The 138,390-nt window shown below is 40.1% G+C and overlaps 7 protein-coding genes across 25 annotated transcripts; 5 read left to right on the top strand and 2 right to left on the bottom strand.

Moving 5' to 3' along the window:
* Positions 1–22,228: 22,228 nt before the first annotated feature.
* On the top strand, positions 22,229–44,473 carry SSX2IP (SSX family member 2 interacting protein). Of its 3 annotated transcripts, none has more exons than XM_080602581.1 (15): positions 22,229–22,583; positions 28,637–28,677; positions 30,455–30,588; positions 31,403–31,569; positions 31,788–31,988; positions 33,694–33,804; positions 34,937–35,072; positions 35,994–36,069; positions 36,155–36,326; positions 37,778–37,928; positions 39,438–39,574; positions 39,979–40,152; positions 41,795–41,906; positions 43,259–43,379; positions 43,588–44,473. In XM_080602581.1, the coding sequence occupies exons 3-15, from the start codon at positions 30,546–30,548 to the stop codon at positions 43,667–43,669; spliced, it is 1,683 nt and encodes a 560-aa protein (XP_080458707.1). In that variant the 5' UTR covers positions 22,229–22,583; positions 28,637–28,677; positions 30,455–30,545; the 3' UTR covers positions 43,670–44,473. The 3 variants fall into 3 exon arrangements, 2 of the variants coding, with proteins under 2 accessions (XP_080458707.1, XP_080458708.1); XM_080602582.1 differs by having other exon boundaries at positions 22,230–22,583; positions 41,795–41,846; XR_013954374.1 differs by lacking the exon at positions 41,795–41,906 and having other exon boundaries at positions 43,588–43,725.
* Positions 44,474–44,608: 135 nt separating this feature from the next.
* LOC308199081 (vitellogenin-2) lies at positions 44,609–71,410 on the top strand. 12 transcript variants are annotated; one of them, XM_080602574.1, is made up of 36 exons: positions 44,609–46,479; positions 46,697–46,822; positions 49,188–49,208; positions 49,314–49,465; positions 50,873–51,124; positions 51,722–51,883; positions 51,971–52,119; positions 52,365–52,515; positions 52,637–52,794; positions 52,887–53,052; positions 53,621–53,746; positions 54,099–54,317; positions 54,721–54,938; positions 55,101–55,198; positions 55,765–55,889; positions 56,014–56,115; positions 56,769–56,888; positions 56,975–57,164; positions 58,717–58,810; positions 58,924–59,109; positions 59,592–59,736; positions 59,859–60,078; positions 60,169–60,344; positions 60,721–61,410; positions 61,881–61,931; positions 62,798–62,887; positions 63,925–64,137; positions 64,229–64,371; positions 64,773–64,911; positions 65,443–65,578; positions 66,002–66,188; positions 66,517–66,608; positions 67,705–67,802; positions 68,503–68,662; positions 70,023–70,184; positions 70,998–71,410. In XM_080602574.1, the coding sequence occupies exons 1-36, from the start codon at positions 46,452–46,454 to the stop codon at positions 71,114–71,116; spliced, it is 5,664 nt and encodes a 1,887-aa protein (XP_080458700.1). In that variant the 5' UTR covers positions 44,609–46,451; the 3' UTR covers positions 71,117–71,410. The 12 variants fall into 12 exon arrangements, with proteins under 12 accessions (XP_080458700.1, XP_080458705.1, XP_080458701.1 ...); XM_080602579.1 differs by having other exon boundaries at positions 46,733–46,822; positions 59,856–60,078; positions 70,998–71,409; XM_080602575.1 differs by having other exon boundaries at positions 46,724–46,822; positions 59,856–60,078; positions 70,998–71,409.
* Positions 71,411–74,802: 3,392 nt separating this feature from the next.
* On the top strand, positions 74,803–96,645 carry LOC308198869 (vitellogenin-2-like). The gene is made up of 35 exons (XM_080602050.1): positions 74,803–74,975; positions 75,327–75,347; positions 75,528–75,679; positions 77,250–77,501; positions 77,665–77,826; positions 77,941–78,089; positions 78,316–78,466; positions 78,607–78,764; positions 78,846–79,011; positions 79,512–79,637; positions 80,456–80,674; positions 81,093–81,310; positions 81,426–81,523; positions 81,955–82,079; positions 82,704–82,805; positions 83,421–83,540; positions 83,640–83,829; positions 84,178–84,271; positions 84,989–85,174; positions 85,396–85,540; positions 86,350–86,578; positions 86,667–86,842; positions 87,102–87,440; positions 87,791–87,838; positions 87,994–88,092; positions 88,386–88,598; positions 88,689–88,831; positions 90,231–90,369; positions 91,087–91,222; positions 92,001–92,187; positions 93,482–93,573; positions 94,045–94,142; positions 94,233–94,392; positions 95,510–95,671; positions 96,316–96,645. The coding sequence occupies exons 1-35, from the start codon at positions 74,870–74,872 to the stop codon at positions 96,432–96,434; spliced, it is 5,280 nt and encodes a 1,759-aa protein (XP_080458176.1). The 5' UTR covers positions 74,803–74,869; the 3' UTR covers positions 96,435–96,645.
* Positions 96,646–96,842: 197 nt separating this feature from the next.
* CTBS (chitobiase) lies at positions 96,843–106,825 on the top strand. Of its 2 annotated transcripts, XR_013954256.1 has the most exons (9): positions 96,843–97,018; positions 97,257–97,395; positions 98,426–98,634; positions 99,300–99,471; positions 100,381–100,478; positions 101,179–101,340; positions 101,798–101,979; positions 102,587–102,686; positions 105,608–106,825. XR_013954256.1 is itself a non-coding variant. In XM_080602060.1 (8 exons), exons 1-8 carry the CDS (start codon positions 96,887–96,889, stop codon positions 102,612–102,614), a joined length of 1,122 nt encoding a protein of 373 aa, XP_080458186.1. In that variant the 5' UTR covers positions 96,843–96,886; the 3' UTR covers positions 102,615–104,120. The 2 variants fall into 2 exon arrangements, 1 of the variants encoding a protein (XP_080458186.1); XM_080602060.1 differs by lacking the exon at positions 105,608–106,825 and having other exon boundaries at positions 102,587–104,120.
* SPATA1 (spermatogenesis associated 1) lies at positions 102,807–121,650 on the bottom strand. 5 transcript variants are annotated; one of them, XM_080602051.1, is made up of 13 exons: positions 120,506–121,650; positions 119,650–119,756; positions 115,900–116,017; positions 113,781–113,834; positions 113,358–113,685; positions 113,010–113,252; positions 111,066–111,210; positions 110,855–110,915; positions 109,794–109,911; positions 108,826–108,990; positions 106,850–107,019; positions 105,132–105,230; positions 102,807–104,177 (listed from the first exon to the last, which is right to left on the bottom strand). In XM_080602051.1, the coding sequence occupies exons 1-13, from the start codon at positions 120,539–120,541 to the stop codon at positions 104,073–104,075; spliced, it is 1,749 nt and encodes a 582-aa protein (XP_080458177.1). In that variant the 5' UTR covers positions 120,542–121,650; the 3' UTR covers positions 102,807–104,072. The 5 variants fall into 5 exon arrangements, with proteins under 5 accessions (XP_080458177.1, XP_080458178.1, XP_080458181.1 ...); XM_080602052.1 differs by having other exon boundaries at positions 108,826–108,951; XM_080602055.1 differs by having other exon boundaries at positions 115,900–116,044; positions 120,506–120,538.
* A 134-nt stretch (positions 121,651–121,784) lies between these two features.
* GNG5 (G protein subunit gamma 5) lies at positions 121,785–125,512 on the top strand. The gene is made up of 3 exons (XM_080602061.1): positions 121,785–121,944; positions 122,946–123,101; positions 125,269–125,512. The coding sequence occupies exons 1-2, from the start codon at positions 121,864–121,866 to the stop codon at positions 123,069–123,071; spliced, it is 207 nt and encodes a 68-aa protein (XP_080458187.1). The 5' UTR covers positions 121,785–121,863; the 3' UTR covers positions 123,072–123,101; positions 125,269–125,512.
* An 892-nt stretch (positions 125,513–126,404) lies between these two features.
* On the bottom strand, positions 126,405–132,325 carry RPF1 (ribosome production factor 1 homolog). Its single transcript, XM_080602059.1, has 9 exons — positions 132,103–132,325; positions 131,951–132,007; positions 131,112–131,192; positions 130,624–130,719; positions 129,578–129,731; positions 128,888–128,970; positions 127,839–128,020; positions 127,631–127,757; positions 126,405–126,833 (listed from the first exon to the last, which is right to left on the bottom strand). Exons 1-9 carry the CDS (start codon positions 132,286–132,288, stop codon positions 126,792–126,794), a joined length of 1,008 nt encoding a protein of 335 aa, XP_080458185.1. The 5' UTR covers positions 132,289–132,325; the 3' UTR covers positions 126,405–126,791.
* Positions 132,326–138,390: the final 6,065 nt, after the last annotated feature.

Here is a 138,390-nt window from a genome sequence, read left to right as displayed (position 1 = left end):
TTAACAACTGTTCTGCCACAAGTGGAAGGATTTGAGGTCTGTACGTCTAGTCTTTGTGTTGTCTCATTTAAAAACAAAACCAAACAACCAAAACCTGTCTCCACGCTTTTCCTTGTGGGGCGAAAAAAAAAAAGCTCTGTAAACTGGTGCTCTGTGAATGGCACTTCTTGCACTGTGCCATGGCCTCTGTTCTGGCATGATGCTTCCCTTGGAGAGCTATCAAACTGTCTAAACATCCAGCTACTCACAAAGCAGGGAATTTCTTTTTAACTCCGTAAATATTTATCAGAAGAGTTTGTCTCAAGGAAAACATTAAAACATTATTTGTACTTGAGTTGTTTTTTTTTTTTTTAAAGAAGATGGAGAAGGCATATTCTATAGGGTTTCCCTGTTTCCTTTTTCAGTAATAACCCAAAAAAGGTATCAGTATCCTCTGACTTTGCATGTGTCTGCTCCTATTTACATATGTTAGTGTACTGATGTAGGAGATGAAACATGCTTTTGGGGAGGGCTTTAGGCTGAACACCCACAGGAACTCTACGAGGTTAATTCTTAGGAGAGAGAGGAAGGCAAGTGTAGAATTGGCACAACATTGCGTAGCTACAAGACTTTGGGTGTTCCTGGTGATGCTGGAGGCCTTTCTGTCTTTGGGAGACCCTCAAGAGCTGCTGTATTGTTTTAAGTGGTGAGCAGGTATTTCTAATTCAATGTGTTCACAGAAATTATTGAGAACCTTTGTGATGTCTCTTCCTGTACCTTCCCCAACTGCTTGTCTCCCAGACCAAAGTTGCTCTTCCAGTTGATCGGTAGGTGTAGGAAGAAACACTCCGTGGCTTTTCTCAGGCTGAAGAGAGGCCGGGAGAGTCCTCCATGGTTAGCTCTCCTATAAAGTCCCTGTGGTCACGATAGAAGTGATTTTCAGGGAATTGCTATTAAAAGCTCAAGCAACGTGGCTTTATTTTACATGGTAGATCTTTTGAATCTTTCTGGATAAGCAGCTAGACTGGTCATTGTTTACTAACCGTGCGTGGGAGAGATGTTTCTCCTCCAAGATCTGCACCGTCGCTTTGACCAAGGTGGTGGGGGTGATTGGGCCGTCTGGGAGAGCAGCCAGACTGCTGCAGCCTGCGTGGCACTGCTTCTGGGGCTGTTCTACCGTGGCTGTTTTTCTTTCTCTCTGTTTCTGTGGTTAACTCTTTTTTTGGTTGTGTTATTTATTTATTGTAGTAATTATTGTGAAATGGTGAAATACAACAGAATTTATATGTATGGCAGCTTGTGCATGTATTCGTGAACTGGAATAACTACTGCAGCTCTGTGAAGTTATGGTGCCCTTCCTTCCCTGATCAGATACATCTTATGAATAGTTATACATGGCTTTGTTTTTGTTTGCTTTTTTTTTTTTGTTTAAAAAAACAAAACAAAACTGCCAAGTAGCAGCTAACAACGTGAGCAATAACACTACTATGATTCTTCCATGGTTTTAGTGAACGAAACTGTTTGCTAAAACGGTTAGGTTTAGGTTTTAGGCCTAACCTGCAGGTTAACGGAAGCTGATGGGGAAGAGTCAGTTTAAGCTTGCCGTATTTCTTATGCTTCTTCCCTAGAGTTCTGGCTATTTTGGCTGCTATCCTAGAGAGGATGCAGTGTGGGGTAAGGCCCTGGTCTAGCCCAAAGCAACTGCTTCTTGCAAGACTAGACCCCAAAAGTGTAAATACTGAAAAGAAGAAGGCAGGTAAATTTTGTTTGTTAGTATATGAGTCTAAAGAATGCTTCTAACTTACATGAAAGAAGTAATTTCACTTTCCCCCCTTGCACCCACTCCCCACTTCCAATGCTGGTGCAGCCATTTGTGAGGCCAGATGGCGAACTGCAGCGGGTATCCAATCCAGCTGAAAAATGACTCTGGGTGATGCATGCTGGTAGTAACTAGAGAAGAGTTTCCACTTGCCATTACCTAGCAGCTGAATTATTTCATCGGCTTGTTATACAGTCACACAGATGACTTGTTTTCTGGAATTCTTTTTAAAACAATCCTCCTTGAATTCTATGCTTCGCAGTGAATATGCATGCTTGTCAGGGGGAAGGGGGAAAAAATCCCTCATGAAATAAGGAATTAGGTCACGTTAGGCTTCCCAACCCCCTCCCCACCAAGGCCTTTTGGAAGATAAGGAATTTAAACACTTCTATGCTTTGAGCCGTTCTTCAAAACACCCTGCTTATCTTTCAAGTAGTAATTGGTCCCTGTGCTTCTTTTATACATCTTTTTACATGATGAGGGTGCTTTTTCACTGCAGCAGGCAGAAGCATCTGCTTTCTTCCAACCTATTTAGAAGTGCTGTTTTACAGCCTGTAGATATGGTATTTTGGATCATCTCCTGTAAGTATCTAAGTGCGTTTTCCTGTGTATATTGAAATAAATTATTTTCAAACTAACCAATGCTACGTTCACCAGATAGTTATGTTAGAAACAATTTTTTTGTGAACTAGACTTCACACATTTCTCTACTTGTGCGCTTAGGGCTTTGATGTACAACCCTATGAGGAAATCAACATGCGCAATAACAAAAGCAGAAATCACTTATTAATCTGTTGATACTAATGTCTGTGTTTTAATTTAAACATTAGCCTCACTGAAACCATGGATACAGTCTAACTTCTCCAAAAAATACTCCTCTGCATATCTGTAGGCCAGGAGTAAGTCAGCCTACTTAACTTCCCTGACCTTTTTAGTTTTCCTTGCTTGCTCTGATATATATGAAAGTAAGAAGGTGATGTTTCTGAGCAAAAGTGGATTGCTTAGTGTTTCAGAAGGTGATGATCTGGGCATGTACTTCTTATTTAGGGAGGTCCTTTCACTTTTTTCCTAAACTTGCTGTGGAAGGAGATGAGATCATGGTCTGGAAGAGCTGGTACTCTCACCAAGTATTGCATTTCGTACGTAATGGTTAAGAATATGTATCTACTGTCTTGACCCCAAATGTTAAGATTCTCCTGCATATGCTAGACTCTCACAGTACTGCAGAGTTAATTTTATCTCCATTTTCCATTTGTGTTTACGCAAACAAACACTTGGTGTGTTGGCTTTAATTAGGTCTCTATTAGAAATATGTTCCGTTACTAATGGATGTCAAAACGCAGGGGAGTAAAAAGGCTTGACCTCCAGAGATGGAGATGTTATTAATGCTTAAATGATTCTATTCAAATTCTGGTTAACGCATCAGTTGTTATGAATGTCAGTGTGTTTGTGCAGTGTACTTTGTGATACTGGGCTGTGATTTTTCCCACAGGTATAAATGAGTTAATTTAATTAGAAATGCAAGGGTTTGTGCCTATAAGGATAAAGGGCCCATAGACTGTGAACTCACAACTGCTCACACATGTGCTTAGCTGTAATTTTTGCACAGTTGTGTTGCTTCCAGGAGACCTTTCATGTGAAAGGAGCCAAGCATGTGTCAGCATTTGTGAGATCAAGACGTTCAATGTCTGGTTTTGGGCTGTAAGTTTCTGCTATATGACACACGTTCCCATTACATCGTTACCAACAGGCGCAGCAGCAGAAGGCTGGATTGGCCCATGCACTAATCCCCCCCTCAGACACAATTGTTGACTTTAAAGAAGAAACATTTGGGCCCATAAAGCAGAAATTTGCAATGTTGGATTATGTCCAAAATTTGACCTACGCTGTTTTGTCCCATTTTCTCCTGTATAATCTCTGCACAGTCCATGTAATTTTTTGTGTTCTGCTTTGTTCTTCAAAGCACAGATTAAACCACACTTTTCTCTAAACAGATAAATTCCAGCAGTACTGGATCCTAAAGCAACCCTCCAATTTCACAGACCAGAGAGCCACAAGAAGAAATAGAGATGGTTGAGCAGACATTTTCATCGTGTTTCTTTTTTGCAAGGTCAGAATACTGACAATAACGACAACAACAAAAAAGTAATGTTTGCATACATTAGTTAGATGCTGGCAAATGACAAATACTTTGGCTAAACAAAAGTAGACCCCAGGCGTATGATTGATTTCTACAATTAACACTTTGGGAGTCTTAGGCTGTTAACCAGGGAGTTTTCTGAAGAGGAGAACTGAAGAAATCTTTTTTCTGATCGACTTCTCTGAACCTCAGCGTGGCTGTAGTGTGCGTGCAGCCCCTCTTGGGCATGAGAACCCAGCGCGAGGCACGACATGCTGAGCCCTTGCGCTGGCGAAGCTCCCACCCACATCCGTGGGCTCCCAGGACCTCTGCTGAGTCCCAGGAATGGGGCAAAGCCCAGAGCTGGAGCTACGGTTGCTGAGCCGAGAAAGAGCTCTGACCAGAGGCTTTCTTGCAAGTGTTTGCTTATATATGTGAATTCTGAAAGCTGTGTCCAGCAGGAGAGATTTGAGTGAGCCAGTGATCATGCCTTGGTTGACGTGAGGGAACCTCAGGGGCTGCAGCCAGTCACAGGAGATTCCCAGTACACAGGGCTACTCATCCTACTAACTAAACCTGATGCTATCGACTTTTCTTTGGGTTCTGCTGTTAAGCTGTTCAGCTGACACCTGTAGTTTCCAGCTCCTTTTCTCTGAATTGGAGTGGGCCAGCCCATGGTGCTGTTGGGATTTCACAGCCTTGGATGCCACATCCAGGGTAGCAGGTCCAGGGCGTTCATTGCCCGTGTACCAGGGTTGTGAGCAGGACAAAAGAAGTCATGAATATTTACATTAACAGATGGCCATCTATCTTAGTGACTTCTACAGTTGTCTTCTTCACTGAGTTATCAAAGCGCTTTATAACCCTGTCAATAACTGTCAGATAAGAATTAATTCCAGGTCCACTTCTTTTTATATAGGAGGGAGACTGGAGGTTCATCTTCCCTGGTTTTCAGGTATGGTATTTAGGCTGGCATCCCCTTTGGCTCAAACTCAAAGGACTAGTAAGACATGACACTTCAATATCACAAGGGATTTAACCCAAACAACTGGCTGGGGCTTGCCAGACAGAAGTGTCTGATGGATGAGAACTCAATTCTCTGTCCCCTTTGCTCTTGCCCTCTGTCCCTTTGCGGCAGCAGCAGTGCGAGCTTCAGACTCAAAGCACAGAGCTTTCAGGGAGTAAAGACAAACGTTGATTAGAAGAGGTGCTGGGGCTGAGATAACACTTGGATTTGGTATGAGCAGTTCTTCCTTCCCTGCAGCATTCACACTGAATATTTTGACTTGCTACAATAATTTCCTGTGGGCTGGTATCCACTGATGTGATACAAATGGTAGGAGCAGGCTCCATCAGGAACTGCCCTGAAGGGTTGTTGATTCACTTAATCCCACAATGAAGACTGAAGGAGCTATTATGTCAAAAGGCAAGCTGGGTGCAAATATTTGCATCGACATGCCAAAGATGACACGCCCAGCAGACTGGGTTTTTGCTAATGCTTTATTTGATCCCTATATTTGGCTGGGAGACAAGCAATGCTTTTGTGATGTGCTACTTTTATGAACAGTAAACCAAAAACATTCTCTGTGAGGAGCTGGCACTGCTGTGTTCTGCACCTCTGATTTCTGTGCACCTGCCTTCTGCATAGGCTAAAGTGGGAGACATCGCTGTGAAAGTAAGGATCTTGGGGTTCCGAAGGTGCAGCAGTGGTTGGGGCTGCCTGTGCACCAAATGCAGCTGGAAGCTTCTTACATTTTATTTATTTATATATATATTTTTTGGAAGGGAGGAACAAAGCAGGCAGGCAGCTTCGCTGACAGAGTCCTGGCGGTACCGCTCAGCCAGGGCACGGCAACTGCTCGCACCCATGCTGGGGGCCACCTCAGGTTTTCCATCTCCACCCTCTCTGGAGAGCTCACTGGCACTTGTACATCTTCCAGGTATGAGGTTTAAATGTTGTCCCAGTAGTTTTTAAGGACCATTTTTGACATTGTCAAAGTTGAAGCAACTGGAGCTTTCTTTGATCCAGGAGCTGCAGTTGACTCAGCTCTGCTTTGCCCAGTTTTATTTAAAGCCCATGACTACCACTTTTGAAATGTTATTTGTGAATGCTATAGCATTACATTATCTGCTTTTCCATCTGTTAAATGCCATGCTTCCAGCAGCAAAAATACTACTGCCTGACAGTAGCAGCTGCGAAAGGTCTTATTTAGCAGTCTTCTTCAAAGAATAGTAAAACCCGATTACCAGTAAAGATAAGCCAAGTTTTGTTACAATAGAGCTTTCTTAGGATGTGATTTTAGGAATGTTGCTATGTATAGCAGCTCTGGATTGTTGCTGATGCACGCTAGGGAGGTTGTACACATCTATGCTTGTAAACACAATTATTTGCTTATTCCTGATTTAAACAATGTGATGTTAGTGTTTATAACCCACATACAAATGTATACCCTCCGTATAAATCTGGCCTCGGCATCCCCTGTGCTTGCTCCCAGCCCCAGGCCGCAGCACCTAGGACCAGGTTGCTTCACACGGGATGTATGAAAGCAGTGCTTGGGCCAAACCTGCCTCCTGAGCAACTTCATGGCACACCCGGAGCCAGAGGACAAGCAGGGCTCGGGAGCCCGGTGCTGCCCTGAGCCACGTCCTGGGCAAGCCGTGGCCCAGCACGGCCTGGCCCGGCCTGCGGCCCTCCCCTGGCCATGGCGTTGTTGGGCCCCAGGTGGGGGCAGGTGGGTGTGGGGAGATGTGGCTTTCAGGGAGGGCTCTGGGCACCGAAACGCTGTCAGAGCTCATGGTGACCTGGCCCAGCACCGAGGAGGATCGATGAGGAGCTGCCAGCCGTGGCACTGGGCTTTGGCACCTGTAATCTTGGGGCAGAGGTTTGTTATGCATATGGGAGAAAGTGCTACCCCATGGAGCAGCAGTTGTAAATAAAGGGTGAAAGGAGTGCATTAAAGCAGACCTGTGAAAGGCTAGTGTTTCCTTTGTCTGGGCATGGTTGGAGACATTTTTTTATTTTTTATTTTTAAAAAAAGGGACCACCTGAACTTGGATCTGGGAGAACAGTGGTATTTATTATTATTATTTTTTTCCCCAGTTTCTCATGGCAATCTGAGAGGAGTTTAGTTTATTTTTCTGAAGGCTGATGGTAAAGCACATTTTCAGGCCATTTTCTATCCTGTCTTTGCAAGAATTGAACACTAGTGCTGGGCTGTTGCAGACAGAAGAGAAATACCAGTGCCATTCAGAGGGACGTTACCAGGACTCTTGCACAAGCAGGACGGGAGGCAGTTTTCTGATGTGGCTTGGCAGTGGCAGGCTGCATGCAGGACACTGGGCTGAACTTTCCAGACAAACTGGGAAGTGTCTGGAGGACAGCAGCACAGCTGGCAGTCGTACAGAAACCTGACCTCCCAGGAAGCCTGAGCAACCTCGCCGGACGGTAGACCTGCGTGATGAGGGAGGACAAACACCACTGCTGAGTGGTTTGAGAGGAGAGGAGATGAGTGTGTGGGGGAGCCTCCAGGTAGGGCTGGTCTGTCGATTTAGCAGCATCTTCCATTTCTTCCAGCAATGTGTTCTGGGGTTTGCCTGCATTACTGCAGATACCTGGTCGGGGCTGTGAAACCTTCACCCTCCTTGCTTTGCAGGCTCTGGCGGAGGAAGACAGTTTGGCAGTGGCAGCGCAAGTCTTCGCAAGCACCATTTCCAAACTCCACCTCCAGTTTTGCTGCTGGTCCTGAGCAGGTAACCTCTCCAGACAGTAAGGTGATGACTCCTGTCCCCCTCAACTGGATTAACAGCTAACTCTCTTTCCTGAAGCAGGCTGAGGCTTCCGTGAATGGGGCTGAAGATCTGCAAGGGATGTTATGTTGCTATTAAAAGGCTACTTGAGGGATAAACTATCCTGGCCCACATGTAAATATTTGCAGTTACAGACAGGATCAAGAGTAACTAGAGAAAAATGTGAAAGACTCATGAATTGCTGCTCTCTGTTAGAGTTTGCTTTAGTGGGATGAAACAACTTTAAAATAATTTCTATGGCAACTGCAGCACAACAAAACCAACTCAGTGGCTGACCCTCGCTGAAAGGCAGGCTAGTGACTGAGCCTCAGTAGCTGCAGGCATTTTTGCCAAAGCCCAGCTCTCCAGGAGCTGGTCCTAGCTCTTTCTTTGCCCAAGAAGAAAAAAATAGAACGTTATGGAAATGAACAAGCAGTTACAGCAGGAGGGATACAGAAATAACCTGTTTTATTATTAAAAGATAGCTCTGAGCATTCAACCAGTTCTAGGCCACTCATCAATTAAAAATCACCTCAGGACCACAAAGCAAGCTGTGCACTACACACGCCCATTTCAGGCAGTGCAATCATCATGGAAAACAGCTTAAAACAGATATTAAAAATAGTGGACATCTGGTTAATAACCTTCAGGCTTGGGTACATCAGGAAATGAATGGTTTGCCTGTGTATTTGCCGTTTGTTGGCACAAAGAAGCAACACAGCTCATCGGCCCCTCCTTTTGGGGCTGCGGGCGCTGATCAGCAAATCTTGGAGACTGAAGTGGGCCCAGGGGCTGCCTCCCTCCGGGGCAGGGCCGCTCCGACAGTCTGCTCCTGAGCACTTCGTTGGGTTTAATTTTAAATAACTCTGTCAGTGTGGCTGCCTCTGGGAGCCTTGGTTCATTAGGTCCATTAGTGCAATTAGGGATTTGACACAGCAGGCCACTTGAAAAACATTAGTCCAAAGGGCGCTTCACTGGCAGTTGATGTGGCTCCTCCGTTACTTGCAGACTCCATGGGGAAGGCTGCGTGAGCGAAATGGGGATGCTGGAAAACGTGGTAGATCCTGAAGGGACGACCTCTGCCACGAGAAGACCAGGCCATGCTGGTAGGAGGGGATGTGCTCCTGCGCTTCCCCACTTTGAAAGCTGTCACGTCTCCCCGTGGCGTCAGGCTGAGCCATCGCACCATGGGGAAAGGTACAATCTCCACGCTGTCCTGCGAGTAACCTGCTGCTGCATCAGAGGACAGTCGGTGCAGCGAGAGGGAAAATCGCTTCTCAGGGAAAGATTGATGGTGTACACTAAAGCTGCTATGGGAATGTTGTCTGGCTTCGGACAACTAGTTTTTGCTTGATGATGTGGGAGATGATCGTGATCCTCTTTTAAATTTCAGTATGGAATAATGTAAGACAGCATCTCTTGATGCCAGTGAGAAATGAGCCTATTTATGCTAGACAGAATTTGGGCATGGAAAACCAGAATATCCATATGCTGCACAGTGTTATGCCACACTCCCTACGTACTTTTCTAGTTAGTTCCTTAAAATTCAATATGCTCCAAGCAGGGGCAAGCTGTGCTGCATTTCTGGTGTTTGTGCAGACAGAAAATTCTGTTACAGGTATAAAGCTGCCAAAGCCACAACTTGCTCATCACACGTGCCACACCATCCATTGCTGCATGCTGGGGAGGCGCGAGGTGTGTCAGGAGTGCTTTGGCAAAGGTCCCTGCAGGGGGCTTTTGGACACTGGGGAAGGGACAGGAGAGCCACATCCAGCTGCACCTGCGGGTTATTTTGGGGGCCAAGGTACGCCAGGTTGGGTTGGCAGTACCCAACAAAGTGCTGTTGCCCTTGTGTCAGCCTTGCCAGGGCAGAGGGGAAGAGCTCAGCATTCCTGACTGCTGATTTGGGGCTTGCCACTGATGGCAGGAGGGTGACTCTAGCTGTCAGCCAGAATCAAAGGGAGCTACACAAATACTGCATGGTCTCAAAAAAAAAAAAAAAAAAGGGAGCTGTCTTACCTGCAGGTGAGCCCTGGTTTGCAGCCAGTGCCTCACGGGCACGGCTGCTGCCCCTGCACAGAGGCACCTGAAAGATCAGGTGAAGTTTCTGACTGCAAATGCTATAATTAAAATGTAAATATTAGCATTTCCTAGTCAATAAAAATTCCTTAGGAAGACTTGTCTTATGAAATAACTTTAAAAAGAAGTTGCACACACACACACACAAAAAAAGGTCTGACAGAGCATTAATAGGATATTTATTTCTCTGTTTCACTTAGTTGAAAATACTGCAGTAAAGCTTAGTTCCTAGAAATGTGTGGACTGCTGCTGTTGGATTGCCATCAGCCAGGCTCGCGCAGGAGCAGATGGTCGCGGACGGCTGCATCTCCTGTTGCCATGGGAAAGGGCCTCAGCTCAGCGAGTGCTCGGTAATGGCTTCTGAACTCATCCCTCTTCATACTGGAAAAAATGCTGGGGGGACAGAAGGTAAAATGATAATAGCATCAGAGCTTGTGGGATGTAGTCTTTGTTGGTTTTATTTTACAGCTGTGTGACATCCATGTTTGTCTTTGAATTTTTTTGGTCAGATGTAACCCTTCCATTTGTATTGCACTTCTGACCACAGTGATGCTGGGATGGGCAGGGGACAGATTCTGCCCAGATCCAGCAACAGGGAGAGCATCGCCAAGAAAATGGGTTTGATGAGGAGAGTTGTTTGCTGCAACTAAGCAGGCACGTGGACATAGCTTCCTTCTATTAATCCAGAAGCGTTTCCTTGAGCCAGTGCCAGTATAGTATATGATAAAGTTCAGCATCATTATGTCGCACATTTGTCCTTTCATTTTGCTGTGTTCAGCAATTTCCAGCTTTGCCCTAGTTTCACAGGGTTCTTAGTTGTACTGAAAATGTTTGCCTCTAGCATCATAGTAACATCTTGCTAAGCGAACAGTAATGACAAGGAAAATTACGTTCTGGAGATAAAACTTGACCATGAGAGTTTAAGCTGCATAAAAATTAAAGTATTTGAGGTAAAATTTAATGTAATCACAGCTGAAATGCAGGGCTGCAAAGAAAGAAAATAAGAGTTTGGAGCCAGCTTCACAGCTGATGTTTTTGTGGAAAAAACTTCTACATTTATCAAAGATTCCAGGAAAACAAACTTTTCATATGCCAGTCTTAACTTTGGGGTATTTTATTAGGTTGCTCTTAAATTACTTACCTTTATCAAATCAGTAGAAGAGCACATTTTACTCTAATATCAGCTCCTGAGAAACAGTATGCTATACAAGAAACTATTTTAATTGCTGCCGCTTATTAAGATATGATCTTAAAATGCTTTTAAATATGAAGAGTGTGTACATTGATGTATTATAGCAGCAGGATGATGTGTATGCTTTTAATTCTTGGAAAAGTCTGGTCGTCTTACAGGATCTGCATACATCTCTGAAATAATGCTAAAATTAATTTGTATACTGATGGACTGCTCATTTTTATTTGCTCATCAGTTGTTTTTTTGGTAAATATTTTTGAGGCTATTTACTCTCTAGATGCCTTTCATCAGTCCTCTATAGAGTTAGAGAGAAAATTCTGTAACCTGTAATTCTGTTTCCCCAAATCTGACTCACCTATGGTGTCTAAAAATGTTATTCAGCACTATTCAGAATTATCCACAAGTCTATACAGAGAGTTATGGCTATACCTGTTTAAAAGGATACCTAACCTTCAAACTCTATACTTAGAAGGTGCTCTGTGGCAGAGACTGGGTTTTTGTATGCAGAGGGGATGCTGGTAATGAAGAAAGTCATAGCTTCTGTAGAAGTCATTAGGCACACAGCCAAACTCAAATCTTACAGTCCTCCTCCAGGCTATGCTTGTGAAACTGAGTTATTTTAATTATATTGTTTCTTTCAGTAGATTTTAGAGGGAGAGAATTGTGCTGTTTTCCTTCATTGACTACTTTTTCAGTCTTAGAGGCCAAGTAAAGAATCTCTGATGGTTAATTAATTTCCACAGAATCTTCTCCTACCCACTTTCACGTGTTTTTTGTTTGTACTCATTTTAGGGCTAGGACTGCGATTCAGAGCACTGAGCAGGCACAGACTGATGCTTGCAGAGTAGGGTTAAAGTTCTCCAAGCTACTGTCGATTTAACACAGTTATTTCAGTTACTATTTACTGCCACTGCCAAACTCACACGGCCTTTTGCTGCTCAAGAGACACTCAGGATGGGAGTAGACAGGGTAAAGATGATCTTCAGGAGAGAAAGCCAGTGGCAGCGCTCTGTGAAGAGTCCTTCACAAAATTTGTCTTTTTTTCTGAATGATCTAAACCTGCATCACCAGTTTCAGTCAGAACTAAGTCAATGGCAGATCTCCCACTGACTTCAAAGCAGCAAGTTTTGGCATTTAGGGGAAAATCACTGTGAAGAATAATGATGCAATATAAACACTTCTGTTACAAATGCAGAATGTAAATAACACTCTTTTATAGTATTTATTTAAATCCCCAGGCACTGGTGGAAAACAGGTCTCCAAATGACCTAAATAGTTTGGCACATTAAACTCTCAGCCTTTACAAATATTGGTAGTGTTTCAAAGAATGCATTTTTAAGTGAGCAGTAAAGAGCAATTAGGCATGTAATTGTTGTTTTAGAGACTTAATCCAATTCCCACTGCAGTCAGTGGGAGGCTTTACATTTACTTCAGTGTGGACCAACTTGGGACATTTGAAGAGCATGAAGGACAAAGAAGGGGACGTGGAGGGGAAATCTGTACAAAATCAGAATTCCAGAATTTACAGAGTCTACATAAAATACATACATTTGAGATAGCAGCTGACATCTTTTATTAGCAGAAAGTATCTACTAACCACAACAGAACAAGATTCTCCCACCCCTCCATGCTATGTCCCTGCTGTCACTTGACTGCCATGTAATTAAAGGGCTGAAACCTCTTCTGAACTTCCTGAAAAAGTTTACTCAGTTTTTCTCCATCAGATGTCACAACACACAATTTTAATTAATTGTCTTTCTGTATTTGGCAGGTAACACACATTTTTTCCCCCCAGTATAGTACCATCTCATTCAGAGCATTTTGCTTGTGCAGAAATGAGACTGCAGCAGGTGCCTTCGTCATTACCAGGTTAGGGTCAAGTTCGCTGCTTTAGCTGAAGTCCAAATGGAATAGCAGAAGATGGATGTAAATTAGCTCCTTGGAGGTCTGCTGGAGTAAACATCCCCATCCTTTCCCTTTCCCTTTTTTCTTTTTTTTTTTCTTTTTCCTTTTTTTTTTTCCTTTCTTTTTTCTTTTTCCTTTCTTTTTTCTTTTTTATTTCCCATGTTATTCAGTTCTGCAAGGAGCTGGTGAGCCAGAAGCAGCAGGCTGTCAGGGACTGGTCTCCCATGTAATGGGTGTTACGGTGACGAGCCCGATGTGAACGGAAGCTCTCCATTCATTGTCCTTTAAATACATGATTTAAAGGTGAGCGTCTAAAACCAAACATGAAAAAACACTTCTTGAAGTCTTCAGTCAGGCTGGGAAGAAGTGACATAAAGCTACACAATCCAGTGATAATTTCGCTGATATAAATGATAGCTTGTAAGGAGGCATGATGCAACTCACTTCAGTGATACTGCAAAGACACTTATCTGAGGCTTTCGAGCAACCAAAGCGTTACATCTGGTGATGCACACAGCAGCAGCCAGACCTTCCTCCGGCCACCCAGGGGAGCCGCCCGCAGCACGGCTGCCATGCCGTGTTCCAGCGGGCTCGACCTCAGCTCCAGAAGAGGGCCTTCAGACCAAGCGCGTTTGCGCCAGGGCCCACGAAGCCCTCTCCACAGTTTCTTCAGGCCAGCGACAACACGGCCGCAGGGTTTAACCTTTTAATTACTGGAGTTTATAAACTGTATTTTGCTGTGTTGGCTGAGCGGCAGTTCCACCCCCCCCTCAGGGAGATGCGCGGCTTCCCGCAGCGGGCGGCCGCGCAGGGAAATGGCGGCGGCGCCGCGCGGTGCCCGGCGGGCCCCCACCTCGCCGCCTGGCCGCTGGATGCCGCTCTTGTTCCACCGAAAGGCACGGCCCCGGCCTGCCTGGCCCGGCCCCTGTCAGAGCAGCTTCCCTAGCGCCAGCACGTGCAACTCGCTGCAGAAAAGAGGTTATATTTGAAATTATTTATGGCTTTTACTGCGCCTGCTCACCAGGGCTCGCAGCACCGAGCCCTCCCTTCGCAGCCCGGGCAGCCTGGCCCCAGCTGCTGACTGTGAAGAAGTGATCGCAAATCCCGCAGGGTGCTGAGGAGACAGTCAGGAAGACCTATTGTAGTCCCAAAGCTGGGAAAAACAACACTAACGCTGGCTCCCCGTACCCCCAGGCCTCTCATGTCCCACCAGCCGAGGGCCTCTTTCGGCACTGAGTCGTGCGTCTTCTCGCTGGGAGAAAGCAGTGTTGGGAAAAACGCAGATTTTTCTTTAAACGAGTGTTTTTGTGTTATCTTGCTCTTTAAAGCCTTTTTACTGTTCTTAATGTGTAGGAATGTGTGTATGTGTTTGACACCAGGCCAGTTCTGCCCAGCTGCAGAGTCATGGATACGGATCGCCGAATTCCTCGCTCTCTGCACAGCTGAGCCTGCAGCTCCTCAAGATTTGCCATGTCTCCGAGTCCCCAGAAAGACACTGCAGATGCAGGACCTGGTGCTGAGGTGTTCCCAGGGGTGCACCTCAGCCCACTGGAAGGCAAGGGCTTTTCTTCCACCTTTGTGTTACATTGCAGGGTGTAGCACAGCCCCAAAGCCTCCATCCTTTTGTGTCCTGTGACAGTGAACCTGTGTATTATTTCACACTGGTGCTTTCTGTGATTAAGTTCCCATGATTTTCCCTCTCCTGGAGACAGCTCTCCTACTGCTGGTGCTGGGGGAAGAGTTGTTCCTCACTCAGGTTCTCTAGCTGTGATCCCAGAGGCCATCAGCTCCAGCAAGAGGTGAAGATGGTGACTGCAGGCAGTGGTACCTTGAATTGTCTGCTCTAAAACTTTGCACTAAATCAGACAGTTATTTTACATACCAGCACCTTGCAGTAGCACTCTTAAAAAAGTTTTTCCCTTTCCTGCAGGCAGTATAAAAGGGAAATTCATTTTTTTTTTCTTTTTTTTTTCCCCGTCCCCTCATGAAATGTACACACATCTCTATTCCTTCTTTTGGCAATTTCACACGTGCACATGCTAGACGTCTGAAATTAAAATCAACCTTACTTTATTCCAGATGAGGGGTCCATAACTTCATTTTATAATTGCCTTTCAAAATCCAGTAAGTGTACTTTAGTCACCAGGGAAAGGTGACTATGTCATCTCTGCGGGGACAGACAAAAATGATAGTATAATTTCTGATCAAGTCTAAGACAAGTCTCTCATGGTTCATATTTTTTCTTTTGCAATTTCCAGAAGTTCAAGTAATTTTGATATGAAGACAAAACCTTTTCTCTCATGTTTCCTGATATTAGTTCTCTTTTTTTTTTATTTTTTCAAAAAAGTGTTTTTTCACTGTGGGTTCCTTCTATGCTCAACCAAAGCTGTTTAAACAGGTTTCTTTGGCTTCATTTTGCGAGAACTCTTTAGCTGTTTGTAAATCTGAGTGTGCTGTGTAGAATGGCAGTGACCAAAGGCGTGTATAAGGCAGCTATTACCATCCCCATCCCACAACACCCAACCTAAGATACTGTTTCTCCAGCCTTTCAAAGAAATAAGGCTATGAGTGGGCTGTTGTGGCGTTTGCTGGAATGCAACCCCTGACACCAGTTTTACAAAAATGACTTCACTTAAGGATGTTTTTCAAGGTCTGTTTGTTTGTCTCAATCTGTTTTTAAAGCAGTTCACTCTATATCTTCAAATAACAGAAAACCTTTCTTAAGCTATTACCCAAGAGAGTATTAAGAACAAGTTACTCAAAGTTGTCTTTCCAGTTACAGACAGAGAGCTATTATACTAGCAGCATTTGTGATGCTTAAACTGTGTAGGTATGAGTGAATGAGAAGTTTCCCTGAGTAGGTTTCAGATTACGAACTAAGGAGAAAACAACTCACGGTACAAGGATTTTGTCATTATCTTTAAACATTTAGATTTTAAAGTATTTTGCTTCCCTTTTGGTTTTGTCCTTGCTTCTCTTGGAGGCACAGCATGCAGGAGGCATGCCACCTCCTTTCTGCAGTGGCAGCATGTCTTGGCAGAGTTAAGAGATACTGCTCCTTCCCATATTGTTTCCCTTAAAACTTATTTTTATCAGTAAGTTATTTTATTTTAAAGTATTAATTTGAATATGGCATTTTTGTAAATTAGTTTCCTTTCAGCTGTTGATCTCTTCTGGCATTTACTTTTTTTCTATCTGGCTAACAGTACTTCTGCATGTGAAGTTTGGCGTACATCATGTACATCAGCATTGCTAGGCTGAGCACCATAGATAAAATTGTTTTCTTATACTTTTTCTGAGCTCGTCCTAAAATGAAAAAAGGGATTTTGATTTAAGTGACTTCAAGTGGTAAACTCTCCCTAGCTCAGACTACACTTCAGTGGCATGACATGAAGCACCCCTCTCCAGAGAGGCATCAGTTGAAACTAGTTGCAGCTGAGGACACTTAAAAACAAGAGTATCAGCTGTGTTCACAGTGGATAACTGCTGTTTAATTACTCTGCAAGCTAGTCACAGACCAGCTGAAGAGACACAGGGCTGAAATCCTTACGTTATGTTGGCTTACTGACATTTTGAATTACTTTGTGGGCCTCACACTGAAAGGACTGTACTGCAGTGAAATATGATTCTAGAAATTTTATTTTCCTAAATCTTTTCACTGCATGGTTGGTAGTGGCACTAGGTGAAAGCTTTAATTCTTCTTTTCTGACGTTTGTGTAATTCCTTTGCAGTCAATAAATGATGCTGCAGTTAATTTCCTCATTGAAGTAGGACGTTTGTACTTGCATGCAGCTTCACTCTTGATAGCTCCTAGGTCATGCTGCTTCATAGGAGTGTAAAATGAATGGTAAGTTTGTGTGAGAGAGTTAGGAGCATATTTCTACTGGCATTTAATTTTTTATGATCTGAAATTGGAGCAAAGAAAATAAATTACACCTCTTGGTTGTGAAATGGACTCCCCTGAAAAAGCACTTAACACTTTGGTGCCTCAGTTCCCATATGTTTAATATTATAATCAAACTCCTGCTCCTTTTTCATCTGATAACCCATCAGAGTTTGGGTTTCTGCATGCTACGTTAGGGGCTGAACAATGACACAGACATGTTTATTTGCTGATAGTGAGTCTTGTTTTCATGACTGGGGAGGGGGCAGGTAAACTAGAGACTGATTCTGTGGATGCCATAATTCATTCTTCCTTTACCACTTTCCCCCCAAATGCTATTTTGCTGCTTTTTACAAGCCATGTGGGAGCTTCTCTTCACTTTCCCGATGCTACTTTTTGTTCTTCCTCTTTATAACACATTACAACAATTACAAGCATTCTGGATGCTGTAGTATTTGGTAATGCCATTTGCTCAAATATCTCAGCAGCTATCCCAATGAAGAAGAACTGTTAACCATGCCAGATTCAGTGATGTTTAGCCCTACCTATAGTAGTATTTAATAAGTATAAGGTATTGAACAAACGTTTGCAAAGCTTTTTCAGATAGAGATTGAAGCAGGCATGCAAAATATTGTGCATATTCTCTGAAGATGGTGTATGTATAGCAGAGGAAAGGGTGTAAAGAAGAACAACTGTTTTATGGTATGAGTTGCTATTAGGTGCTATGATCAACGTTTTTCATGAAGTATCTCTGCATCACTATAGCCCTTCAACATAGTTGAATTGAGTGGCATTGTCTGTGCTGCTCCTTACTTCACAGAAATAGTCCCTTGAACTAAAAGTAATCTAAAAGATTTCAGAAGTGAGCCTGAGTTACTGCAGGCATTGTAGCCATGTGCTGTTTTCTCCTCCTCCAGAGGACTTTGGGATAAATCCAATAAAAGGCTTTGATGACTGCAAGCAAGGTGCTTAACACAGCTTACCTGGTAACTATCTCCCAGAATGGAAAGCAAAATTTGGGTGCCTCTATCATGTATCATAGATGAGGTGGGTGTCTACTCCCTTATTTACCTGAGATGTCATTAAATAGAAACCAGAAGCGATGCTGCAGAGAAAAATGTGAGGGTGAGCTCCATGAAAGAGATGAGCAATATAATGCCTCACTGATACTAAAATTGGGAAGTCCCCTTCCCCTCCCTGTCTTTCGTTTTCTCTCCTCCCTGGGTTATCTTGTACTGGCTCTGGCATATGCAAACCCTCTGTGAGCCAACTCACTCACTAAGCTGTTGGAACACTAGCCCAGAAAAAAAAAGCGGATATTTTTCTGTAGAATTAGTGAGCTGATCTGACTCAGCTGAGGGTGCAATCAAAAACTGGGCAAGCACAAAAGCATAACAGTGTAGACAAATTTGTGGAGGATGAGTGAACTTTGGGAGCAGTTGGCTAAGTGACATTGTATCATACCATGAAGTGCTCTTGTTCAAAAGTTGTGGCTATAATTTCTTTGCTGTAGTGTCAGCATCCATCTTGCGTTGCACCTTCTTGGATCCCTGATGCTTAGTTTGCTCTCTGTGGTACTGCTTCAGCACAAAGGCTTAGGGGAAGATGCTATCACCAGGCAGCAACAGCTCGTCCCGTGGATATTTTTGTTGGTGTGTGCTAAGTCGGTCAACCCCCTGGGGAAGGATAGGCATCTTCTTATCTAGCTTTTATTATCTAACAGGGATTAGCCCGAAATCTCACAGTCCAAGTGCAGGAGGCAGAGGGACGTTGAATATCTTTCAGACACTGGGCCAAGTTGCTGTCATGTTAGTGGGGCAGGGAGAGAGAGGACAGTCTGGATCACATAGGTTGGACTGCAGTATGTAAAGTGCACCTAAAATCCTGCTGTAGGTGTCTCCGTCTTCAGAGTTGTCTGTGAGCACTGTGCCTCCAATGAGCCCTGCACAGGTAGATGTACCTGGTATCTCACTGCATGACTGGAGTTTTTAACATGTGAACAGCAACCAAGGGCAGAACTTGAAACGCTTGCCAGTGCACAGCACAACCCAAAGCCTGGCTTATGAGGTTATTTTTATGCATCTCCACAAAAGAGACGTAAAAGCCCTGTGAGCTGGGCTTTGTTGAGACACACAGTTCTTACACTGAGGGACAATAAAGGAGTCGCAGGCTGCCACTGGCCTATTGCATAACAGGATCAGACATTTTAATGAGCTTCTGGTAGTCAATGGTTCATCAGCCCTCCTGACTTGTAATGAAGCAGGACACTGCTATAGAAACCGCTCTAGCAAACAGCATTTTTGAATGTACTTAAGAAGATGAGTTTGAATTGAAATGCAAGCACAACGTGGATCAGTCCATCTCTTTCTGAATTGTAGGAGCCTCTCTGCTCTCTTGTCCATGTTACAGTTTAATCCTGCTTGAATTTAAGTTTATAGAGGCACTTTTTGTATTCCATTTCACAAAGCATCCATTTTCCCCTGGTTCTTTAATATCTTTCCCATTATAATTCTTAATCCCACTTCTTTTTAAGCAAAGTATTACAAAGAAGAAAGGATAAATACATTTTATAAATTTCTCTAATATTTTTTCTATAAGCTATATTTGTAAAAGAAATAGGCCTAAAATGAATTCTGAGGATAATGGTCTATATCACGGAGAGGAACAGCGATGTAATAAAAGGTGTTGTTTTTTTTTAAGCTGCTAAATTATAAAGTGAGTCTTTGGATCACTCCATCAATTAGATTCAAGCAAACCTAAGTAAAGTAACTATAAATAGGAAAACAAAAAACTGTTTAAGGAGTTGTAGTCTTAAAATTTGGGTTACTGCCAAAGACCAGAAATCCATTACAGAAGATTTATGATAAGTGTACTCAAGAGAGCACAAGAAATACTTGTTGTCCTCTACCCTATCTCTTAAGAATGAAAATCTCCAAGGAGACCATACTTCACCTATACCAAAATCCTACCCAAATGCCACCTTGGTAACGAACCACTTTAAAAAAAAAAGCATGTTTTGATTCTTGCTGTGGTTTAGGTAGACTGTTACACTGAATCGGTGCATTACAAATAAAAAAGTGTTGGGCTACAGTTTTTCATAAAGTAAACTTTGCTCTGACTCTTGCCTGAAAGTATCCCACAAAGACTTCTCCTTTCCTGGCCAGCACTTGAAAAAAATAAATAAACAAAACCCAACCCATGATGCACAACCAAGTGCTTGGGGAGTTCTCTTTTGAATAGCACCAACTTCAGGAACAGCTGCTATGATCAAATGGACAAAGGGAATTCAGCAACACCCACACCATCTATTATCTTTTAAAACTACAGGAGCTTAATCCTTCCCATCAACAATGTCTGTTGTCCCACTTGCCATTTTGACTAATGTATATTTGGTGTAAGTCTGCTTCCTCCTAAGAGTGCACCTGCAGCAAAGCTGCAGTGTAAAGTCCAAAGTCTCTGCAATTAACCCGAGTCATAAAATAAAACAGTTGTTTTTTTTTTTTTTTTCTGCACCGTGAGGACTGATTTAGTATGAACTAAACTTTAAAAAGAACATGTTGTTATTAAAAATATTTATTACTATTATTGCTAAGGCAGTAAAAGCCAAATCAACAATTGTTATTTCTGGAAGCACTGGGAGTGTGCTTCCTACACAGCAAGAATCAGTCAGTTTACTAGCCCTATAATAATTCTTTTTCATCTGCCTGGAGAAGTAATTATGCTCTGCCTCCAAGCAAGAGAAGTGGACTTAATTCCAGTCCAGATGACAACAGTAAATTTCATCCCCGAGAATTAAATTTTGATGAGAACTTTGAAAGAATGGTTTTGACCTTATTCAGCATTTTTTCATTCTCATGTTGAACTTTGAAAACCTGAAATATTGAATGCAAAAGAATCTGAAATCAGAACAAGCAGTGTGTAAGAGATATAATGGGGTTTGTCAAAGCTGTGTTTGTTGCAGGAAAACCTACAGGACTCATTTTCTTCTGAGATTCCATCCCTTGCTGTATGCCACAGGTCATCACTGTTGCGATCCTATCAAGGAAAATGCAAATTTTTATTGATACAGCCAGTATTCTGCATTACCTCCTTCTTACATTGAAAATACATAATAGTAGTCAATCTTTGCCAGCTTGGGTGAATAACTGAATTGATAAAAGAATATATATCTATATAATCTATTAAAAATAAATCTTGTTCATCCTAATTGCTGCTATTTCTCTTTGATGGTAGCTTTCTAATTGAGAATTAGATATTGCAGGTATAAATATGCGTGATCACAGAATTTAGTGAACTTGGATATGAAGGTGGTAGATAGGAAGAAAAATCAATGAGGATGTGAGTGAAGGCTGAGGTCTTGCAAATCCAATAACAAAGGTAATCAAATGCTATTCTATTATTCAATAGCTCGTGTCTATTCAATTAATTTTACTGAGTTCTATCAGGTAATTTTTGTTGAGATCCTCACAGATCTGGTAAGGTAATGCTAGATAATGTCACCTGAATAATGTCTTTGAGTGGGTTGAAGGGGGGTTGTAGGCTGTAACATTGGAGATGTGAATCCTTAAAGATCCCCTCCCACTCCTGGAATCTTTCAAAATATTTTATATTTGAAAGCAAAAAAAAATCTGGTCAAAGCAAAATATGTGGAAGATATGTAGGATTTCCTCATTCCCTTAAATAACGTTGTAAACTTGTAATTCTTAGAAGATAGCAATAGCATATGGCAGGATGGGATATGTACCTAGGTTTGTGGCTTATTGACGTTTTTCATTTGTAGCGGTGTAATATACGTATATATAGTTGAATGCATGATCAAGTTGCGCCAGGGGATGTTTAGATTGGACATTAGGTGTAATTTCTTCATAGAGAGGGTGGTTGAGCATGGAGGTATTTAAGGGACGTGAACAAGGCACTGAGGGCCACGGTTTCGTGGTGGGACGCAGTAGGTCAGGCTGAAGGTTGGACTTGGTGGTCCTGAGTCGGTGACTCTGTGAGCTCCGGGCAGCGAGGTGCTGCCCACCACCCCTCGTGCCAGAGGGGCTGTCGTTTTTGTGGTGTCTGGACGAAATTTGCTCTTGGCAAGAGCCAGGAATTCCTGGCATACACTCATTGCTCAGGTCAGCCTTTGCTTGGGACAGCACCGAACAACTCTTGAGATCAACTATGAAGTCTGAAATGCGATTTCGAGCCCTCCAGAAGAACAGCACGTCACGGCGAGGTGCTCTGACGCTTTTATGTGCGGCTGCTGACATCAGCCGCGGGGACAAAGCGCAGCAGCACGCAGCCAAAGGGAAGGGCGAACATTCAGCGAAAGGCCGTCCGGGGCCGGGGGCCTGTGAAAGAGGACGGCGTCCCGGGCCGGGCGGCGGGCAGACACAGCCCCGGGGGTCCCTCCGCGAGGCTCCCTCAGGTGCCGCCATGGCGCGGCCGCGGCCCGGCGGGGCGGGGCGGGCCGTTGGGGGGTCTCCTAGCAACCGCGCGGCCAATGGGAGCGGCGGGGGCGCGTTAACCCCGCGGGGCCCGGCCCGTTGCGAGCCGTGCCGTGCCGTGCCGGAGCCGGCTCCCCCCGGCCTCCCTCCTCCTCCTCCCTCTCCTCCTCCTCCCCGCCGCCGCCGCCGCAGCAGGTGGTGCTTCGGCGGGCCCCTCCTCCTGCCCTGCCGCTCCTCGCCGGCCGTAACGGGCGCTCTGCGGCCGTTGGCGAGGCGGGGGCGGCGGTCCCGGTGGTCCCGGTGCCGTGCTGGGCTCTGTGGGGCTGCGAGCAGCCGGTGCCCGGAGGGATAGAGCCGCAAGGCGCCTGCTGAGCCGAGCCCCGCGTCAGGTAAGAGGAGGGGCTGCCTGCGGTACCTTGGTTGTTTAAAATATATTTGCAGCAAAGCTCGGCTCAGGGTGAGGGTGGAACTGAAAGGCGAGATCTGTTCGTGTTGCTGCGCCCCTCCTTTACGTGCCTGCTGGGCTGCCCGGGGAGCAGTCGCACAGGGCTCCCCCCGGGCGCTGCGAAACTATGGCAGGAATTCAGGAGTTTCAGGGCAATGACTTAAAATGGGAGGTATGCGGTGTAAGATGTGAGTGCATGAGGTAATCCTTAGTAGTAAACTTGGAAAGGAGACCTGGGGAAGTATTCGATGCTGTTAATGGAGATTTCAGATGATAGTAGTTAAGAAAAAAACGTGCTTTATATTTCAGGAGGGGAAACCCGTAGTATTGATATTGGTCATCGTTTGGGTTGGAGAGAGCATAGGAGAGGGGAGTACAGGTTCTTTGGGGTCAGTGCCTTGTCTCTGCAAGTGGCTGGCAGCAGATGCTGAAGGAAAGCTCACCGTAGGGTGGTTGTACAGTGATGCTTCCGTCAGGGTGTCCTCCCAGCGTACTGCAGTCTGGAGCCGAGGGGTATCTGAACAGAGCTTGTGCCTCTCTTAAATTTCATAGCTTTCGATGGATATTTTCCAGCAGATTTCAGCCAGTTTATGTATTTAGCATTCACAACGCCTCGTGGTGATGCAAGTCCGCAATTTAACAGTGCTTTATGTGGAAAAAAATCCCTTATTTTCCAACATTCAAGCTGGACATTCCATTTCATTCTGCATAGCTGTTGTATTAAAATAAGCAATAAATACTTTCCTGTGCCTGTTCTTCATAGTCTTGTCGTATTTCTCTAGCTGTTTCTTCTTCTAGCTGGAAAGTCACAGCTTATTAATTTCTTGTATGGAAGCATTGGTTGACCTTCTTGCACTGTTTTCAGGTCTTTTTCTGTCTTTTGTACCCCAAAGGTTGTAACGGTGTGTGATAGGTAAGCTGGGGAAACTGTTTACACAGAGACGTTATGATGTTTGGTTTTCTGTCCTAGGCTTCAGTATTTTCGTAACTGCCTGCGAGCTGTTACTTCCAGAGGAGTAATCACAGTGACCCTGAGATCTCTTCCTGCATGATAATGCCTAGCATAGGGCCTGTTGGTTTATGTATGTAGCTGAGTGGTGGTGGTTGTTTTTTTTTTGTGTGTTATGTGTTAGCTTGCGTTTATGAACATGGAATTTCAGCTGCTGATTTTTATCATCCACTTGTGTAGTATGAAAACAACCTTCTGGGGTTCTTGTCATTCAATCTTAGTGTTTATTTTTCTGAATAACTCTGTACCATAAGTGAACTGTCTCACTGACCTGCTCATCACATTTTTAAATTCTCTGAATAACTGAAATGTCTGCGCAGACCCCTTTTTAACGCTAAATTTTTGGTCTCTTTGGGACTTTCATGTGATACTTTCATGTACTCTCTTTACTCTTCTCCATCTATAGTCAGTCATTAATTTCCCTGACATCTTAGTTTAAGAGCTTTTGTTAGGAAACATTGTGAAGAGTTTTTTGGAAATCCAGTAACTCTGCCTTGCCAGGTACACTGGCTCATTCATTCCTCCTTCAAGAGTACTGTAGCAGGCTTGTTAGCGTTTCTTCTACAGAAGTTACGGTGACATTTCACCAGTCATATTTGTTGGTGGCTAACAAGTCTGTGCTCGACTCTTCCTTTCTGCTCTGTACAAATCTAGATTTTACTGGACAACCATTCCTTGAATCCCCTGGCATTTGTTAGAGAAACCAGGTACATTTACCGTCTTCCGCTCACCTTACCTGATGCCTGTGTTAACTTACAGGTTACGTGATTCTGAGCCTTGTGAGTTTATCATTCCTGAGATCTAGAACACTAGTTCTGGCTCTGCCCAGTAAATACTACCAATTTAGGAGCTACTGAGACTTTTTTTTCTTCATTTTAAATCTTCTACTTGCAGAGAGAGCAAAGCTATAAAGTTTAGGTAAATTTGAGATCAGAAGAAGGAGGAACTATAGAAGACGGAGTTCCTAAGGCTTTCTTTTTGCAAATTTGTGATATGGGGAGGTTTGATAGCAGGATGTTCTGTTCCATCTAAGCGTAGCAAGCGGTTTGTGAATGCAAACAGAGGAATAAAGATTTGAAAATTATCAGAAATAGTGCTATTCTTTAGCAATAGGAAAATGCTGATGCGAAGATCTGTAGTGTTAGTTCAAAGTGGGGTAGGAATTCAGGAGCCAGATGAAATATTTCCACGTGTTACAATTTTTTCAGTGGCTGCATTAAAAGATTTATCAGTCATCTGTGTTTATCAAGGGTAGAGCTGAATCTTGAGGTGATAGGTTACAAGGGCTATAATCTGATCTGAGTGTTTGGGGCAAGGACAGTGAGAACAATTGTCAAACATGAGATTTTTATCAGGTCTAAGGGTATATTTTTATGTGGTTATACTTGTTGAGAAGATCAAATGTTTGATCTTTTTTTTTCTTAGAACTCTTGACATTCTTTTTAAATAAAATGGATTTGACAAATACAGATGGGGGTTTTCTGAATGTGGTATGCTCATAATGAAGGCTCAGCAGGCAGTACCCATAGGCTTGGTAGTTTGACTTGCTTTTTCAGGTTACTTTTGACAATGCTGAGTTGAGTTGAAATTTGACATGAGTTAAAGAAATGTGCCCTTAGAATGTAGACAAGTGGAAGGAAGCCCTCTCTTGTGCATCCTCTTCCCCCTTTTTTTTTTTCATTCCAGTTAATAGAATTTTTATTCCAGTTAATAGAATAGTGATTAAATTGCCACCGTATTTGAAAAGTGGGGAGGAAATATCTGGGATCTGCTTTGATTTCAAGGCCTGTCATTAAAATTACAATATTAAAGAAAGGCCACTAAAACTGTAATAGGTTTTTATAGAGGAAGGAGTTCTTCCAAATATATAGTTATCATTGAATATGAGCTATGTTCTAGTGCTAATTGTGACCTTTGTTATTAAAACATCTGTAGAGAGAAAATAATTGTCAAAACTCTAGGGAGGAAACGTATGGACTTCCATGGTGATTACATGAATAAAAGAAGTATGTTTCTGATGACCTTTTCAGGGATATATTTGTAAAACTACAGCGTGATGACTGGTGTGTACCCTAAATTTACATGGACTGATGTCTTTGTTTTATCCGGATAAAAGCCATCTGTTGGGCATCTCTGGATTACTAGACAAATGTAAAAAGCTTTAAGCAGATTCGCAGCTATTCTTGGGATATAATTTTAGTAGAAGGAATTATGTTGCCTGTTAAGTAAATGTGAAGTGACTAACCTTTTGATATATATTTTTTTCAATTTTATAAGTCAAAATTTGTGTATGTGTTGCAACTTGTACAAGTACTTAATATACAGAGAAGGAATCAGGCTCTTTCTCTTTTTTTCCAAGACGTTATGACATCGGGGAGTGGGGGAGGACGCTCTCCAAAAACTGCCCCTCCCTACCTGAGCGGAGGAAAAAGTTTTCTGGGTTACCAGATACTGCAGCTCCCATTTAAGTCACACCCAGTATAGGTTGGAAATGACCAGATGGTGTAATATGATCATGGTACAATGCTATGGCAAGCTATTCACTTCTGATACAGGGTTGTCTGAATGATTTTTATAAACTCAGAGCTACTCATTTTCAAGTTGAAATATAATATTCAGAAATTTTAAATATACTGTGTTGTGTGAAGTTTATAATCCTCGTGCTTATTGCTCATGATTTTTCAGTTCTGACACAGTCTAAACTCAGCCTTACTAGGTTGGATTTGTCTTGAGTCCCGGCACAGTCATTATCAATCCCTCCCCTGTTCCCCAAACCACAGAACAGTTGTTTTAAGAACAGCTCCTTTCAGCTCTGTGCTTGTGAAATGTAGTATTACATTTGAAGTTTAGAGTAAACTTGTTCTTGAAAAGGAAGATAAATGTTAGTGCATTACGTAGGAGTTTGTGGGGCTATTCCTGTAGGTTTTTGTTTAAATGAATAAATAAATAACTCTTCAGGTGGCTTTCAAAAGAGTTAAGTTCTGCCGTGTTATCATCACGATGGCTTTTTAATTTTTTTTTTGTACTTTGCTTGTTCTGACTTCTTTGGTTTGATTATTGGTGTTAATCAAACTCTGATTTTTAGTATGCATATTTTTGGGGAGTGGGGCTTTTGTTTGTTAGATTTTTTTTAGTTGCAACGAGATGGCTCTGCTGTTATGTTCACTCATGTGAAATTGTGCCCCGGAGGCTCTTTTTGACAATCCTCCAAGGTCTTGTTCACCCAATTTCTTGATTGGAACAAAAGTGATGCTGCCAATGGGCAGAGAACTGCCTGGCAAGCACTGGATCATTACAGATTTTTGGGTGAGTCATCAGATCTGTTGGTGAAATAGCTGCAACAAATCCCTGTATGCAGGAATGGGCACAGAAAGAAAACCATTAAGTAGTTCCAGCAGATTTGGCTGTTCAGAGACTTGTTCATTTCTCCCCCCCTGCCACCGATGGTCAGTCAGATTTTTGGTGTTAATATGAGGTGCTGGGAAACAGCAAGTGTTGATTTAGCTTCCTACTGCCTGTTTTCCCAGCCAGGATTTGAAGGGGGGTGGGAATCACAACAGAAGGAGAAAAAAAAACCACACACACACACAAAACCGAAACCAAAACAACAAATCTTGTTAACGTTTTTTAAGTTAAAGCCATTCTGTGTTAACTTTGGATAGCTTAGGGAGATCCCTAAAATACTTTTAAATCTTGTTTATTATTTTATTATTCTTCCATAATTACAAAACAACACAGCTTCAAAGATGTTCTTTGATATGTTGCGGTGGTTAAAAAGAGTGTTAAGAGTCCCTTATGAATACGGTGTATCTAAATTCATTTTGCATCTCCTCTGTCTTGATCAGGGATGCTCATCTTTAGCTCTTGCATACTTCAGTGAGGCTATTTTGGGCTGTGTTGCTCCAGGGGAGCTGCCTAGATTGGCAAGGAAATGTAGCTGATGGATCTTAATCACTAGATAGCTTTAAAAGTCGTGGCTGAGGTCCTGAACTGGCAGCAGAAGCCATGTGGAACTGATGAGATGATCTTAGCATGGGACTAAAGGCTTGTGGCATTCCTTTTTGCAGCTGACACAGGGATTGTCTCGTTCTGCACATCTGAGTTTAATTCTAAATACAGCGCGCAAAGATGGTGCATGTACAACATAGTGACCGCTCTCTGAAATGATCGCTGCTTCAAAGCTAGTGCATTCTTTGATGCCATATAACAATCTGAATTACTTTTAGTGTGTTGGTTTAACAGTTAGAGGAAGTTTTTGAGTTTAACACCAACCAAATCTTCATTTTTATTTTTAAATCTGTTGTATAGACCAATATGCAGTGTATTGCTAGTTGCTCTTTCGAGACAAAAGGCTCTAGATCCTTCAGGGCTGACTGATGTGAGAAGAATATAGTTGTATTATCTGGACTTTATTGTACTGCCTGAGTATTCTTGCATTCTGTATCTTTGCTAGACATCCTTCTGAACCTGTTTTGTGTTTTTTTCGTTAATTTCCATTTTATCCTCTTGCTGGTGTACCTAGAAACAATGTGTCTCCAGAGAGTAGTCTTTGGAAAACATTTACACTGAATAACATGGCATGCAGGTTGCAGGACTAAAATTCAGAGAATCATTGTATTCCCTTACATGGATTAGTCCAGTCTGCTTCCAGTCAAGCATTATTCTGACACACACCTCTCAACCCAAACAGTGTTTGCACTGTAGAGACTTGTGGGCTGGTGACGTACTTAGAGGGAATTTGGATGGTAAGATCTCATAACGGATATGCGGTCTCTTAAAAAATAAAAGCCAATTTCTTTGAAATTAATTGCGTTTCTGAAATGTGAGTAGTGTTTTTGTAGAATTTCCAGTAGTCCTTAACGGAATTTGTATGTTCTGAGTTTCTTAAGAACCTTTTGAAAGATGTTATTAAAATGCAGGGTTACAACAATACCAGTAATGAGAATATATGTGTTTAATTTGTCTTTTTATCCCCCTTTCATTTGCAGGTTTCTCTATCCAATGGATCCAACAGAAGCCAAATGAGCATGTAAGTAGACCTGTGTGGAGCTAGGAGTTGGACTCGATGATCCTTATGGGTCCCTTCCAACTCGAGATATTCTACGATTCTATGAAATGTGTCCTCTTAATCTTTATTTTGACTTTGAATTACATTTTTAAAAGCACCGTTGACTTGGGTGATGGGGAAAAAAGAAGAGATTGCCTTACAGACCTGCCATGAAGTCAGTCATTGCCTGTAGAATCTGAATGTTCACTTAGGTCATTTCTGGCCATCTTAGTTTTACAGGAAGAAAACACTGAAAAATGTGAATGGGCAAGGAGAAAAGAATCAATTTCTTAATAAACAACAGCCTCTAGATTGTTACAACATTGGCTGTGTTTTCTCCCTGCCTTATGTGTACTTTCTAATGTGCAATTTAGTAGTTGCTGCAAGGTTTCAACTCATCTGAGGAATAATTGTTTACCTTTTTATACAAGTACACTTCTGAACCTGCAGAAATATTCATCCAGGTGGATACCTTATTTTCCAGTGCTGAACACTCTGTGATGTGGCTGTATAACAATAGGATTTCTTAAAAACTTGGTGTTGCTTTGGGCACTATGTTGTGTGCTTTGAAATGTCAGTAAGGATTCTTTTTGTCTCTCTTTTGTTCTCAAGAGACCTTATGGATAGCATACCACCCACAACTGTCTGGTGTCTTAAATAGACAGCAGATTGGTTTTCCAAATGATAGCTTTTCCCGCAATGATAAAAATACAAGGTTTTAGTGTCAGACCTTCAGAAGTTGCTCTTCCCTGAGTGCACGTTAAGAGGAATTAGTGGCAAACGTGGACTCCATAGGCTTTTACAGTACAGCCATCTTAAACTGACTTGAGGTTTTGATCCAAAGTATTAATTAAATAAATGAAAGCCTTCTTTCCTGTCAGATGAAAAGTTTCCCTGAAATGTCATTGTTCACCTAACAGCCGATGGCTTACACTGGCTGGATCTTAAACATCCAAGCTAGGTTTTAATTTTCCAGCAGTGTGTCAACTCTAACACTATTACATGCCTTCAGACTGTGAGGTGGAGGTAGGGTGAGGGGACAATCAGCTGCTTCTTTCTTATGAGTGAGTTTCGGTTGGCTTCCAGAGGGCCAGTGCTGTACTCAGTGGCTGTGCCAATGGAGTAAGGCTTTGCCTTTTCCTTCAACAGTTTTGGAGGTTTTGCAAAGAAGTAAGCAGCTTGCCAGGGAATGGCAGTATAGCTGTGTATACGCAGTATACTAAGGTATGTAGGTTAAGTTAAATTTAGATATATAAATATATATTAAATATTTAACTACATATAAAATATAAGTTCCTTTGCTCTGTTGGCCAATAAATCTTTTCTAGAGCCTTTGTCACCTGTTAATAATTTCGTTAAGACAGATTTATGTTAAAACTTCACATAAAATTATCTTGATAAAGCTGCTTCCTGGTTATATTGCAGAAAAATATTAAATATTTAGCTTGCTGTGCTTTCTCTGATGTATGTTGACAGAAGCAACTGGGTTATCTAAAATGTCTTTATACTTTTCATGTGTGCATGGTGTTTTAGTTTTAGTTGATGGTTTACAAGACTTGGTTAAATTTAAGTCTAACTAAATACAGATGCGTCATTTCTACAGTATAATATTTGCTGTGCTTATGGTGTTCTTCACTGTGTGAAGAAGTAGACAACTGTCACGTGGCTTAAGTTCGGTAGTCTCTCTCTCCTATGCCTGCTTTAATCTCCTGGCTGTATTAGATGCTATTGTTAATCTAAAATGCTCTTGCTATTTTAGGAGATGCCTACGTAACACCCATTGTCGGGAATTCTACTAAATACTTCACTGCTGAACCAGTTGCTCAGGTACCCTGCCTGCCCTTGTTGCTATGGGAGATTGGAAGACTGTTACTGTGCCAGTGCTGTCATCAGGTAAACTAGTAATATCTTGAATTTAGTGGATTTGCTAGCTTTACCAGTGGTATTATAGCTGCTTAAGAGAGATTGGGGTTTTATGAATGGGATACTTTGTGTTATTTAACATACTGTTAACTAGTCTAGTGGATACAAAGCTTTTTTTTTTTTTTGGGTTGAGGCCTTGCAGAAATGTTGCTTTAAAATACTATTCTTTCTCATATAAATATATATATGAAAGTTCTAAGGCTTCCTAATCAGTTTTTTTTAATATACTTTTCAGATTATCGTGCATTTTCAGAGAATTCTTAATTTGTTCTATGTTCTCTTGCCTTGTAAATTGATGACAAATTTATTAAACCAGAAAATATTTTTTTGCCTGCGTCTACCTAGTAGAAGGTTAAATTATAGCACACACTTGCTTTGACTAAGGATATCATACATTTTTGGAGGAATTTGTAACTAAATTTACAGCTTGTGCACCTGTATAAATAAAGTGTGTGTGTTTTGTAGCAAGCCAATTAAGAAGAAAGGTTGGAGAGTTCTTTCATGGAGGGAAGAGTAGTAAAAGTTGAAAGATACAACACCTGAAAACGTTGTCAAGTCTTTAGATTTTATGTGGAAGTTTAGCTATCCTTCTTTTTATTGTGAGTTGTTTAATATATGTTATGTTGTTATATTTCATTATAGATGAAATTCTAAGCTCTAGACTTGTAAATGTCTATAAAGAATAATTTTGGTAGTTAAAGGATTTGTTTTTTTAATTTTTTTTTTCTATGTGATGTCTTAAACTACTAGCCCTGACTTGTTTCTTAATATTTTTAACTTTTAGATAGCAAAAATATTTTTCAATATACCTCAGAAAAAAAGATATCACCCCCAAGCATGAACTCACAAGTGCTACGCTTGCCACTGCCTTCATCCAAAAGCATGCACAGCTTTTTCAGTGCCTTTTGCACAGAAGAGAATATTGAACAGAGTATATCCTATCTCAATAGGGTAAGCCAGATCTTCTTGTTTACTCGCCGTTGTTTGAAGATGACATTAAACCAGTTTTGGTAGTGAAGAAGCACTGGATTAGGAAGGCTTCTTTCTTAATGCTAAAGTTGGTGTGGAATATATATATATATTTTTCTTCATATAGGATTTCACGTACTATTGTTTATCTGAGAGATTGATCCCATTATTTATCCCCTCTCCCCTTTGTCTTTCACCAGGAATTGACAACATTGGGCTTCCCGTCTATTTATGTGGAGCCCAAAGGAAAAGAATTAAACTTAATATCCATCATAAATTGCATGAATGAATTGCTTGTACAGCAGCACAAGAACCTTCGAGCTCAGGAAGAAGTAGAAATGCAGCATCTGAAACTGGGTAGTGATATGGATCACTTACAGAACTCCTATGCTAAATTAAAGGTAGAAAACAAGATAATTCCACCAATATAATGCAGCACTTGTGTTTAACAGATACTGTACGTTCTTAACAGTGAGTGATTTTTTTTTTTGTTTTCCTCCCCAGTTCTAATCTGCGTTTGTATTTCTATGTGAATTTTTGTTTTTGATTTTTTTTTCCCAGTGGAAAATTTGTTAATGAAATGTGAATTAATGAAAGGACTGAAAACTTGCTTAGAATTGTGATCTCTTTCCTCAAGGAAGAGGGAAGACTGTTCAGATTGGAAGTGTTAATGCATGCTGTAGGTGAAAATGCTAAACACATCAGTTCAGCTCATTGAATATCATCTAATAGGATATGCCCTGTTCTAAAAGATAAATTCACAATATTATTGTAATCAGTGATAGTGACGTACTAGAAAAAGCTACCTACACAGAGCTTTTACCACTCTTTCTCCATATGTGTAGCTTTTTCTGTGTTTTTTTGTTGTTGTTGGATTCCTTGAATAGCTGACCACATAGCCCTTCCATAAAGACTGATCAGAAGCTTGCTGGCAAAAATGAGATTGTTTCATTTTACCACAGGATAAATACCTGCAGGTCTGCTACTGTGGAGTAGCTGATGCATTGGAAGTTCACAGCTTATGCTGCTTTGTGGGTACTCATACGTGCAGTCGTATCAGAAGACTGTTGTGTTTCCTTTGATTCTGACTGGGGAAAAAAAAAAATCCAGTGCATGACTCAGGGCCTCATAAGTTTGCTTTTCAATAAGACTGTCCAGCATTCTCCTTGTCAAATACTGCTATAGTTTCTCAAAATCACAGGAGCCCTTCTGCTGAGATTAGTCAGCCACACAGAAGTGTTTTGATGTGACCTTAAAAATCATGTGTAACTACACTCATTTTTATACGCTCTGTGTGATGTTACTTTTCCTAGACAAATGGCTTTTAAGTCGAGGGGGCAAAAAAACTTGTTAGCACTACTTCAATGTCAGGACATTTAATTTAGCTGTTACCATATAAGGTTTCTTATATAAATTCTTTCAGATATCGTGCAGCAATCCTCTTGATATATGCTGTTGTGTTAAATGTGTTCAGATGTGATTCGCTTAGAAGCTTTTGATGCTTACATAACTTTACTCATTTGTAGCTTGCTACACGTACAAAAAGAGTTTGTATGTAGTGTTGTCTTCTGACCATTCAAGGTAGCGGTTTCAGGTTTGAGTCACATGTTTGCGGAAGAAAGTTCTTAAATGCCAGTTGTGCGTCATCTGTTACAATGAGATCATTTGTCCAGCCTTATTCTATATACGTGAAATGTCCTATTTGTTTTGCTATGGTCACAACTTACATATCTATGTTAATTGTTCCCTTGATTATTTAAGAGAAACACTCCAGTAAAACGGTAGTCCCAAATTCAAACAGGTGGCTAAGTATCCACCCTCAATCTTGTGGTACAGATACGCTTACAGAATCCTGACTTACTGAAAAAGTAGTAATTGTATAAGATATGATAAATACCAAGCTAAATCTTTTTTTTTTTTCTCTTGTGGGTGGGAGTGTTTCTTGTACTGGAGAATCATACTTCTTGTTTCAGAAAATAGAACTAATTTGTCATTGAGAGTGCAAGGTGATTCAGAGGTCAAATACAGGAAGACTTGACTCAAGTGAGGTGATTTTGCAGTTTGTTTTTTTGTATTGATACTGAACTATCAACATTCTTTTTCTAGGAACAGCTGGAATTATCTAAAAGGGAAATAGTTGGACTTCAGGAAAGGGACAGACAACTGCAAAGCAAGAACAGAAACTTGCACCAGTTACTTAAAAATGAAAAGGATGAAGTGAGTTTTAGTGTACATCAACACAAATCATTACATAGGTTTTCAGTAGTATGATGATGTTTGCAAGGTATCTGGTAGCTGTTTACTTCGATTTTTTTTTTTCCTGATGAATGTTGTATTTCAGCAAAGAAATTAATTTGTGTTACGTGTCAAATAGGTTCTGTAAGGGATAGGTCCAAGTTATAACAATGGTAGATAGTACTGTAGAAACACATGCAGTTTTCTCATACTTCTTGATTTTAACTTTATTTGATAATGTTTAAATATTAGGAAGTAAGAGGATACAGTGTGATTCAGTTGCTTCCTCAAACCTACATGTATAGGAGCACTTATTTTTTGTGATATTGTAGAGGAGAGCAAAAGCAGTGTGTGTGTGGGGGGGAGAACACAGAACCCACACTCATTAAACTTCAGAGTCTTGGAAGAACCAAGATCAGAAAACACTTGATTTAGTTTGGAATTTGTTTCCACATTCTCCCCAGCCCCCTGTACTTATATGGCTCCTAAATTTCCATGAATGTTCTCTGCATTCATAAACATTTTCATGTAATTAGCAGTCATAGCAGTATCTGTTTATAATGAACTTCATAAAGTTCTAGCTTAAAATGTTGAATGTTCTGCATGTTGTTAAAGTTAAAACTGATGCATTGGAAAAAAAAATAAATGATAGTATGGGTCTAGAATGTGCTTTATGATATGTTTATGTTCTTATAGACTAAATAAAATAGTCTTCCTTTTCAATTCTGCTATCCAAAAGGAGCAATGTGTCTACTATTTTTTAGTGTAAACCTAATAAATCTACTTTAGAGTTAGCCAAATCCTAAACATTAATTACTGCCAGAGAAGGTTATCACTTGAATCACTAAAAGATGTGCTTAGTTGTACTGGGGAACTGTAGCATTATAATATGTTGCTTGTGGTGTTGGCTTGTACATAAAAAGCAACAAAACTTGCTGAGATAGGTCAGAACCTATTTGTTAGGAGAGGACTCCTGATTCCTGTTGTCAATTCCTTTAACCAGAAACAGTTTTATATAAATGTTATTTCACTTCTCTTCTTTTTTTTGGTTTTCTGAAGAAATGTTTCCATTTATACATTAGTTGAAATCTGTTTTTTGTGCGATTGTTTTTAGGTACAGAAGTTGCAAAACATAATTTCAAGTAGAGCTACGCAGTACAATCATGATATGAAGAGGAAAGAGAGAGAATATAACAAATTAAAGGAACGCTTACATCAATTAGTCATGAACAAAAAGGACAAAAAGATTGGTAAGTAGAGTACCAGAACAAAAGAGTTATTCTGTATGTTAAAAATGTTTAAACTTGGTTCTGGGTGTATTCGTATCGCCTCCCCAAGTGTTTAACTTGTGGATCAGTGAATATGTTGTGAAATTTCTGTGTCAGACAAAGCATGGAAACTGTCATTGGAAAGGAAGTCCTGCTCTTCCTTTCTTATCCCTCCTGCTACCCTCCAAATGCTCTCAGCTGTTTGCCATTTGTAGCATATCATATTTTTAGTGACCTGTTTTAGTTCAGTAAACCAGAAGAAAATAATATTGCTGAGTTGGATTTTCTGCTGGTCTAGGTTGACACTGCATGTGGGTAAGCCAGGCTGGATTATGATGCTGTAGCAGGAGCACCTATTTTGGCAGCAGAAAATCATTAGATATCAGCACAGTAATCTCTAGAAGCCTCACCCTAAGGTGAACAAAACTTAACTTGTGTCATGTTGCTGACTCTGGTTAGATAATGCTAGTTGAAGTATCAGCAAGGTCAAAATAACCAGGTTTTAAATCTAGTTCCTGTTTCCTTGAGAGCTAACTAGAATTGAACTTTGATCCCTAACCTGATGTGATTTTAAAAGAATTGATTCATATGATTTATATAAAAGCTGAAATACGGATGAAGGTGCTGTTAAGAAATGTATAAAATAAGAGACAGGATGAGAACACCCCCACCCCAGGTTTCCAAACACAAGAAGTTTTTTTCTTTTCCTTGATTATCTTGCTCTTGTTTTGTTCAGGAGGGCAATGTGGTCTCATCTGGGTCTTAAGACTGAGGGGAATATTTGGGTAATGTGGTCTCCTGACAATAATTACATGTAAAGGCAAACAAGTAAATGTAGTGTCATCTGAGTATTTATATACTTGCATATTGTTTCATGCTTTGAAATATCCTTTTCACTTGCAGCTATGGAAGTTCTAAATTATGTTGGTAGAGCTGATGGGAAGAGAGGTGCATGGAGGACTGATAAGACAGAAGCCAGGTGAACTTCTAGTTGTTACAGAACAATGTTAATTGACACATATGCTGTATTTGTTGTCTTGTTACTGTAAGATTTCTGCTTGTAGAAATGAAGAAGAAATGTACAAAGTTCTGTTAAGCGACTATGAGCAACGCCAAAAGCAGCTTTTAGTGGAAAATGCTGAGCTGAAAAAAGTTCTTCAGCAAATGAAGAAAGAGATTATTTCCCTTCTCCCACCACAGAAACAAAAACCTAAAGAAAGGTCTGAGGATGGGCCAGTAAGTATCCTTCAGTTAAAATTAAATGTGTGATAGTTTGCAGTGTTGGAGCCATTTGATCATCAAAAAGGTAAACTTCCTCTTGCAGGACTTGCAGTGGATTATATATCCTGTCCTATACTTGAAATCACCCATGTTTAAATGTTCTAATTCTGTCCATGAACAGTAGAAAGTCTGTTCTTCCTAGTCCATACGTGGGAAGCTTGAAAGTGTACTTCAAATGAATGTTAGATGTAGTGACCTGTATGTGATTCTCTATAACGATGCAGTTTGGATTTCATCTGCCTTTCATAGTAAGAAGTTGAAACTGGCTTTCAAGGTGCTTATGCAAGGAAACCAAGCTTTCCGTAAAAACCACAGAGGGTGGGGGTGGAGGAAATGTAATTAGGGTGTGCTCTGTTTAGTCCATGGGTTAGACCAGTTAGCTCATTTTGCAGAGCTGCTGGTACATTGCAGGAATATGTTTTTTCCCAAGTGAGATGGTTTAGTGTTTTTTCTCCAGTTCTAAGTATTTCTTTGTTTACACAGGATACTTTATGGCTACTCCAGACTGGGATTTCATGGGGTTAGCATGCATACATACACATACATGTATGTATACATATATAAATAAATGTTTTTATATAAAGCGACAAAAACCTCTAAAAAATACTGTTTTTTTTTTTTCTTACAACTCTTGCTTTGTTCCTTAAGATCTTACATGATACAGGTTTGAAAGAAAGTACTTACTTTGTATGTAAATGAATTATTTGGATGCCTTTGAGCTTGTTTTGGAATTTCCCATCCCATTTTTCTTATCTACTTGTAGCTACAGGGGCTTGTATAGAATGGTTTAGATGCTTGAGAGGAGTGGAGTATTCGTGTCAGGTATTTAAATAGCTATAGCTTATTAATTTATATCCACTAAGTTGTTGCGGGCTAGTCCTTTCAGACTTTTCTGTCTTAGCTCTTTGAGATGGCATTCAGGTTTGGTGTTTGAACAGTAGTGTGAAACGGAACTGTGAAAGGGCTACTTCCATTGTACCATAGGGTGTGTTCTGGATTTACTTAATTCTCAAAAGGAGAAAAATAGTCTTTATAGATAATGGAAACACTGTCTTTGCCATCTAAAATCCTACTCGTTCTGTATAGTGAGCCCATAACAACGGAACTTCTCAGCAGTCTGAACTTCGTTCTTGGAGATTTGTGATACTAACCTAGAGTCTTGCTAGCTTATAAATTGTCTTTGTGCCAGGGTTTTGGGGAGTGCCACATTACTTCTCTTCATCATTATGCCATCAGGGAATTGAACTCCCTAACAGACAAATTTCCCTGGAAGGAAAAATCTTTTCTATATATACGAGTTTTACTTTGGTTTGGTAAATTAAACCTGTATACATATTTAAATAAACAAATATGTATATTTGGAATGGTAGGGTGGTTTGCAACACTCTTTGCTTCTACTTCTACAGGTGTTGTCAGACCTGGAGGAGGACATCGGAGAGTTAAATAAAGAGAACATGTGGGAACTGTCATGCGAAACTGTGCGAGAACAGCTTACCAACAGCATTAGAAAACAATGGAGAATGTTGAAAAATCATGTTGAAAAGCTGGACAACCAAGGTGGTGATTAACACAATTACATGTACATATAAAACGCTGCTAATAATTCCATTTGGTATTATAATCTTTGAATTTACAGTCTGTCTAAACTACATGAAAGCTAAAATAGAAGGGATTGCGACCTGGTAGACTTCCTGAAAAGGCTTGTGATTGACATTTTCTGTATGAGTTTTAATTGAAGGAAGTTAGGAAAGCAATTGCATAGCAAGCCTGTTATCCTGAGAACAGACATGATTGTAGTTTGGCATGGTAAACAATGACTTTCTGAAGAAATAATTATTTTTTGTTTGGAAATAGTGCCCTGTAATAAATGTTTTTCTTTCCCCACCTCTCTGAGCTGTTTGAATAATGCAGATATAACAATTTGAAGCAACTGGATGCAAAATATGTAAATCCTTCCTGGAGCTTAGCCTTGCCGCATCCATACCTCCAAGTCTTCTGCTGGCATTCTAAAGTGAACTGGTTGATGGAATGGTGCTGGGCTCTTCTCATTTCCAGCTGTTAAACAGCATTAAAAGACAGCTAAAAATATATAAAATTCTTTCCTAGTATTACTTTTCCAATGTAAGCAAATGCTGCTGCTACCACAGGGATGTTTGCAGGCAGGAATAATACCGAGAAGGTCATGCATTCAGTTGCAAATAAAAGAGCAGATGGTCTATAAGAATAGGTTTATACCATAGAAAGGATTTTAAGATCACTTGTTCTGAGTAATACTTGATTTTATATAGCTAACTGAAAAGTAATTGTAAGCATCAGAAAAAGTGCTTCATGTATTTGTGCTTTTCTTGGAATCACCTTTTTTTGTGCTTTTTTTTTTTTTTTTTTTAATTTATAGAGATGACTGTGTTCTAGTTCCTTAACATTCAGTTAATGTTCAATCGCTGTCATCAGGGAATCAAAATTTGGCTTATTATGATCACCATGATAGCTCTGCATGAAATAAAATAATGCGGTATATGATTGTACAAAAATACACTTTATTCCTCTCTAATTGATTCCCTTGCTGGGGTAAAAATATGCACACAATGTTCTGACTGTAAGCTCTGTTTCTCCTTCACAGAACTTGAGGGAAAAGTCTTTCTTTTTTTATCTGTGATATATATAGTTACTGTCATATTTTTATGAACACACAAGCCCTTCAAAAATGGGCTCAGAAGAATAGGCTAACAACATATCAGTGAAAAGAAGTCTTCATTTGTCTCGATTTTCATTAAATAACTGCTGAAGCAAATATTTTTGTGTGACACTTCTGTTGCAGTGCAGACTTGTAATTTACCTGGGGAAATGTAAAAAGGATATATTTTTATTGTAATTTTTTTCTGAACTGGGTATTGTGCCTTATTATCTGTATAGCACCAATTCTGGTACTCTTGTCCTGATAGAAGTAATTTTGAATATGTACGTCTTTTGGGATGAAACAAATACAGCTTAAAAACCTTTGCTATTGCTCTGAGTCCCCAGTGCTGTGAGGGATTTATGTCTTAAGAAGCTTTTTTCCTCCCTTAGTGTCACGTGTGCATTCAAGAGCTTTGGATGACAAAGATGTAATTTCAAGGGAAGACCACGAGCTGAAAACTGAAAAGCTAGAATTAGAAATTCAGCAATGTAAAGAAATGATCAAAACTCAGCAACAACTGTTACAGGTAGCAGGCTTTAATTTTTTTTTTCCCTCAATTTAAATTTTTTTTTTTAACGTGTCACTTCTCACCTCTGAACCTTTTTCCTTTATTTGATTATGCTTTTTAATAGAAAGTCTTAGTGGTTGGTCTGAGTATGTATGCTAGTCAGTTGGTTAGTAATCTAATGAGTTTGTAATTCTGGTAAGAATAATTTAGGGGGAGGTGAACAAACATGAGGAAGGAGGCTGGGGTCAGCTGCCTGAACAGAGATGTTTTGTTACCTGCCTGAAACTCTGGCCCCATCAACTGTGTTGTTTGTATATCAATCTTCAACTTTTTTTTTGATAAAACTGAATTTATGGAAATCCTGCACATCTTTATAGGCTTTCCCAAATTAATATTAGTCTTTTGTTGCTTTATATCTGCAGCAGCAGCTTATGTCTCCATGTGATGATGACACCACTCTGTTACTACAGGACTGCTATTTGTTGGAAGAAAGAGAGCGTCTTCAGGAAGAATGGAGGCTATTTCGAGAACAAAAAAAGAATTTTGAGAAGGAACGAAGAAGTTTTACAGAAGCTGCTATTAGATTAGGACTTGAGGTATTAGAAAAATTGAAAGGTATTAGAAAAGGAATTCGTATGAAAGATGAGTTGCTATTGCTAGAGTAAAACTATTTAACACACACTGAAGTGCAGCCATCTAACGATTTCTGTATGGAGATGTTAACAAGCAGCTTATTCTCATACTGTACAAAACATCTTTGGCAATTGTGGCAGGTCGTTTGGTTGGCACTTCAAAAAAAAAAAAACTTTTTTCAGGTGTACTGGAAAACGCAGTTACTGCAACTGGAATGACCCATTTGTCTTGCAGCTTTTGAAATTTCTAACTACTTCCGAAAAATCAGTCTGCTTATTTATTAAATCCTTTATTAAATCCTGTTTAGGTTGACTTGCAAAGAAAGCAAGGCTTATGCAAACTTTTGTCAGATTTGGCTATGGTGCTGAGTTCTCAAAGATTGCTAAATGTTTCTAAACCAATGACTATTGCAGACAGGCAAAATAACTGCTGTCCTTCTCTTAATAGGGTCACTTTCTGTTCTTGTAGTTAAGCTGTCCAGTAAACACACATACTGGAACGGAATGGGGGTAGATATGTATATAAATGAGCTCTAGCATGTGTGTCCTTTTGTCTAGCCAGTAGTTAGGGTCAAAACATGAAGGGGGATTACAAGTTAGCAGGAGGGAACATAAAATGTCAAGAACTGAATATTTTGGTTTTTACTTGAGATGCTGGAACAACAGGAGTTCATGCAGTGACAAATATTGGTACAAACCACTACATATATAGATACGTGTTCTTCAACTTTTTCATTTTGTGTTACTTTCAGTGAGTTCTTGAATTTAATGTTTGAATTAGATTTATTAGTCTTAAGAGATGATAAATAATAATAGTTTGTCCAGAAATGTTTAAGACTATATTGCAGCATAAATGTTAACTACCTATGCTTCTGCTTGTTAAAATACTTAATTTTGAAAGGAGAAACAAGGAAGTAGAAGCAATACTCTAAGTTTTGTAGGTATCTGTGAAAAAGTAAGCTTGCTCTATTTTCTGCTGATACAGTAAAAATTATTATGGGAACATCCCATTTCACTGATGATTTTGGAGATAGAATAGCTTGTCTCGATTGCACAGCCTTTGGACCTTTTGAAGATTGTCTTTAGCCAGTGTTTTCCTCTTCCATGCTCATAGAGTAGTTGGAAAAGGAAACACCCCCTTTCTTTCTGCCCCAGTTTTGGATGGAAATAATCAGTGTTATTTTCAAAGTCACTTTCATCTGTTTATGAAAAGGCTGAGGGTTGAGGTTTAACCAGTAATCCTTATTGGCAGCTGCCCAGAAATAAGGGGTACTTGCAGGAGGTAGTGCTGCACTGTGGGGGCAGGAGCGCACAGGAGGCAGTGATAGGAGATTGTGTCACTGAAGTGGAGAACAGTAAAATGAAGGGATTATTCAGACCTCTCTGAAACAAGCCATGGGTTTGGCTTGTAAATAAATACCTCCTCAGCTAATCCTTGTAGGATTCAAAAGCGTGCTCTCATGACTAATTCTGTGTTAAACTGCTGGCTCACTTTAGTTGCATGGACATGCCACAACTTCTGATTTTTAGGTGGAATAACATCAATTTAATGTGGACTAAGCTTGTTCATGTGGTCGTAAGTGTAAACTGACATTTCTTTTCCTAGAGAAAGGCATTTGAAGAAGATAGAGGAGCATGGCTGAAGCAACAGTTCTTAAGTATGTCTACTGATTACAAGCACTCTGAAAATGTGACAACTCCAAGTGCCTTCTTAGGAAGCAAGTATTTGGTTCAAATTATGTTACTGTAGTATGATTTTTTTCCCCCTCTTAACTAGAAGATATAAATTTGAACAAAAGTAAAACTATTTAAAACAAATAAACCTACCCAAAACAAACGTACAGGAAAAGCACACAAAAAAACTTTCCAGGAGAAATTTTACCAGTTTCACTTACTGTATGCCTTTACCTGTCAGGCTAACTGATAGTTCAGAAAGGGAATCTTGATAATTCTGTCCCTGATCATTACCTATGTAATGAACTTAGATTTGAGAAGGGATCAGGTGAATGTTAAGTACCTGACAGTTTATCCGTTAAGAACAGAGAACTCTTGGAATTACCAAATTAATTAAAATGTGGGCATATTCATTGTCAAGGCTGTTGGAAAAACTCATGACATGTAGAGATCTTTATAGATCAGAAGAAGCTCTGAAGAAGGCAGCATTCGCTCTTTGAGATGAGGCAATACTAAACATGCATTCCCATATAAATTCACTAAAGCAGAATCCCTTGTAAAAAAAAAAAAAAAATAGTGAAGATAGTATGATGATAAAATAAATCTGATAAACAATAGAATTTCAAGATTCAAATCTTAGAGGAATCATTTCCTCAAAAAAGATAATATGGCTATGTGAATGTTTTATAACGTGTTCATAGTTTGGAATATTGTTTTTATTTAAAGTATTTTTGACTTCCTCTTTCTCATGTTTTTTTTTTTTCTTTCAAGCTGATAAATTGATTTCCTACCCCTCCTTATGGCTGAATATGCAAATTCAGTGTTTTGGTCTTCACTGCTGAGTTTTTGATAATTCCCCTGCCCTGTTTCTTAGAAAGTAACAGCAATCTTTGTTAAATGGATTCTCGTTGTGGGAGTCAGCGTTTTTAGATAAATGCGTAAAAGAACTGGCAAGTAAAGATAAAACACTTGAATTTGTATTCTTGTTAGGTAACTAATCTGCCTCTTGTATTCTGTGTCCTCCTTGTTTCTCCTCCATGCAATTCCTGTAGTGCTTTTGTAAGTGTGATGTGATCTTCCATAGCAGGAAAACGTTTTTACTTTTAGAAACAGATTTTAAATTGTTTGGCTTGTTGCTCATGAAGAATGACTTGATTTTAATGATGTGTGAGTAGCTTCATTTTTTTTAAAGGCTGTATACCAAAGCTTTTGATTTGTAATTGACTTTTTAAAGTTCTAGTGGCTGTATTTATTATTATAGACATGCTAAAAGTTGGGAGGGGGAGTGTTTGTGCTTGTTTTTGGTTTTGCTTTTTTACTGCAGAAGGCATAAAGGATCTAGTCCTTCAAATGTTTTCAACTGTAGTGTATTTTAAATGATATGTATGCCTTCTAGGTTCTGACCAAGACAGTCGGTTAGCGAACTCCACATCTCAGCAAAGAAAACCTCACTGTACATTGAGTGGTCCTGTTTCAGCTGAACCCGGCCAGATGTCTCAGTATATTTCATGTAACAGGTATCTGAAATGGTGTGGATTTTTTTTCTTAGTGCTGAACTCTATGTAGAGCAGAGGCTAAGTTGTGATAATTTACAGAAAGTCTAATATAGGCCTTATGATTGATAGGAAAATATCAATATCGTAAAAACAGCATTGTGATTCTCTCTGAAGTGTAATTTGTAAATGAATATGTAGTTATTTACACTAACTTTATCTTTTATACCAGTTCCAATGCTGCATCAAAGAAACCTGCTGGAGACGGCAAGCCAAATAAGTGGGAGGAAAGTGACGAAGGAGAAGTCGAGTAATGCACAAAGTCACAGGAAGACTCTGGAGTTGGCACTCTTTGCTATGTAGAAACTTGCACATAGAACAACTGCCTTAGATTTCCTAGGGTTGCCTGCTGTTCTGTTAGAGATGTGTTCATAAACACCATTCTAAAGTGAAACAGAATGCTGTGAGTTTGTTCATTCTTGGAAGATTATGTGGTGATCTGAACTGTGATGTGTGTAAGTGTGTGTGCACATGGCTTATTTTTTTGGACCATTTCTTGCCACTTTTTCTTGCAACTCTTGGAAGATGTTTATTAAAAATATATAAAAGCTTTGATATTTTTCTAGTAACAGAAGCTGTGATTCTGTGAATGAAGCAATGGTCTGAAACTTTGGCTGTAACAAAATATTGGATCCTAATCCTTCCATCACGGACAGAGATAGCACTTTTAGGAATTGTTTAATTATTGCAAACACTCATTTATGTCTGAAGTCTAACTGACATTAAAACTTCTTTTGCCTCAACTTGAATGTACAGTATGCTGTAGATTTTTAACAAAACAAGTTATATATTTATTAAGTTGTGTGATTTGAAAATACCTCTTTGATATTTCAGGTGACCTAAAGCGCAAAATCTTTATATATTTGTAAATAGACAAAGTGATTATGCTAAGAAACCATGAAATGAAATACATGCATCCATAATATTATTTTACATGGTATTTTAAATTGTTTTATAGTGATACTCGGTTTACAGATGCATTAGGACTTTCAATGGTTAAGTCAGGAATCAAATTATTTCAAATGTGAACAATAAATGTTTAAGTCTATTCTAAGAAACCCTGGTTCTGTGTTTCATGAGCACTGCACTTTTAAGCCATCGTGGTTGTAGGGCCAAGGTTCACTATGTCACCAAATCTGTCTGATGCTGATTTTGTTTTGTTTCTTTTTAGTAGGCTCCAGAATTTTTGGGGTAGTCCTAGAGAAATCTGCTGTGTTTATAACTTCCTGAAAAAAATAGCCGTGTAGATGAAATAACCCAAGTCTCCTTCAACTGAATACAAAGCATGCACTTTTTCTTGCCTATTACGCATTCATCTCTTCTCTTTTGGATGTTCATGTATTTGTTAATGCACGGGTGTAGCTCCAGCCCTAGTCTAATTGACCTTTTGGAAGGTGTCTAAGAAACTTTTGCTCTTCTCAGGGTCATAGGAAGGAAAAACTCTGAAGCTTAGAACCCTACGCTGAAAAGACGTTGCTGCTGTGCCCCTTATCTTCACACCTGGTTGTAATAGAGCAACTGGACTACCTGAAAAAAAGTAACAATAGAATAACAAGAAAGAGAGGAAACCAGAATTCTTCATGGAGCTAAGATAGAAAACACTGAAGTTTTTGCTGGTTAGTTCAGTGCCTTCAGTTACAGCTCAAAATGAGGTAGCAGTCAATGCAAGCTGTGGAGGATACTTGCTGTGTAAGAACCGTATGGAACCTTAAAGATGCAGAATTGTATATATTGATCTGGTTGGTCATATCTTTCTGCTGAAATATCATTTCTTTTTTTTTATAGTCTTTTAAAACATTTCTCCAGTTCCCTCACAATAAGTGAACACTACTGATATCATCTGTATAGGTACTGCTGACCTTACACCTTCTACCCCAGGCTGAACAGAGCTTATGTGACTTTTAGTTATGGAAGAGTAGAAGTAGTATCCAAAAGCATACTCAAAGATGTAAACTGAATATTTTCATATAGTGACAATTAAATGAGAGAAGAGCAGGTTACGTGCAAGATTCTTATTTTCAGACTATTAGTTTACTCAATATCATGGAATCGTAGAATGATTTGGGTTGGAAGGGATGTTAAAGATCATCTAATTCCAACCCCTCTGGATGGGTAGGGACACCTTCCACTAGATCTGTAAATCCATTGTTAAGGCAATTAACAGGATGCCACTAGGGGCTGCTGCTGTTCTGAAGTAATTAAGGTGTGTTTTTTGGTGCTTTCTTGGAACACTTAAATGTGTTCTTGCTGGATAATTTAGTTGGATTTTTGACTAGGTATTTTTTCATGACAGTCACTTTTAAGATGATAATGCCTCTGAAGAGGAAAGTAATTTACTTATTTTCTCTTATTTATCTTTATTTATTTTCTTATTTTATCTTTTGTGCTTATTGAATGATTAGGAACTGATAAATATTTTATACTAACTTTTTGCTTTAACTTTCTGTAACCCATGACATGGAAGTGGAAATTCAGTTTAATGCTTATATGAAAGAACCAACTGTGTTAGAAGTATGTATGCAACTGAGGCCTGAGCTGACCTTACAGGTCTGTTCTGGAAGTCTGGGGTAGAGTCAGTCCTGTCTCTGTAAAGAAGGCGAGTGTGCCAAGAGTTTTTGGATTACCATACCCAGTGATCAGGGAGCTTCTAAAACTGCAGCTACTGCTAAGCTACTGCTACTCACGTCCTGGTTGGTAGATGGTGACATTATTTCCAACACAGCAAAGTATAAGAACTTTAGGATCTTACATAATCATAGACTGTTGAGGAGCAGAGGGGAAGACTACTCAGAGGAATGCCATACAGGTGTGTGACCACGCATAGGCACCTATTTGAGATGACGGGGCAGGTGGCCTATTAAGAAGGAACAAGAAGTGGTAGCTGCAGTGCAATGACATGCAAAGTTATTGTTAGCTAGCTATGCATGATACTGAAAAGATGGGTTGTTCTCTCACACTCTATGGTGTTTTATTTCACAAAATCTGTAAATCTGGCATGCTTTGCGTGCTGCTATCTAGGTTTCTTTTTCAGTCTACATGGTGGGAGAGTGCTTTTACTATAAATGTAAGTCTGATTAGGTAGGAGACCTTACTTTCCAGGATTAGTTTGCAGTTGTTAAGTTTTCCATTTTTTTTTTCTTTGAGGGTGATACAAAATAGCTTTTGTAAAACAGGCTGTATAGCAAAAAAAATAATAATAAACAAAAGATTTACTTATGAAAAATTTCTCCCTACAAACCAGACCCCTTCCTAGTTTTCCTAATTTGAAGTACTGCTTCCAGTAGCTTCTACAGACTTGCTCTGCTTAGTTGCAGCAGGACGAAAATACTCCAATGTGTATGAAAAAAATCAGACCATATCCTTGCTTTTCTTTGGGAATACTGTGTGTATGCTTCAACTGGACCAAGGTAACTACTTAGTAAATTTCCTAAATAATATCTATTTAAAGAGTTTATTCTTGAACACAAAATAGGTATTTCCAGGATGATGGGAATACTTTGTGTGTTGCATGCTACTACTTGTGCTTTCTTTTTTTCTGTTTGTTTTGTCGTTTGTTTTTTTTTTGAAGTTGCAGTTACCACAAAGCTTTTGTGTGTAAAGATATGCTTGCTTCTTCACCACCCCCACCCAATCTAATTTGGGAGGGAAGTAGATGACAAGATTTGAAAGATATAGTTGCATCCAAAAACTGATCCCTGGGAGAAATATTCATGTTGTTTGATAGTTTGTTTATTATTATTTATTACAATACATCTGTTCTCCAGTGTTGACTACTCCCAGTGAAGTTGTGCTGTACTTACACAAAAAGCAGTAACCCATAACACAGACTGTTCTAGTTTTCACATTGATGTTGGACTCATGTACATGCACAACTCAAAACAAAACGTGAGTACAAGACTTGCAACTAACTGTAATGCTTAACATGTAAGTTTGTTGTAAAGAAATGGTCAGCTACAAAAAAAAAAAAAAGTTACAGGGAAGAGCTGGCCTTGCATCATTATGAGGTTATCACCGAGGCGCAAAGTGTGCTTGTCTGCTTAAACTTAATAATAGGTTGATAATCATGTAAAAGGAGACATTTCTGGCAAATTCTTGCAACAACACTGTAGTATTCTGAAATGAATTCTATGGCAGTTTCCAAAACAGAGGTTGCACAACCCCAGGTGGATTTTAAAATCCAGTTGAGATCCATTTGAAAAAGTCAAAACTTGTGGGACAACAATCTAGGAAGAGCAGTTACTAGAAAATGCTAGAACCGAAATCACACAGTTCATCTGTGGTCATTAAAACATTGTTTGCCACAAACTACTCTCTTGTGGCAAATCTTGTGGGTACTGTGGGAACAGAAATAAAGTGACTGAATAACCAGTATGTCATAAATTTTGAATTAGACTAGAATTAAAGGCTTTTCGTGTGATTTGAAGCCCCCAGTTGTCTGCATTGCTTGAAGTTGCCCCTCCAGAGCTAACCTTAAACTTGGAAGACCCTGCACATTTTTTTGGTCTTTGTTGTTGATCCAGCTGCCACCCAGCTCACTTTGGAAGGCTAACTTTTTTGTGTGTGTGGTTGACAAGGACTCGTTTGTCCTTTTTCATGATTATCTATCACCACGTTCAAAAAGGGCAAGAACTTTTTGTGCATCTCCCGTTTCTGAAGACACCTGGCCCGTTGCCTCCATGCTCCTGACATTTCTAGAACAGAGCACTTTCGTGAATGTGTTCTTGTGCTATCAATGTAAATCACTGTTAGTGATGAAATTGGCTGCAAGCCTGCATCAATTCAGGTACTTGGCTGCATTTTGTGTTTGGCTCTTTAGGAAATGCAGAAGTTCTAGCTGACCTGCACTTCTGTTCTCCCTGCTTGCTGCTGAGAATCCCTGTGGGTTTTAATTGTTCATGTTTAGCTGTCATTTACCTTGGAAGACAAAATATTTACAGAATGCTTATGAAACCTTCGTTCATTTAAAAAATATTTCTGGTCAGTGTGACCGGAGCTGAAAGGACACGTTGATCCTGTGATTTAAATAAATAAATATATTTTTTCTCAGTTGGATGTTAAGCGTGCTTTGGTGCACATATAAATATAAGAATAGCAAAGATTAATCTACCCTTGTCTCCTGTCCACAGGGGTGGCCATAAGCCAAAGCTGAGGTAAGAGAGAGAACACAGTCAATGTATATGACACTGACTCTACTTTGTTAATTGGGCTACTATCAGTTAGATAACAGCTTGTGTCAGGTGCCAGGTCAACATAACCTGGGCAAAATCAATCTCATCTGTGGCAGGACCACATACCACCAGCCAGCCATTACTCAGTCTAGGAATCAAGTAACATGTCTATTGTAAATTTATTGCAAATGGCCTTGTAAGAGTTTTTTATTAGGATAAGTGGAAACTTTTGGAAAATCCAACAAAAGTTTTATACAAAAAAACAGTGGGATGCCAAGGTATGACTTGATTTTCATTTTTCTGTGTGAAGAGAAGGTATGATTGCAAAAAGGGAAGTGTTTACATAAACTGATAAAAAACTTGAGAATTCAGCAGAATACAGCCACGTGTTCCTGAGCATTCTTCCATAAAAGTCTCGCCATGCCTGGCAGAGCCCCATTCACCTTCACTATGAGGGGAATCATACTAGCCCTAGTGCTCACCCTTGTAGGTAAGCATACACATCCCTTCTTCATACCTCTTTCCTGGAATTTTCTTGAGTTCACTGAAAAGAGTTAGGTTTAGACTAAATGTTACTTACATGGTTTTCCATCTATTTTTGCAGGTAGCCAGAAGTTTGACATCGGTAAGTGAATTTCTGTCTATATGCTTCTATCAGTGACTTTGTTATGATGACTATTTATTAGAACATGCTTACAGCTATTGTGAAAATGGCTGTTATTTCCCGCAGACCCGGGATTCAGTAGCAGAAAGAGTTACCTGTACAGCTATGAAGGCTTTATGTTGAATGGGCTTCAAGAAAGAAGTTTGGCAAAAGCTGGTGTGCGCTTGAGCAGCAAGCTAGAGATCACTGGGCTATCAGAGAACACTTACCTCCTCAAGGTATCGCATCTGCTTCCAAACATACCAATCAATACTGAACTGCAAATCGTGTTCATTTCATTGCATTGTACAGATCTGGATTGTACAGATCTGGAGACTTAGTGCTGTAGATTTCAGAGAATGATCTGCAAACTGAAGTTTAAGCGAGGAGTGATTTAGCGTCCAACCGCTTACAAGTGCTTGTTGTGAAAATTGTTCATAGCAGGTGATTCTCATGACTTTCTGTCAGAAATAGAGGTGCCAAAATCAGGAGTTCTGTTAGAAAATGTTTAATTCTAATTCAAGGCACTCAAGCATGCTCTGATTTTAAGATTCAATTCAATTCTCAACAAATGTTTCCAACTTTGGTGGGGAGCCTGGACTTGGGTATGTAAAATCATGGTCATGCAGGCAATTAATAAGTGTAGATTATGTTTACACACTTGAAAAGAAAAAAGTGAAAGGCATCAAAAAGTAGCACGTAGCAATTATTAGTGTTTGAATAATGCAAGAAAAGATTTTACATGTGAAAGCATGCCTCTTATAGATAGGGTTTGACACGTCCAAAATAAATGTTTCAGACAAATATTTTATTTGTCTGTTTAATTTAGTTACAAAGAAGAGCGTCTTTCTGGGCACAGAGTTCAGTGACAAGAGCTTTAGCAGAGCAGTAGATCTTGTTTCATTAATGAAGGCAAGATGTCAAAGCTATGAGCTAGGAATTGTATTCCTCATCATAGTCTTCATCTTGAAATTGTTATGTGTGCACCAGGCTGTGCTTGGAGAGACACCTGAATTAGCAGTAACTTCCCCAAAGTTAGTGAAATTGCATCTGATTTGTATTATGCCGTATGGGGAAAAAAAGGTTTATAAACACATTTCTAATTATAAAGAAACAAACAAATGAGTTGATTTAAGCAATTCACAACTATCAAATATGACAAGTAATTTAGTCAAAGCAACAAGCATTTTGGGAGGGGAGGAATTAAAATGAAACTTTCTAAGACTTTAAAAAAATAGAATGATTTTACCTTTTTATCTTAGATTTAGTCTAAAGCAGAACCTGGTACAGCTATTTTAATTTAAAGCTGAAAAATAGGGATAAATTTATTTGAATCTATTTTTATTACTTTTTTTGAATAATATTTTTACCTATATAGTTGATGTTTAAAATTTTCCTGAGAGATAATGGGGGTATGTTAACTGCTTCTGTACCACAAAAGAACACTGCTGAGCACCTTGGACTTGTACTGGCTTTACATTGTAAGCAAGAGATGGAAGAATCAACTGCTGTATGGATATCTGAGCCTATATTTGGAAGGAAAGAGTATATAACTAGTGATTATGTTAATTTCTTCCAATCTGTTTACATATTTAGTACCAAAGTAATTTTATTCATATAAATGTCCTTTTTAAAATTCCTCTCAGGTCCGCTCCCCACAAGTGGAGGAATACAATGGAGTCTGGCCCAGGGATCCGTTCACTCGATCTTCCAAAATCACACAAATGGTCTCATCGTGTTTCAGCCGGCCTTTCAAATTTGAATACAGTAGTGGACGGATCGGAAACATTTATGCTCCAGAAGACTGCCCTGATACGTGTATTAACATAGTGAGAGGAATCCTGAACATGATGCAGATAACCATTAAAAAATCACAGAATGTCTATGAATTGCAAGAGGTTTGTTTTTCCTATTCTAAAACTACTTTATTGAAAGGATGTGTTCTGTTTAGGTGCACTTCCTTCATGTTCCTGTTTATTTTAATCTACTTTCAGCCATCCATCATGAAAAAAAATTGATTTTCATTCACAAAAAAGAAAATGTGTGTGTATGTGTTGAAGGTATTACTTTTGCTGGATCTTTTAAAGACATTTGTAAAATTGCTTTATGTAAAATGTAATACTTTCAAGAAAAAAGGAATTGTTAGCTACGAATGTATTTGTTATATTGCTTCCCTGATACAGCTATTTGCTGCATTTTATTTGTTCATTGTTGATATTAATTAATTGATTACTTTTTCTCAGTTCCTTGACTGAGTTTAAAATATCCATTTCTGTTCAGTTTTTCAGTTCAATAGGGTAACTTGTGAGTCAAGTTAACAGGTTTCAAAACATAATTCAGTATATTCTTACCCAAACATAGCTTATCCTTACCCAAAACAAAGTTCAGAATATCTTTACTCTCCTACTGCTCCTTCAGAAGCAGTAAAACTTTCTCTCATGTGGTGAAATCCTGTTATAATTAGGAAGTCTCGTTATCTCTTCTCATCTATACAGGCTGGAATTGGAGGTGTTTGCCATACAAGGTACGTCATCCAGGAAGACAGGAAGAATAGCCGAGTTTCTGTTACCAAAACTGTAGACCAAAATAACTGCCAGGAGAAGGTGAAGAAGAGTGTTGGAATGGCTTACATCTATCCCTGTCCTGTCGACACGATGGTATGTGAGACGTGAAAAGACCTTCCTCACAACAAACATGGCTGTTCTGTCGCCACTTACTATTTGGGTCTCGCTGTCCTTCTCTAGAAAGAAAGGCTGGTAAAGGGGACTGCGGCCTTCTCCTACAAGCTCAAGCAGTCGGACAGTGGCACCCTGATCACAGAGGTTGCGTCGCAGCAGGTGTACCAGATCTCGCCATTCAGCGAACCTACTGGGGTTGCTGTCATGGAAGCAAGGTAGGCAGGCTGTGGGGCTGCCTCTCAAAGCGAGAATAACAACTATTTTGTACCAATCTGAGGACTTTATCCATTAGAAAACTGTAAGATTTTACTGGGATTGGGAAAATCCGTAAAGACTAAAAGAGGTAATGTCTCAGTATCATCAAACCAACAGACAGACGAGGCAGATGGGGAGAGAGAGAGAGAGAGGGGTAATTCACTCCTTACCTGACACTTTTTCATTCCTCTCTGTTTCTTGACAGACAACAGCTTACCTTGCTGGAAGTGAGAAGTGAGCGAGGGAGCGCCCCAGGCATTCCCATGCAGAGCTATGGAAGCCTTCGCTACCAGTTCCCGGATGTACTGCCACAGATGCCCCTTCAGCTAGTCAAGACAAAAAACCCCGAGCAACGGGTATAGAATTTTTAAGTCTTTGAATTGCTTTCCTAATCAAAAGATAATATAAAAGTGATCAAAAATACGATCAGAAATACCAAAGGAATTAACTATGTGTTCACTTTCTCTTGTTGTTCAGATAGTAGAAACACTGCAACACATAGTCCTGAATAACCAACAAGATTTCCATGATGATGTTCCACAAAGATTCCTAGAGCTTGTCCAGCTCTGCCGAATAGCAAGCGCTGACACTCTTGAGTCTATCTGGAGACAAGTTTCAGATAAACCTCGTTACAGGTATTTATGTGTACAGTCTTCTAAGGAATTTTACTTTTTTTTTGAGAATTGAGAGCTAAAATTAAGGACTTATTTTTCTAACCTACTTGCAGGCGATGGCTACTGAGCGCAGTTTCTGCAAGTGGCACCACAGAAGCACTAAAATTCATTAAGACCAGAATTCGCAACGATGAACTTAACTACATTCAGACTCTTCTAACTGTTTCTTTGGCTTTCCATTTAATGAAGGTTGATGAACACACTCTTCCAATAGCAGCAGTGAGTAAATCTACATGAATCTTTCCAATTTGATAACAGAAGGAATGGTAATTGATGACAACCATTGGTTATAAAGTTTATTAAAGTAGATTCTCCCCTCATGTATAACAATTTTGTACAAATCGTGATCCATTAATTTCTTTTGGCATTATCTGTATGAGAGAAGAGTGTGTTTCTATATTGCTACAGTAATGTAAAAGCCTTTCTCCTATAACAGCTTCTGAGAATAATTCCCATTTTAGTTTGCTGGAGTTATGCGTCGTGCTGTCTACAGACAAACCTTTGTCCACATTATTTCTTACTTCTGAAACATAAATGGTGGTTTGTGTGTTACATCATTTAAATAGCTCTTTTAATTGCAAAAATATTCCTATAAACTGGAAAGAGCTGCAAGTTAAAACACTAATACAAACATTAGATATTTTGACACTATGATTAAGTGTAAGCATTTATTCTGAACAGGATTTTTCCCATCTCTAGTCAATATTCCTCTTCTTAAATAGGAAAAAAAGAATATTAAGTGAAAATGCATCATTGATATATTTTTATTTATTTATTTTTCCTACAGGATTTAATGACCAGCTCTAGAATTCAGAGAAGTCCAATGCTTCAACAAGTTGCCTGCTTGGGATACAGTTCTGTGGTCAATAGATACTGTTCTCAGACATCAGCATGTCCTAAAGAAGCTCTTCAGGTGGGTGTCTTTTTCTCAGATTGTTCTTAGTAGCTTATTAATGTACTTTAGCTTAACTCTTTTCGGCTACAGTATGAAAATGTCAGCTATACATTTTTCAATTGACTATTAACTGTCAGTTGGACAAATACGCACTTCATAGTTCTCCTTCAGAACAAAGGCAATAAATCATTTTACTAATGTAGATAATAAATGAAAACACAGTTTTCCCATCCTTTTTTTTCTCAGCCATCACTGAATACCTGTATGAAAACCATTTGCTTTATTGTGATAGGCTTTTTAGTGTCTAAGGAGATCACTGTGGCCGATGTATACATTAGGCAGAAAAGGTTTAACTGTGCTTTTTCCATAGCCTATCCATGACCTGGCAGATGAAGCAATCAGCAAGGGTCGTGAAGACAAAATGAAATTAGCTCTGAAGTGCATTGGTAACATGGGAGAACCAGCCAGCTTAAAGCGCATCCTGAAGTTCCTTCCGATATCTTCATCCAGTGCTTCAGATATCCCAACCCACATTCAGATTGATGCTATCATGGCCTTGAGAAAAATAGCTTGGAAGGACCCCAGAACTGTAAGTACCGCCTAAAATAGTAAAGCACTTTCACTGTGTCAGTTGGGTTACTGCAAAGAACAAATCCATTGTATTATCTACAGTTGTTTCTTCCAAATCTATTCACCGATCTCTGAATGTCAGCCTCTGAATGCAAAAAGCCATGCTGATGGTTTTTTGATACGTGGACATTTATTTCAGATCAGTGCCATCCCTTCTCCTTGGGGCTGTTCTCATGTGGCCCCATTCAGTTGTGTTAATACAACAATATGAAACCATACAATAAGCCAGATCAGGAAGCTTTTCTGCAGGGATAGTGACCCCTCCCACCCCCTTCCCATATTTCTCGTGGGTTATATGTAGATCCATTCTGCAAAAAAAGTCTAAATTATTGGTAATTCCCAATAATGTTACCTCTCTACAGGTGCAGGGATATCTCATCCAGATCCTTGCAGACCAGTCACTTCTCCCTGAAGTGCGAATGATGGCTTGTGCTGTTATCTTTGAGACAAGGCCTGCCCTTCCTTTAATAACAACGATAGCTAATGTGGTGATGAAGGAGAGCAATTTGCAAGTGGCCAGTTTCGTGTATTCCCACATGAAGGCTTTGTCAAAGAGCAGATTACCGTATATGTACAACATGTAAGTAAAGACAGGAATAAAGTGCGCTTTCTTTCTGTAAATAATAAAGTCTGCAACATTCTTGTTAGTAATCACGCATATGCTAACAAATTGAATTCAGTTTCATATTCTGGTGGAGTGCAGTTTATTTCTGGATATTATTACCTTTCTTATTTTGATCAGATCTTCAGCTTGCAATATCGCCCTTAAGCTGCTGGCCCCCAAACTGGACAGGCTGAGCTATCGGTACAGCAAGGTTATTCGTGTTGGTGGTTACTTTGGTGAGTAAAGCATTTCAGTGACTGGGAAATTTTCACTTCAGAAATCTCTTAAGAGATACTAAGTCCTTTGGAGAAATACAACATTGCCAGTCCCCGTGTGAGTTATGTCTAGGAAAGTTCTTTCCATTAACACTGCTGCTGGATGCAAGAAGAGATTCTGTAAGATACTTGATAAGTTTAGTTTCTGAAACAATTAGTTTATTTCTTCCTGAAAATTAATCTCTTCCTTCTCAAAAGTTATGGTGGAAGCTTTCCCCTTTTGCTGCAGTAATGTGTATTTAGCATACTTCATGTCAGTTAAATGGTCTCTCGTTTCATTTCCCTGCTGTTACAGCCTCCTGTAATACTGTAAAAGATTCTGCATTGGAAAAAGAAATTGGATTAAATGCAACAGTCACATATTTAAAAATACAGGAGTAACCATTTATTAAATTGAGCCTAAACAATTAAAGCTTATGTCATGATATATCTTAGAGTCAGTAATTGAAAGAGCTGCAGAAATACAATCTTGAATGCTAAGCAGAAGGTTAGAAAAAAGATGTGTCTTTTGTTTACTTCTACCACAGATAACTATAGAGTTGGTGTTGCTGGCGATGTCTTTGTTATGAACAGCCCAGGAACAATGTTCCCATCAGCAATAATTTCCAAGTTGATGGCAAATTCTGCAGGTTCAGTGGCTGATTTGGTGGAGGTAAATATTTACTTAAATCAACAATAAAACAAATAAAGCGAATTAAAAAAATTAAAAATGTGACTACTAAGTTTCCACTCTGTAAGTATGTTTCAGACCACTCCTTCTCATGCTGTTTTGGTAGGTTGGCGTTCGAGTGGAAGGCCTCACAGATGTTATAATGAAGCGAAATATTCCGTTTGCTGAATATCCCACGTACAAGAAGATAAAGGAGCTTGGAAAAACCGTAGGTGGTTTCAGTAATGTTATGTCTGGGTTATATGAAGTGGTATTTAGTGAGGCTTATCATAGTAGTTAAGTCCGTCTCGGAGGGTGTTACCCATGTAGCAGTCAGTTTGAATATCTCTGTGAGAGAGGGATTTGCAGTGGGACTGCAGAAGACATTATTCCTGTAATGTCTATGATAACTTTCACAGGTCTTACTGCTGCCCTGCTTCCTCCCCACTTCAGGTATGACTGCAGAAGGAGCAGGGAGGCGAGGGGGAAGGTGGTTGTTGCTGCACAAAACATCTCTCATGCCTGGCAGGTTTTCTCCTCCCTCCCTTCATTTACCTAGCTTAGTTTACAAGAAGATCTCTCTATCTGGTGCTGTGCTTTCAGACTGGGTTTAATGGTACAAATGGCCCAGACCCTCCGTATTAGAGTAAATGTTATTTCACCAGAATACCTGTGGATGGAAGGCTATTTGTGGGCATCTGTCTCAATGGTAGGGAGTAAATCTGAAATAGTGACACTAAGCTATTAACAAAAAAGTAAAGAGATGCAAGGGGCAAAAGAAAATTGGAGGTTTGTCATTAACAGTCTTCATCACCTTGCTAAATTGTCATTTATAAAGTGTTTCATTAAGGAACTTTGCTTGTTTCCTTATCTGTTCCCTAGCTGCTGGGATGGAAAGAGCTGCCGACAGAGACCCCCTTGATATCAGCCTACTTGAAAATACTTGGCCAAGAGGTGGCCTATGTCAACATCAATAAGGAAGTCCTGCAACAAGCTATGAAGGTACCAGGGGCCACTACTTCTCTTTGCGAGGTTTGACACCATCATAATTTCATATCCTCACCTCTTGGATCTCTATTTGCTGACAGACGATAGTAGAACCTGCTGACAGAAACACAGCGATGAAGAGAATTGCCAACCAGATCCGCAATGGAATTTCAGGGCAGTGGACACAGCCAGTGTGGATGGGAGAGCTGCGATATATTGTTCCCAGCTGCCTCGGCCTGCCGCTGGAATACGGGTCATACACCACGGCCCTGGCACGTGCTGCAGCCAACGGTGAGTCGGAGAGTACGAGATGTGCTGTGCTAGCTCCGAGCAGGGGCTGGGAGGGACAGGCTGAGAGAGGCCAGAGAAGGACGTAGAAGAAAAAAACAACTGATTTTTGTAGTGTTTTGAAACACAGGAGGGGCGCTAGTAAAGATGTTTGAAGAGAAGCAGGTCAGAGTTGATTTCTGCCTTATGTTTGAATGCACTGAAGACAGAAGAAATTAGGTGAGAAATCTGGGAAACCAGAGGGAAAGGTCACAGCATTGAAGGCCAGAAGACGTGAAAGCTGTGTGGGGGGCTGACTGCAGGAATGGGCAGAAGGGGGTACCTGCTGAGAGAGGCAGATGCACACTAAGCAGGATTTAAACAGTAGCATTAGAGAAGGCAGGAAGAGAAGAAGTCTTGGAAAAGAGACAGAGTTCTGTTTTAGCAGAATAAATGGGCAAGTATGAGTTGTCATGAAGAGAATTCACTGATCATACGGTTGTGCTACAGACTTTTAATTGAGGTTGATAGTCACCCTTCCTTTTGCTGACACCACATAAGGATGAAGAATGAAATATAGATACTTGTGCTCTTTTTACACTCTCTATGCATCCTCTCTTGGCTGCTCTTGCTTTTTGTTAGCTTGTTTTAATAACATCTTTGAAACTGTGCCCCACCTCCTTGCCGTGGTGTTTTTTGGTTTGGCTTGGTTTATGTTTTGTTTTGAATAACATCCTTTTAGCCAAACTGGGGAGGTATGGACTGGATGGATGGACTACAGAGTGAGGGACAGCTGTCTGGACTGCTGGTCTCAAAGAGCAGTTAACAGATGAGGGTCTAATTAGTGGCTTGCTAGGAGCAATGCTCCTCAGTTGTCAGCACTTGATCATTGTCTCTGTTAACAATCTGAACTTTTGGAAGAGAAGCCACCCTCAGCACATCTGTGGATGAGATCAATGTGGGGAGAGGTCACCATGCGGGGGGTCAGGCTGCCATTCTGTGGGATGCTGACAGGCTGGAGGGATGGCCCAGCACAAGCGCGCTGGAATTTTACGAAGGCCATGAAATGTCCTTCACCTGGGATGGGGTAAACCATGCAAGTGTATGTAGACTGGGTGTCACCCAGACAGACAGCGACTGCAGAAAAGGGCCTGGGAGGCCTGGTGGACAAGCTGATAGTGAATCAGCAGTGTGCCCTTGTGGTGATGAAGGCCAACTGCAGCCGTGGCTGCCAAAGCAAGGGCAGAGCAAACGCCAAAATGTTTTTCTCCCCTTATTTATCGCATTTCAAGCTGCGTCAGTAGTTCTGTGTCCATTTTGGGGTCCTTACTGCAAGACTGGAGGAAATCCAACAGCAGATCACCAAAATCCTTGTGGGCTGAAGCACTTGAACACAGAACAAGTTTTCTGCATGGTTTATTTTTCGGACTTGAGAAAAATCTCATCTGTCTTGTTTTTCAGCCTTTTTAGCTGTATTAACAGAAGAGATTACCTATTCCTGAAAACAGTGGCTTGCTTATATTCAAGTCATTTCTTTCAGTTTTACCATCTTTAAATGTTGTTTTGTTGTTTGCAGTTGACGGAAAGATGACCCCACCTTTAACTGGAGATTTTAGACCTTCTCAGTTGCTTGAATCCACCATGCAGATTCGGTCTGACATAAACCCAAGGTATGGCAGTTTTCTAAATCTTTAGATATTAATGGAAGTCTTTTATGAAAGGGGGGAACCTCAAGCTAAAAAAGAACACCTGTCTTACATATGGCCACTGTGCTCTGTTTCAGCTTATACGTACATACAGTCGCAACAATGGGTGTCAACACAGAATACTTTCAACATGCTGTTGAAATTCAAGGCAAGGTCCAGATGAGAGTGCCAATGAAGTTTGATGCCAAGATAGACATGAAATTGAAAAATATTAAGATTGAAACAAATCCATGCCGTGAGGAAACTGAGATATTGGTTGGAAGGTACAGTGGCATTACTTCATAATGCTTCAGCAACAGAAAGTAGCCTGAAGTTCACGATTCACTGACTTATGGAGGTTTCTGCAGTGTGATTTTTTTCAGTGTGTAGCATAACCTTTAGTGTAAAAAGCAAGAGATAGGAATAAGGGAAATAAAAATCAAAAGATGCCTAAATTATTTAGGAGCTCAATTTTTTTTGTTTGTTGTTTTGTTAATTTTTTTATTCTATTTTTATTTTTAAATGAATGTCTCTCATGTTTTTGAAATTTGTTTAAATTTGCCATGCTTTGAAAACTTCCAGTGATGTTTCTCCTGTTTTTCTCTTATTTAACTTTAACAATACTTCTACATATGGTTGTGTATGCAGTTCCTGTGTTCAAATAACATACTTCTGTAATGTTATGTGGCACTGACAGGACATAATTAATTTAATCCAAAAACATGGCTTTGGAATTATTTGCCATTTTCTGTGCATATTTCCACAGACATAAGGCTTTTGCTGTATCAAGAAACATAGGAGAACTAGGTGTTGAAAAGAGGACCTCAATTCTCCCAGGAGATTCTTCATCAAATATCGTGGAAGAACCTTTCAATCCAACAGAGAGAGCTTCCAGGGAAAGTTTCACAATGGTAATCTATTCCCTTTTTCTTATATAATAAGATTAACCCCTTCTGTGCTGCACGTCTGCAGTTTTATTCTTGCCTATGATATGCTCCCAGTGGTATTCACATGCTCATCTCCGCTGCAGCAGGGGCCTGACAGCATTCCAAGTAAACATTTCCATAGCTCTCAAGAGGATCTTCTCCATGGCACCAGAAGAAAAATACATAAACGAGACATTTGCATCAAACTGCATCGTCTTGGTTGTCAGCTGTGCTTTTTCAGAAGGTCACGAGATGCCAGTTTCATAAAAAATACGTATTTGCACAGATTAATTGGAGAACATGAAGCTAAAATTGTTTTGATGCCAGGTACAGTACTGAGGACAAGCCTTTTCTTATTAGGTTTGTTAGTGCTATTTGAAGAGGTATAACCTTCTCATCCATGCAATTGCTGTGCAGTTCAAACAGATGCTGATATTGACAAAATTCAGCTGGAGATTCAGGCAGGATCCAGAGCAGCCTCCAAAATAATTCATGAAGTAAACTCAGAGTCTGAGGAAGAGGATGAGACATCTCCATACGAGGACATTCAAGCTAAACTGAAGAAGATTCTAGGCATTGACAATGTGTTCAAGGTAAGAGATTTTGAGCATGGGGGGAGATATTTTCAAATAAATGAAGTCAAGTGTTGAAGGCTAGTGTGGAAAACTGGCATAGGAAAGCAAGAATGGGGCTAGTTTGAAGGGTGCTGGGGCTGTCAGCCCGTGTCATGTCAGCAGAGTTTGATTCTAAGTGGTGCATCCAACTGGGGCTGGTCCTCGATGCCAGGGCAAATTTCATCTGGGAAGAGTGGATCTGAGTGAGTTATGCAGCTTCTGTGGTGGGTGAGGCCAGGAAGTTTTACCGAAAGGCGGTGGTGAGCATTTCATCTGGCACACAGGGATATTTTATTTTGTAATATAGAACCAGATGTATCCCCTGTCTTGCACTTCCTTTTGAACTGTTTTGCAGGTTGCAAACAAAACACGACACCAGAAAAAGCGACCTTCTAAGAAAGAAAACACTATGCTAACAGAGCTTGGGACAGACCCCAATGCAAAAACTCCCTCCAGCTCATCTTCTGCCTCCTCAGCTGTTTCCTCTTCTTCCTCATCATCTGCTTCCTCTCCTGATCATAGAAAGCCCATAGATGAAGATGACAATGATCAAGTAAAGCAAACTAGAAACAAAGACACAAGCCGCAGGAGCAGCAGCAGCAGCAGTAGTGGCAGGAGCAGCAAGAGCAGCAGCAGTAGCAGCAGGAGCAGCAAGAGCAGCAGCAGTAGCAGCAGGAGTAGCAGTAGCAGCAGCAGTAACAGCAGGAGTAGCAGTAGCAGCAGCAGCAGCAGTAGCAGCAAGAGTAGCAGCAGCAGCAGTAGCAGCAGCAGAAGCAGCAAGAGCAGCAGTAGCAGCAGCAAGAGCAGCAGTAGCAGCAGCAAAAGCAGCAGCAGCAGCAGCAAAGGTAGCAGTAGTAGTGCTAGCAGCAGTAGCAGCAAGTCAGTGAATCACCACAGCCATAGGCATCACTCAAGATATCTGAATGGCAGCAGTAGCAGCAGCAGTAGCAGTAGGTCAGTGAGTCACCGTAGCCATGGGCATCACTCAGGACATCTGGAAGATGGCAGCAGCAGCAGCAGCAGCAGCATGTATTCCAAAATACGGGTAACTCATTTTTGTCAGTAAATTGATGCTAATATTTGTGAATCGCAATCCTGATGGCAGTTGGCTTTGCATCAAATTATGAGTTGACACAGTAAATTTTAGGAACATAAAATTTCAAAATCTGTTCTGCTAACACACCTGCAATCGTTGGATCAGATGACTCCTTTGAAACATCTCAAAAGTTTCCACAAGATTGCTGAAACTTTTGTTGTAGGCAGCGAAGCATTTTTTGCCAATTCACTGCTTTCTGTCAATACACACTGTCTGTTTCTGTCTTAATTTTGCAGTAGGAACATTAATGCTTTATATAAACTATTTCAAGTCTTGCATTATGTGCTTGTGACTAAGCATACTCTGCATGAATGATAATTAGTAAAATTCTTACTTAGTTCCCAGTGCTCAGATTTCAATGTAATTGCAGCATTTATTTTCTTCTGAGGCTTTTCATCTTGTTCTTGTTATTTTCAAAGGGAGGTCATGAGATTTATCAGTACCGCTTTAGATCAGCACACAGACAAGAGGTGAGTTTTCTTTCCTCAGTAAATTAAGATTGCAATCTGTCGTGAGTCAAATGAAAAACCTTAAAGACCACTTGTTGTCTTTGTTGAGGAAAATTACAGTGATGATAACATTTAGAACACCAAATTGACCATGATGGTTCTTCTGAGACTCAAAAAGACAGGGAGATATGTTCTCCTTTGTGTTGTGTGCATGATTTGTGGTTCTGCAAAGTAGACACAAAGCCTCTACCAAAGCCTGGGACATTTGCCTGGCTTTGATCACTTGGTGTCTTGGGTTGGAATCATAGTTGACACACACTAGGGTAGGTGTGTTGACAAATGTGGGAGGATATCTTAATTTATGGTACTTTAGTTCAGCAGAAGATATCTCACTAGGGTGTGATACAGCCAGGGGCAGTGAAATTGTTATGAGTGTTCCTTGAAAAGTAAAACATTTGGCTGTGTGTCTCTATTCATTTCATCCTTTCCAGTCATTTGGTTCATTCAATATGTCCTCCAGGTGATCAGGCCCTTCCAGATGTAAACTGAATCAGTTCTGATCTTTTGTATTGAAACAAGAGGCTGGTTCAGTTTGGCTTGATCTGGTTCCTTGCTTTTTCACAAAGGGGAATTCTCATCTAGGTGTGTGTTCCTTATTTGTCTCTTCTGAGAGGTCACATCTACTTGACTAAACAAGATTTTTAGGGCACATATTAAGCAGAATGAAGCATATTATATTGCAAGTCATTGAGCTGCTCAGTGTTGGAATGCAAGTTTATCACTAATAAGTGTCATGACAGATAATGTTCTGCAGCACCTTCTGGTGCAATTTCCTCAAGTGTGATTTTACATTACCTTCTTGAGCGTGATGTATTTTCTTCTTGCAGTTCCCAAAAAGGAAACTCCCAGCTGACCAATACAGCAGCACATACTCCTCTACAAGATCCAGTCATGACACATCCCGAGCTGCTTCCCGGGTTAGTTGCATCATTTTTAGGGTTTTTGACAGCTTGGAAAAATGGCAGAGTGGCCATACGTTTACAGTAATTGTACAGCTAAGACATGGGAAAGAGAGAAGTAAGAAATTGTCAAGTGTTGGGTATCAACCAAGAGCGAGAGACACTTAATTCCCCCCCACACACTTTCCTCTGCAGCAAGGTGAGGATCACTCATACCATAAGCCTGCCTTCATAGCAATCCAACCCAACAGATACTCATAGAGACTGATCTTGTGCCCCCTGCAACGAGGAGGTGCAGTGCCAGGGCATTGGTAGTAGTGACCAAGGCTAAGAGGAGCCTCAGGAGAAGGCACGCTCCAGAGATGGCATGTAGCACCTTGGCTCCTCACCAGCACCCAGGCTGATGCATGCAGGCTTGCTGCCTGGGGAGAAATGCAGTGAAGGAATTGCAAGTTGTAGCATGCTTATTGTCCAGCTGTCAAGGGGGGAGGTTCTTAATGAAGAAATGTAACAGATTATATTTAGTGCTGGGGTGCTGTTCGGGCACCTGCTTGTCCCACAGAGCCCACAGCTGAAGTCTGAGGTGAAAGGCAGCAGACCAACCAGGCAGGTAAAGAGAGGGACAGCTGCTGGTGGATGGTATTGTGAGAAGGATTGGTGAATACGACTGATAGCTGATGTTTGTTAAATTTAACAACTTTTTTTTTTTATTCATGGGCAAATACACGGGTGTTAACAATAAAGCCTAAATCATATAGCCATTACTGTATCCTAATGTTATGAACATTTCCATGGTATCAGCTCAGTAAAATGCACAAATATTGGCTCATATCAAATACAGTGATAAAATCCATCTGTGCTTGCAGAGGCACATGCACGCTAAGACATATGCGTGAGAATTTATAGGCATCTATAGGTATGGTACATATGCTGGTATATATTTGCGGTTCAGTTTTTTATTTTTTATTTATCCATCTAGATCTTGCATCTAAAATGTTCCATAGTAACTCCTTTATAATGACATTCTTTGCATACTTTGTTCCCCTTCTTCTTAGCCTAAATTTCTGGGTGATGTCAAAACACCGGTGTTAGCTGTTTTCCTGAATGGCATTAGTAACAATAAGAAGACAGGAGGCCTCCAGCTCGTGGTATATGCTGATATCGATTCCATCAGGCCCCGGATGCAGGTATTTGTGTCAAACCTCACAGATTCAAGCAAGTGGAAGCTCTGTGCTGATGCTTCAGTCCTCAATGCTCACAAGGCAGTGGTAAGGCTCAAAAAATAGTTATGTACAGTTATACGCATCACAGGAAAATCATGTTCCCTGTGTTTAAAAACGGATCATTTCTCCACTGTAGGGTTACCTGAAATGGGGCCGGAATTGCCAGGACTACAAGGTTTCTACTGAGCTGGTAACTGGGCGGTTTGCTGGCCACCCTGCTGTACAAGTGAAATTGGAGTGGCCTAAGGTTCCTTCAGGTGTCAGATCAATAGCAGAATGGTGAGGTTTTGGTCTCACTCATTTATGTCACTCATTTATGATATTGTTCAACTGTGAAAAATCAGTATCCACCCATGCGGTTCTAGTGATTAAAGGACCAGCTATTTTAAATTCTGTGATCTGTCTGAGTACTGTCTTTGGACATAAAAGTTGAATGGGAAATCGTAGCCATCCTGTAGTAACGTTCAGTAATTCCTCATGCTGGACGAAATTACTGAAAACTGAGGAACAGATTCTTCCTTTCAGTGAACACTTGATCAGTAACGCAGAGAGTGGTTAATGGGGACATGACCAATGATCCTGAATATGCCACTTACACATAGATGTGAGGCAGATGGGTTTGGATGTGCCTCTTTTTGCCTCTCTGTTTCACCAGATCTTTCTCTTTTGAATTTTTGAAGGTTTTACAATTTTGTCCCTGGGGCTGCATTTATGCTGGGGTTCTCTGAGAAAATGGACAAGAATCCTTCTCGACAAGCCAGGGTGGTCGTGGCTCTGACTTCTCCAAGGACGTGTGATGTTGTTATCAAGCTTCCTGATGTAAATATGAAACATTATCCTCACTCTCTCTCTTTTTTTTTCTTCTTTTTTTCCTGGTAGAAAAGTGAGTTGTTTTTTTTTTTAATTACATTGGGTGAATTCTGAGAAAGAAAAGTTAAGTAAAGTAAGCCTCAGTTTGGGTGTAAGTGATGAAAACAGCTTTTGTTTATTTTTGACTTTTTTTGGTATATATACATATATAAGTATATTCATAGAGTGATTTTGCTCATGGAAAAAAATGGGTACTCATGAAGAAATGCATTTCCATCTCTAGTACTCCATAAGTGTTCCCCTAACCACCTTTGAAGGGAAATAATTCATTCTCTCCCAAATGCTATCTGAATGACACACACCAGAAGCAAAAAACTCGTGGACAGTGAGTCAGATGATTTGTGTTCATATAAATTCTTTGTCAGCCAAGGTGGAAGAGACTGAAATCAATTTCAAAACAGGAGAAAAGGCTATCTCAGCTGTTTGCTGTGAATACCTGTCACAAGTGTGTTTTGACTGTGCTTTTGAATTCCTTTTTAGATGATCCTCTATGAAAAAGCCATGAGACTTCCCCTGCCACTCCCTGTAGGTCCAAGGATACCAGCTTCAGAGCTGCAGCCTCCAATCTGGAATGTCTTTGCTGAAGCCCCCTCTGCAGTGCTTGAGAATTTGAAAGGTTGGGATTTAATCTGGTTCAGAAGCAGGACATCTGCAGTCTCTGGAATTACTTGAGAATCTTCTGATTTTTTTTCTGGCATTATTTGTCTCCAGTTAATTAAGACATAAACTGTAATAACGCAAGGATGATTCAATTGGGAGAGAAAATTGTGCTTATAGTACAGAAATCAGCAAGGATATTTCAGGAAAATCAAGATTGACAATTATCTGACCTGGTAACATCTAAAATTTCTGGCAATTATTTTGTTAGATAGACTATTTTTTTTCTTGGTAAACAGAAGCCCCTGTAATCCATATAAAAATATCACATAACGAAAAAGAAATATAAAGCTAAAATAATATACCATTAAAAATAAAACATTCCATTTAATGAGTTTCTTTTATGGAAAAGCAAATATTCACTGGCTTTCTATTTAAACAGCTCGCTGCTCAGTTTCGCACGACAAGATCACAACCTTTAATGAAGTCCAGTTTAACTACACGATGCCAGCAAACTGCTATCACATCTTGGCTCAGGATTGTAGCCCTGACCTTAAGTTCCTGGTGATGATGAGGAATGCTGAAGAAGCTATGAACCTTAAAGCCATCAACATCAAACTTGGCAGCCAGTAAGTAACTCCTGCCAGATGCTGGGATTGTGAGGGACTACACTGTCCACATTTAACAGGGGAGAAGCTTAGATCTAGGCTATACTGAAATTGTTCAGCAGCCCATGGGATTTTAGCATTTTCCTTATTTACTTTCCATACGTGTTGAATGTGATGCCTATGACATCATCCTGCATTTTAGGTGACAAGAATACCCCTGAAGTAATTTAAGCAGTTTAAATTAGTTCATGTTGTGACCAGTGATATTTGGAAAGCAGTAAAATAATTTTGTCAATCCGTGTGTATGAATGTGGTACAAACAGGGTATGAATGCTCTTCTTCTTAACAGCGAAATTGATATGCATCCTGCCAATGGACAGCTGAAACTGCTGGTGGATGGGGTTGAAAGCCCCTCAACAAATGTTTCACTCGTATCTGCTGGTAGGTGATGCAGAATCTGTTTTGTTTCATTTTCACGTATATGTTAGGAGAAAGAAAGAAAGAGAAGACAAAAAAAAAATTCTAATAAAAATTTCCCCAGTTTGTGTTCAATAAGTATTTGTACCTTTTGCTTTAAGATTATTATTTAAGAATTTGTATTTCACTCAGCTGCATGTGAATATTTATAAAGACATATTAGAGTGTAGAACTCCTGAAGTAGCCAAACTAAGCAAAATATAACCAACATTTCATACATTACTGTGGCTCCCACTGGAGTTGCAAATTTAAGAATTGTATCAGATATACTATAAAGCCCTGCTTGGTAAAACTTTTTGAAGTAAAGCTTTTCTAAACTTCACCACCCTTATATATCAAAGATTTTCCTATTTTGATTTGTAGGTATAAATTTGGTCAGCATTCTGAAATCTGATAGGAATAAATATGGACTACTGTGTGTATACAGAAAAAATAGCCTGCTTTCTTCTCTCAAAGCAGGAATATTTTTTCTGTGAAAGGACACAGGAGGACCTTGCCTCATTCTGTGCAATGCAGTCAGGGGCAATGTACAATGCAGGTGTTTCCTGACTGTATATCTGTAGTATTCAAAGCAGGCTAAATCTTGCTGAAAGTGGGTTAGCATCTGCCAGTGCTGAGCTCTGTCCTAATTATTATGCACTTGGTAAGTGATAATTATGCTAAAAATGGCTCCAGTGACAATCATGTTGTTTTCTGTATTTTCTTACTCCTATATAGTATAGTCAGGGCCTTGTATTATGTGCAGAACTGCACAGATATTAAAGGTAGCTCTGTAATTGTTTCTAGAAATAAACATGATATGCTAATAACCCAAAGAGAAATAATAAATCTGTGGTAATTAAATTGTTTTCCAACATTTTACAAACAGCTATTTTCTATATATACACATTTCTGCATTGTTTTTCTGTCTTTTTTGCTTCTTGAGAACAAATAAGGAATTTAAAGCAAAAGAGGCAAAAGTTTTAAAAACATGACAGCAACATTTTCTTAAAGAAGATAAATTGGGTCTGTTTTAGTGTTGGCTTTGTTTTTTTCTTTTCTTTTTTCTTTTTTTTTCTAGGTGCTGCTTTGGGAATCCACAGTGAAAAGCAAGGCCTTGTACTTGTTGCCCCAGCCTATGGCATTGAAAAATTATACTTTGATGGACACACATTCATGGTATAGTTCTTCCTCTTCATGAGCTTTGATGTTGAGAAATTTCTGTTGGATTCCCTTAAATCTGTGTATGAGTGCAAGAGTGTATAGTGCCAAAGCCAAATTTGTCCAGAGCCCCCAAAAAAACAAAACCAAGAAGATACTTCAGCCAGCACTGCAGAGTGCTGTTCTTTATTCCTGAACAGGAGACATAAGAATCTTTCACCAACAGTAATACCTTATCCCTATAGAACAGGTGTGTGCCGGAAAATGGGCCTGTGAGTATACACAGACTGAGTCAGCAGCACATTTGCAAGAAAAAAAAATATTTTCAACTCCTGTCTACGTTTTAAAGGCTGTACTAGAAAAAACATGAAACAGAAATATAAGAAAATAGTATCATACTGTATGCATCGCCTACTGGGAAAACATCCATCACACAAAAACTTCAGCATATTAATAGTCTAGACTATTAATAACTTAATACACTAGACGGGCACACTAGATTTTAAAGGCTCTAATACAGTTAAAGACACCAGCATCATGGGAGTTTGGCATCTGATTGTGAGATGCTTTTTAATTCTCAGCAAAGACAGCAAACATTTTAAATGTTTGTGCATTAACTTATACTGGAATGCATCTATATAGAAAAAATCTACTACATAGTGATTTTGTTTGTTTGTTTGTTAATTTGAAATGCTTTTGACTTTTTTTTTTCTTGAAGATTCAAGTTGCTTTATGGATGGCAGGGAAAACATGTGGAATATGTGGAAAATATGATGCAGAATGTGAACAGGAATATCGGATGCCCAATGGATATCTAGCTAAAGATGCTGTGACCTTTGGTCATTCTTGGATTTTGGAAGAAACACCTTGTAGAGGAGGTATGCAAGCTGTAATGAATTCAATATAGTATCACTGCAATTGTTTAGAAATTGTAGAATCTTTAAAAAATTAAAATCCGTAAACATTTTGGAACAAAACAAACACATTTTAAAAGGGCTAATCATTAAGTTACATAAAGTATAACATTTTTTCTCAGTTTAGAAAATAATAAGAAATTACAAGTTAAAAAAATAGAAAAAAGTAGAAATGAAATAAGCTGAAACAAAAGCTTTGTTTCAGTTTTAAAGTGAAAACAATTAAGAAGATTAAAAAATATATATATAAGAGGATAAATTCACATGTAATATTTGATTTGAGCAAACAGCATTTTCCAGCCAGTATCTGATCCATCAAAAATCAGGTGGGGATTAGTAATTACCATGGCTGAACATCTGATTTTTGAACCAGTGCAACCTGTCAAGCAAAGCATTTAAGTACACGAGCAGTTCCAGGGACTTAATTACATTGTTGAAATAAAATAAAATAAAAGCTGTGTTTTAAGTGTTCCAGTAGATTAGGATCTTATGTGGTACTCCATTCTCTTGACTGAGGTTATGATGCAACAGCATACCATAGTGGAGGTAGGAAAACAAGCATGTTGCTTTTGTAAACCTGATGGGAAGGACTTACTTGCTACCTGGAGATGACTTTTACATGTTTAGCTGTACATTAACTGTTATTTTTCTGCGTGTCTCTGTAAAGAATACTGGGCATCAAACTTGCTTTAGATGTACATGCAGTACATGGGCATGTACACAATAAAATTCACACAGTCAGTAGTGCCCACACTGTGTTTCCATTCAACCTATGGAAGAAATTGCTGAAATTTTAGAGAATAAAGCCTATAGTCAGGAATAAATTGTGGCTTGTTTAGCTTCTCACACACTTGTAACTGCTTGTCCTGGGAAACCAAAATGAGACCAGTATCACTGGCTGGCAGCAATGACTTTTGCTTGCTCCCTGCAGCAGTTTTGAGTCTGAATGACAATGGTAATGGTGTAATTCTTTAGTGATTATTTTTATTTGGTCAGAAATACCCTTTTTCTTTCCACTGATGAATACTCAAAGCTTTTGAATGTGAGCCAGTTTACTTTGCAAAATGTTTATTGGAATGACAATGTTTCTACATCCTAATCTAGAAATTAAACCAGTTACACTGGAAATTAACTTTTTGTAGCTCCGTAGCTAATTTGAAAAGCTTATCAGTCAGTGATGCTGCTTTACTTATGAACAACATACAGTTTTTATAGACGCAATTTGGTTGCTAATGTGAAACATCATTGGCAGATGGGTCAGTCTGGGGAGATCTGAAGATTTTGTACATAAGAATGTAAACTACCATCAATGATTCTGTTGCAGCTTGTAAACTGCACCGTTCATTTGTGAAGCTTGAGAAGACGGTTCAGCTTGCGGGTGTAGAGTCAAAGTGCTACTCTACAGAGCCTGTACTACGCTGTAGGAAAGGATGCTCTGCCACCCAGACGACTCCAGTAACTGTTGGTTTCCACTGTCTTCCAGCTGGTAAGTCAACAGAAATCTTGCTGAATTGGAGCTGCCCAAACGGTGCCTTGACTCAGTTATTACACTCAAAACATGTGATTGGTCTGACTGAAGACCTTTCCCTGTTTTCACTAATAAGTAAAACTTTTTTTTAGTGATATACAGATGTTTTTCTGTTGTAATTTTACCATTTTTCCTGATTGTTGCATTTAAAATCTAAATTGAATGCCCCTTCATGGTGCTTTGATCTAACAGAGTAAGGGCAGTGTAAGAGTACACTCAACATTGTGATTCTGCAGAAAACCTATGCACTGAAGCATGTGATGATTCAGGATTATATACAGAACCCTGAAACAGGGATCCTCATCTTTTATATTTTTATATATCTCTGCCTTTGGGCATGATCCTATTTCCCTGAGCTGATTTGGGCAATAGAAGGATAATTGTGGACAGGATTCCTGCCCACAGGTACAGTAATACTGGGGTATGCCCCTTTCATAAGTATATAGTAGATATTAAGAGATCAGATTAGGTAGATATAGATTACATAGATGATAGGTTCGTGTCTGTTTCCTTCAAGACCATAATATCCTTTCCTAAAAGTGTTATTAATAAAACTCTGCATGGAAGTAGTAGTTTTCAATGTAGAAATTACTTATTACTCAAGTGGATTTCCTTGAACATCTCTGCTTGAGTTAGTCAGATAAAAATATGCATAACAGCTAGAAGAAGCCAAGCCTGGTGTAATTAATGACTAGTGCAAGGTAAATGCTGTATCTTGCAAAACTGCTTCTGAAGCATACTATTTACTTTTCATTTCTTGTTTGCCATCAGATTCGGCTACTAGCATGACTGACAAACAGATGAAATTTGACCAGAAGTCAGAGGATATGCAGGATACTGTTGATGCACACATAGCATGTTCATGTGAGAATGAAGAATGCAGTACATGAAGCTTTACACTGCAGCGCAGAAGAAAACAGAAACATTTTAATGTTTTTATTGTGTTGTCTAAGAAGACTCATCTTAAGAAACAATAGAAATACTAAATTAAATACTTAAAGATGTGTGGAATTTTCCTAAGTAATTTAAAGTATTAAACTTTATTATTGTAGAAACTGTTCTAATTGCCTATAAATATCTGATTTTGTAATAAATATGTGCATGGAAAGATTGATGAAGGCTTCCTTATTTCACTGGTTGTAGAAAGAGGAGATCCACATTGCTTCTCCTCGACCCACATTTCGTAGACTTGTTGAGCCTGTGACAGCCAGCTGTGTAGACATGCATCAGACAAGTGTCTGTCTGGCCCCACCGCGGTATGGGTTAGGTTGAGTGGCAGAAGCTGCATGCCAGGCTCCTGCTTGTTTCCCCCAGTGCTTTCTTCTCTGGTGTGCACCCACAGCAGGCACTGATCGGCTCCGGGTGATACAGCACCCTCTGCATCAGCAACACAGTGTGGTGCTCCACAGTAATACGGCAGTGTGCCAGTGCTGCCGTAGGGAACAGCAGGATCAGGGAATATGCCTGAACCTCAGGCCTCTGGACAAGGCTGCCCCGAGGGAAGCACGAGCACCTCATGTTCCTGACACTCCCCACACAGAAGCTGGTGCAAATCAGGGGGTCTCCAAACAGCCCCTGGGTGTGATGCCCACCCGTGGCAGGTCTGCGTGGTCACAGGGACGGATGTGCTCCTCTGCCCTGAGTGCCAGAGGGTGCCCGGGGGGTTTCAGCCCTATGTTCCGGGTCAGTGTTTCATGCTTGACCCTGGGGCCATGCCGGCAGGCTGAATGTGTACGCCAGGTGGGTTTTCTGTGAGAGAACCACCTCAGACTCAGACACAACCACTGATGTCAGTGATTTCCTTGGTAGCTTAAGTCATCAGGATTATTGCACTAATTTCAATAGAAATAGCATTGTTCCCTTTTACATTTATCAGTCCTTTCTCATCAGCGTTCTCCCAATTCGTATGTGTGTAGCCAGACATTTTTATAACTGACCACATTCACTTCTACATTGAACTCTGTTAAGCAAAGCAGAATGTGATCCTACTGAGGTGTTAAAAATGTAACTCTTCAGTAAATTAACTAAAAGAGAGCAAGTGACTCAATTCTTAAAAAATCAGCAGCAAACAATGAAGACAAAATGACACTTACCAGTGACCACATGGAGCGAAGAGTTGATTGTTGGGTAAAAGAGCTGAGAAAGTTCTTTAAGAATTGTGCCATTTCGCTTTCCCCTGCAGCTTTGGCACCTTCAGATGTATGCATGTGTGTGCATTTTATAGTTTGGAAAGGTAAGTGTCCTTAGTACTGAAAGGAATCTGAAAGACAGGCATGAGAGGCAGACACAGTTCAAACGCTGTCGCTCTTGGGCAGTGGCAGCAATGCCGTGAGGTGACTTCCCTCTGAGCTGCTGGGTTTGCTGGTGCTTGTAAGTCCCGTGGAAACACAGACTTGCCCAAGGCCGCAGCCAGCAGAACCCGGGGCTCAGCATCAGGCTGCCCGGCTGGCTCCCCAGTTCCCAGCCAGGCCTGGAGCACGGCTCTTGGGAGGCCCTGGCCTCATCCTGCCTCTGTGTCTCCTGCCCTGACACTGTGGACGTTGAGCAGAGCTCTGGGGAGGTGCTGTCCAGGGCTGCTCCTGGGCACAGCAAAGTTGGTCATTACCTCACAGTTGCCTTAGTTTTTTTGTTTTGTTGTTGTTTTTTCCTTTCTTTTTTTCCCCCTCCTTTTAATTCAGGTTATTTCTTCTGGAGAAATATGAACCATGAAGGGGTGTGAGTATATTGGGAGGACAGAATGGGAGATGAAATTGTACTTGACGGACTGAAGAAATGGCCCAGAAAAAATTCAAGGATTCGGTTCTACAAAGAAAACCGCTAAGGTGAAGTCTTCATGAGCGGAATGTGGAGCAGCAGCAGAGGCGATCCTGCCCCAGGGTGCAGTGTTCGCTGCCCAGCATACTGGGGTGGGGTGCTCGAATCTGGTGGTAAAAAGAAATGAAAAGTAAACGGCTCGTCCTGGGAGCAGGGGCCCTGCTGACAAAGGACTCAGCTGTAGCTAAGAGAGGCTTTCCCTGCTGTCGGGTCCCCGTAGGATTTGGAAATTGCATCCAAGGCTAGGAGGGATTTGATTGCAAACTCCCTTTGCATTGCACTTTGAACTGCTGCGCCACAAAGTCCAGACATGGCTATTTTACAGATACAGTGTTTTGTAAAAAAAAAACACTTTTGCAGCTGCATATAAATATGCTATAGTATGTTAGCTTTTGAACCTCTCACTAGTTGCCAGTAGTTACATACTCAAATTCATTAGCTATATTCACCAAATCTCAAAAGACATGATACAACTCCCTAGTCTTGCCCACAGCATGAATGGCTTAGCTTTTCTGTCAGTCTATCAATTTTACTAAGAAGGATGACGTTAAAACAAACAGGACCAGAATATAGCACCAGTAAAAACATGGTGCAGTACTTGCTATATTTCAAAATATTTTGAAGGTAAGATTTTAATTTTTTTTTTAATCCTACAGTTGCCATCCTTGAGCTAGAAACAAAATCCACACTTTGTCAGCTATTATAAATTACATCTCAGCTGCTCAATTATAAAAAAAAAAAAAAAAAAATCAGCTGAAGAGCATTAAGAAACTAAACTGTCTTGGCTAGGAGTCCCTGCTCTGTTGATGAGAAGCTGGCTGAGCCGAGTGCCCTGTGACCTCGGCCCTTCCCGCAGTGATTAAGCAGTAACTCTGTTCCCTGCCCCCAGTGAGGTTTGGGTGCACACAGGGGCAGCCCCGGTGGGAAAACCCCTGTCCCGGGGCTGCCGGGCCACCGCTCCCCGCAGGGCTCGGGTGGGAGTGGTGCTGGTGGCTGTCTGGGAGCCAAGGGACCCAGCTAAGCCCTGGAGCCATGAGCAGCCTCTCGGGCCTGTGGGGTTACTGGAAAGGGACAGGGAAAATGGCAGCAGGTGGCCGGCTACTGACCGGTGGGAGAAGGGGTGTCCCCCCTGGAGGGAGGATGCTGCCTCTTGTTGCTTGATGTGAAACGCGTTTGGGCAAACCGGACTTCGTACATCTTTGTAACCCAAGAGGTTTGTGTCCGTAACGCCTGGCAGCCTCGCCAGGTCCCACCTCGCCAACAACTTTCTGTGGCTGATGACGCTGGTCAAAGAAACTGATGTGATATCCTGGTAAGAAAAGGCAGGTGAGCAAAAAGCGAGCCCTTTTTGCTGTGGTCTTCGTGACCGAGGTTTGTGTCGCTGGGTGAATTCCCCACCCTCAGGGGGCAGCGCTGTGGGTGACAGCAGGCACAGCTGGCAGGAGGGCATCGGTGCAGTGTCACAGGAGCCCTGCCTGGGGCTTTGCACAATCCTTTTGAAGCACTATCAGTTAGATAAGATGTGTGCCTTATGTTCAGGTCAGGATAACCTGGGCAAAGTTAGCGCAGGCTGCAATAGCACCAGATGCTTCCAGTGAATAATTAGTAGTTTTTCTTACACAATAAATAGTTTAGCTTTAATGATATTTTAATACTTTTAAGCACCTGTTCCAAAAGATATTTTCGGAGCATTTAGGTGGTGAGGTGAGAACAAGATTGCCTGTGACGATTTTGGCACAGCAGTAGCAGACGGCACCTTGTACCCAATCCCTTCACCCTCAACGGGTTTGAGTGGTTGATAAAAAGTTGATAACTCAACAAAATTTCCCATGCCTGTTAATAATTCTTCTATAAAAGCTGCACATTTTGCCCTGTGGCATTCAGTCACTTTTAGCATGAAGGGACTCATCCTGGCCCTGGTGCTCGCCCTGGTGGGTAAGTCTAAGCTTTACTGGCACTTCTGAGCTGTGATGGCCACCTCAGGAAGCTGCATCTCCTTGGGGACTTTCAGGGACATTCATGGCACAATCTGCTGAAGCCTTTTAATGAGTTTGGCTATAAACTGTTAGATTTCTGCACCTAAGTGTAGGAGCAGGGGAAAAGCAAACAGCACCCAGTGAGGGGGGCTAGGGCAGGCTTGCTGTCCCAAGGGATGTGGGGTTTGCCGCAGGAGTGCATTGCTCTCCATCTGCCAGCCATTGGCACACCCAGTAAATGAATAATAAATGTCAAGTCTCCGCAGAGGTTTGGGTTTTCTCATGCATCCTTCTCTCTCCTCCCATGCAGGGGCTCAGAAGCAGGACCTCGGTAAGTGCACTCCCACCACCAGCCAGCGGCTCCAACGCCGCCCTCCCTGGCAGCCCTGCTGTGTGCCCTCTGCTTGTGCCCAGCCTGCTGGGGCAGCCAGCCTCACCCTTCCTTGCTGGGACGGTTCCCGTGAGTAGCATCACAACAAAGGAGGCATTTCTGTTGTCTATTATTTAATAGAGCCCGTTTTTCATACCGGCAAGACCTACCTGTATGGCTATGAGGGACTCATCCTGCACGGGCTGCAGGGCAAGGGGCTGGTGATGGCGGGGGTGAAGCTGACCTGCAAGCTGCAGATCAGCCGCGTGTCCCGCAGCGACCACCTTCTCCAGGTAAGTCGCAAGGGGCGTGGGAACCCATCCATCTGCCTACATAACGCAGCAGAAGGCCGGGCCATACGTCCAGGCTGGTAAAATACACAAGAAAAAGATGCAAACCTTGCACAAAAGCTTAGGGCCCTTCCTGGTGCCGAGATGACTACAAGCCCAATGTCAGGCTCAGGCAGTGATGTCCACCCTCGCATCCTGCGGGGCCATGGGAGGGAGCCGGAGCTGCCCCAGCTCTGCTGCCATCAGGACCTGCACCCACTTGGTAAAGCTGCCTTAGGTTCAGTTCCATGCGAAGACATCACAGGCAGCTGCTTTAAAGCAATGTCCTCATGATAGTTTTAGTAAGGCAACACTAAACGCGAATATGAAAATGATGCAAATTCAAGCATGAAATATCAATGTTTCAGCCGGGTCCATAGCTTGAGAAAAGCTCAGTGCTGAAATTCCTTCATCACATGGGAAATTCAAGTCTGTCTCCATTATCTTCCTTTTGGTATTCTTCACATAGGCATTAATTCAAATGTGAAGAATGATAACGGTAATGCTTTCACTTGATATAATGATATCAGATCTGGAAGTGCTGTTACTCATAGAAAAGATGAAACCAAACATCTTAAAAGACTGGCATGGAACAAAGGATGATAGAAAAGGGATGACACCATGGGGGGGAAGAGAATTGTAAGAGGCCACTTAACATTCATCCTAGGAGTTTACTGAATCTGCTGTATTACTGAAACAGTGAGAGGGAACACCTATTATCAAATATAATACAATTCTGCAACTGCATGATTTTTGTAACCTCACTGATGGTGCTATGACTTTAGCGACTACAGACAAAAGTCGAGTAGGATTTACTCTGAGAAGGAGACAAGCCACTGTTGCAGCACTGATTAAAAACAGGGCCACTAAAACCGTTTCCCTCTGCACAGGAACACGTACCTTTATGTAGGAGGGTGGGAGGCATGCGTGTATGTGACTATGTATGTGCATGCAGGCACACATTTCCCACTAGGTAGCAGTCAAGGACTTGCAAGCAAGCTGTACAGCTTGATAAGCTGGAAGCAATGACAGCCACTTGCAGAGAAGGTGACATCCGCCTCACTGGCCCATCCAGTGCCAGGTCCTGTGGCCATCTCTGCCTCCCCATCAGCTGTGCTGCAGTTTTGGTGCTCTGGGATGTGCCGGACAGGAGCAAACATAGCCCCCGTGTGTCTAGGTAGGCTGCTTGAGGGATGGCTTGGCTGATTTTCAGGCTGAAGGGAGATCACACTGAGAATTTGGGGAAAACAGGTGAGTATCCTTTCCATACAGACAGCTGACAGCCAGTTTCACTCACCCAGCAAGCTTCACCACATTTGCTGAACTTTTGCGTGACCTTTTTCTGGCAGAAATCCTTTAAGGAAATTACATTTTTGAGGGCATGCCCTAGCCCCAGAACAAGAGTGTGAGGAGGAAAACATTTCCTGCAGTGTTGAACAAGTGACTTGTGTCTGGCCATGGAGTAGAAGAGTCCAGTTTCCCCATTACTGCACCGTGGTGGACAGGATGAATGTTTTCCTAATTCTGTTCACAGGTTCAATCACCAAAGCTGGAGAAATATCACGGCTTCTGGCCCCTTGACTCCTTCACTCCATCTTCAAAGCTCACAGAGACCATCGCTGCATGTTTCAGCCAAGCCTTTAAGTTTGAGTACACCGAGGGAAGGGTGGGAAGTATTTATGCCCCTGAGGACTGCCCCGTCCTGTGCACGAACATAGTGAGAGGGATTCTGAACATGATGCAGATAACGATCAAGAAGTCACAAAATGTGTACGAACTACAGGAGGTTGGTTTCTTTTCCATTCTGATTTGACTTTTATTCTCATTTTACCGTTCCATAGAAGCTTGCCTGAACATAACACTTGCCAGGCAATTTGCATTGACCAATTTATTGCTGTAACGAAAGGCCATTTCCAGTGAAAAGTTCATTGTGTTTAATCAACACACAGGCTGGCATTGAAGGCATCTGCCAAACCAGATACGTTATTCAGGACGACAGCAAGAATAACCGTGCCACCGTTTCCAAAAGCAAGGACCTGACCGACTGCCAGGACAGAGCGGTGAAGAACATGGGCATGGCTTACATCCGCCCCTGCCCCACCTGCCCCCTGGTAGGACCAGCACGACTCCTGCCTTGCGCTGGCACCAGCAGGGAATTTGGCTTGTCTGTGAGAAATTAACTAGTTCCTGTTTGTACTTATGAGTGGGTCTCTTTGCACTTTTAGAAAGTCAGAAACGTTAAGGGCACGACGATGTCCACTTACAAGATGAAGTATGATGACAGCGGGGTTTTGATAACGTTTGCTACGTCGGAGCAGGTGTACCAGGTCTCTCCGTTCAACGAGCCCGAAGGCGCAGCAGGCATGGAGGCAAGGTAGGTGCTGTGCATGTTGGTAGTGTGGCAACACTATAATGAAAGCTCTCGCCAGTCCTATAACATTTCCAGCTAATCCTGAGCAATGCACAAACCTGAGGAGTGTGTAACCCATCAGTGGTCAGTGCAGCTCCCTGCTGGGCACCCCTCAATCTGCCCCAGCAGCTGTATGTGCCCAACTCTCATGTACAATGCTACTGAAGCATTTTTTTTCTTTCTCTCGAAGACAAGCACTGGTTTTGGTCGACATTAAAAGCACTCCCATAAATGTACCAGAAGCTCAACTGCAAAACCAGGGAAGTCTTCGTTATCATTTCTCAGAAGAGCTGCTCCAGATGCCAATTCCTCTCATAAGGATCAAAAATGCAGATGGGCAGGTATTAGAGGCTTATTCTCCATTCCTTTTCATTATTTATAAGGTTAACAAGTCATCACAATATTATTTTAGACATGGCACCTTTCAACTTGTTTTTTTCCTACATGTTTTTCAACATTTCAACATGTTTTTTGCCTACAGTTAACAGAAACTCTGCGACAATTAGTTAAGAATAATGAGGAAGGAGACACTAAAGAAGCTTCAGCCAAGTTCTTACAAATGGTTCAGCTGTTCCGTCTAGTGACCCTTGATCAAATCAACTCCTTGTGGGAGCAGTTTGCCAGTGAACCTCCACACAGGTAACTGTACTGCTGTCAGCCAGGATTTCCCACCAGAGGAGCACTGGGCAATGGGGGTAATGGTCCTCCCCTCCCCGGCAGGCACTGGTTCCTGAGCGCTGTCTGTGCTGCTGGAGCTACTGACACGTTCCAGTTCCTTAAACAAAAAATCCATGATAAGAAGCTGAACATCTGGGAAGCAGCTGTTGCTCTCCCTCTTGCCTTCCATTTCGTTACGCCCAACAAGCAAACCCTAGAAGTTGCCTCAGTGAGTACAGATTATTCTTCCTTCTCTTACCCTGTCATTCATTTCCAAAGGTGAATTCACAGGATTACAATCAAATGATGCAACATATTTCCTTGATATTTTGTAAAATGTAAGGTATTAACAAAAACGGGAATGATCTAGAAAAACATTTCCAAACACTTGCTGCCAGAAATTTTTCAGTGGCTTTGATATTTGATGCTGTTAAATCCCACAAATTCTAGGAAAATTGCTGTTTTCTTTTTGCCAAATACAAATTAAAAAAATAGAGGAACTGTAAAAAATAATGCAGTGTAACCAAAATATAAAGTATGTACCTTGTAACTGCAGCAATACTATTTGCTTTAATTTTAGCTCAATCACTAGCATTTTATTTAACTTCTAAAAATATTTAGGAAAAATCCAAAGTAATTTTGTCTATTTACTTTTCAGATATAAGTTTTCACTAAATACCGGCTCTAATAAGTTGAAACATTAACGACTCTGGCTTCTTTCTTCTGCAGTCTTTTCTGACCTGTCCCCAAATTCAGAAAGCACCGATGCTTCGAATACTTGTTTACCTGGGGTATGGTAGCATGGTAAATAAATACTGTGCTCAGCCTTCATTTTGTCCTAATGAACTTCTTCAGGTAGGTGACTCTCATTTCTTATTTCATAAGGGGTGAAGAAATTATTTTAATGACTCTAATTTACCTCTCACAATGCTGGCAATTAGGTAACTAGGTGTTTACATGCCTCACTCTTAGCTGTGATCGCCTGCTAAATTGCTAAGATAAAATGAAATGCCGAGCTGATGCCTTTGAAAAATCTGGTCTTAACAGTTCAGAATTTCAAATGTAAGTGGTAGAAGCCTGTGGGTATGACAGGTGCTGTAAACAACCTGGAATTTATGTATGACAATTCAGGATTAAAGAAAAATAATTATGATTCTTCTCTCTACTTTTACATTAGGTAGATCAAACTTAAAATATCTATTAAAAAGGCACTGAAGTGTGAATATAAGCAAAGCTCTAGATATGTCATAGGTTAGGGCTCCCAAAGAGGCCCTGCTACATACTTGCATATCACCGTCAGAAATATTCAGGTCATTGTCCTTGGCCTATGTAGCTCTGGTTCCTTAGTCAGAAAGACTACAGTATTGCGATAGCCTGCTGCTGCTCGGAATGGGTTTAAATCTTCCAAGAAAGACTGAAACAAAGCTCAAGCTCAGTGACAATTTACTCTCAGTTACAACACTATGCAAGGAGAAAATAAAGTTTGTGCGTATGTTCTGTGTTAATGATGTCCTGATAACGATGGTGAGATTCTTCCTGGGAGAAAAATCTGAACATCTTTACTCAGGGCTTTGCACCAGTAGTTGTTTTATTTGCTTTGGCAATGAGTATTTTTATGCGTTATTACAAGATTGCTGCCTGACATGATTAACCACTGTCTGCTGTGTTTTCAGCCACTCCACGACCTTGCTGCTGAAGCTGCCAGCAGAAACCGTGCTGAAGACATGGCCTTGGCCCTGAAAGCTATAGGCAATGCAGGAGAGCCGGCCAGTATCAAACGCATCCTGAAGTTTTTGCCAACATTTTCACCTGCTGCTACTGCATTACCGAGCAGAATTCATGCTGATGCTGTGCTGGCCCTGAGGAAAATTGCCAGAAAAGACCCTGCAAAAGTAACTGAAATTATTATTTAGACAAATGTCTTACAGGGTGTAATTTGGGTTGACTTAGCGATGCAGGGATAATAAAGCCATCAGGTAATGTTAGCAACTCTGGGCAGGTATAGTTACAGGTCTTGTCTTTTCCCACACTGTGAATTCCTGACATCACCCCATCCTGGCTGACATCCTGGGAAAGAGGCTGCTTCAGCCGCTGTAATGTTGGGCCCCTTGCTAATGGCTGTTTCTTCCAGCCCTCAGCACTGTTCACTGTGCAGCCAGCAGTATCTTCATTTCCAGTGACAGGCCTCACGCTCAAGTCTCTGTTCAGGGTTTTGTTCTCCATTCACTGCAGATCAGACACGCACAGTTTAGGAAATATTTCTTCCCAAGGAGTTATGAGGTATTCACAGGTTTTATCTTCCTCCTCCAGGTAAGGGAGATCTCTCTCCAGATCTTTATGGACAATACACTTGCTCCTAATGTCCGCATGATGGCTTGTGTTGTCCTCTTTGAAACAAAGCCTGCTCTTCCAATTGTAGCAGCTATGGCCACCTCGCTGCTGACGGACACCAGCCTACAAGTAGCCAGCTTCACGTACTCACACATGAAGGCTTTGGCAGTAGGCAGGATCCCACAGCTCTACAATCTGTGAGTAAAGAAAGAAGTACATTTTTTAGTTGCAAATGGTGATTTTTCTTGCAGTTTTTTAAGAATTTGGTCACAGTCGACTATCTTCATGTGATTTTAACTCTTTATTACTCAGCTCTGCTGCTTGCAACATTGCCATTAAACTACTGAGCCCCAGACTTGACAGGCTGAGCTATCGTTACAGCAAGGTCATTCATGCTGGTGGTTATTCCCGTGAGTACCAGATGCCATGTTCCCTGCTTTGGCTTGCTTAGCTGAAGGCATCTATTGTGTTCCACAATTTCCATACAAAATCCTGTCATGGGCTGTGGGCTTAGTGCACTCCTGAAACAGAATAAAGCACAAGAGTCTCCTGAAATGCAAAATCCCCTGAAGGTGTTCTACTACTCTTTGGGTATCTGCTGGGGAAAGAGGTGTCTTATCTGCACATGGATTTAGGCCTCCTTCTTTAGTCACTGTGGTCCTGTTGACTCTGCCCTAGAACAAAGATTCCCTCTTGGGGTTACAAGCTTGAGGACCCACGGCGCTGAATACTGGCAGAATCATTTGAGATCTAGTACAGCATGCACCTAAGGTAACTTACAGGCACCAGACACCTCGGAAACCCTAAGAAAAATCTCTGCTGCTTTTTGTTCCTGTTATAGATGTGTATAAGGCTGGTGCAATTTGGAGGGTCTATCTAATGAACAGTCCCAACACTATGTTTCCATCTGATATAATCACAAAAGTAAGAGGATATTATGCAAATACTGCAACAGACATTATAGAGGTAAGTATTTCATGAAAACAACCAGCTACAGACAGCATTACTCGTTAAGCCATTTGGACTGCAATGTCGTGTTTGACTCTATCTCTGGCTGTAAGGACTGGAGTGGAATGAAAATTTAGATAATGGTTATGATTTTACTTGTATTTGGGCTTTTTGACATGTAGATTTAGCAATGAAAACATTCAGTATAGGCATGAAAATCTAAGAGAGCAAAGGAAAGCTTACATAGCAGAGCATTTGTCTGCCTAACTAAAGTCACGTGATGTGTGGGGCATTTTGCATAAGTACAGGGAATAAGCAGCTGAAATTAAATTTCAGCCAGCAGTGCAGCCCCAGCAGATTGAAACTCCATGTAACAGCATGCAGGCATTTACTCACCTTCTTGGGCAAGCTTTGCAGCCTGGGCTGATCTTTGAGCTGCCCTAAAATTATCCCTGCTGACTAATTCAAAGCTCAGCATGTCCTCAGCATCTGCAGTCATAGCCTCCAGTCATCTGCCTTATAAGTGCTACAGCTTCATGAAGTATGTATTTAGAGTGGCCTCCGTGAGTGTAATACCAGGTAGAAAGGTATTCCTGAGCTCTCTGGTACTTGCGCTGTGATGTTCGATGCTGTTTCCTACAGGTGGCTCTCCGATCACAAAGCCTAATCAATACTATCAGGCAGCAGAATATTCCCTTTGCTGAATATGATACATACAAGACACTGAAGGAACTTGGTAAAACGGTATGTCTTTATGCACCTTCCTGATTTGTTTGCAATATGTAGTACCCACCAGCCCAGGGTTGCATCAGCTACCCTCCTAGCCATCCCTTTGATGTTCCAGTGAGAAAGGAGTTGGCCATCCTGTTTGGTCACAGAAAGGTGTACTTACTTATATTGTACTTAGGCTGTGAACAGATGCCATTTTTTCACTCACCATGTGTCAGCACACCACGCAAAGCTGCCCTTAATGTACAGTACAAAAGATGATGATGATGCTGGTAGCCAAAATTCATCTGTTTTAAAGTGTATGTTAAAACACAGTAAGTGGTTGCTCTTTTCTCTTAAAATGGTTATTGAACAAGACTTTTGTTCATGAGCCCTTGGGTGTCACCCACTACTTAGAGCAGCAAAAATTACCGAGTCCTTACCTCATCCTTATGTGGGGAAACTCCCACTGAAGTCAGTTATGCAACGTAAGGAAGGCCACATCAATTCAGACTTGTAAGATGTCTACTATTTTTTTGGCTAAGGAACCATAGTTAGCATCCTTCAAATGTGATCTACATTTTTTTAATACAATGTTGTATTTTAAGAAACTGTATCTGCTTCTTCCCTTTCTCCTCCTTAACACTGCAGTTTCTGGGATGGAAAGAATTGCCTCCAGAAGACCCTCTGGTGTCTGCTTACATCAAAATATTGGGCCAGGAGATTGCCTTTGTTGACGTTGATAACAAAGTCATTCAGCAGACCATAATGGTACTGACAAGGCTGTTGCCTTTTTTGTTTGTGATGCAGAATAATTTCCCCTTCCCATCTCATCTTCCCTGATTATTTAACCAATTTCTCTGTCTTCAGAGTCTGACTGGATCGTCAAACTGGCAGCCAGTGGTGAAAAAAGCAGTGGAAGAGGTCCAGCGAGGCATTTCAGGCCGATGGACCGTGCCGGCGATGGTGGCCGAGCTGCGGCACATTGTCCCCACGGTGGTTGGCATGCCGCTGGAGCTCAGCCTGTGCGGCGCTGCGCTGGCTCAGGCTGTGGCCGATGGTGAGCTTGGGACACCTAACTGAGCAATTTCCTCCCGATAATTGTGGTTCCAATCCCTCTGCTGAAAGTAAATCCCTCTGTAGTCTTGAAAAATACTCTCGTAATGGGGAAACAGTGTCCAGACACCTCCAAAGGGGCTGAGAAGTAATCACCAAGTTTCATCTGGGACGTACTTCTGTAACTGTTTCAGAGTAATAATCTTTAAGTAATCCTGTGAAGTATTTCAAAATGTAAAAGCAATGCTCATGCATTAACTACTATGTTTATTGAAAAAATTGTATCCCCCGCATTTTTATTTTTTTTTAATATTTTTTCTCTGTTCATATAATTTCTCTCTGTCTTTTGCAGTTGATATTCAGCTGTCACCACCATTATCTGACAATTTTAGACCATCACAGTTGTTGGAAACCAACATGGATATTCACGCTGATATGCAGCCAAAGTAAAAATGATATATTTTCATATATAAACACACATTCATTTGTATTTATATTTGAAATAGTTATATTACATAAGTATCTTATTTGTACCAGATTTGGGATGGCTGTGCTAGTCTTGAGCAGTGAATCTGTAAGAAAACAACACAGTCATGTGATGCTTTCAGCCCATGCAAGCCTAGCAAAGTGCATTGCATCAAGGAGGAACGTGGCGATGTTCTGCCATTGCTGAAAATGCTCATATTTGTACCTGCTCAGTGACTAAAGCTACTAAGCCGTGAAGGCATTGATTACGTATGAGAAAGTTTTTCAGAAGGCACAAGCTGGGGGGGGTTTCAGGTAGAAAAGGAAAACACTTCTGGATCCACAAAAGCAACAGCAACACTACTAATAACAGTAATAATGATGATAATAACAATAGTGAAAAAAATAGACAAAATCTGAAGCTATAGGAAGATTTTGACATTAGCTTATTATCAAGCAATGTATCAGTGATAAGGCTGTGAGAGGATCCATGCAAGCTTTATCAAATAAATCCCTTCACTTTTTCCAGCGGCACTTCAGCTTTTTTATCCTGTTACACGATATTACCTTTTTAATCGTTAGTAGTGGTTCTTACAATAAAAAGAACACAAAGAAAATGCAATTCTGCCTTTCAAAGATAAGTACATGCATGTTAATTTGTAATTTGTAATTGCATATTTTTATTTTCACTCTTTCAGAGTATATTTCCATATGATTGCAATGATGGGGATTAATACGCAATACTTTCAGAGCGGTCTTGAATTTCACGCAGAGTTCAGTGCCAACACTACAATGAAATTTGATGCCAGGGTTAATATGAAAGAGAAAAATTTGAAGATTGAAACCCTTCCTTGCCATGAGGAGGTTGAGCTTGCAGCTGTAAGGTACAGAAGAGTTAGCTGCATTTCACTTGTTACGTGTTACTGATTGTGAGCTCCCTGTTATAAAATCATGAACCTACAACTCTTGTCAGGCTCTGCGGTAGTTTGGTAACCACATGAAGCTTAATATTCTCTTTTGTATTGCCCATAGCTCTCTGGTATTAAAGACAATTGGGGTTAAGCAAAATCAGATGTTACTTGTTTGCCATATGTCACCTCCACAGGAGTGAAGCTTACGCTATTTCAAGAAACATGGAAGAAGCAGATTCCGAGAAGAAGACCCATATTCTCCCCAAAGGAGAAATAACAAATATCTCCAATCAGAAGTTTCAGTCATCAGAAATATCTTCAAGAGCCGAAAGCTGGAAGGTAACGAGGCCGCTCACCGCCTGCACTGCAGGCAGGTAGAGAACAGAACGTATCTCACAGGGGCTGAGCACGCCCAACACAGCAGCTGGCTAATCAGATCACAAACAAGGGAACTGTGAGACCCAGCAGGTGCCTGATGTATCCCAAACCAGGCCTAACCTAAGTCTCAATATGTTTAAGCCACTTTTCTTCAGGGCCTGCTGGCTCTTGTCATCTCATGCAGATGGGTTGCTCTGACAGCATGTCTGCCTTTTTCTGCATAGTCATGGGGAGGGGGTGTGAAAGCCACATCCTTTGTACAGTACCCTGTTTTTCAGAGCCAAAGCAGTCTGGAAAGGATGGCTCAGGCAGGATATACAGTTTGTTTCCCAACTTCCAAGGGAATCCCTGCAGGGGTCTGTAGAAGCCCATTCTCTGATGTGCTCTTCAGCTTCTGAGGCCTACTGCTGGCAGGGAAAGGATATACTGACTGCAAATACAGCTGAGGAATAGTATCCCAAAACTGGTGCAGAGAAATAGCCCCTACAAAGAGTCCTGGAGGTTCTGACTGGGAAGTTTGTTTGTGAAACACTGCCTGGGAAAGGCTAGCTAGGAAACCTGACCTCTTCCACAGAGCACTTTGGAAAAAAAATCCCACTTCTTCCAATGCTTGAGTTTCTAATTTTAAGCAGTGCTTCCTTTCTTAGCCAAGAATGTCATCGTTCTCATCATTAATAGGAATACAGCAAAGATTTTAGGAGCTGTGACAATTTTTTTGTGTGTGTGTGTGTGTAAAATATTTTTATTTACCATATTTTTGTTTAATACAGCAAAGAAATATTCCTAGTGTGATACCCAAGGGATACCAGCAAGGCTCAGAAGAGGAACATCATGACAGTATAGGACAAAGATCTTATGCACGTGTCTTCTGTAGAAAATTATCCAGTTTGGGATGTTCTGCTTGTCTCAGCCTAAAGTCACATAATTCTGCTTTCTTAAGAAATACTTATCTGCACAAATTAGTTGGAGAACTTGAAGCCAAGATAGTTTTGAAGCCAGGTATAGTAATGAAAGCAATCTTTTCTGTCAATCTCTGTGAATGATGCTCAGGTAGCACAGTACTGAAATATAAGTATCTTGACTCTAGATCATACAGATGCTGATATTGAAAAAATACAGCTGGAGATTCAGGCTGGGCCCAAAGCTGCTTCCAAAATAATCGATGTAGCAAGTTCAGGGTCTAAAGAAGAGGAGGAGACATCTCTGTATGAGAACATTAAAGCTAAACTGAAGAAGATCCTAGGCATTGAAAATGTGTTCAAGGTAAGAGACCGAGCATTGGATGGGGGAATATTTTCCCATGAACAAAACCAAGGGTTTGAAGTCCAATGTGGAAAACTGGCATGGGAAAGCAAGGATTTTTGTTGGGAGGGGTGGGTCTTGGTGAGTTCTGGTGCAGCTTCTGAAGTGTGGGGGGCAAGGAAGTTCTATTTCCTTGAAAGGCTGTGGTAAGATGCTTGTCTGACACCTAGAGAAATGTTACAGAGCTGTAAATTCATAACTCTTTGAACTGTTTTTGGAGGTCGCAAATAAGACATGGCACCATAAGAAACGGATTCACAGCAAAGTAAAGACTGCTGTTACAGACCTCTGGGTAGAGCCCAGTGCAAACCCCCTCTCCAGTTCATCGTCTTCTTCCACTGCTTCCTCTGCTGATGGTAAGGAGCCTGAAAATAAACATGAGAACGAAGAAATAAGGCAATTTGGGAAGAAGCATGGCAGCAGCAGCAGGAGCAGCAAGGGCAGTAGCAGCAGCAGCAGCAGCGCTGGCTCTGACAGCAGTACGATCTGCAGCAGCAGCAGACAGGACCGCTCTGGAGACAAACACTGTAGTGGGGATAGTGAATATCCCAACCAACAGGTAATTCACCCAGACTGGATTCTTTATACTTCTTGTAGTGAATGTTTTTGTACTAGAAATCAGGAAATTGTGCCCAAAGGGCATGTACCAAAGAAAGACAAAACAGACTGTTTGTTGCAGCATGGATGAGGTAACCTAGCAGAGCTCTTTCCTGTTTTTAACCTCTCTGGTTCTCTGAAGCATTTCAGTTCAGAATTTCATATTCCAGAAGGTTTCAGTTTAAAATGTTTAAAAATTTGCATCTTGTTTTACCTTTTTTCCATATTCAATACTGAACTTATTAAAGCATTTGTCAAAAGTTAGTTGTTTTTCTTCTCTTGGCTCTTCTTACATACTATCTGTCTTCACAGGCACATCTACCCATTTACCAGTTTTGGTTCAAGCCAGCAGATGAACAGGTACCTTTTCTGCTTATGCTGTGGGCAGGGCCTATAATTGCTCTCACTAGCTTGACTGGAACTTAGTTCATTCAAAATAAAAATACGAAAAATTAGTTCTGCGATGAATTGCAATGGTAAACAACTTGCTTCAGAGTGATTTTCTGTTGTTGCAGGACTCACAAAGGGAAGTTCTGAATAGCAGCAGCAGCAGCAGCAGCAGCTCCTCTTCTTCTTCAGTTAGTGATGAAGGCATCTCTACAGCTATGTCTCAGGTGAGTGTCTTCATACACAAGAAATAAAAACATTTACTGTGGATTTCGAATGAATGCATGTTTATGATAACATGACTGTTGTACTTACAAAGGTTGTAAGAGCACTCCCTTGAAAGACTGGCAAAACCACATATGCACCGAATTGCTGGAGTGATGATCTATGATACTGTCATGTACTTTATATAAAAAGACTTGAATGAAGCTTTTCCTTTACAAATACTTTTTATTTCTGTTCTTATGCAGTAATTCTAATGCTTTGTCTTTGGTCTCTATTTCCTCTCTACTGACTTAAGCCTAAATTCTTGGGAGACAGCAAGCCACCAATACTGGCTGCAGTTCTTCGTGCCATCAGAAGAAACGAGCAGCCGACAGGATTCCAGCTCGTACTGTATGCTGACAGACAGCCCATCGGATTCAGGATACAGATTTTTGTTTCAAGCATCACAGAGTCAAATGGATGGAAACTCTGTGCTGATGCTTCAGTAATAAATTCCCATAAAGCTTTGGTGAGTTTAAAATGTGATCAGCTCAAATGCAAATGAAATATAACAATGTTACTATGCTTTGTACAAAATATATATATTGCCTTCTACTAGGGTTCCCTTAAATGGGGTACAGATTGCCAGGACTACCACATTGCTACTCAGATTGCAACAGGGAAATTTGCTTCTCATCCAGCTATGCAGATGAAGCTGGTGTGGCCAAAAGTACCTTCAAGTGTCCGAAGAACAGCAAGATGGTGAGATTTTACTTCGATTTTTAAAAAAGTCACCCATGTCAATGCTTCAGATAATTAGATTCAGTTCTGCCATTTCTGATCCAGAAGAACTTCCCTTCATCAATATGATTTTATATCAGATTGTTTTTTCCAGTCTCTTTTTTTTTCTGTGCATTCATTCCCTCAAAATTTAGTGCATTTTTGTTTGCAGGAAAACTGCTTGAAACAAAGTGGATGATGGGATTGACATAATTTCTTGTAAGCTTTTAATTTAAAGTGCCTGAATTAGGAACTTGGTCTCCTGATGCTTCCTAATCCCTGGAGGCTCTAAGTAGAAGCCTAACCTTGGTTCTCTGAAGGAGTCCGTCTCTTTTTGACTGTACAGGGTGCCTTAAGAGTCATTTCCTAATGCAGGCACCTTACCTCTGGCTTCTGAAGAAGATGATGTGAATACTTCCGTAAGGTTTATTGCACACTAAACAGCAAATGTTGCATGATGCTTAGTATAAGAAAACTAAATTCTGTATTCAGTTCATATATGCAACTATCCACATATATATCCATATTCTATATATTATTATTGTATCAATTCATTCATTGTACCTGTACATGCATTTACCCACAATAGCACTGAGACCTGTATCTAAGCCTCCTTTTTTTTTCTTCACAGCAATACCAAAATATTGACACATATAACACCTCAGTTATAGGTGCAACACAAGCTTTCATGTTTGAAGGGATACAAGTGATTTGATTAACAAATGTCTGCTGAAGAGGATAATTTTTATATGGGATTGTATTACCTTGATGTCCCCTTATTATAGTGGATGAAACCATTGAATTGACCATCCTGGAGCAAAGCTACAGAATTCAGCTTTGTTCTTCTTTAAGACTATGCCTTTAAATATATATATATATATATATATATATATATATATATATATATATAATTTTTTTTCTATATTTCTCTATTTAAATCCAAAGACTGTAATGGAACCTGATCATAGAGGTTCCTCTGTCACCTCATTGACAATCTTAGTGGGCAATGGATCCTTGCTAACACCGTGTATTGCAGGACTGGAACATTAATAACAAGTCATCTATTTTTTGGCAATTTAGTATTTTAGTTTTTATGTAATCGGTGCCTACTTTTTAACTCTGAATGTCTTTAGAAAAAGGTGGTTATACTTTTCTTCTCATGTCATGCTGCTATCCAGTCTGCTGAAGACTGTTTCACCCATTAACGCTGTTAAAATCTGCCTGTTCCTCTTCCCAGAGACAACACCAAGTTACAAACCCTACTATAAAACTTCTGTCTAACAGAGAGCGCATATTGCTTTATGGGGGTACTTCAGTCAGAACAAATGCTGAACAAACTTTTCAGAGACGGATGGTTTTAATCAGTTACTTTATTTTTCAGGTTCTACAGATATCTTCCCGGGGCTGCGTATATGCTTGGGTACTCCCAAAGGCAACAGCGTGGTCCCTCTCGCCAGACAACCATGGTTATGGCTCTGACATCTCCAAGAACCTGCGATGTGGTCCTCAGGCTACCTGAGGTAAATATTTCCACTATCTTTAATTCTGGAGCATTACGTACTTATGAAATTGAAGATTAATAGCTTTTTTATCCCACAAATTTTTTTATTTTTGATTTATTAAACCATAAAGAAGTTCCTCCATCACAAGTACCTTGTGTTCACATACTTGATTCTGTTATGAAAATATCTTACAGCACATTTCTTTCTCATGTAGCAAGTTGACACTTGAAATAAGAAAGTGGTTGTAATACAACAATCATGATTGAGAACACATAAGCAATTATTGATTAAAAAGACCACTCCTCCAAAAATCTTCAGGGAGATGATAGGTTTTGCTGTGTTTTGGAAGAGATAATAATACCAGGCCATAGAGAATCATGATGGATAAATATTAGCCCTCAGCATATAGGCAAGGAAAGGATGAGCATCTCAAGTAAGCAAGCTGTTTGTACTGTGAGCAAGTGGGATGTACAACTCATGAAAAAAATGTGAATTGGCAAATATCAAACTTAATTTATAATATTGCTATTCTGTAGATTGCAGATGTGTCAAATTATAGGGCTCTTTTGTGGTGTAGATAGAGGACTTGATTTATTTTTAGCTCTGACCTAAATCTAGATTCTAGTTTAGATTTCGGTCAGTACAGGCCTCTTTGAATGTTATAGGAAAATGCTATTACATCCCCACACTGTATTTGGCATTTACATTCATGTTTGTTTTCTGTCCGGTTTTCAGATCACAATTTACAACAGAGCCATCAGGCTTCCCCTACCATTCCCTTCAAGTCCAGGTACTCTGACTTCAACGCTACCATCTCCTGACTGGGACATCTTTTCCCAAACAGCCTTTTCAATCATTGAAAACCTTAAAGGTCAGCAATTAACTACCTGCAGAAGTACCTACTTTGCAGATTTTTGTAAATATGACTCATATTTTTAAAGTAACTTGAAATTGTTTTACGCTCACTTGAAAAATCGGTTGGACTTCACATAGAAGTAAACCTGTCTGTAATGAAAATCTTTGAGGCTGCAAAGATGTAAGGAAAAGGAAGCATGTTAGCAAGATTAAGTATTCAGTACAATGCCAAACAGTGATTCAGACATATGCTCTCCCCCAGTATATCCATTTGAACTTCATTGCAGAGACTGCTCCAGGAGAAAAAAAGCATTACAAAATTTATGAGAAGGACACTTAAGTGACCTCAGGTTTGTGGTGTTCTGCTTGAATAGTACTGCTATAAAGAAGCTGAAACAGCTTCAGAAAATATACCCATTAATTTTACCTCCTGCACATGATTTTAAAAGGTTATTTATTCATTCTTGCCGTATTAAGACATAATCGTAAGATACTTAGGTTAAATTATTAGTGGAAAGGCTGTATGTAATTCTGGGATACAGAAACACATTTTACCTGAAATCAGTGGTCTAATATCATGCCTATGCATATTTCTTTGGTAAAAACACAATGTTAATTAAACATCTGTTAATTAAAATTGTTGTAAAATAATTTCTAATTGGAACTGGTAAGATTTCCAACAAAATACAGTAAAAGTGAAAAAAGAAGAATTTTACTTGTTTCATTTTCCCCTCCCCATTTAAAATAGAGTAACTGTCTTGAAGTATAAAAGGTTTACTTTTGACTTTTTTCAGCTCATTGTTCAGTCTCCCAAAATGTGATCACAACCTTCAATGGAGTTGAGTTTAACTATTCAATGCCTGCGAATTGCTTCCACGTCTTGGCACAGGATTGTAGTCCAGAACTGAAATTCTTAGTTATGATGAAAAGACTTGAAGAATCTGCTGACCTTATAGCAATAAATGTCAGACTCGCCAGCCAGTAAGTAATTGCAAACATAATGACAGATAGATGTCAAGTCGATATAAATGTGAAGACCAGACTGTAAGGGCAGAGTGGTACTTCATAAGACTCACGGAAAAGTTACTGACGTCAATGGAAAGATTTCTAGGAATGTCACTGAGATTTGGGACTTTGCCTTTGAGAAGTCCTTTGTTTCTGAAATACATCTGAGGTTCACAGTAACCTAAAGTCTTCACTGCCGGAAACTCTTCATTAATTTGTAAGCATTTAACTGTCTCATTTCAGTTCTCAGTAATTAGGTAGAAACATAAACTATAAATCCAAAAGGGACTACTGTAATAATTTAGTCTGACCTCCTATGCTAAACTAATAATTAGGACTAGTTAGCACCTGCAATCATCTCAGCAGAGATGCTGAGAAGTGGACATACCTAAAAAGGGAATTGCTTATCCCAGATTAGATGCACTCTCTTAGGTCATCCTTTAGTTGGTACATGATGTACTAAATCTATTTGAAACTAATTTAAGACATGCTTTGTTTCATCTTGGAGCAACCATAGGTTCTTCTTTAAAAATATAGTCTGATATTCTAAGTAGTATAGGATTATGCATACCAAAATCACTGTATGGAATGTTCTTCAAAGTGCATAAATAGGCTTTGATCTGTAAGGTTTCATTATGAGTAATTATTTATTTTTGAAAATTGTGTGCCCATCTGCGCCATAATCTTAGAGAAACAGAGAGAAACTAGTATTCCCTGCACCTGTTTTGTGGAAGAACTGAGGGATGCTTATTTTACAGACCATATCTTTTGTGATACATTCCTTGCCACTGTGTCATTCCTCATTGTTTCATACAGCACTCGTATGCTTTTGATGTGCGTACGTGTCATATTTCTTCATTAGAGCAAACACTGCTATCAAGAAAATACTATAATACACAGGCTATTCAAGCTGCAAGAGATCATAACTGCTGTACAGAACCCAATCTTCCTCTGAAATGTAAAGCACCTTGAATATATGCGAACATATAAGAGGAATTACATTGTTTTGCAGCAAGGGTTTCTGTAGCCTGGTGTCTTACTGCTTGAACTGTGACACAAAGAGATGCTCAGAAAACTGGGGAAAGGGTTATTGTGAGTACTCGTCCTGGAACGCTTTTCTGGGCTCTTTTAATTTTCTTCCCAAAAGGTAACAGGTAATTATTCACAAAATGATATGAGCATCCTGCAGTGTTGGTTCTACCAGGACTAGAAACTGTGATCTGAATAGTGAGGAGGAATATTTATTTATACTCGTTTCCTTTACTTAAAGTAAGGTTGACATGTATGTTTCCAATGGACGCATCCAGTTGAAGATTAATGGTGTTCAAACCCCAACAGATGTTCCGTACACACCCAGTTCTGGTAGGAGACTCATCTTTCTATTTCACTTAATATTTTCTGCTCTTTTGAAGAAGGACATAATCCTGCAAATCCCTCTCAAAGTGAAGATCACCCTAATATGAGAAAAAATTGGATGATTTTAATATAACTTCATAGTGGCTTTCATGGGGGTGATAGGAAAGCTGAGCAAAGAAAGAAGTGCCAATCTTGTGTATCCACAATCCAAATAATGCAGGGCTAGGGCACCTTGTGCTGTCCATGGAGACTCCCAGAACAGGCAAACAGATCTCCCCCGCCATGCCCATGCTAGTCACAGGGCTTTGGCTTAGTCCAAGGCAGGATGGGATCTGATTTTTCTCATTTCCACCATTTCTTTTCATTTCCACCATACATTACAGTCCACATTGTCTCCATGAATTTAACAGGGGTTCAGGTTGGACCCTAAAACAATAACCTCATTTTCAAAGGTATCTTTTTGTTTTCTTGTTGCAGATGCAAGCATGCTGATCAGCAGTGAAAAGGAAGGCTTGTCATTAAAAGCTCCTGAATATGGCATAGATAAACTGTATTACGATGGACATAGATTTGAGGTACTATTTTTTTTCCTGTGGTTTTATTTTTAGAAGAAAAACATCTAAGTGTTTATTTATTTATTTATTTTTATTTTTATTTCTATAAAGATTCAGGTTGCTTTCTGGATGGCTGGGAAGACATGTGGTATTTGTGGAAAATATGATGCTGAGAAGGAAAGGGAATATCAAATGCCCAGTGGATACTTAGCTAAAGATGCAGTGAGTTTTGCCCAGTCTTGGATCGTCTCAGAAGATGCCTGTACTGGAGGTATTCAGATTCTAACATATATTAGTATCATTGTCTTTGACTAATTCATTAGTCACATGAATAGTCATAAGATTTAAATATCTGATTTATATTAATTGTACAACGATCGTATTATTGTTCACTATTTTGTGATTAGTTTCCTTAGACTAAAACACAGTCTGTTCTCCTGAGTTTGGTAGTTCTCTGCAAAGTCTGTTTTTATTGCATTTTTATATCAATTTCTTACACATTACCTAACTACCTGAAGTTTGTGCATTCTAGATAAAATTATAAACCTAAATCTCCCCAAGCTGATAATTTGGTATGAAAAATAGATAGTTTAACTGTTTACAAAAGACATTTTATCTTGTACCTAAAAGTTTCATGCTTTATTTCCATTCTGTTATTTTCAGGCTTTTAAATCCCAGAAAGAAAAAAAAAACAAAAACAATCTAACATTGACTAACAAAACAGAGGGCACTTGTGTGGGAAATAGATGTTTTAATTTACTCAGGCTGAAGATGGAATTAATCTGAAACCTTCAGACAGGGAATGACTGTTCTTACCATTTAGCTCCTGTATAAAAACAACAACATGAGCATAACTGAACATGGTAGGGTGCACCACACCCCAAGGGCAAGAGGTGGCATTTTGGAACATGCTCTTAGGGTCAAGCTCCCCTCTGGAGACTGGTCTAGGGAAGCCCGGATCACAGGGTCGTAATGCCTAAGCTGCTCAGCCATGGCAAGGTGGCTGTGATGCTAGGCACAGTGCAGAAGTGGATATATGGATGTAGAGGAGCCACTACTGACCCAAACTGAAGTGCTGTTGTAGTTTGGGTAAATCTGAGTGCCAGCAGAGCAAGGGTTGCAAAAGTATCTTTTGGATTTCCACACCCATGTCCGACCTAGATCTGACTTAACATGCCTCTGTCCTGGGGATTGTCCCCCCAGATGCCTTACAGTCCAAGTCTTTGATAGGAAGTAGCACTCCCTTGAATGAGATTAGTTTCACATATCTTGTGTTTGTCAGTATGGCCATTGGTCTTAATTTTTGCTAATTCTATACGTTGAATTCAGAAGTTATTTATATAAACTATAGATTCTTTAAATATATATATATATATATATTTTTGTAGCTTGCAAGCTGCAGCGTAGATTTGTCAAAGTTGAGAAGCCAGTTGCATTTGACAAAAAGGTCTCAAAATGCTTTTCCATGGAGCCAGTTTTACACTGTGCAGAAGGCTGCTCAGCGACCAGAACTGTTCCCATCTCTGTGGGTTTCCACTGTGTACCAGCTGGTGAGTCTAAAATGGTGTACTTGTGCACAATGCAAGGTGCATGTTAGATTGTGATTCTTACTCTTGCACAACTCCCTACTCTTTCTCTTTCCTCTTCACAGCAAGACACAGAGCTACAGCCCAAATTAAGGCTTCATGTGATCTGGCTGTTTAAGTTGCTCAGCTTGTTAGGATGCTAGCATAAGAAAAAAGCTCTGTCTCAGGCAGGGACACCCCATTTCACCTTTTCCTCTTCACTAAATTTAAAAAAAAAAAAAAGGATGAACTATATTAATAACTTTGCATACCAGAAAATAAGCCATATTAGCAAGCATCGTAGCTAGAGTTCGCACTACCTAAATATGAATGATGGGAAAGGTGAACTTTTCTAAAAATTACATCAGTTCAACAGTGGTACACACTAAACCCACAAGAACGAGCCTCAACACTTAGGTTCAGAAGTCTTACTGTTTTCACCAAGAGTTATACCTACATAATGGTTTTGTGATTAATTTTTATATGGCTTTGGGTAACGCCCTGTTGCACACGTGCTGATGTGAAAAACTGTTGAGGCTGATCATAGAAGCACTGAGTCAGTACCTCAGTGTATTAAAAAACAAAAACAAAAGTCACATGGCTTCTTTTTCCTCTTTTCTCATTTACAGACTCCACTCTCAACCCAGAGGAGGAACAGATGAGGTTAGACCAGAAGTCTGAGGATTTAGTGAGCACGGTGGATGCTCACACGGCATGTTCCTGCGAACAGCAGTCGTGCTCAGCGTGACGCTCCACTTCACAGCACTCACGCATTTCTGCACTTCAGCGTTAGTGCTGACAGTCTGTGGAACTGTGGACACAGTTGTGCGGCCCAGCGAGGACGAGGCCAAGCCTGCTTCACGGAATTGTTTTCCCCACAGTTATTTTGAGATCTCCGAAGTAATTCTGGGCTCCCTTTAAGCCGGTTGGATCTTTCAATAAACCGTTTCTCTCTAAAAGCGCTTCGTCGAGCTCATTTCCCTCAGTGCGTGTGCTCCCCTGAACGTGGGCCTCCACGCGAGGCTCCAGCAGGAGGCCGCGGGCCCTTCCCCACCTCCCCGCGGCCCCAGCGGGGCCCAGCCCCGGCTTCCCCCGGCCCCTCCGCGGGGACACAGCCCCGGCCCTGCGGCCTCCGGGGCGGAGCTGCTGGGCCGGGCCCGCCCTGCCCCGGGGCGCGGCGCGGAAGCGGAGGCCGCAGGCATGGGGCGGCCGCGGGACGGGTGGCTGCTGCCCCTCGGCCTCCTGCAGCTGCTGGGGGGTGCCGGAGCCGCAGCCTGCCCCTGCCGGGAGCCGCGGCTCTGCCGGCCCGTCACGGGCACCGGCGGCCCCGAGGTTGGCGAGGCTGGCCGTGGCCGGAGGGCCGGCTGCGGGGAGGGAGGCTGCTGCGGTGCTGGGAGCTCCCCCGGTGCGGGGCGAGGCGGGCTGGGCGCACCCAGGGGGCTTGGTTCAGCTCTGGGCCGTGTGCTCGCCACCCGCAGCACTGCCAGCCGCAGGGCTTCGTGTGAGGGGTGGGGAAAGGAGAGCTTGAGGAGGGTTGGGAGCTGATGGGACGGCTTCTTCCTGCCTCTAGGTCTTTGTGTTCGATGTGGGGAAGAATGCCTGGAAATCCTATGACTGGTCGAAAATTACAACTGTGGCAGCTTTCGGGAAATACGATCCAGAGCTTATGTGCCACGCTCATTCCAAAGGCGCCAGGGTAGTGCTAAAAGGTGGGCTAACTCATCAAAATATGGGTATTTATAAGTCAATAGGAGCATAACGTGCATAGGACTAGAATACCTTGACATTTCCCATCCACTGCTATACGAAGTGTTAAAAAAGTAAGAGGATTAAGTAATAAGAGGATAATGCACACAGGGCTGTAATACCTTGGCATTTTGCATGTGCTGGTACTCAGTGTATTAAAAAGAAAACCAGTGATGGCTTGTGTCACAGTAATAACAAAACCAGTCTGGTGATGTCTAAATAAAATCTCCACTAACGGGGAGCTTCACAGCTGCAGGAGAGCTTGGAGGAAAGAAAAAAGCTGTAGAAGACAGTTGTTTGGGTCTGTGTTCTGGATGTTATGCACAATACCCAAAGGACAGGGTAAGGAAAGGGATTGTAAGCAATTTTTAGTATTTTTCACTTCAGTTAATCCCTGTGTGCTAGGATGTGATTGAGTTTGAAAACGTGAATGCTCAGGAGCTCTGTGTACAAATGCTGATTAGAAAGACAAGTCCATTGGGTCAACCTATGCATATGTTCTGTAATCAAGTCTTGGATCTGATGAGGCAGAAACGGAATCAAAGACCACAATGTGGAGAGCAACAAAGGTTAAATGTAAAAGTATGTTTATTCTAAGCAGTAAGACATAGTCTCTCTGGCTCCGTGGAAATACTGGAAGTCAACTGACTTCAAGGAAGGAAATTTAGAGTGGCTAAAAGATTATTAAGTAGAAGGAAGGAGATGCTTAAAACTGTAGAAAACAAATTCCAAAAGGAACTTTGTTTTAAACACTACTGTCTCGAAGTTTAGTAATCTCTTCTGATAAGGATTCTCAAAATTATGCCTGAAAAAAAAAAAAAGCCCTTTCTATTTTCCACGTATGGTGTCAGGATTAAGTAGATGCCATTATAGATGTGGGGATGTTTTATTTTCTGGTTATGTTACTTGGCTTGGTAAAGACAAATCTTTCCTCCTTACTATTGCTGTGATGCAAATACATGCTATGTTGACTCTTGAACACCTCTTGTCTAGGTGATGTACCTCTTACGGAAATTGTTGATCCTGCTAAAAGAACAGCCTGGATATCCCAACAGGTGGACCTTGCCAAAAAGCAGTATATGGATGGAATTAATATAGATATAGAGCAAGAAGTCAACGAAACCTCCCCTGAATATTATGCATTGACAGAGCTTGTTAAAGAAACTACAGATGCTTTTCACAGAGAGATTCCAGGATCACAGGTAATAAAAATGTATTTCATACAAACATTGAGTTTAACTCCATGAAACACATGGAGTTTTGAGAATGCTGTTTAGCATATGAATATGAAAAAAATGCAAATCAAAAGCATGATACTATTATCAGTGGTTAATTATGAATGTTAGCTATGATATTCTATCATGAAAATCACTCTGACCTACGTGAATTTAAATGGCAGAAGGGTTTTGTTGAGAGTTGCAGGTACGGTTTTACTGCCCTGCTGGGGGAGCTGCCAGTTACTAGTATGGCTTAAGGACTCTTTCAAAGTAGGGCCATCTGGTGAAAAAGCTTCCTAATGTTTTAGTAAGCTGGTTATTGATGTTTTAAAGATTTGCATCATGCTTCTTGTTTTTGATCAGATGGTTTTCATGTTACAATTTCTTTGGTGTTTTAAAATTATGTGGTAAATAGTGAAATAACTCAGGAAAACAGCATCTTAGGCCTTGAATTCACTAACAATGGCAGCTTATTACCTGATGTTTGCTTTATCAGCTGAGCAGCTGATACATATATACTTCATTGGTATCACCATGTGCTGAACATTCTGCAACCTTAGGGAAATACTCTTTAAAAGTTACAGCTCTTTAACCATCAAACAAGAGTGCCTAAGTGCCATACACGATACTAACATGCATTTTTCTTTCAGGTAACATTTGATGTGGCTTGGTCCCCTGCATGCATAGATAAAAGGTGCTACAACTACACTGGGATTGCAGATGCCTGTGATTTCTTATTTGTGATGTCTTATGATGAACAGAGCCAGATCTGGACCGATTGTGTTGCAAAAGCCAACGCTCCTTACCTTCAGACTTTAATTGGTAAGGACAGAATGCCTCTTCAGAAATTGGAATATTTCTGTTTGTATGAATGGTTAGAAAAGATTGTCTTTTCTTAGATGTGTTTTTGTTTTATTAAGGTTTTCTAGTAGCCTCAAATAACATGTTGTTCTGGTGGGAAGCCAGTATTGCAGATCCCTATGACACCATGGATAGACTTTTAGCAACTGTGTGTTCCTACTTGTAAAGTTGTCGTCTCGCCCTTATGATTGTGAAAAAGACTTAGAATGACAAAAGGCAGCCAAAGCAAAGGTGTCTGCCTGGGCTTGCAAAGAACCTGCAACATTTGTCTCATCCTTGTGAACCGTGTGGGTTCCTTTGAAGCTGTAGCTTCCTTTGGCAAGTGTGGGTTTAAACAGTCTCTTGTGTGCATTCCCATCTTTCTTTTCGGCTGGTACAGCTGTTCATGCACATTCACAGTGAGTTGGATTAGGGAACTGACAGTCTTAAAAATAAGACTACAAGAGGGTGGTTATTTTAAATTTGGATCAGTTCTCTGATTTGCTTTCCTACATAGACCCACAAGGAGCTGTCAGCACAGGTGAGCTGAGAGGCAAATGAGAATGAATCCTGATTAAAATAGCACTTAGTGTTGTTTTTTTTTTTCTTGCTTTCTAAGAAATACCTACTGATGAAGTTTGAATTATTGTAAATATGTCAGTGCTTATCAGCACTGTTGCAAAAGCTGCTATGGACAACTGAATGTGTGAGCAAATCTATAGGATCTGAATAGAGCAAATATAGGACTGTGTGGGTGGGAGGTAAAGAAATTGCACTTTAGTTTCTGTCCTAGGATCATGTATGACCTGTGCTGGCTCTGGCTGTAGATTAGTTGCAAGAATATAAAACACGGGAAAATGCAATAATTCATTTTATTTCCTACAAAACTAGGATATGAAGAGTACATTACTATGGGCATTGATCCTAAGAAGCTTGTGATGGGCGTCCCCTGGTATGGCTATGATTACGTCTGCCTAAATTTATCTGAGGTAAGATAAAGATTATTCATTTGCAGTCATACTGTTAATCTTTTTTTCCTTGGAAGGAGCCAGCTAGATGTTAGTGATCCTGTTTGTGGATTAGGAAATTCTGTGGTCTGATGGTAAAAGCTTAAAACTGGTACTCAAGACTTTTCCTTGGCTGATAACTGATGAGCAGTGTGTTACCAAACAGGGCTTTTTATCTCCCCCTAGGCAACCTGAACCCTATAATACCCAAGCACCATATTTCACTGAGGAGCTATAGATGTTATCTGTATGAGAAGAGGTGATGTCCAAAGGCACTACAACACTTTTATCTGCCTTCTCAACAGTGATTAAGCTCACTGCTTAAAGATCAGGTGTAACAAACAATAGCAAAACTATGACTGTTAAAGTAGAGCAGTTTATGGATAAATCATGGAGTCTTAAAAGACATTACACTTAAGAAAAATCTAAGAGGGAATTAAAAGTGGAAGGGGAAAAGATAAGACAATTGCGTAGGTTGAATGAGGGCAATCCAATCCTGTGGTACTACAATTTGAACAAAATCTGTTTAACTTACTTCTGTTTGGAAGTAGCATGTCTAGCACAGATAGTTGAAGATTTGGGGTTTTTGTGACTTTGTTCTTGGCTGTACTGCTATTTCGGAGTTCACTAAATCTACATAATGTTAAACTCCTGTACTCTGTTTTTTGTTTTTTTTTTCCAGGATCATGTTTGTTCCCTTTCCAAAATACCTTTCCGTGGGGCTCCTTGCAGTGATGCTGCAGGGCGTCAGGTCCCCTACGGAGCAATAATGAAGCAGGTGAACAGTTCTATTTCAGGGGTGCTATGGAATGAGGTACAGAAGTCTCCGTTTTATGAATACAAGGTATGTGTCCCTTTACAAGACACCATGCATGTTGTGGACATGTGTTTATGAACCATAGTTCTTTGATTATGAAGTTTTCAGGGTTGGATTTTTCAGTTTGTTTCCTACTTTTTTTTTTTTCATGTAGTAAAAGATGGCCAGATTTTCATCTCTTGAATTTCTTTGTCTGAAAATGGGGTGCAGTGACTGAATGCTACAGGAGTAATACAGTTTTTCATTGCTCCACAATTTTCTTGAGGGGAAATCTGTAATGTCAAAAAGGGTGTTTTGGCCAAAGAAATCCTATAGCTTCATTCTTCACTGTTACAGTTTTCTGATGTTGATGACTGATTTAAACTAAGACAGATTCTGAAATGCTGCATTGAATAGAAAGTGCAAGCAAAACTCAACAAACTTTAATGTATCATATTTCTGTAGACAGGCAGATACTGACAGTAGTGTTCACATGTTTTTGTAGGATTCTCTTGGTCAGTTCCACCAAGTATGGTTTGATGACCCTCGCAGCATCTCTCTTAAAGCAGCATATGTGAAGAACAGAGGCCTAAGGGGCATTGGCATGTGGAATGGAAATAGTCTTGACTATTCCAGGGAAGCTGCAGCAGAACAACAAACCGAAGCAATGTGGCAAGCCCTGACACCGTAAGAAGTATATAAAATTGTGAATCACTTGATATAGAACTATGAAAATCGGATTTTTTATTATGACACATAATATGTGACAGATTTTCTTTATAACATACCATGATTACAATCAAAACTTTGAGAGCTGGTCAAATTCATCTTGTTATTTTGTATGGAAGGCTTTATCTTCATTCTTCATAAAGTTCCGGTATTGCTTCAGCAGTGCTCTTTAAAAGACTTCTCACCCTTTTCATTTTTCACAACCATAGCAGGTTGGTTAAAGCTTGAACTTAGAATGTATCTGGTAACAAGTAAGACCAAGTGAATTTACAGGGGTCATCTAATAATGGTCCTCTGCTGAGGCTGCTTGATGCATGGAGAGATGGACTGCTGTCTACAGGACTTTCTTTTATTCAGTAAAACACTGTCTTTGTTAAGGTTGATAAAGCGTTGTCTGTTTATGCATTACTTGTTCCATGGTTTACAGCCTACATTGTTTCTCAGAACTGTTTCACAACCAGATTGAAGTGCACCTATGCCCTGCTTAAGTGACTCCATTAATTAAACTATTTAATTAGACATATGTAGTCAGTTTTCTGTTTGTTTGTTTTTTCTTGCTAAATAGTTACTGGGAAACCAACATAAAGCAATAGCACAGAACCAAAAGCACTACGATGATGACTGCCGAGGAGAAGATCTGAGCATCTGACTGCTTGATACTACAGGTGATGAAAAGCAGAAGGTGAAACCTACTAAGTTCTCATCATACTTTTTTTTTCCCCCTTAGTAAATCAGAGGGCTCTTCACTAGAATTCTGGTCTGTAGCTTTTAGGAAAAACTGATGAATTTATAAGACATATAACTACTATTTATGTTCATATGCTAGACTGCGAGATAGGTATATTTGATCAAATTGAGACATCAAAAAAGTTGACTTTTAAAAAAAAATCGGTTCAGATTTTCCAGTAGCCAATTGCCTACTCTTGTGTCTTAAATAAAACAATTATGAACTACGAGACATAGGATTCATTATTGAAATGAGCAAAAGCAGTTGTTCTTTTAATACTAAATTTAATACTTAGCACGAAAACCTTTGCTAAATCTTCTCTTTAAAAAATGGATTGTAAAAAGGGTGGTTTGACTCAAGACATTTGGAAGTCAGTCCTCTGAAAAGTTGCATAAGTTTCTTCCAGTATTACTGATTTCCCGTCAGGGTTTCACTTGCAGTAACAAATACAACTTTGTCAGCTTTTTTGCTGACATTAATTCCTAGCACGTTATTGTTCTACTTAACGTAATAACATCTTGAACTTCAAAGAAGCAAACAGATCTAGAAAAAAATGACTAAGAAGAGTTTCTGATTATTTTTAGAGAATTGTTATGTAAGTACATGCACATGCTTGAACTTAAAGAAAAGCAGAGCATGCAGTACCGGAAATAGCACCAAGATCATCATTACAACTTAGTCAAGACAAAGCTTGCATCTTCCACTAATTAGAGAATAAAGCTAATGTTGATGCAGCTTTCTTGTGAGGGAGGAAACAAAACTAACTAGATTTGAAAGAACTAGAGAGTTTTTTTTCCATAACTAAGAATGTAGTAATACACTGATTTATAAATAAGTATACTTATAATGACAAAAATAGACTTCAGTAAATAGCTAAATAAAGATTACTTTTGCTAGAGTTCTAGAAAAGATGTATTTTAATCATTTATCAAAAAATTAAATAGTTGCTCCAAAAATCTGAACAGGAGGTTTTAGATTATGGGTTTACTTGCTTAATAGGTATTTTGTTAATGAAGGAACATCAGCATACTGAAATTGAATGATTCACTAATCTGCACTTTTAAAATAACTTAGTAATGTGTCTAAACCAAAACTAAGTTAATCTGTATGTTCAAGTAGCTGATAAACCTTTCGTTAACAGTGAGATTAAAAAGTGATTTGCAGTCCCTTAGTGGGCTAGTATACAAATTCCACATTTACACAGTTGATGTCTTTTTATAAGAGAACTTTAAGAACGTATAAACAAATGCTCTGAAATTCCAAGTTTCTATATACATTATAGGACTTCTATAGACTTCACAGATGTTACAGTTGAGTCATCCTCTTAAATACCTGATTTTCCAGACTGGAGAATTAAAGCTGAATGAATCTTCTTCTGTGTCAGTTCTGCTCTCAGTGCTCGTAAATCAGATGCTGCCTGCTTTCTCATCTGCAGAAGAACCAGTCATTTAAGGAATTGTAATTTAATGAAGCTTTTGGAGTTGACATGCATATGAATTTACATAACTAAGATTGAATTTTATACAGGATTCCTGAATATAGGATACATCTTTCATCTTTAAAACCTTACATGTCTAATTAGATAGCCTAGTTCTAGCAGTTTGCCTTGGTGCTTTTAAGAGACAACCATGGAATTCATTGTTCTTTTCATTCCTTGTTACACACTGGAGGAAGCATACCCACCCTAGATTAGACAGTAAACAGGGTCATGGGCAATCTGATGCAGAAGACTCAGGTTTCAAACGTTCATAGCTAAATGGCTATCCAATGTGAAGGCCTGTATCATCACCTTCCTTTCTAAGGGAGCCACAGGCAGCAGTGGTATGGAATAAAGCAGGTGAAGAGAACTGTTGTCTGCTCGGAGAACCATTCCCTCCTTTTTTTTTTTCCTTTATACCGTTTTTTTTTCTTAGCCATGGTGTGCAACTCACCAGTACCTCACATAGTATGCTCCTTTAATTACCATCAGAGTGGAATGGGAATTTCACGAAAAAGATTGCAACATAGTACCTTGAAAATGTAAGTACTTGAATGCCATACATTCAAAAATCATCTTATAAACTAATTCTTTGGAGTAATTAGGCTTGAGTGCTAATTATGATAAGTAATACCATAAAACTTGAAAATAAAAACTGTACAACAAATATTTTTTGAACATCCTGGAGGTGTTCAAGACCAGGCTGGATGAGGCGCTGGGCAGCCTGATCTGGTGGGCAGCATCCCTGCCCATGGCAGGGGGTTGGAACGAGATGATCTTTAAGGTCATTTCCAACCCAAGCAATTCTATAATTTAAATCATCTAATATTTAGAAAGATAATTTTATACCGTGTAACGTTTTGCCACTTTATAATTAAAAGGCTCACTAGGATAATTGCAGAGTACCTTAATTTCTATTATGAGCTTCATTTTTGTATCATCCAGCTTCCTCCTCAGTTGATCAAGTTCATGCTGCACTGTAGTAATCTGGATGATTTTGTTATTCTGTATGAAACAACAACAAAAACTTAAGTTGAGCATTAAGATACCTCTTCATTCATTATTACTTCACCACTCAGAAACAGTTCTCTAAACTCTTTCCAGCTCTTCTACTTTCTTCTAGTCTTCAGTGCTTGCCTGGCATCTTGTTCTGCAAACAAGACTCTGCTCCCCAACAGAGGGCAGCTCTCCTCAACAACCATCCAGCCCTTCCACTTCCCCTAGGTGTGGAAGTTCTTCCACTCTCTCTTACTTTGGGAAGTTAAGATCCAGATCAGATCTCCTGAGTTAACAGCGAGTTGTTTTGCAATTAACTTTTACGACTACTCCCTACATATAATAAAAAGGCACGCTTCAAATATATATGTATTTTTTCCTTACAGGCTTAGCATCACCTTCTCCCATAGGCAGTACACTGATTGATAAGATTGCTACACCACAGAGACTCTAGCTCCCTGGTTGAGACCATAGAGAAACCCTGGAAAGGTACACAGTCACAAAGGAAAAAAGCAGGCTGGGCAGTCGGACCAGGTGGGGGCTCCTGAGGAATCACCCGCCATCGCATTCAGTCACCAGTGTGGACAAAGCTGGTGGAGGACAGAGCTCAGCAGCAGTGGGATCTGCTCCCCAGAGCCCCAGCGCCCAGCTCGTCCTGCCTGACTGGCCAGCAGCAGTTCCTCACCTCGCTTATGAGGGGTGGAGATCATAGCTCTCCTTAATGAGCCTCATAGCTCATTAAGGCCTGGCTGTCATCTCTGCGTGCTAGCCAATACATAACTGCTGTATGCATTTGAAGTTATGCACATCCTTTGTACAGAGGCTCCTTGTGCCCTGCCAAGGAGGCCTAAAAACCCTGACACACCCCCCAAAAGAAGCATTAACGTACTTGAACATAGGTTGTAATAAAAATGTAATATGAACACTTCATATTTTTATATTTTAGATATATTATCTCAAATAATCCACATTTGTATATAACGTACAATCTTAGATTGTCTCCCCCCTTTCAGATACAAGCATAAGACACCACATGTACTTCCACCAGTTTAAAAATTTCCTAGTCTAGCTTCAGATTTGTAACCAGACTTGTTTCTGTGAATGCATTAAAAAAAATTAGCAGCTGTAACTATTGGGAAGGGTGTTTTCCCCTTTTATCTTTTTTCTTTTTTAATTCCTCTTTGAACTTCACCTAATTTGACACCAGCAATATAACACAAGACTCACAGTTGCACAACAAGTCAGGTGTAACCCCTCCAAGAGCTTCAGAGGTGTCTCTTCCCCAAAAACAATTAGAATTCATCACCTCTGTACGTGAAATTTTAGATGAGAAGAATAATGTAGAACTGAACAATTCATTAATCATACGAAACAAAAGGGGAGTTTGTAATGAGGAGGTATTGTACAAACACAAAGCAGAAAGATTAAAAATGCTTAGACTCAAGCATTTCTTCAGTCTTTTTGAGAAGAATGGAATGTGGTAATTCTGTAGTGGCCACACCTCAGATTATTGAGGGATATTTGGCTATTAAAGCTAGTTTAGAAGTTATCGATGATGAATTTGTTACTTTCATTTATGTTTTATACAAAAAAATAAATTGTGTAAAAAAAATAATTTAGGCACATACCTTCAAGTTTGTCATACTGTTCGGTTGTTTTCGGCTATCTCTGGCTTCTAATTGCAAGAGTAATTTCTGGTGGTAAAGCTCCAAATCTTGTCGCAGTTTGTTTAAAACATCCTCCAGTGAAGCCGTAGCCTTCTTAGTTTCAAAGTATTTCTTTTTCCATTCCTCGCGAACTACAAAGGAAAACAGTAATACAGTTTGATCTCGTTCATCTTATTCTAAGGTCTGTTGAAGACAGTAGTGATGAACTGATCTCAAAAGACTCAGTTGGCCAATGCGCATATTAAAAATTAGCAGTAAGTTTCTTTAAAAAAAAATCATGAAAATATTTGTTAAAATGACAGTCTCTATAAATGCAGTAGAATTTTCACACAATCACCTGCAGCATAAAGCGCTCTCTGTCCACTGAGACAAAACACAGGGTCCAAACCCCACATTTCATTTGGCGTGGCAGTTCTGCAGCCTTCAGCTGCACAGATGCTCCACACCTGTTAAGACTGGTGCCCACCACAGTCTGAAGTCCACAGCGTCCTTGCAGTAGCAGCATTAAAGGCTTTACGCAGAATTTGAGCTCTGCACAGCCAAGAAATTTCGATCAGAAGTCCCAAGATTATGAGAAACAGTTATTTATATTTAACCATGATTCCTTGAGCTATGTTGTTATGTGTTATCAGTGGCTGGCGCATACATACCCCATATCTGGTGTGGCAGTCTTACTGCCACATACATTTGCTACTCTGTGATGCGTCTTAAATTATTCCTTCTTTTCAGGCATATTTTAAGAAAGCAGGATAACTGCTTCTTAAAAACTTACCAAAAAATAAAAGAAAAGAAAAAAAAAGAAAAGCCCAGCTGCTGGAGCACTATACAGCATGTAAGCAAGAGTGACCATCAGCACGGCAATCTTAGGATGAAATTCAATACAGACTATTGCTGGGTCTCCAGAATATGCTCTTCCCTTCATACCTTGGGAAGAAACATGTTTGTGAATGCACTCACTTCTGAAACTATACAGGTCTCATTAAAATAATTCAGAGGTACAAATTCTCCTGAAAGAACCTGCAGAAGCTCTTTAAATTCTTGTGAAATAACCTTTTGTTTACCTAACTGAACAGCATAATTTAAGACAACATCATAGGAGCCATTCAGGACTTAATCTCAGCAGTGTAACATAGCTTGCCTTGCAGCTCCATGCTACTGCAGATTCACTCCAAGTGGCCAAGTTCCCTTTTTAAAATACAACTTCACTCCACTACAGAGCACAGCATAGCCATGCCCTCAGAGAATAACTGGAAGAATTGGCATGTCTTCTTCTGACAAAGCTACAGATAATAGTTGAGATTGCCAGTGATTCAGCTGTATTTATGTATGAAGAGTGCTCTCAAAATGTCAATGTAATTAAATCTCATCTCTGTATAACTGGAATGTGACTTCAGGAGGATAGCTTAAGGATAAACTTGAAAATAATTTTACAAAGAAAATCTGAGTGAGATTTCAATGAAATACTTCCTTTGTTAAAAAACAAGGTTTGTCAAACTCGACTATGCCACGTGCTGAATTATTAGATAGGAGAAATAAAAAGTACTATGCTGCCAATTGGAACACAGCCCTGTCAACGCAGTAAAACCTCAGTAAGCACCAGCTAAAGGCAATTTTAGAATATGTCAATTTTCTTGAGCCTCAAACAGCAAAATGGCCAGTAATAGCGCTCTGGCTGCTGTATATACACAGGAAACAACTTGGACAGCTTATAAAAGCCAGGATATTTTTAGACTTACAAGACTGCCACAAAAAAAAAGTGGAAAGAGACTTATCAACCCTTCTACCATACTGTTACACAAATAAGATTTCACAGAGCTACTGCTTAGCCAACTGCGCTCTCTGTAATTAAGCTTACTGACAAAGAGACAAACATTTTCACATTGGTTTCAGTGTTGTTTCTCAATCATTCCAAATTCCAAAATAAATTAAAAATGTACCATGGTATCTCCTCAGCTTATTTTGTTCCAGTAGCCCTTTAGCTTTTTTGACAAGTTCTTCTCTAGTTTTTTCCATGTGCCTTCTGTCTTTCTTCATTTGTTCCAATTGTTCTACCATCTTGTTTTCTAAAGATATTATAATTATATTTATCAAGCATCTGGATACTGTAAGTAGGAAGGATCAATCAAAATTTTTGTAATGCACCCGTCATAGATCATGCCAAGAACTCTGTCAGAACAGGCAGTAGAAATTCTTTTATTTTAATAAACTATTCTGACTTTTTTCTGAATATAAACTATTTCCGACTTTTGGAAATGGCTGATGCATTAGAAGAAAATGAGAATCCCAGCATGCATCCAGGCATTTATACACGCACACAAACAAATAAACACACTTTTACATGCCTAGGCAGCATGTCAGTAAAATTAGCTTCAGAATCTATTGAGATGTATGTAGTATAAATTGAAAACTCGCAACATCAAGCCAAAAAAGCCTCCAGAGGATTTCTTCTTGCTTCAAAATACTTTGTGATATAAATCTTTCTTTAAACTATAGGCGTTAATAAGCCTATAATAGCTCAAACTTTAACTAGACTGCAACAACAGGTCAGTCACCTCCCTTTTCACTATTCTGCTATACGCTAGCTGAGGATCCTCAGCAAGTGACTATCTTTGCTGTATTCTCATGTGAGCTAACAGTATTTCACCCAAACTCCCTCCTTATCACCTTCCACCCCCAAGTCCACGAGACGAATCTTCTAGCACTGGGAACCTCTGCCATACTCTATGCACAACTCAGGCAACATTAGATACCTGCAATTTTCCAAATACAAATTAAAATCTGTAACAATCCTGGGAATAAATATATGCACAAATTCTTTCATAAAGTAAGTATTTCTGTCTTCATCAACTGTTCAGTCTTGATTAAATGTTAACTCCCCACAAATTTCTTGGAAGCACATACTTACTTTCTGCCTGAACTGCAGGAACCTGAGCTGGGTTTACAGAAAGTGACAGAAAAGGCGGACTAGGAGGTGAAATATATTCTTTTGGACAAGTAGGATGACTTTGCTTGTTCTCATCTACCTAGAGGATCAAAAGACAAAACTACAAGTACATAATTTATAATCCTGAACAGTCACATTAAACATATGCTTTGAAAGTGGCCTGAGCGAATGGGAAGGATATACTGGAATTCTGAATATAATCTCTTTTATTCTGTACAAACTTCCAAACAGATGGACATCTGCAAACAGAGTCAGAACACTGAAATTGCAGAGAACAATACATGGACCAAAAGACAGACTATTGCTAAATGTTCTTGTCCATGTCCGTAACTCCACAGAGTACTGACACTCCCATGTAAGACCAAGAATGACTGGCCTGAAAACTGCTGTCAGGCTCATTGGTTAGCAAAAGCTGGATTGCTCATTTCTAAACCAAAGTTTATAATAGCTCACAGGTGACAGTTAGTAGTGACAATGGTTATGCTGTATGATTGCATGTGGGTGCTCTGTCTTCCTAAGCATGTTCTTATTCAGATACTATGACTATACCATATGTATGTTTTAAATAATTTTAGTTTTTTTTTTCTCGGAAGTTTTGCTTGAGATTAAGACTAAGATTTATCCCATATAAGACTAAGATTTATCCCATTGGAAATACGAAATTATAAAAATGTCACTGATACAGCCAATACAATGCTGCTGTCAAGAAACTGTAAAAAATAAATTTAAAAAAGCTAATGTTAATAAGACTGAGATAGATACAGTATACATAGTTCCTATTAAACGATAACCAGAGGTATCACTTCTGATGATTTCATTGTTTAGATATACAGCTGATTTCTCATTAGCAAATCTCCAAAGCAGCATTGCATAAATTAACTTTGCTCAATTACTCTAAAATCTACATTGCATGTTTCGTATTTCTAATGAGTTACCTGCCTTACAAAATTAGCCAGTTTCTAGGTGGAGGACTATGTTTATTGCTCCACATTACAAAGAATATGCTACCTTGAAAAACACACCTGATTATCCAGTTTTTCACCAGGACCAGTTACAGACTTGCTAGTTCTGTATTGCAGCAAGCTAAAGAGCAAATCAAAGAAGCAAGTGAAAAATTCACACAATGATACTGTTTATTCTCCTTTTCCTTTCATTTATTTGAAGTATGTAAAATAAGTTTCTTGTTATGAATTATTATTATCCATTCTTTTATCAGAATCATTATTTACTAACCTTTGGTTTCTGCGTATATATTCTGTGGTTTGGTCTTCCAATATTTCAAGATTTCCAGAATCCCGTGTTCTGTCTCTTCTTAGTTTGGTATCTTTTTTGTGGTCATTATTTTCCATGTTTGTAACTAGGAGTTTGGTGTTTAGTTCTGTGATAGGATAATGATGATCAAAATACAGATTACACTCACAAGATTTACACTTTTTTGACTGTCAACACTTGGACTTTCCAGCCTGTATTAGAAATTCAGTGAGTCAATCGATAAATAGGATTATATCTGGGATAATGAAAGGTTTCGTTGAGTAACAGAAGAAAGAAATAAAGGGGGAAAAAAAATCTACTTTTGTTTCAAGAATTTGTATGTAACTAATTCTGGTAACTAGTAGAGGAAACATGACAACAGGTAATGAAATCATTTAATTATTTCTCCTTTCCTAAAATAATTCTCTAACATTTTCTGCCTTTGAGACCCTGAAGATATCCTACAAACTGGAGCCAGCAAAGAAAGTGACAGCAAAATGTTTTGCATTTGAATGTTATCTCCTTTAAATTATATACAATAAATGTTTCAAAAGAAAACTGCTGACAGACTTTGCCTGTACTTTAAACTACAAAATTCTACATTCCTCATCATTCAAAATAAAGTTCTGGAAAACTTCTTAATTGTATAAATATGCCCATATATACGCATATATGTATTATATATATATAATATTAGGTATACATGCATACATATATATATATATTATATATATTACATTATATATACATACATATACATATATATGTGGTCTCAGACTTCAGTTAACATGATGATAGAGGGACAAAGCTAGTTTTGATGGATTATCAATGGAAACTGAAATTACTGAAAAGTCATCTGTGAAGGCCTTCTCTAGAACACTCTTCAGACACATCTCAGATCAAATTATCACATTTTTTGTTTTCTTACTCAAAGTACTGGATATCCAGAAAATCAGTAAGGTGCCCATATGTATGAAAAAATGAATATTGCCTCATTTAAGAATTCCTCATTAGAAATTTGCGATAGAACAAGGGTCACCCCTTTTACATTGAATGTAAAATTATACTCAAATATTAAGATTTGTCTTTCAAAAGTATTTCCTGAAAAACATTTTATGTTATCATTTTGATGCTAATTTAACAGCGGTCAATCCAATTTAAACACTTCAGTCATTTCTTTATTTGTAATTACTAGAAATTTAGGAATATTAAGAGCACTAGGTAACTGTTCAGAGACTTAATGGCCCTCAGTATCCCTACGATACTTCATTTTAAAGGATGTAGTAGTTAATAGAGGTCTTTCAAACTACATTTGCTGTTTTGGCACGCAACTATTAGCTAGTTTGTGTGTTCTTTAAACCTCTCCACACTCTTCTAACATTTTCACTGCAGTCTGTTCAAAGAGTTCTCTTACCACTCAGTTTTAGGAATGCCACTGTTCAATAGTACATAAATAAAACAGCACTGTATAGGAAGGAGGGGAGGAAGCACTTTCCCTTCAGTAGTAATGTAGGCATGGATAAGATAACCATGGAAGTTGAAGTGAATAAATTACTTTCCCTGATTTACTGATAACAAGATTTTTTTTTTCCCCATTTAAAATTGCTGTTGAATTATGGGATCATTATCTTCCAATCTTTACAGTAGCTGCTCAGTAATTTGCTTCCATATAAATAAGATCAGACAAATGCATTGACTATATTAAAGCGCTTCCCTACAACAGTACATAATGATAATGAATGACTCATCCAAAGTAAAAACCATGGTTCTTTGAAAGATATTATTTTAAAAATTAGAATACTGTTCTGACAGCAATATTCCAACTTACATTGCAACTACAGATTTTTTTTTTTTTTAAACTTAGCTTTACTCTGCCAACTTTCTAAAAATCTCGGCTTAGCACCAAGATGACAATGAACACTATACCTTTTTGATATTTCATGCGATTTTGGTGTGGTTGGTTAGTCTGGCATTGTTCATCACTGTGGTTTATGTGAAGAGCATTTCCTTTGGCTTTGTCATTCCACTTAGGAGTATTATGCTCTTTTTGATCCTCGCTATGGTGGTGTTGCTGGGATTTCTGTAACAGCATACAGCTCTTTCCAGACCCTCGATCTGCAGGATTTGAATGACTTGGTGTGAAGAGAGATCCACTGGATCCATTTTGATCTGCATAATAATTGATTTGGGGAAAAAATATTATTTTATTGTAAATGTTAACCATAATAGTTATTTTACTCCATCACCCTTCTTTGCTACCTTCGTTAAACTTACCTTTCACTCTGAACTGTGTCTGTTTTTCTGCAGTCCTGTTGTAGTCTTGCTCATGATTTGCGTTCAGAACTGGAACAGCTTCTTTCTCAGTCCATTCTGCAGGACTGTGCACTTCCTTATTTTCTAGCTGATGACTGCTCTGCATGCTTTCTAAAAATGGTCTGCTTTTTTCACTTTTTTGTTGGGGAAGATTGGGTAGTCTCGATCCATGACCATACCTATTAGCTTCCCCATTAAAGTGACGTCTTTGTTCAGTTGATGATGATAATGGATAAACATCTTCAAAGTATTCCATTCCAGGTAATAAATATAATTCAGGATACAGTGCCTAAAATATGCAGTATATTAACCAGACACAAAAGAAGAAACTTCCAATGTAAAAAGCTTCTGAAAATGATAGCTTAAAAGCCATAAAATACATACATAAGGGGGAGCAAATGACTTCAGTTCCAGTTCTGTTTCTTGATTTGCTTTTACCTTGGAAGATAAAGAACAGAAGCGTAAACAAAAAAATACTTTCTTACCAATAATGTTGTCACTTAAATTCTGTATTCTATCATCATCTTTACATACAACATTTTTCTTCTGTAATAGCTTGATGGGGAAGAAGGAACATAGAATGCTGTTCTATTTTCTGACATAGCACTGAAACTATTTTGCCTATTTTTCAAAATTTAAATCAGACACACAAAAGTATATGGATGTACAGAATAAATTTATTTATCCTTTGCACTTTCTCCTATGGTTCAAATGACTTGATCCAACAATCGCAGCAGAACGAAATCTTCAACTGCCTTTGCCAGAAGTCGCTTCAAGTCAAATCTGAATAGAAATGATGAGTCTAACATAATTTTCTCTATTCACCTGACAAAACATTGCAAAATATTTGATGGAAGTAGAGAAAAAAATCAATGACTGTCCTATATCATCTAGTACTTATTGTCTTGGTATTTTTTTTGTGATATACACTTTCAGATTTCAACAGTCATCCTAAAGTACAAAATCTAAGATAACCAATGTATGTTTGAAAGATGTGCTCCAATACAAAATAGTAATAATAATCTGAGTTTACATTTAAGTAATGAAATTGCGGTAAACATGGGGCCAAATGCTGCTCTCAATAATGGTCACACAATGATATCGATTCACACTTATAGACATGAGCTATGTGAAAGAAAAGGAAGAGCAAAATGAACTTGGTTTTGGTTTATGTTTTTAATTTAAAGACCCTTACTTGCAAGCAGGCTACCACTCTTAGTACTGTTTACATTGTCAATGTTGTGAAACAGAAGACTGAGTAAAAAACCAAACTCAACAAATATTTGGTCATGGAGATTTAACTCAATTAGGTTACCATGACCCTAAACAACAAATAAACCAGTTATTTGCTTGCTTACATGACCCTTTGTCACAAAGTAAACATCAAGCAATGCTAAATCCCCCAAATTAAAATTATATCTTTAATTTGTTGCTAAAAATCTTCACTTGTATCTACTAATGTATTTCATTTACTATTAAATGCAAAATATTAAATTCCTGCCATTCTCAAGGGAGCTGGAAATTTTCTCCATTTACCTCAGAACTATCAGTGGGGAAGAAAATCTACCATCTTACTATCATCCAGTTAAAAACATCTAAATTTTTTTGAAGACTTGCTTATCTTTTCAGATTTAGGTTGTGCTACAGTCTTTAAATTCCTGACTATGTTTTTCTACCTGCTTTTCCTAGTTTTCTGCATGGGTAATTTTAGTGATGTTGTCTACAAAACAAACAAACAAACAAAAAAACCCCACTAAATTTCTGCCTTGTAATTAATTTTGAAATCCATGAGAAACAGGAGAAAAAAGTATTTTATATTTATGTATATCACTTAAATCTTTGTGTATTACACAAATGCACTTTCAATCGGTCTGATTTTCAGATTTATTTAATCTTTACAGTTTGTAAGATAGCTAAATATATAGAGAATCAGACTGAGGAACAGTTATGATTCAGAGATGCAGTGTTTTGATTACATAAACCTCCTCAGGCTCTATTACTGGACTGATTCATGGAACAGAAACGTACATCAGAGAAGCTTTCGTTCAGAGACTGATCTTTAAAGGCTATTGGACATGTCACAGCAGGAACCTTTACAGGAATTCTGGCTTACTCAGCTCCCAATGCAAATTCTTCAAGAGCCATATTTCTAATCATGTGCTGACAATAATGACCTCAGGGGAATTTTTTTATGCAACTAGAATTGTCATATTTAATTTACTGTCCTATCAAAGCTTGCATCTTTCCACTGAATGGCAACTAATTATATCTGATGCTTTAAAGGATGTTTCTAATATACCTGTCCAGCTGCACATTTGTATTTGGGGAAGTAGATGTTCTGACAAGAGCTCATTCTCCAACATGATTCAAAACAAATACTAAGCATGCTCCTAAATTCATCTCTATTTTCTTGTGATATTTTCAAATCTACAGGGACTAAATCTGTAGTTTGTATTATAAAGCAGAAGGACACTAAAGAATAAAAAAAAAAAAATCAACTTACCACTGCTAGCTTTTTCCCAATGCATTTTAAAAATTTGAATTTATCTGCAACTGCAACTCCACCCAGGTATTCTCCAAGCTTCTCCCGTAGCGCTCTTAATGTGATGTGAGGAGACACCCTAGAATGTTGTTATTCATTAATACATCTGCAAGATCAAATAATGTTGGCTAGTTAGTAAGAGGGGGAAGATAATGTTATATAAAGACTGGCTTGCATGGTAAGATTGAACAAAAAAGGGAACTATGAACTATTTCCTGGAACGGAACCCAGTTACATATAGGTCAGAGATTTTTGGTGTGGTAGAGTTAGAACATTGTATCACACTATGGCAGGCTGTATTACAAAGGCTGCCATAACATCAGCTAGCAATATTTACGTTTTAGGAATCCCAAACAAAGGGAGAATATGAAAGTACCTGAAATTTGAAAAAGACTCTTGCTCATCTGCAGATGAATTACAAAAGCATTGGAAACTACAGTCATGCATTTCCATCCAGGCGACAGAGTTTCAGAGATCCAGGCCAGGACTGTAGAACATACTCCTTCAAGCAGTAAGGACTAGAGGAGGCCAAGCACATTCCTTTGGTTTTGTTTTGTTCAACACAAATTTATAGCAGGGTGTGTGCATGCATACATGCAAATGTGTTTTAAATCAAAACCAAACGCTGTAGTGTGAACATTTTTACCATAGTTTGGGGATGAGAGAGCTGACGCAAACATGAATGACATCGTTTAATCTGCTACTGGAAAGCATGCAAATATCAAAGTAATAAGCTCAGTATAAAAATCATCATAGAATAAAGCACCTCCGCAGAATAAAACCAAATGTGCAAGAGTCACACAAAAGGTCTGCATCTCAACATAAGCAGTTCTGATTGCTCCTATGCTGCCACTTAAAATAAACCAGGGAACAAACTCAGGCCTGAGACTGTTAATCACCCACGCTGCTTAAGTGTTAGTACACTACAGCTTGCAGGGTTTTGGCCCAGGCCAGCTATCGCTCTTCAGACAATGCACAGACATAGCTTGGGGTATAGTACATGCCATTTTCAATAAATAGTATGGACAAGGTCACGCTGTCCCTTCAACTTCGGCACTTAGACACATCCAGGCCTCGCTGCCTGGTCCCTGAACATTTAGCTTCTGTTTATTTCTTTGCCATATGCTTTTTGCCCACACTTGCTACAGATGCTAGTCCTAACGTCATCCATTTATTTCAAATGTATAAAGAAATACGTGAAAGATGGATACATAATTCAATACACATCCTTCCAGGGTCTTATGCGATAAGAGAGATGATCTGTAATTCAAATACATCTCATTCACTATCATTTTTTCAAGCTCATGCCACAGAGAAGGTATGTCCCTTGAACTGTTTTCTGAAACCCAATAAATGCAAGCTTTTTCAGAAGCAATTCTAAAACTGTACATCCTTCACACCCTTCCAAACCAGCAAAGAAATCTGAATCTGAGGTACGTATGAGCAGCAGGGAAAACATCTATGTAACTATGAGGATGTATCACGGGAGAAAATCATTTAGGTACACAGAACCTGAGATGCACAACAGAAATTTATCTGAAAATTGTTTGCTAGCGCAGCTGCTAGGAACATATAATAACATATTTCTTGCTTGTTGCCACAGGCTAATAGAGGACTAGTCACATCCAGTCATTTGCTTCAGGGTGTTCCTTTAAAAGTAATGCAAACTAGAGTTCATTTCAGCAATCTCATCTAGAAGTAACAAAAGTATGGGTTCTGTGGTGAGGAATGAGGAGTAAATAAAAGATCACAGAGGCTGAGAAATCAAGTTCATGGGAACAAGAACCCAGGGCTGCAGATGATTACGTCCTTAATATTTTCCTCTAATTTCATGATTAATGGAAGTGGCCTGTATTTACATTGAGGAATCCTTTTTTCAGCTGACTCACAGAGTACTAGGACTGCCAAGCTGGCTGGACGGTGCTATCAACAACGTCCAGACATGGTTAGTAGCAGCAAGGCTGCTGTTCACTCTCTCAGGTTAAAATAAGAGAAGATTCTTAAAATATATTTTGTTTTTAAAGACAGTGATACACTTGCCCAGTGTTAATTATTGCTAATGCTAGTGTACTGCAGCACTGCATAGCGCCCACAGAATAATTAATTACTTAACACTCATTAGCAAGCAACAAATACCCAGCCAGGCATGGAATAATAGAATCACAGTATGGTTTGGGTTGGAAGGGACCATTAAAGATTATATAGTGCAACTCCTCTGACATGGGCAGGGATACCTTTCACTAGATCAGGTTGCCCAAAGTCCTAACCAGCTTGACCATCCACAATTTCTTTGTGCAACCTGTTCCAGTCCCTCACCATCTTCACTGTAAAGAATTTCTTCCTTTTATCTATTTAAATCTGCCCTCTTTCAGTTTAAAACCATTACCCCTTGTCCTATCACTACAGGCTCTGGTAAAAAGCCTCTCCCGATCTTAAAAGCCCCCATTAAGTACTGAAAGGCTGTAATAAGGTCTCCCCAGAGCCTTCTCCTCTCCAGGCTGAACAACCTCAACTGTCTCCACCTGCCTTCACAGGAGAGGTGCTTGAGCCCCCTGGTCATTTCTGTGTCCCTCCTCTGGATGCACTCTAACAGATGCATGTCTTTCTTGAGCTATAAACCCACTGCAATCAGTAAGAATCCTAATTTAAGCTGATGTCTCAGAACTGAGCCTTAGCGAAATAAACTTACACCAGAGAGCAACAGGCGGTGACTGATGTCCAGTCATATGAAACAATTTGAAGTTACCATCCAGCTATGTATTTTGCACCTCTGCTGGCGACTAGTACAGCAAACAGAATAGATGCATGAACTTTATCTGGTTTTGTACAGTCCTTCAACAAAAAAAAGCGGCAAGAACGAATACATTCTACCATAAATGCTTATATCCAGCTGCTGTCAATTTTTTCAGCTACACGATATATCGCCTTATGGGGACAATACAAGCATAAATTTGAGTTAAAACCTGCAGTTTAAGCTGACAAGTTTTGCACAGAAGCAAATGAGGTGCATATAAAACCTCAGCTTCAACACACATCTTTACATTATTTGATTGTTTTCTTCTGCCAATTCTTACCTTACCAGATACACACAGATTTTGTGAGTCAAGCGTTTAGGTGTATGAACCAAACTTCTAAAGTTATCAAAGATGAAAACTGCAGCTCTCTGTGCCAGGTTTGGGCCTTTGGGTAGTCTTCCACAAAGTGCTCTGATAGCTACCTGAGAGCCCACATAGCACATGTTATAGACAACCTTTCCGAAATATTGTGGAAGAAGAAAGAAGATATGCTGGCAATTGCATGGACATAATGTTTCTGTTTTAGATCTATGGCTCAGTGACAGGCTTTCCCATCTTCATTGAGCCACTCCATCTCAAAGTCGGCCCACTGAGTAAAAGAATTCAAGATTTTGATAATCAGGCTCAAGGAAACAGAAAAAATACGACTGTGATTTTACAACATGAATTGATCTGCAGCAATACTAGCAGTGCTCTGGAAGTGCATTACAGCGGTTTAGATCAAGGGCGGCACTGGCCTGATACAGCCCAGAGAGACGTGGGCACCACTTACCCTCCGGAGATGATTAGAGAAGAATCTTTTCTGACAGATGTAATTATGCAACAGCTAGACTAAACGACTGAAGGACAATGTGAAGGTGATACCAGGTAGATATTTTATAAGTGTTATCACATTTGGGCCTAAGACTATACTCACCTTATAAATCCAGCTGAGATGAACCTGCTAGTAAGAGCCACAGGAACTGTATTCAGCTTGAAGTTCCACACTTCCTCTGGGACATAAAAAACATGGAGCTCCACCAGCTAAATAAAGAACAGATTATCATAACAATTTGTGATTGAATGCCAGCCGACAGCATAGAAATAAATCACATCAAAACAAGCTCAACAATGGAAATGAGCAAAAAGAGAGCCTGTGCTCCCTGCTGTATGTCAGTGTCACAGCAACAGATACATCTTGAGAAAAAACAGTCCATCCTCTGGAGCGTATATCATGTATACAAGAATACTTCAGCTAAAACTCTACCTTTGTTCATCTCATAAGACCTGCTAAGCCATAAAAGATTGATCCAAACATAGTAGAAAGCACAAGCAAGAAAATAATATCAAAGTATTTCTGACAGTTAATAATATTAATGACCTCGGAGCACAGAAGTGCACTTGGAAACGTCTGCGACAAGAAAAGCTAAGCCTGCTCTGAGTAGCTCACTAAGAGCGTGTTCAAACCAGTGGTCATTGTGGGACTCTTCATGTCAGGGTCTTGTTACTTATAGTGGAAATCAAATGGTATTGACAAGGATGATACACACTTCTGAAAAGCACTGCCAATAACTAGAAGCCATGCAAATAACGCTGTATTAAGTATTTCTTCAGTTGTTCAGATACTAAATATAAACTAGAAAAGAAGGATTATTATACATACTATGCTAAATGTACATTCTTCCTCTCAGGTCTCCTAGATACAGTACAGTGGCAGTTACTTTAATATTTTTAATTTTTATTTAAGGAATGTAAAAAAAAAATCTCTAAGCAGAAATATAAAAACCTCTCACCTGGGATGTCTGAGGTCCCATATGACTGAATGACATACCGGTCGCTGTACTTGATCACAGTGAGTGCCAGATGGGCTTTCTAATTTTCTTTTTGATTGAAACATTATTTGAGACTGAGTTTCATGACAATCTGTCGCTGAAGAAGTTACTCCATTAATTTCCTTTATTATCTTCTTTCCATTTATGGAAGTCACAGAGCTGTCACTGTGCTGTCTCCCAGCTCACTGTAGACAAACAGTCTCTGCCACACCTTCTACACAAGCAGTGTCACCTAAGTAACTTGGTGACTTGCTAAATCACTGCCTTGGAGCTCCGACAGAGCTGCCCTGGAGTACTTCCTCTTAACATTTCTGTCCTTCCACAGAAGTACTTCAGCTGTATATAACTTTCTGCAGAGTTTTTTCTGTGAACCTAAAGACACAAAATGGGATTCTTGCAGGATCTGAATTTATCTTTGACAAAGGGCCAGTTCTTGTGCGCTGAAGTCAAGCCACCCATGCACAGCACATTCCACATTGCACTACCCAAACACAGTACGCCATGGAAACTTGGCGGTGGCAGGCAACCGCATCAGAGAAATCCTTCCATGAACTACCTGGGCTCTGCCCTAACATCGCTATGGGAGCAATGAGCTCTCAACAATGACCTGACTAGACCTTCCCAGCACTTCTCCTCGGTTACTCCCAAGCAAAGATGAGGCAGGTTACAGCCCAAGTTCCTCCCTGTAGTTCGTACACATAGGCAAGACGTCACATTTTCTCTCGCTGTGTGCCACCTATGCCATTCCAGGCTCAGTGGTCACTCTTGGATGCTCTCTGCAGAGAATATTGATCTCCTCCTACACTGTAGTCAAGAGCCAAACAAGCTCGCAAAAGTAAAGCTAACATCATTCGTTACCTCTAAAAATCAGCTTCGAGCTAGTAATTGGCTTGATACTATCACTAAGACTTGCCACCTTAGAACGAACATTATTTTCTCATTGAATCCATTGTACACGTAAATATATATATATATTTGTTTCCCGGACTGCGGGGTCTCTCCACAGACACCCTCCGACACCTCAGCGACGCCGCCCCAGCCGCACAGGCCGAGCTGGCGGTGACCCCCGCAGGGCTGCGGCTGGCACCCAGCTCCCCGGCGGGCCCCGGGCCCGGGGCCGGCGCCCAGCACCCAGCTGCCGGCGGGCGGCCCCGCTGCCCTCGGTGCCCCCGGTACTTCCCGCTCCACACCCCGCGGCTGCCGCCGGCCCCGCAGCGCCCCCCGCGGCTGCCGACGGCCCCGGTTGCGCAGGCGCTGCGGGGCAGGAGTTTGGGACGCGCCGGAAAGTTGGTGCTGGGTGTGCCGCCGCCGCCGCCACCATGTCGGGCTCCTCCAACGTGGCGGCCATGAAGAAGGTGGTGCAGCAGCTGCGCCTGGAGGCCAGCGTGACGCGCGTCAAGGTGAGGCGCGGGGCCGCGCCGCCATTACCGCCCGGGGGCCGCGCCCCGCCGCGCTCCAGGGGGCGGCCGGCCCGGCGGCCCAGTCCCCGGGGCAGGGCGGGGGCCGGGGCCGCCAGCTCCCCTCCGGCCCTCCCGGGCGGCGGCCGGGCATCGGCCCCGGGGGCTCCCCCCCGCCGCCGCCCCCCCGGGGCTCGGACCGGGCCTTCTGGCTTCCTGCAGCCGCCCTTGGCCCCCGGGGCCGGCCGGAGCGGTGCCCCGAGCTGGGTGGAGGGGCCTCGCTGCCCCCTTCATCGCCTGCCGCTGGGGAGGGGCTGCTCCCAGCGCAGCGCTGGCCGGGCGGGCTGCTCCGCCCGGGTTTGCAACAGGTTGCCTCGGCGGGGCTGTAAAATGGAGGCTTCGCTGCGAGGCGTGCCGAGTGCGCTGCGTTGTGCGTTCTCGGGGTGCGACCGGGCCGTGTGGAGCCAGAGGAACTCTGAGCAAACCGCACGCACAGGATACCAGCGGAGATGCTGCTTTTGAAAGTTTGTAATTGCTCCTTCCAAGTTCAGAGTTACAGCAAAGAAAAGCAAGGAAGTTTTTGCACTGTTCTGTTGTTAGGTGCAGCCTATGAAAAATAAAATTCATACATTATCTCAGCATGAAGATAGCCTTCCAAGGGAAGATAAAATGCCAGCTTATTCAGTAGAGGGTCTTAAACTACAGGCCTCATTTAAAAACAACTAGAATAAGGGTCTTTGTGTATTTAACAAAGCAATCTTCAAGACAGCTCATCTTTCAAGCTTCACAAAGGCATTTTTAACATTAGTTTTCCAAATTATTTCTGTAATATCGCACAACTTATTGACTGGCAAAACAAAAAATCACAGTGAAACTATTGTAGAACATCTACTTAAGCTGTATTGCCGAATCATTTAACAGCATTTTATTTTTGATGCAGTTACATCCTCTGTAAAGAGGATGTTCAGTGAATACTAATTAATGCCTGCTTTTATTATGACTAGGTTTCTCAGGCCGCAGCGGACTTGAAGCAGTTCTGCCTGCAGAATGCACAACATGATCCCCTACTGACAGGAGTGTCATCAAGTACAAATCCATTCAGACCCCAGAAAGTTTGTTCATTTTTGTAATTATGTGGACTACTTTAGTATCTTTCAGTGGTAAGTTCTTGAATTATGATTGATAAACTTTGTTCTGTCATTAAAAATAGCTGGCTTTAAGTGAGACTGCCTTTGTTAAAAGTATTCAGAAGAGTCATCTGACTTCTGCAGCTGGTATTGGTCTAGATCCCCATTTTGGGTCCCTCTTCCCATATTGTGGGAGGTAGCTCTATACTAGATGTATGCTGTTCACAGGTATTGAGAGTAGTACTTAAATGTTGCAGAGCTTCGACCAGTTTCTGTAGCAGAAGTAGTGGGGGCCAGCTACTACTGAGCTGCTATATGGTCTGACCTGACTGTAAAGAAGTTCTGCTGCAACTTCCTTCTCTGTTAAGGGTGTTATTTCCTTCTTCTCACATAGGATTACTTTCCTGAAGAAGTATGTGGTGAATGCTGATTGTAGTAGGTGAAGCGGACTTAAGTTCTTAGGACTTAGTTTTTAAACTCTCAGAAAGCACTTCCAAAGATAGGTTAGTGATGGTCTCAAAGAAGGGTCCCTATCCCCTCTAGAACACGCCCTGACATCTAAACCAAGAAGGAAAGTGTTTGGTCCAAAAATTTTATCACTGCCCAAGTGCCTCTCAAATGACTCAGACAACATAACTACAACAAGGACTGCAGTTTAAATAACTAGAAACAGTTGAATACACATTTGGATTTTCATTCCTAAACTTTTACAGGTTCACTAACATTGCTGCTATCATTGTGAAAATGACTAATCTGTCATCGTTTGAAAAATCTGATCAGATTTTAGACTGAAGTTTATAGAGGGATCAGGTTTTGATCCACAGAAGTCTCACTGAGACTCTGAGTCACAGCGATTTGATATGTTGCACATAGGAAGTGCATGGAAATCATCATGTCCCTCTTTCCCATTGCATCAACTTCCATCTACCAGGGTGTGACAGTAAACGTTATTTTCAGATCATTTGATACGCAGTTGACCACAGCTCATGAGATTCCTAAGGATTATGAATCTTAAACCTTAAGAATTCTGTTTTTGCTGTAGACCTACATCACCCAAAGAACTGTAGTTTGTTAGGCTGTGTTATGTAGGCAGCTTTGAAGAAAGGTGATCACAATCTGATTAAGTTGTTAAAATTTTTCTTTCTTGTTTGGCAGCTATTCACTACCCTCAAGCAGACTGTAAAAAGCTTCCAAATAGTCTGCGTACAAACAAGGTGGCTCATGCTAGTAAAGCTAGCAGAGTAATAACAATATTGAGGTTTATGCTTAATGATTTTAAAAAAAATCCATTACACATTCCTTCCATTATCTTGAACGATTTACAGCAGTGTCACTGAAATGTGTTTTAGAGTTCGTGTAGCTTTTAAAGTTGTTTCTATCATGCATTTTATAAACTATTCTTAGATAGTATTCCTGGACTGAGTTGTGCCTCCAGTATTGTTGCTTCAGCTTTAACCAGTAATTCAAGAAAGCCAAAATCATTAAGTATTATGGACTGCTGTCCTATAAAAAGCCAAATAAACTAGGGTTGAATCACTGCCACATACCGTTCCCCGAGTTTTGCCACATAGTATGGATGTCAGGAAATAACTTTGTTCTCATGTGCACACAAAGGGCAGAACAGATTTAATATTTTTCTTAATTATAGCCCTTGTTTTCAGATACTGGAATGGAACATTTGTTTCTGCTGATGTTACGGGCCAAAAGTCATTAGAACAGCAATTTTAGTTACACTACTTACATGGAAATTTTTATTCCTTCACTGTCCAAGCACTTCCTCAAAATAGGCAATTTCTTAGTTGTAATCCTGGTGTTTACAAGATGAACCAAGAGGAAGAGGAAGTGTAATTTGTTAGTTACCCAGACTCCCCCTGCTTTTCAAAGATGAAGTAGATGCTCACTATTTCTGTAGGCATCAAGTGACAGGGAAAAACTTATTTTGCCCTACTACTTAAGATTTAGCTTCCAAGAGACACTACACTTCAGTTCTTTTGTAATAGCTTTATCTTCTTGTACCCCTGGGGCTAGCTTTATTGTTTTAAAAGCTTATTTTGTAATTTACAGTTCTATGAAATAGCTGTGGAAAAGGGTGTTTTTTTTTTCTAACTAGCTGCCTATGGCATACTTTGAAGGTACATGTTCTTAGGCATAGTGTTGCTTCATACATCTCTAACTACCTCATTTTGGTTTTGTTTTTCAGATCTTTTAGCATCTTTACCTAGCTGCTGATGTCTGTAGGGGCAGAGTGCCTCAAGGAGTGGCCTGGTTTGAAGTCCGTACAAAAGCTTAGCTTTAATGTGCCAAATCTAACTGTAAAATTGCTACTGTTGTCAAACCTCTTACCATCTACCTCTCCGAATGAACTGTATGCTAGTTACAATATTTCTGTTTCATGAGGGAATCAGTTTTATATACCAAGCAAAAAATAAAAATGTTTTGACTTAGTTTGGCGTTGACGTTACTGTAAGAAGTTGATTCACTTTTAGATATATTGATACCTCACCAAGTTACTACATCACTGTGCAGCAGCTAGAGAGTATGTCAGAGTCTTAAGTATTCTGTGCTGCTGCAAGTTTGCCTTGGGTTGATATTCTTATAAAACAATAAGGCTTCATTATTATACTTAGAAGCATAATAGAACAGGAAAAAAATAATTCAGCTATACAGCATACACATTAAATAAAGGCAAAGAGTAATAAAACCATGATTTTCTTTAAAGAGCAATTCTATTGAGCAGATGGCTTACTTTGGGCTCTTTAGGTTAATAATAAAAAGCACTTGCAATAGCTACATCGTGGAAAGAAAAAGTAATTCAAAGAAAATGGAGCTTTTAAGCTACTAGTGAAAGTGCAAACTTAAGGCAGAACAGTAAGTTCACTCTGCAGGTAATACCCTCTTCAAGCATAGCTATCAAGGCTGAAAAAAAGCATTAAGATTTTACTGAGAAAAACCCTGTTTGGAGATCTCACCCGCTCAACGCTGGCTTTATGAATTCTTTCCCATCAGAATTTCTTAGATGGAGTGTTCTGGGTATGCATTTCTTCTAGATATCACTACTTAAAAGAGTGATACCTGTAGTAGTCAAGCCCCTCACTCCCCCCCCCCCATTTAAGCAATGTAACTATTTTATGCAAGATGTTAATGAAATGAAATACTGTTAAGACTTCCCACGTTGCATACATCTTTCTCAATGTTCTCTATGCAGACCATTTTTTGAGAACTAACACTGCACTGTCAGAGAACAGCATACTGTAAGTTAGCATCTCTAAATATTTCTCTTACCTGATTAAGATGTGCAACAGCTCAGTTTAGCTGCATAACAGGAAAAAAAAGCTGTTTAAGTGAAAAATAGTTTATTCTGATAATATTTTTTAACAAAATACTTTCTCTTCAGCATAGTAAAGTCTAATTTACAGCACATCAGCAGTCATGACAAAGCTTCAGTGATAGCAAAATTACAGGCTGCTGATTACCATAGATCTTCCTGCTAAACTGGAAAAAAAGGCACAGTCTTTTTGTCATGTCAGATTTAGTTGCAACCATAGGAGGAAAAAAATATGCAGTCCTACTTGAACTGTTCCTGTAGAAAGTTTTAATGTTTACAGTTTGTCTTTCTGTAGCCAGATGCTGTTCAGTATCATTATTACTAGTTTTGAGTTTGAGATGATCCACAGTTCAAAGACGCATTTCTGGTCATCAACAACTGGCAGGTAGAGCTGTCTGTTATAAGTGAAATTTTCTTCTACTTGTGTCCATTTCTCGACGCTGAAATTTAAAAGAAAAATTATTAACCAGCAAATTCAAGCAATGATATACAAAGATGACCACTCCAATTTACACTAGTGTAGGCAGTGAAATGCATCACAGAGTAGGCGAGTCTCTATACTCAGCCTTTCAGGACTAGTAAGGGAGAGAAACTGGAGATCAGTTGCTTAGAGGAGTCTTTACAGACAGTAGACTTAGTGTCTTTAAAACAAAGATTATACACATCTTGGACTACAGCAGAAATACTGGAATTTTCCTTCGATACAGCTCGAATACTCACTTTCTTGTAAGTTTTTACCATGGAATTGCAGTTGATAGGCAAAATGACTGGAGAAGTCTATCATTAGATAATACTTCCACTTTACTTGAAGATTTGGAAAAGTCAGCATTAATACCAAACAGAACATAAGAATTAATGTTCATACAAATTGCTTAATTGTTTTTACATAAAAATTCTTGCACTGACCTTCCACAAAAAAGGGCTTTAATCAAGCTTATTAGGCTTCCAGTAATAGCTTATACCAGAGGAACGTTTTTCACTTTTGTTTATATCTGTATATTTTAAAGAACTTACACGCTGCAACTAAGTAGTCGTGGCATATTGGCACTTACCATCCTTGCTATATAGCAGAATGCTTCTACTTTACATATTTGTCAAAACTACCTCTCAATGTTAAATCTGTTTTGAGAAGTGCATTTATACTTCATACTGCTTTTTTTAGGCTGAGATTTGTGGTTACATTTAATGTCAGATTTATTATCCCCTCCCAAGCAGGCCTAGTATTACTTAGACATACCTTATGAACCCATTCATATTCTCCAAATTTGGAATCAAAGGTTCCTTTTTGAAGGGACCTCAACTTTAATGTAAAACGTGGCCCAAGTTCTTGAATTCCCACTTTCTTTTCACTCTTGAAGATATACCTTGAGGGAAAAAAAAGCATTATTAGGTGCTAAGTTATGAGAACATTATCTCCCATTCAAGAGTTTTGGGCCAAATGTCACCTGTGGAATCTGAAAAAGATGTAGTCTCGCTGATTGTGAAATGTCGCTACTTGTCTTCCAATGAATTGAGGATCATGTGGGAAGAGAGAAGCAAACATGCGACCAACAGAATGGCCAAGTCGTGTTGTAAAATTATTCAGGATTACTTCAGGTACATGTTCTGTAGGCTGCTTCCCTTTTCGCTGGAAAGACAGTAATAGATTAGAATGCAAATAATACATCGTATGCAAAATTATTTCAATACATTATCAAATAAAAGTTTGAAATAAAATAGGGTGAAGACAAGCAGGGCCTGATAACATGCCTAATTGTTTCTTGAAACAATTTGTATATCTTTGTATGTAAGTAAAGCAGATAGTGGTAACATCAGGATCTCTGGTTTAACACTAAAAATTTAAAGAAAAAGCACAAAAAATAATTTTGTATTTCCTCTCTCCTGCGCCAATTTTGACTCCTGGCTGCACCCGCTACAGAAGAGAATCAGTCTGTAAGAGGACTACCTATAGACTACCTACCTGTAACAGGATGCTGAAATCCTCTGTACATACCAACTAGCAGTATTTGGGCAGTCCTTAATAAAAAGATTACATTTAAAAAGTACTTAATTCAAAAAAGGAGGAAAAGAAACACTTTCCTGCAAGTTATTTTGAGTTAAGTAAGCAATACTTACTTCAGAAGAGGTGACAGGGCTGTAAGAATAAGAAAAACTAGGATTTATTCAAGACTAGGAACTGCATCTATTGAAATCTTGCATACCACTTACTTTGATATATGTATCCTATCTTGTATTTACACTGGGCATATGCTTTCCCTGGTATTTACTGGTATGACTATAAAAATAATTGGTAAACAGCTAAATTCAGCACATAACTATGAAATTTGAAGTAAGCTGCTTACAAAAGTAGAATATACTGTTCCTTGGCCTCCTGTTAGCTTATGAAAAAGCAACTTTTCAAGATCAGCTAAACCTTACGAAAATTGCAATTTGGACAGTGCAAGTAGACTCAACATATTTAGACTCTATTTATTTTTTTTTTTTAGAGCCTCACCTTTATTTCTTTACGCAAGCGGACGCTACTCATTTTAAAATGAGCAGTTGGACCATCAGGCAAGTGACTTAAAACAAGACCATCTGTTCACAGAGTTAAGAAAAAAAAGTTGGTAAAATTTGACACACAGTTTACAGAGGAACGTGTTCTGTAAAACACAGCGTGACATTAGAATATTATATCCATTAGCTATGCCACATTAACAAGGTTTCATTATGTTTTCCAAAATACATTCATTAACTAGTTAGCTAGGGTTCTGACACATGGACATTAAGTTCTGTTTCAAAAGCTAACCAGAGTTGTCTTCTATTAGCTTCTCAGTAATTATTTATCAAGTCAGCAAAACTAAACTTTCTAATCAAAAAGGAAAATTATTAAAAAAAAAAAGTTAAGTTTACTGAAACAGTAACATTTATCCATACACTACAAACTAAAACAAAAAGCACTTTAATAATCTGAAGTTCCATTAGCCATCAGATACTCAGATATTAAGTTATACATCAGATATCAGATATTAAGTTGACACAGTGATTTTTAACTCTGCAGTTACCCTGTAAGCTGCACAGTGAAGCAAAAATCCAGAAAAAAGTAGATCTTAGACATACACTAATGAAAAAGTTTTTCTCCTAGCAGGCCTAGAGCTATTACTGTAGAGCTATTACTGTATCTTAGTATTTACACAAAGGATACTTGGTATTTTACGATCTTCATTAATGACGATTAAATCTGTGAAGTCCCTCGCAATACACTGTGGAATAATCCTTTTCAAAGCCAATCCTCTTCGATAGTAGACATGCGAGTTAGGTATAACCGTAGACAACTGTTCACAGAATCTCACTGTTCTCTGTAAAAGATGAGTTAAATTGCAATGTGGTAAATACAATGCCAAATTCAAATACCAGGGGAGATGGAGGATTGCTTATTCTGACTGCCCTCCCCTCCTTGATGCTTATAGGGATACTAGAAATAATAAACCATTTGAAGATAAGCTACCAAGTTATTTCTGTCACTGGAAAGTCACTGGAAAATTTATTTGTACTCAAGGCTGCAGCACATGAGGGACTTACTTTTTGGAATGTATTATTTTCTTCTCAACCACAGTAAAGCAGGAGAATTATGAAAGCATAACCCCCATGGGTTATGCTCAAGTTTCTAGAGAAACTACTTGAGGTGTACTGCCTCCAATTTTTAAAACCACTTCTTTTACAAGTTTTCACAAGTGTCAGAAATCTCCCTAATTAGGAGATGCACCTAATGCACATCATCTGCATACAAAAACATAAACGTAAGGTTTTTTTTTAATGAAGGAAACAATCAGTGCTAAAGAATCTAATAGACTGCATACACACAAAGGTTCTTGAGAGTCACTAAATTAAACAGAAAAAACAAACGCATGGAAGGTATAGTTTTCAGTTTGGTTGTTTTTCTATATAAGATTGTATGGAGTCATCATGGGCTTATACATCATACCATAGTCGGGAGACAAAAAATTTCATCTTCCCTGTTAAATTACACCCATCTTGAACAGTGCTAGAACCAAAAGCATGGCACTGGTGACCAAAAAGAATCTAACAATTTAGCATTAAGGTATCTCCTGGTCATCAAGTTTTCCTTGTCTCTACATAGAGCCTACAAAGAGTTTTTTAAAGTAATTTCTATACCAAAAATGTAGTTGACCAATCACAGTATTTATAACCAATTCATTGGCCAGAACGCTCCAAGTAAAGCATACAAACCCCACGAGGTCTGTCTGACGTTGTAATAAGAATCTTGGGAACTGTCTGTCTGTTGAAGTATGGTGCAAATTCATCAGTTGCTTCGTCAAATGCAACCTGAAAGAACAGCAGTCTTGTAAATCTACCATTTATGAAATAACTGAAGAACAATTGTTCAATCTGACCTAACTTTTGATGAAACTGAATTTAATAGGAAAAATCCAAATTCACAAGATTATCCTGTAACTAATCATCGCAAGACATGGTTATTACATTTAGAAGAGTCTAGTGTAACAGAAGTTGACAGGTTTTGCTAACAATAGCAGTAGTGCGAAAGGCGATTATCTAATGGAGATAATGAAAGAAGGACATCACCTCCTAGTGAACCCATCATGTGAAAAGTAATCCATTAACACCTTAGCAAGAGAATAAAGAACAATAAATTTTATCAATGCATTTTAAGTTGCTTCTTTGGAAAAAAAATGCATATGCAAAAATTAAGCAGTTACCTCTTCATCATTGGGATCTACAGTTGTCTCATCATAAACTCTCTGATTTTCAATAGTCTTTGGAACAGCTTTTGGAGGTGCCTAAAATAAATGTAGGTTTATTAATGTAACACATTCATGTAGCTTTAAAGTGCTATGCATAAACCATACTACCATGGGATTGTTTTTTACATGGAATTACAAGTATTTTTTATTTTGCGCCAACTTTTAAGAAAATAAGTTACAACATCAATAAGCATAACTAGCAACATCATCTTGATTAAAAATACGCCTAAGTATTGGAATGCCTGAGAGCATCACATGGAGGGAGATCATCACATGGAGGAAAAGCACCACTAGAACAGCAACACTGCTTAATTCAACTGTAATGAATGAAACACAATTCCAAAGCAAATAAAATAAAATAAAATGTGAGAGATGTGTCTATCTTTTGTACTGTGGAAGAAAAAAAGATCCACTTCCAACAGCAACACATTATATCCTTAACACCTACAGTTTAACGACAAATAGGATACGTTATTTGCCCCGTTTACTATTGTCAAATTATGATAATACAGGACCTCATAACTTGTTTAAGCTGTCATTATGCTTGAGAAGTAGTTTAGGAAGAGATGCCAAACCCTTGTCCAAGGCTGAAAAAAGTAGACAACTGGTCTGGGCAGGGGCTGGGCAGATTAGTTGCTCTGGTTTATAAGAGTATTGCTTATGAGAGTGTAATTCCTAGCTATACCTACACGATGCCTGAAAACCCACACCGAGAGGCTTGGACGGGACGGGAGACGGCCGGGCAGCGCCTCAGCTCGCTCCCCCCAGCCCCTCACCGCAGCCGCAGCCCTCACCTTGTCACCGAGGGCTTCTCGCTCCTTCCTCCGCTTCTTCCTGAGGGCCAGCTTCTCCTGCGGGGGCACAGCGGCGTTAGCGTGGCGTTAGCGTGGCGTTAGCGCGGCCCGAGCCTCCCTGCCCGCCCTCCCCTCCCGCCCGCCTGCCCCACCTTCCTCTGCTGCTGCTTCCAGCGGACGAACATGAAGTGCCGCCGCTGCTTGTTCTTGATCTCGGACACGCTGAACGTCGGCGGGAAGAGGACGCGCTCCGGGGCCGGCGGCTCCGCACCGCGCTCCGGGCCTGCCCCGGCGGCCGCCATGTTACCGACACCCGGCCCCTGCCCGCCCGCCGCCATCTTGCCTCGCCGCCGGGACCCCGCGCTCTGCGCCTGCGCGGCCGCCCGGCGGGCGGGGCTCGGGGGGCGCGTGCGCGGCGGGGAGGGGGCGCGCGGTCTCGCTGCGACCCCGGGAGCTCCTGGCAGGGGTCGGCGGCTGTGCGGGGCTGGAGGGGGCACCGGGCCTGGGCTGCCCGGCGCGGGCATGGCCTGTTGTTTCACTTGGGGTGTCTGCAGAACGGCCCAGCTCAGTGCTCAGCAGGGAAGAAACCCTGCGATGAGAGGTGTTTAATACAAATTAGTACCGCAGCGCACCTTATAATCAGGCTTAACAACATGGAAATGGGAAGCCTTCAACAAACACGACGCACTGGCGGGTCTACATACGTGATAGTAATATCCTGAGCCTGCAGTGCTATACTGCGTGCACACGTTTCAGGCGTTTGCTCACAGAGCAGGAATGAATTAACTCATGGCAAGCATCTGCTTGGAAGCTGCCATGGGGTTTTGTCATAGAATCACAGAACAGCTTGGGTTGGAAGGATCCGTAAAGATCACGTAGTGCAACCTCTTGCTATGTGCAGGGACTTCTTTCCTGAGATCAGGTTGCCCAAAGCCCTGTCCAACTCAACTTCAAACTTAAAATGAAGGGGCATCCACAACTTCCCTGCGTAACACGTGCCAGGGTTTTTTATCATAACTTCACTGCAAATTACTTTTAGTCCATTAAAAGCTCTTAAAGCATTTTCTTGAAATGAGAACCCCTACAAGTAATTAGAGATTTAACATACGTAAAACAGGAAATGAGGATTTCTGTTCCTGACCTAATTTTCCAGCTTAAACTCAGCACCTCGGTGGAATGGATTAGTTTCATTTGTCTCCAGAATTGTCTCAAAACTTGGAATATGTCCACTAATTTTATTTACAAATAATATTTTGCACTACTAGGTTTCTTTTACTAGAAAAACTGAAAAAGAAATGTGTTAACATAAATGCATGAAGCTAATGGAAGAAGATCTAGAAAAAAAGATGAATGAGACAACATCTCAAATCTGCTTCTCCTGTCCTGTAAACTAATTAAACTGTGTAACTTGATTTGCTTCATCGAGGTTATATCTAATTAACACAGAAGTAAATAAACGATCAGAGGCCTCATTACACACAGTCCCATATTTTTCTGGCCTCACTCCCGTTTTTGTCAAGAGAAAATATTTCAGCTATCCATAGAGCCTTAAGGATAAGTAGTTTCCATGGTAATTAAGGTTTGGGGAATTTAGTTGGGACTATGTTAACTAAGGACTTTCTGTAATTTTATCTTACCAGCTGATTCAAATATTAGATATTGCAAGTGTATCTCTAAAAGTCATTAGTAGAGATTTTATTCACTGCTGTTATTAGAGCTTTTAGGGAATTCTGAGTTATTTGTAGTTTCAGATTCACTTGGAATCACTGCAAACACGTATGGATGGCATGATTGCGTGAAGCTCAGTGAGTGCATATTTGTGAAAAAAACAAACAAACATATTTTTCTCAACAAGAAGGAAGACAACTTCCTAATATTATTCATAGGCTTTTCTTCCAAGGACTCACAGGAACAAAATAATGATACACAATAATACAAAAACTTCCTAAGGCAGAGGAGGGACCATAAAAAGACACCAGAGACATACTTTGGATCTGGTAAAAGTAAGATCACTAAAAAGGTACAATTATAACTTCAGTCGAAGGCCTAACTAATAAATGCATGCATATTATTGATTTAATTTCTTCATAGAGACACTGCGGGTCGCAGGGTCTTTTGCTTATTTAGCTATGAATTCTATGTAAAATAATAACAGTTTAACCAAGAAAGCACCAGTAGCTTTGGTTTGTGTAAACCAGCAAGTAAGTTCTCCACTGGAAAGTAATGAAGGGAGACATTTATTCCATGTCAGCACTAAGGAATTTTGGAGGAAACCTTTCTGTAAACTACCACTGACTGAGTTGCAGCAGTGGAAGCATTGTTTTGTTTTGTATTGGTTTTTGTTTTCTTAATTTCATTACCTCAAGGTAGACAGGATGTCTTCAAGATTCACTATACTGAAAAAAATGCCCCAGAAAATGCAGTGCTCCAAACCAAATGGTTGTCTATGTGACACAGACTACAGGTTTCTTTCTTTCTTCATAAAAAATGTTCTAGTTGTTGTTGTTTTACCTGGAAAATAAAAAGCTGTTTAATATGTTTTTAAAATTGATTCATTTTGACTATATTTATGTTACCTCATTAAAAAGCAGTTGAGGTTAAGGGAGGAGTGACTAGTTTTCCCCCCAGGACAAAATTCTCCAGGGTTACACATTTGGAAATTGTATTGTCATGGATCTAGACCTGGCTGGGAGAGGGGAAACAAGGAACGTGGGGTCACCGCAAAGCACCCATAAGCTGTGAGGTGGTTCAAGGTTCCCTCAAGGGCCGGCTTTGCTGAGGCCTACACTTAGGGCTCATAAAACCTTCTGCAAAACCTGAGATTTCCATTGGTGGTGAAGAATCTATCTAAACAAAGTTAGTGCTATGTACAGGTAGCCAAGCTGAGGCAGGGAGGCTAACAAACTGAGGCGGAACAAGGCGGTGCGAAGTGGAACTACTCGCTGGGCCTTGCGGTGCGGCTGGTTGCGTACTGTGGCGGCAGGCGTCCTCTTCAGCTACCCAGAGGGCTAACTGGCAGGAGCAGATTGCTGAACTACGCGACTGTGCTCTTCTCATTCTTGCTCATTTAAAGCAAGTTCTCCCATGCCCTCATGGTGCCGTGTGGCTAACGTAGTTGTACCCCAAAGGTCTGTTTTTTTTTTTTTCGTTTGTTTGTTAGGCCTTTAAGCACCTCAGCCTTCAGACTGCAGAGCAGTTAGTACAGGAGCTTTGATCATGTTGAGCCGTACCAGGCCCCTCAAACGAGACATTCTTCACACTCCTGCTTGCAGCCTCTGCCTGCTGGCTGTATAGCAAAGCTAGAGACAGTAGTTTTCTTTAACTGGTAGTTCAGAAGTCAAAGTATTCACATATGATATAGGAGACAGGACTTTCCAGCCTCTGGAGATTGAGAATCACATCCTTATTTTCAATGGAACAATAAAACCACAAGCCCTCAGGTTTTACAGGGCTGAGAACTTTCTTCATTCTTCCAATTCAAGCTATTGCTGCAGTGCTGTCACATGGGAGATGGGCATCAATACCATCACTTTTTGAGAGAAAGGCTGGATTGTATTTTGTAGAGAGCCTAGGCTTGTGATGTTTGTGACATGGTACCAACAACCTCTGCTGTAGAAAGCCTCTTGTTCATCCAACTATGCATAAGCATTAAATAAATGTTCAGCTGCTTAGTTCCTTCCAGACTGTTCCTGGACTAGGGCATACCCAGAGCTGTTTCTGTAGGGGAACATTACATAGGGAAGCAAAGTAAAATTACAAGGTGCCTGTGCTGGAACTGCATGGGTAGTTTTCAGGATCATCTGTTTGGGACTTACAGGCTTGCATTCCTTAGTAGATCTTGTTTACAGTCTTTAATTTCACCATTTTCAATCACCCAGGGCAATCTCTCTAATGGATAAATGGGGATCATGCTCGGTGAAGTCGGGTATTATTTAACGTTTCAGGATGAACACTAGATCTTATTATGTGGTCCAAATACCTGTACTAATCCCATAACACAGAAATTAATTATTTTCATGTGCTTTTCTGGGTTACTTTTCTTTACAGGATCTGGGATGGCCATTTGGGGAAGAAGGTATTAGCTGTTATACAAATGGAAAAATGAAACAAATTGGCCAAAAGAAAATTTATCTTCTGTATCTATGAATTCAGAATGCCCAATGTGAGACACCCAAAGCTGGATATTTTGAGAATACCTAGCATCATACATTCAAATTACAACTATGTTCAATTAGTTTCACAGTTAACTTCACCATGTTCAGGATCATTCTAGCTATCAGATTCCAGAAGGCTCAAGTTCAGGACTCAGTAAATGAGGGATGTAGGCTTTGTGTCTGTCCCTAAAATTAAAGTCTGTGTTATACTCCTATCGGTGTGTAAGAAGACCACGTGAAAGCTTCTTGGTCAATTTTCATTCTGTAATGCCGTAGCTTTTGAGAGTTTCTTTAGTCTTCCTGTTTTTTTACAACTTTTGTGTAAAAAAAACCTTGGTATAAGAAAACAATGGTAAAAAAGGAAAGGCCCCTTTGAATAGCAGCTTGATGTTCCAGATTTTATGATACCACCACCACCCCTCAAATAGGTATTACAAGAACTTGCTGAGAGTGCACTGGCTAGGTTATTAATGAGGACATTAACAATTTGGACCCCTGTATGGGTCTCTGACAAATACCACTAGAACCAGTCACCTTTTTGGTGGACCTTGCACTGCTGATCACCATCTGTTGTACCCAAGAGCCCAGCCAACTACCCAACGCACCCTACGGCCCACTCCATATTTTACCTCTTTGACTACAAAGACGTTGTGGGAGACAATGTTGAATGATTCCCTAAAGTCAAGGTAAACAGCATCCACTGCTCTTTCCTTTTCTGCCGAGCCAATCTTCTCATCAAATGTTTGTCCTTGGTAAAGGCACATTACACTGGCTGTTCCCAGCCACCTTCGTGTCCTGCAAGTGCTTGGAAATGGCTTCCAGGCGTATTTGGTCCACAGTCAATCTAGGGACGGAGGTAAGGCTGACAGACCTGTGGTTCCCTGGATCGTCCTTCTTGCTCTTCTCGAAGTTGCAGCAATTCAGGCTACTGTAACCTTCTTGCTATACCGTGCGAAGAGAAGTGATTAATTATGCATTTCAATGGTCATCCAACATCGCAGAATATGTAGGCATGTGCGTGTGAGAAAGGAAAAGATGTCAAACGTTTGGAAGTCTGAGACAGCAAAACTTAATGAAGCAAAGGAGAGTCTTTAAAAATAGAGTATTTTATGTGGTATTCTTGCAAAAGTCTTGCAAATGTATCATTTAAAATTATGAAAACTATTGTCTGCTGTATCTGTGTCCAACTTTAAAGCTCATTAGAGTTAAAAAAAAAAAGACTTAAAAGATGCTTTATGTATGTGTTTCAACACAATCTTAAACATGCAGCTGTAACAGACATAAAAATAATTCCTTCCCACAGGACCTATCAAGATGGTATAGCTGTCCATTATCTTAATCTGGGCAGATCTTCCCAAAGAAAAATGGGTGTTTGATTTAATACAAATCTATCAGCACTTCTGTTTAGTTAGTATACTTAGTAGATTAAAACTACTAGAAAATGAAAAAAAAAGGGGAAGGGAAGGGAAGGGAAGGGAAGGGAAGGGAAGGGAAGGGAAGGGAAGGGAAGGGAAGGGAAGGGAAGGGAAGGGAAGGGAAGGGAAGGGAAGGGAAGGGAAGGGAAGGGAAGGGAAGGGAAGGGAAGGGAAGGGAAGGGAAGGGAAGGGAAGGGAAGGGAAGGGAAGGGAAGGGAAGGGAAGGGAAGGGAAGGGAAGGGAAGGGAAGGGAAGGGAAGGGAAGGGAAGGGAAGGGAAGGGAAGAGAAGGGAAGGGAAGAGAAGAGAAGAGAAGAGAAGAGAGAAGAAAAAAAGAAAAAAGAAAAGAAAAGAAAAGAAAAGAAAAGAAAAGAAAAGAAAAGAAAAGAAAAGAAAAGAAAAGAAAAGAAAAGAAAAGAAAAGAAAAGAAAAGAAAAGAAAAGAAAAGAAAAGAAAAGAAAAGAAAAGAAAAGAAAAAAAGAAAAAAAAGAAAAAAAAGAAAAAAAAGAAAAAAAAGAAAAAAAAGAAAAGAAAAGAAAAGAAAAGAAAAGAAAAGAAAAGAAAAGAAAAGAAAGAGAAAAAAGAAAAAAGAAAAGAAAAAAGAAAAGAAAAAAGAAAAGAAAGAAAAAAAAAGACAAGACAAAAGACAAGACAAGACAAGACAAGACAAGACAAGACAAGACAAGACAAGACAAGACAAGAAAAGAAAAGAAAAGAAAAGAAAAGAAAAGAAAAGAAAAGAAAAGAAAAGAAAAGAAAAGAAAAGAAAAGAAAAGAAAAGAAAAGAAAAGAAAAGAAAAGAAAAGAAAAGAAAAGAAAGCTCCAGTTGGCTGGAGCTTTGAGTGTACAAGGCAGAAAAGAGGAGTATTACC

This window comes from Anser brachyrhynchus (assembly GCF_964034855.1).
Source record: "Anser brachyrhynchus genome assembly, chromosome: 8".
NCBI lineage: Eukaryota > Metazoa > Chordata > Aves > Anseriformes > Anatidae > Anser > Anser brachyrhynchus.
The sequence above is the reverse complement of the archived record's forward strand: the minus strand, read 5'-3'. Positions and strand labels throughout refer to the sequence as shown.

Excerpts from the sequence above, each read along its gene's own strand:
- LOC308199081 (XM_080602569.1), top strand. The coding sequence starts at position 46,452 with ATGGTGGGAGAGTGCTTTTACTATAAAT. Across the intron at positions 56,889-56,974 it reads TCCTGCAACAAGCTATGAAG|ACGATAGTAGAACCTGCTGA; the intron begins GTACCAGGGGCC and ends ATTTGCTGACAG. Across the intron at positions 64,138-64,228 it reads TCAATGCTCACAAGGCAGTG|GGTTACCTGAAATGGGGCCG; the intron begins GTAAGGCTCAAA and ends TCTCCACTGTAG.
- SSX2IP (XM_080602581.1), top strand. The coding sequence starts at position 30,546 with ATGGGAGATTGGAAGACTGTTACTGTGCCAGTGCTGTCATCAG. Across the intron at positions 36,070-36,154 it reads ACTGATAAGACAGAAGCCAG|AAATGAAGAAGAAATGTACA; the intron begins GTGAACTTCTAG and ends TTCTGCTTGTAG. Across the intron at positions 40,153-41,794 it reads CTATTAGATTAGGACTTGAG|AGAAAGGCATTTGAAGAAGA; the intron begins GTATTAGAAAAA and ends TTCTTTTCCTAG.
- GNG5 (XM_080602061.1), top strand. The coding sequence starts at position 121,864 with ATGTCGGGCTCCTCCAACGTGGCGGCCATGAAGAAGGTGGTGCAGCAG. Across the intron at positions 121,945-122,945 it reads CCAGCGTGACGCGCGTCAAG|GTTTCTCAGGCCGCAGCGGA; the intron begins GTGAGGCGCGGG and ends TATTATGACTAG.
- LOC308198869 (XM_080602050.1), top strand. The coding sequence starts at position 74,870 with ATGCCTGTTAATAATTCTTCTATAAAAGCTGCACATTTTGCCCTGTGG. Across the intron at positions 81,524-81,954 it reads TCATGCTGGTGGTTATTCCC|ATGTGTATAAGGCTGGTGCA; the intron begins GTGAGTACCAGA and ends TTCCTGTTATAG. Across the intron at positions 83,830-84,177 it reads GGCTCAGGCTGTGGCCGATG|TTGATATTCAGCTGTCACCA; the intron begins GTGAGCTTGGGA and ends TGTCTTTTGCAG.
- SPATA1 (XM_080602051.1), bottom strand. The coding sequence starts at position 120,541 with ATGTCATTCAGTCATATGGGACCTCAGACATCCCAG. Across the intron at positions 110,916-111,065 it reads TATATACGCAGAAACCAAAG|CTTGCTGCAATACAGAACTA; the intron begins GTTAGTAAATAA and ends TTTGCTCTTTAG. Across the intron at positions 109,912-110,854 it reads GTGAAAAACTGGATAATCAG|GTAGATGAGAACAAGCAAAG; the intron begins GTGTGTTTTTCA and ends TTGATCCTCTAG.
- CTBS (XM_080602060.1), top strand. The coding sequence starts at position 96,887 with ATGGGGCGGCCGCGGGACGGGTGGCTGCTGCCCCTCGGCCTCCTGCAG. Across the intron at positions 100,479-101,178 it reads TCTGCCTAAATTTATCTGAG|GATCATGTTTGTTCCCTTTC; the intron begins GTAAGATAAAGA and ends TTTTTTTTCCAG. Across the intron at positions 101,341-101,797 it reads CTCCGTTTTATGAATACAAG|GATTCTCTTGGTCAGTTCCA; the intron begins GTATGTGTCCCT and ends ATGTTTTTGTAG.
- RPF1 (XM_080602059.1), bottom strand. The coding sequence starts at position 132,288 with ATGGCGGCGGGCGGGCAGGGGCCGGGTGTCGGTAACATGGCGGCCGCC. Across the intron at positions 132,008-132,102 it reads GGAAGCAGCAGCAGAGGAAG|GAGAAGCTGGCCCTCAGGAA; the intron begins GTGGGGCAGGCG and ends GTGCCCCCGCAG. Across the intron at positions 128,021-128,887 it reads GCTTGCGTAAAGAAATAAAG|CGAAAAGGGAAGCAGCCTAC; the intron begins GTGAGGCTCTAA and ends CTGTCTTTCCAG.